The sequence below is a fragment of the Pantherophis guttatus genome, chromosome 2 (assembly GCF_059756535.1).
Source record: "Pantherophis guttatus breed Tessera chromosome 2, ASM5975653v1, whole genome shotgun sequence".
Taxonomy (NCBI): Eukaryota; Metazoa; Chordata; class Lepidosauria; order Squamata; family Colubridae; genus Pantherophis; species Pantherophis guttatus.
This window is the reverse complement of record NC_142064.1, coordinates 146,832,668-146,935,504: the sequence shown is the minus strand read 5'-3', so window position 1 is coordinate 146,935,504 and position 102,837 is coordinate 146,832,668. Positions and strand designations below refer to the sequence as shown.

At 41.2% G+C, this 102,837-nt stretch overlaps 2 protein-coding genes across 4 annotated transcripts; one reads left to right on the top strand and one right to left on the bottom strand.

The window, feature by feature from the left end:
* The first annotated feature begins 2,570 nt into the window (after window positions 1-2,570).
* Window positions 2,571-13,676, top strand: LOC117662887 (uncharacterized). Its single transcript, XM_034412596.3, has 4 exons — window positions 2,571-2,847; window positions 5,729-6,732; window positions 9,034-9,157; window positions 10,118-13,676. Exons 2-4 carry the CDS (start codon window positions 6,046-6,048, stop codon window positions 11,119-11,121), a joined length of 1,815 nt encoding a protein of 604 aa, XP_034268487.2. The 5' UTR covers window positions 2,571-2,847; window positions 5,729-6,045; the 3' UTR covers window positions 11,122-13,676.
* Window positions 13,677-22,806: 9,130 nt separating this feature from the next.
* IKZF4 (IKAROS family zinc finger 4) lies at window positions 22,807-100,387 on the bottom strand. 3 transcript variants are annotated; one of them, XM_060688820.2, is made up of 9 exons: window positions 99,769-100,318; window positions 59,424-59,478; window positions 49,160-49,305; window positions 44,170-44,274; window positions 39,670-39,930; window positions 34,959-35,126; window positions 24,926-25,075; window positions 24,016-24,147; window positions 22,807-23,812 (listed from the first exon to the last, which is right to left on the bottom strand). In XM_060688820.2, exons 5-9 carry the CDS (start codon window positions 39,908-39,910, stop codon window positions 23,064-23,066), a joined length of 1,440 nt encoding a protein of 479 aa, XP_060544803.1. In that variant the 5' UTR covers window positions 39,911-39,930; window positions 44,170-44,274; window positions 49,160-49,305; window positions 59,424-59,478; window positions 99,769-100,318; the 3' UTR covers window positions 22,807-23,063. The 3 variants fall into 3 exon arrangements, with proteins under 3 accessions (XP_060544803.1, XP_034268490.1, XP_087744898.1); XM_034412599.3 differs by lacking the exon at window positions 49,160-49,305 and having other exon boundaries at window positions 99,769-100,387; XM_087888772.1 differs by lacking the exons at window positions 49,160-49,305; window positions 59,424-59,478 and having other exon boundaries at window positions 99,769-99,876.
* Window positions 100,388-102,837: the final 2,450 nt, after the last annotated feature.

Below are 102,837 nucleotides of genomic sequence, written 5' to 3'. Positions count from 1 at the left end.
CTTTTGAACTTTGGTTTTGGACAAGACTCCTGAGAATATTGTGGACAGCAAACAAAAAAAAAACAAATAGATCATTGAACAAATCAACCTAGAGTACTCACTTGAGGCACAAATGACCAGGCTCAAATTATCCTACTTCTGACACATTATATCAAGACCTAACTCTCTGGAGACGGCTTTAATGTTAGGAAAGGTAAGAGAAAGATATGGTCAACCAGCAGCAAGGTGGATGGATTCAGTTACAATGGTGAGTGAGGCACTGTTGGAAGAACTGAAAGACCAGGTTAAAGCCAAATGACCATGGAGAAAATCTTTATATGTGATTGCTAAGAATCAACTACAACTTGAGATTGCACAATGACATAATCAATTCAGACATAAGTACTGCTGTGGGCATATGAGTTTCTATGCATTTGAGGTAGAATAACCAGCCATTGTAGGTACTAGCACTGGTAAAACTCAATGGCTGTCTTTGTTAAGCATAGTTAACTGGATCAGGGGATGACATGTAGAAACTAAAATGACCCAGCCTACTAACCTAAGGGAATTAGAGTTAGTCTCAGACCTGGGTTTGTTTGGGGTAAAACTAACTCGGGCTGTTATCCACAGGGCTGACACACCTGGACTATAGGTGAATGTTGCAATAAAATGGTCTGCCACTAGTGTTAAAGTTTCATATCTGATGTTTTTGCACACTGGATGTAATTATTGGTATGATATCATTGTTGTGATTAGTACATAAATTGGCAGAGGTAACTGTTAATCATTGATCAATAATCCTAACCTATTTGGGAGAGAAAGGGTGAAACAGTTGAAGTATATAGTTCTGACATAATTGATACAAAAGTCATTGATGAGCACAAAAAGGAACAAGAGACAATAAAATTGTTATAATACCATATAGTACCTTATTCTTACTTTGATGGCTGGGAACAGATCATAGCATGGGCAGGATACCCAGAAATTTAATTTTTATCCATGTTAGCCTATAGTCAGATATTTTATTTTGCTAATATATAATTTCATATATAAATGAATATATGTATGTATATACTCATTTTTTCCTGTATTACTATTTTGAGAATTTAAATCTTGGGTGAAATTTTAAAAATGATGTACTCTGTACGGTAATAGATTCTCAAAATATTAACATCACAAAAATGGAAAATCGAAGTAATGAAAGCCTGGTCCTTAAGGTGGCCCTCTATCATCAGGTAAGGAGAGTTCATAAAGCAAAATGCAGATACAAATTCAATACATTTTCTACCTGCAGTACAATAATCAGACATTCAGCCTGATCATTTGGCAGTATGAAAATAAACTTGGGAAAGCCAGAGTGAGCTTTATGCACAAAAGGGTACAGATTTATCTTTGTGGATTTCCATGGATGCACCAGGGAATACTTAGTGTTGGATCTTTATTTTGACGAATATATTTGTTTTGCTGCAATCTCAAGTTTCAAAATGAGTACCCAAAGTGAGGGCAGATTCAACATGTTGAATCATCATCATGAATAATCATCAATCAATTGATGATTACTACAGCAGTTGGTGACTCACTGAAGTGAATCCTGCACTTCCAACCTCAAACAACTAGAAAAACTCACATTGGTACAAACTTTGCACAAGGGCTCAGTTTATATCTTTATTCAGGTCTGTATCATCAAGTAAGTAATCAAAAATTATACATGATGCATATGTAGTGCTAAATGTCCAATAGAATATAACCCAGCCACAACAAAATACTACCACCCCTCCCAATCACTTGATTAGAATGCAGTCTTTGGAATTAAAAAGGCAACCTGTTTTTAAACACAAGCCAGAATGCTTCTTCCCCATACACACTTGTGCAAATAGTGGTCAATAGGGAAGCCACAAAGGGAGAAAGGACTGCTGTCTGCTTCTGAACTTGATTACTGCTAGGCATATCAAACAGGATCAAGGTAACCTATTATTTTAAAACTGTACATATAGTCTAATTTCAAAAGCTGGCTTCAGACTAGATCACTGGCAAAAATAAATTTCCCCCGTCCAGCAGCCTGCTGACTAGAGGTGTAAAAGCCATCAGAAAAAAAAGAATGGATTTTAATGGTTAATTAACTCAGCTACAAAAACACTAATCCACCTCTACAATTAATTAACATGTGTGAACCAAGCCAATAAGTGAACCTATTAGTGTTTATATGGTCTGACTGGAGACTTTTGCCTAATGCTGGCATGTGGAACCTAACATTATCCCATTGACCTCAAAGTTCATACCGAGATACAATATAGTTAGTATATTGAGCTATGTGTGGAATCTGAGCCATTATGCATGTTCTGAATCTAACTTTAAGAAAACATTCAAGATGCCTGTGCAGCTCCATCCCAAACATCCCACTTGGAGGCTAATGTTTATTTGCCATCCCATTAGCTATTTTGGTTCAGGTGGCTCTAGTTCGGGGGAAACAAATACTTCGTGCAATGGAAATCAAAGAGCTCGCATTTAAATCCCGCCAGGAATACTTGGCGCTGCCAAGCGTCAAAGTCACCCTCAACTATTTCCACCCTTTCCACCCCCACCCCCCCCACAGTGCTGAGACGCGTCAAGAGTTACAATGACTGGCAGCCCGATCCTCAAACCAGTTAAACAGGAGCCTTTGGATTTAAGCCGGCTTAGTCCTATTGAGCGAGAGCTAAACCCTGGAGAGGCCCAGGAAGCCGAGAGGGGGATGCGGTAGCCAAGACTCCATCCTGCCCCGCCCTGGATTAAAAGCCTTGGCATCTGCATTTTATGAAGGGCTGGTGGGATTGTCTGCGGGGCTCAAGGTCTCGGGGTTCCGCGTGGAGGCAGGAGTTGTGGAGAGCGGTGAGTTTAAGGGGCAGCCAGGCGAAGGGAAGCCGATGCATCTGCAAGGGCGGGAACGGGGGAGGGGGGGCGAATCAGGCGGAGTCCAAGAACAAAATCTGGGTGGGGAGAGGAGGGACGGGAGAGGAGAGGGGCTTTCTCGCTGACTTCTGTAGAGTTTTTTGGGGGACGCCCCCCGCCTCTTTGCGAAGTTAGGCGGTGGGGCCGCGGAGTCCTGAGAGCGGCGGGCAGGGTGGCGCTTTTGCGGCCCTTTGACGGAACCCCTTCGCTTCCTTTGTCCAGCACTGCTAGTTCGTCACTGGCCCTCCGCCCCACCGGGCTACAGCCAAGCACGTCTGCCCCAGGCTATCAAGGAAGGAAGGAAGGAAGGAAGGAAGGAAGGAAGGAAGGAAGGAGAGAAATGTGGAAAGAAGGAGAGAAATGTGGAAAGAAGGAAGGAGAGAAATGAAGGAAGAAGGGAAGAAGAGGATGAAGGAAGGAAGGAGATAAATAGGAAGGAAGGAGCATGGGCTTCACTTCTTCCTTCTGTTCTCTTCTTCCTTCCTGACCACAACAAAACGCCAGATTTTTGATTTGTGCTTTATGGTGAAGAAAGGAAGGGGGAACCAAGCCTGAATAAAGACACAGGATTTTGGGGTGGGGGTGTCCCATCAAGCTATTTTTTTCTCACCGAAAAGTTCTCTGGCCTCCTAGAGAAGGAAGAGTCAATCAGACTTTGTAATTGGGAGAGGGGGGGAGGGAGAGAGAGAAAATGGAGATGGAGAATCACAGGGTCTGATAAAAGTCCGGTCCCGCCATCTCTCCAACCGGCTTTTTTCTAATGCCTGTGGAGATTGAGGGCTGTCAGGGTGGTGATGCAAGATGTGGGGTAGCCCCCTAACTCTGAAGAAAGTTTCTAAGGGTTCTGTGAACTTAGCCTGCACTCGGTGTCTGTCTTCATTTAATATACTTCTGTGGGTTTTTTTAGTCTATTATAGCTTATCCAATAAATAAGGAAACCACAAACGCCAGGGAAATATTTAGGCAACACCCATCATCACACGTCTGATGGCTCCAAGTGATAAATTCTCAAAGTGATAAAATATCAATTGAGAATATTTGACATTTGTTTTCTCTTCCCCCCAACATGTGCATGTTGTCGTAAGTGGAAGGGGAGAGTGTATATCTCTGCATTTGGTCGGCCCATCACTTCTCCTCTGCTGCTCTCAGAGAATAATAAGAATAATAAAGTACAAATAGCCTAACATGGGGCTTGTCTCTTGGCGATACTTAGCGCAATAAAGGCTCCCTACAAAGCAAGCGCCCACTGAAGGAGAGCTATTTTTCAAAGACAAAATGTGTAATCAGAGTTCAGATGGCCTCCCCCTCTTTAAATCTTGAGAGGCTGCTGCTTCTGGGGTGTTTTCATCCCAAGGGACACCCTGCAGAACCATTGATGCTTCAGGATCCATAAGCCTTAGCCAGCATGGCCATGGCTAGAAGCAGTGGTGGGTTGCTCCCGGTTCTGTCCGGTTCTTGCAAACCGGTAGTAAAAGTGGCGGGAGGCTCTGGCCACCCGCCTGGACGTCATAATGGATGATCTGCATGTAGCTTCTGTGCATGTACAGAAGCTTCTGCACATGCACAGGAGCATGCACATGCACTCCTGTTGCGAACCGGTAGTAAAGGTAAGTAGAACCCACCCTTGGCTAGAAGGTACTGGAGCTGATGTGTCAACACTTTTGGGAGGCACTGGGTTGGAGGGAGCCTGTGAGGAAAGTTCCTCTATCTTGACCTGTGCTGCAGCCTGGGGTAGTGGATTATCAAAGGGTTTAGAAAGAAGGGACGGAGTTTTATTTTTCCCTTGTTCCCTGAGCCTTTTTACTGAAAATGTCAGGCAGGAAAACTTTATGGCCATGTCATGGTAGACAGAACCTGAAGGCAGAACAAGAAGCAATGGATGGAAACTTATCAAAGAGAGATCCAATTTAGGACTAAGGAGAAATTCTCAGCCCAAAATTGACACGTTCTGGCAGAGACTGTGTGACTCCTGGTGAGTGCCTTGGCTAGTCCCTGCAATTGTATTAGCCAGATTTCAGAAGTGGTTTGCCCTTGCCTGCTTCCTAGGTCTGAAAGGGAAAGGCTGGTCCAAGGTCATTCAACTGGCTTTTGCCCAAAGCAGGACTTCCAGTCTCCTAGTTGTAAAATGGGCCAAAATTCACTTAACAACTCTCTTGCTTAGCAACATAAATTTTGGGCTCAGTTATGATCGTAAGACGAGGACTATCTGTACATGCAGTATGTTGGGAGGTATTCCCCAGTTAATGAACATAACTGGGATTGGGAACTGCGTCTCTAACCACCAACATGGTCATAAAAATCATGTGACTGCAGTGATTTATGCTGGCAGTTCTCATTATGGCCATGAAGTGAATGAATAGCAGATCATATCACTTGATCACAACTTGTGACTACCTGCTGGTTTCCCCATTAACTGTGTTTGACAGAAGCCATCAGCAAAGGTCACAAAATGGTGATCATGTAACCACGGGATTCTGCAATCCTTGTAATTGTGCATAATTATATATTATATGTAATATATATTATATAATATATGATTATATGTCATCCATTTTAAATTTAGTTCTGGGGCTGTAAATGTATATATGGGTGTGTGTGCCGTATCTGGCGTAAATATGGCCTAGATTCTGCCATATTTAAATACTGTCCGTCAGTCTGTTCAAGAGAAGATCCTGAAATGAACGATCAACCATCCTCAGCGTCACCTGTCCCAATTTTTTTTAAAGAAGAAACACAAACGTTTATGTACACAGTCCCAAGCTCTTTGGGGGAAAAGAGGAGACAAATTTATAAAAGGTGTTTTATGTCTGTTTCTTTCCAGGAAGAAGCTCCAGATAATTGGACAAGAACTCTGAGCTGGTCACTGATAGGCCTTGGTTCCTGACATCAAGCCCACAGTTGTGTGGAGTTGTTCTTTTATAGTGTTAGTGTTAGCACAGGCGGGCAATGAAAATGAGGAGGCTTCCAAAATAGCAAGACAATAATGGGGAGTAAGGGGTGGGGGAAGGGATAATCCTGAATTTGGAAATATCCCCAGCAAGATAAAATACCTGATTTGGGTACATAGGTGTGGCTGATTAAGTGTGTGAGGTAGAAGTTCAAGCAACATTTGACAAGGAGGTGTGCCTGGTAAAGAAAATGGAGAAGGTGCCAGCAGGGCCAGGACCAACAGAGGCACCAGAACGAACAGGAAGGGACCATTTTGCCATTCAGCCTAGGATCAGATGGGAACTACCCCATGGCGCAATGTTACAGCCAGAGAGCATGCCTACCCAGTGGTGGGAATACCTGAAGACTCTGCCCTCTCCGGCCACAGTATGGGGCAGCCCAGGCCTCCCAGATCTGACTTCTTGGGATGACTTGATCGCTTTTGAGAGAGTGTTTGGAGTCTGTCAGTGGCCTAGAGGTGACGGGGTGACCAGACTGAAGCCAGCTTTCAGGGCAGAAGGCCAGCAAGCATTGAGCGGCAAGAACACTAGAGGCAAAAAAGGCTGTGGGAAAGTCAAGACCATCTTCCTGCACGAAAACTCCCCCAGCACGGAGCTACACCGCCAGCGCTTCAGGCAATTCTGTTACCAGGAAGCCGAGGGGCCTCGGGAGGTCTGCGGCCGCCTGCGGGAGCTCTGCCATTGCTGGCTGGAGCCAGAGTGCCGCACCAAAGAGCAGATTGTCGAGCTGCTGATTTTAGAGCAGTTCTTGACCGTCTTGCCTCAGGACATCCAAAATCAGGTCAGGGAACGTAGCCCAGAGACCTGTGCCCAAGCGGTGGCCTTGGCTGAAGGCTTCGTTTTGCGGCAGCAAGAAGACAAGCAGCAGGAGGAGCAGGTGAGGCCTGTTTGTTCCAGGACAAAGAGTAGGCAAGGTGCGGCCTCAGACCTGGCCCCCTTCTCCCTCTTCCTATGACATCAGATGCTACGTTTAGAACATGTCCATGTCAGGCTAGGAAATTTACGCCACTTCTCTTAGGGTGGAACTATGGCTCCTGTCAGTCCCAGATCAAGAGACCAATGCTGAAGGATGGTTGATCTCTACTCTGCCCGTTCACCTTTTTGTTTAAAAACATGCAGTAACGGCTACTATTGGCTGCATAAACTAGCAGCAAGCACACCTGTTCATCTCTTTAGTCACCTGCTGGGAATAAAGAGAAAGGAAGTGGTCCCCCATTAATGGAAAAGACCCCCTTCTTTCCTATTTGACTGGTTTTCATCTTCTGAAGCCTCAGGTTTCCAAAACAGGCTGCAGAAACTGGAAGGCCGAGAAAAAGCAAACTGGGAAATATAATTTGTACAATACAGGTAGTCCTTGACTTACAACAGTTCATTTAGTTAGTGACTATTCAAAGTTACAACAGCACTGAAAAAAATGGTATGATTTTTAACATGACTATTGTAGCATCCCCATGGTCACATGATCAAAACTCAGATGCTTGGCAACTGGTTCGTATTTATGACGGTTGAAGCGTCCTGGGGGGGGTCATGTGACCAGCTTTCGCGACCTTCCAACAAGTAAAGTCAGTGGGGAATCCATATTCACTTAGTAACAAGCATGTTACTAACTTAGCAAATGCAACGATTCACTTAACAACTGTGGCAAGAAAAGTCGTAAAATGGGGCAAAACTCACTTAACAAATGTTTCACTTAACATAAATTTGGGGCTCAATTGTGGTCGTAACTCAAGGACTACTTGTATTAGCTTCTGATGGCACAGAAGTAGCATAAAGAAAGGATTTTGCTCTGTTTTCTCTGATGGCCTCAAAATGCTCCTCATTGGGGCATGGCCCGATGGGGCAGACAGCCCAGTGCTCCTAGAAACTATTGGGAATCAACATGCTCATAGGGCTAAAGAGGAGTGAGCCATGTTGGCCCTCCATCTTTGGTGGAATTCAGTTTCCATCTTTCCCCACTAGTGGCAAGTATTCTACCAGGCTGGAAGGAAAACTGAAATTTAACAAATCTGGAAGGCTTACTCATTTCCTGCCCCAAACTACTGAGAAAGTCCCCCAATTCTGCTTCTAAATGCTCTCTGCAGTTGTAACATTACGCATACATGTCATTCTAAAAATATATAAATGGTTGCAGAAGTGGAAGTTCCATTCTTCAACATGGAGAGAGAACATTTCTGCCAAATAAATGGAGCATAATAATATTATTGTTAGTTAAATTCAGGTCATAATGAGAGATACTTTACTTGAAGTCTGGAGATGCTTAAATGATGAAAGGGGATGAAATATAAAGTTTCACTATTTCCACTAAATGTTGTTGAAATGTACAAAAGCAGTTTTTATTGTTCTTTCACCCAGTTATGTTTATAAGGTTTCATTTTTTATCATTAGCTGCTTATCACACTTTTATGTTTGCTGTTTCTATTTCCATCTTCAGAGAAACCTACCAAGGAGGGGAAAAAATAGTTGTGCACAATAGTTTGGTGATATTGAAAGTTATTTACCCTTGGGATCACACACTATTCTGATTCCCAAGACATGATTTGCAACATAGAGCGGATGATTTAATTTACACAATACAATAACCCAAACTAAAAAAATCACATTATGGCACACAGAGATTGCGTGAATCCAGCCAGCCATTCTCCCTCTCTATCAGTAAAACTTGGGTGCTGGGAAAATGCTATAATCTCTCAGACTCCTCTTACCCTGGTTAAAATAGTCCATAATACATATAAAATGCAGTTGTATTCCACCAACTCTCTACTCCGTAGAGCAGGATAGAAAAGATGTAACATCTGACAAGCCTGATTTTCAGTCTTAGGCTTATGTCGTGACTGCAGAAGGCCTTTTTCATTTTGAAAAGGTTCTTTAGATGTTCTATTCTCACACATTGTGTTAAACCAGAACGTGGTGGGTTCCCTTAGGTCTCGTGTCCAACCAAATATAGTTTGCATCATGATGGCTTGCAATGGATTGTCTTCCATCTCCTTCCTCCTTTTAATGATTTTGTCTGCAAAATAGGATTGGTAGAGATTGTTTTTTAGAAGCTCGCATAGTATTTTAAAAAATCTTAATAGCTGAGATCAGCTGCACAACTCCCTGAATCAGTGTATGCTGTCTACAGTCCAGTACACCTTCAGCCATCATGGTTCTATGAACTTGACTTTCATTGTTGTTTCAGGGGACTCGATCATCTCAAGATGTGGCTGTGGATTTTTCAAAAGCACGGAGAGTGTCAGTGGAGGTCAGGCAGCAGCAATCGGGCACCCGGAGAAGGAGGGTGGATATTGTTAACCTCTCAATGGGTAAGGACATCTTTAGCCCCAGGTTGCAATTTGCCGCTTTTGAATAGCTATGAATTGATGTCTTCATGGAGTAGATGGCATTTTTAGGACAATATGGTGTAGGAAGGATGGGGTGGGAATTGTATTAACAGCATAAGAGCTGGAAGGGACTTTGAAGGTCTTTTAGTCCAGGGGTCCCCAACCCCTAGGCCGTGGCCCCACTACTGCATCTTGAATCTTTCAGAATCGGGCAAGGAATGTTAAACATTAATTAAAAGGCAGAGTGGGGGCTTTCAGCGTGCTAACTAGTCCCACGACTGCATGCCCCACAAGCAAGGCCGAAAAACCATGTTTTCATATCTTTATGGAAGCTCAGGAAAATGGGGGCTGCCTCACCTCTGGGGAAAGAGTGTTCCACACAGAGCGGGGCAATGGCAGAGAAGGCTCTCTTCCTGGAATCCCGCCAGTAGAATTCTTTAACAAATGGGGTCTGCAATGTACCTTCCCTGCCTGATCTGGTGGGACGGGCTGATGTAACGGGATGAAGATGGTTCTGTAGATAATCTGGCCCCATGCCATGCAGGTCTTTACTCCAGAGGTGGGTTTCAGCAGGTTCTGACCAGTACCGGTAGCGGAAATTTTGAATAGTTCAGAGAACTGGTAAATACCACCTCTGACTGGCCCCGCCCCCATCTATTCTCTGTCTCCCGAGTCCCAGCTGATTGGGAGGAAATGGGGATTTTGCACTAACCTTCCCCTGGAGTGGGGTGGGAATGGAGATTTTACAGTATCCTTCCCCTGCCACGCCCACCAAGCCACGCCCACAGAACCGGTAGTAAAAAAATTTGAATCCCACCACTGCTTTAACCAACACCTTGAACTGGAGAACAAGAATATTTAGAAAAGCACCTCTGAGGTGCCGACCTCCTTCTTAGCCATGATCTGTAGAGCTGCCTTGTGATAATCTTCGTCCCCTTACAGGTGTCAATCTAGCTAGCAGAACCGAGGAGCTGGAACAGCAGCATCTGGACTCCAAGAAAGAGGGGAACGTGGCAGTCCACCCAATCTCAGGCGGAACCCAAAGAAGAGAGAAAAGCCATGTTTGTATCGAATGTGGCAAAAGCTTCACTCGCCCCTCAGATCTGGCAAAACACCTTAACGTTCACACAGGCGAAAGACCCTACCTTTGTGTCGAGTGCGGGAAAAGCTTTAGCCAGCTTTCCCATCTCACAAGACATCAGAAAATCCACTCAGGAGAGAAGCCTCACATCTGTTCCGAGTGTGGAGATACCTTCAGCCAACGGGCATATCTTGTCAGCCATCAGAGGAGTCACTCGGGAGAGCAGCCATACCACTGTTCTTATTGCCAGAAATGCTTCAGCCACCAGTCTGCTCTGAAGATCCACGAGCGGAACCACATGGGCCAGAAGCCCTATGCCTGCACTGACTGTGGGAAACGGTTTGTGTCCTCCTCTTCTCTCACGACACACAGAAGGATCCACACAGGAGAAAAGCCTCACGCCTGCGGGGTGTGTGGGAAAAGGTTCATCCAACACTCCAACCTGGTCTCTCACCAGCGAACGCACTCGGGGGAGAAGCCGTTTTCCTGTAAGGTGTGCAGCAGGAAATTTGCCTACCCTTCGGATCTTACCCGGCACCAAAAAATCCATACAGGAGAGAAACCTTACGCCTGTGATGAGTGTGACAGAAGATTCACCAGGCTGTCTGATCTCATTACACACCAACGTATCCATACAGGAGAAAAACCGTACCGTTGCCTTGAGTGTGGGAGAAGATTCAGGCAGAGGGGCGTGCTGGTGAAACATCAGAGGTGCCATTCAAAAGAAAATCCAAAAGGAAGTGAGGCCCTCCAGTCCACTGAGTCTCAAGCTAAAAGTCCATTCAAAACTCATGAGATCAAACTGGTGAAAGAACTGGAAGATCAGGAGGAGGAACCTAGCTTGATTCTCTCTCCCAGTCCCTGATGCTTATCACTCTTATACTGCTGCTTAGAGAGGGATCAATCATTCTATAGGATAAAGAATCAACTCCTTTTTCTATTCCTCTGCTACTGACTAGAAAGTGGACATGAAGGTTGATGATGACGACATAATGAAGCAAGTTGTGCTCTCTGTTTTGTGTTTTTATAAATAACACTCCAAAAAGAGAAGGGACATTTATAGATGGAATTGTAACTTCAGGAGAGGAAAAAGCAGGAAGAGTAATTTTGCCTTTTTCTTTATTATATGGCTGTTTTTTCTATCTGCAAACAGTAATTTTTTGAAGCAGCTGAAATAATGCAGATGACTCTGTGGGCAGCAGTTGGAGTAAACTTTTTCAAAGTAATTAACTGTCTTTTGCTAGTCAGGTAAAAGAGGAATAACTCTCTTTTCGGAAAGAATAGCTTCCGAACAATTCAAGTGAGACAGAACCTGAACACACCTGGTATGTTCAAGGCCCAGTTAGGACAATGATTGCTTTTACTTTATATGGTGATTTAAATGCAGTTTTCTCTGCCTAGGAAATATCAGGCAGAAACTGGAAAAGCAGACAGATCATCTTAAGGTCACCAGGCTTCAGGCAATATACAGGAGCACTGCTGAGATAATGGTAGGAGCTGGTAATCTTTCTAGATTGGCAACGATGATAGCTCTGTCAGCTTCTACTTCTTTATATTAAAACCCAAGCAGCTGTCAATCCTTCTGGGATACTGGATACCATCCTCTCATTTCTGCCCTAGCTCATCTCCAGTAGAATTTGAAGGATGAGGATGTGATAAGGATACATTTTTATCAGGTTGGGCCTTTGGCACCATCTAGCTTAAATGGCCACATATCCCTAAGAGGTCAGAAAAGGCAACTTTCCCAGTTTGTGACTAGAAATTCTTGAAAGGAGCTTTTGTAAGCATGTTAGTTGTGGACTGCACCATTAACTCTAGTATGACTTCCGAGTTACACTACCTAAAGTTTTATTCTGAGATTTATTTTTATAAATTATGGCAAGCAGACAACTCCCAAAAGTATGGAACTTCATTGTTTGTTCCACGCTTGCATGTAGTCTGACTGATATGATCCAGGCAACAAACATACCTCTCCCAGTTATAATATTTAATGAAGGAAAAGTCATGGATGAAGCTCTAGATTGCAGATGGAGATGTGAGCAAAAGGACGAATATGTAAATGTGGTTTGTGCATTGTGGGGACTTGTAGCAAATGAGCTCATCTTTTATTGGCTGCTGCTACTTTTATTTTATTGAGACCTGGCTTCAGATGTAGACAGACAAACTTAACTTGCTCAATTGTATCTATGAAATGTTCTGGAACTGTAGGAGGCAAAATAGATTCAATTCAGTGTATCTCGGTGGCTGATGTCCCACTGCTGTTTTCTGGCCAGCATCACTATTTAAATAAATAGGAATAAATTGAATACAAAATTGGTAAATTTAGGATTGGTACCATCTTAAGGGAGGAAATAATAGCGCCTGAGACTGCTCTATTGATGATAATAAAGTGATACCTGTTCTAAAAGTGTAGGACATATTTTAGAACAAATTCAAATCTTTGATACAAATTCTGAAAAGTCCTACCTACAACTTTAGGTAGGACTATGCATAAGATTCTGAAGTGGTCAAGAAGAGGTTATTGCATTAAAGAGGTTATTAATTTTCATAAATGTGAAGATAAAATTTATAAATACGCTGGTAAAATTCCAGAAGCAAGGAATGCTTATCCAGAGCCAGATGCTCAATCATTAAGCATTTGGGCACTTCAATAACTTTTTCTCTCCTCCAATAATGAACTAACACGAATGGCAAGGTATCCCTTTCAGCAGACTTCCAATGCACAAATCACATACTTTTAGAAGATGCCTAACATAGAGGCAAAAAATACTGACAGTCTGACATGATTTTAATAAACAGAACTATGGTCCTATATATTATTAGTCCTCTTTTTCTTAAACATTGAGTTTGGAAAGGTGAGCAACAAGGCAGTTGTAAATATTTCTTCCTTAATTTAACTTCAGTCGCCTCAACCTAACAATTAATTTTAGATTCCTAAGATACACAGTTTTACAAAACAGCAAAAAAATTATAACTGCAGCCGACTTTGTAACAACAGTAAAACCATCGGAGATGGCTGTTCTTTGCCTCCACCATCTGTGCTCATGCGCTGTAATACATGGATTAGTTTCTCCTATGTAACTAGCTGACTGGATGAATGTTATGTGATTGTGCATAGATCTATTGTGCTAACTAACGGGATCAGGGTGGAGTAAGCATGATCTGCAAACATTCTATCCTAAAAAGAAATGACCTTAATTCAGAGGAGTAATTAACTTTAGCCCCAAACAGACCAGGATCATGCAAACTACTTACCAGTGTTTCTCCATTTTTTCCACTCCCAAGACTGTAACAACAAAGGCCCAATTTTCATTTTATCTTGTGGGGAGACAGGAAGCTGGATTGGTGGAAATGACAAACACATCTTCTTTGTGGCAGCTAGAAGAAATTAAAAATGGGTGAACATATGATTGACTCGGCCTCCTGTGTGATGTGTTGTTGGCACACAAAGGCAAATCAGTAAAACTGGAAGGAAGGATAATATTCTTCATATTCTCTGAACAGGACTGATGTTTAGTGTGCCATCAAAGCTAGGGTATAATCAAAGTACTTACAAAGTTGGCATGCAGAGCACAATTTAGCATCTTACCTTTCAGTTTAAAAGATTGTATTTCCACTTCTTGTATGGGTACAGGGAGACGTACATATACAAGTAGTCCTCGACTTACAACAGTTCATTTAGTGACCATTCAAAGTTACAACGGCATTGAAAAATGTGACTTATGACCATTTTTCATAGTTATGACCTGTGCAGCATCCCCATGATCATGTGATCAAAATTTAGGTGCTTGGCAACTGGTTCATATTTACGATCGTCGCTGCGTCCCAACGTCCTGGTATCCCCTTTTGTGACCTTCTGACAAGCAAAGTCAATGAGGAAGCCAGATTAACAACCAGGTTACTAATTTATCAACTGCAGTGATTCACTTAACAACTATGACAAGAAAAGCCGTAAAACGGGGCAAAACTCACTTAACAAATGTCTCACTTAACATAAATTTTGGGCTCAATTGTGGTCGTAAGTTGAGGACTTACCTGTAGTCTTTTGAAGTAACTTCATTCTGAATCAATGCTTAGTAAGAGGACAAAGTTGTACAATTTTCAAGGGTCAACATATCAAGGAGGGGACTCATAAATATTTTAAGATGGAGACAAGATAAGTCCCTGACATTTTAATTAGCTTATTTATAACTTTTCATTAAAAATAAAAAAAAATACATGCACTTACAAGGATCCTTCTGGGGGGAAAATGAGTGCTTTGTTTCTATCATAATAGGTCCCAGTTGTTTCACTGGGTGATGGATAGGCTAAGAAACACATGGTTGGAAAAAAGTGGTATAAGGTACAATATTATTCAGGTCCTAATGTCTATCCAGCTCAGAATGTTAGATTAGCAGACTTTTTGTGATATCATGAACATGGAAAAATGTACATGAGCAGAACATCAATTAACCATCAGGATGGGCAACAATAAAGTTCTGCAAAGTATAAAGTATTTGGATGAGATGAACATAAAAATACTGGTTTGTAGGTTCTGTCTCTTTAGCTGAAGAAAAATTATAGAAGAGAGGTTAGCCCCAAAGTTTTGAAAATTGCAGAATAAACAAATCCTTTGGGGAAGGGGGAATGTTAATCTATAATTAACATTGGACCTGCCACTTGCTTTGCTGAAAAGGAAGAAAGAGTTGAAAAGCTATTGATTTAATTAGAACCTGGATAAACAGGCACAACTGTGGAAATTGGTTAAGCAAATACTGTCAGCTTTCACTTAGCCCACAACGTTGAAAACAGAACAAATATACTGTGTACAAAAATGAAAATGATGTAAGAAAGCAGAAATAGTATGAGGCCTTTGATCAGTTAAGAAGGAAGGCAGTATTCAACAGGAGAGACGAGTGTTGTTCTTGGAAAAAAATGACTACCATTTTGCTGGGAATATTATAAATCCCCTTAGTAGAACTTTGTTCTTTTTGCTCGTGAAGAGGTAAGGATAGTTCTTACATTAAAAAAAAACATATTCCCCAAGTTTTTGTAGATGTAATTTCTTTTTTAGCTTGTCTAGCATGTGTCAAAAGGGGCTCAGTGGCTCAGACGCTGAGCTTGTCGATCGAAAGGTAGGCAGTTCAGCGGTTCGACTCCCTAGTGCCGTGTAACGGGGTGAGCTCCCGTTACTTGTCCCAGCTTCTGCCAATCTAGCAGTTCGAAAGCATGTAAAAAATGCAAGTAGAAAAATAGGGACCACCTTTGATGGAAAGATAACAGTGTTCCGTGCACCTTTGGCGTTTAGTCATGCTGGCCACATGACCATAGACCTCTTCGGACAACGCTGGCTCTTCGGCTTTGAAACAGAGATGAGCACCGCCCCCTAGAGTTGGGGATGACTAGCACGTATGTGCGAGGGGAATCTTTACCTTTAGCACGTGTCTGACTTTAAAGTCTTTAAGACCTGCCCTCATGTTGATGAGCAGGTGAACAGTCACAGTGTTGACCACTTATTTATAACTTTCCAGGAGAATTATTGCCAAATTATAAAGGGGTATTTGATTAATTTGATTTTTAAAACTCTTATGTTTACATATGTATTTGGGATTGAAATTGAATCAAACTTTGTTTTGTTGCATGTTAAAGGGAAACTAATAGATTTTTTAAATACAATAAATTATATTAATTAGGATATAGAAACAGCCAAAGCTGAAGGGCACATTTCTTTTGCCAGAGAAATAGCCAGGATTTGTTCAAAGCTGTCCATTAACAGCTGCTGAAACTAATACTTATCATAGGCATTAGGTGCCACTATAAGCAGCAGTTCTTGTCTCAGATTCCCATTATAGAGATAAAAAGAACTTCACTCCTTCACTTGTTCTTTTATTACAAGTGATAGTCGATTCATTGGGTGGAAAGTGCTAATTAGTAAGATGTGAGGCTCTTAAAATGGATTGTACTATGGATCCACATCCATTGTAAATCCCAATGCATATTCTTGTCTGTCTGCACTTGGCAATCACACACATACCAATTATGCCTGAATTTCTAAAACATTAGATACTCGCCAACAAATGGATTATCAAAACCTTGCATTTTTCAAAAGTAGGAACACAGACACTCTCTTAGGTATCCCAATATGAAAATCTGCAATTCAGCTGTCAGTGTGTCTAATCTTAAAGAAAAGCATACATTCTGCAGAGTCTATTGTAGGCTTGTATATTCCAATTCTATACGTGTATGGGTTCCTCTTTATTCTGGGGGGGTGGGGGTGGGGGTAGGTATAGCCTCCATCCAGTTCTCCAGTGCCTTTAAAGATCAGACTGCAAAATTATGAGGGCAAATAGTCTATTTTCTGGTATGTAAAATAATAAAAAAAAAGATGAGAACAAGCATGGGAAAATCTTTGGGAGGCTGCTATCCATATCCACCCTCAGATCTCTCCACTGACGCCCCTAATGGCTATGTAATTTTAATTCATTTTTAAAAGTCACAATGGAAGCAGTTTGCCTCCTACTCCCCTTCTCCTCATGCCACAATGAAAAAAAAAAGCCTAACATCGGTCCCTTGCCTTCTGGGGATATTACCAGAAAGCATTCTGTAGAACACGAGTGTCAAATTTGATTTAATTTGAAGGCCGCATCAGGGTTGTGTTTGACCTCAGGGGGCTGGGGTGGGCATGGACAGCTTGACGTCACTCGTGTTGGAGGCGCCTGTGGCGGCCCAAGCGCTCTGGCAGTGAAAATGGGCTCCCAAGCTCCGTTTCTGGCTGCAACAGCCTCCTGCAACCCTCTGCCAGCGAAAATGGAACTTGGGAGGGCTGCTCCGTTTTTGCTGGCAGAGGCACTGCGGGTCGGTCCCTCACTGTTTCCAGGTGGCCCCATGGGCCAGATCTAAGCACCCCGTGGGCCGGGGTCGGCCTGCAAGCCCCCCCCCCCCCCCCGCTGTAGACCAACAGTTGGTTAGGCGAGCAAGATGATGTTCTTGCCAAAAGAGACTGACCACCCTTCATTTTACCTTTGTTTCCGTGCAGCCATGGAGAACAGTCAACCCTTGGCTATATACAGTATATACTGTACATGCAGCTTATTCTTCTGAAGCAAACAGGTTGCCTTCTCTAAAGGGCTACGCTGTTGATTTCTTTACAAGCAAGAGAATCACAGCAAATTTCCTTCCGATTTGTTCTTCTGCACACCTATTGGCAGGAATGAGGGAGCCTTTGCAAGGTATTAACATGGTGCTGAATTAGGATGCTGATCTAAAGAGTTAGCACAAATATTAGTAATATTAGTTAAGGATAGCCAGGAACCAGATTGTTAAATTACTCATGTTTATTTATAACAGACCTTCAGCCAGTACAGTACAAAACTTAACAGTAGTATAATCTCCATTACACAAATATGTACTTACAATATATTACAAATACAAAAAAGCTTTTGCAGTAAGAGGTTTTTCTTTTATTTAAAAGCAAGTTTAACCCCACCAAAAAAAAGAGGAGGGGGAAGAGCGCCACACCAGCAAACCCAATAACAATATACAAATGAAAGCTTGTTAGAAACAAGTGAAGAATATTGTAGCGGGTTGGGGATATTGCACATCTTTTTTGTTCTTCATACATCTGGTTAAAAAATATATATATTTACACAAGTTAAAGAGACCTGGAGTTTTACAAAATTTCTACATTTGTTTTTTAGGCTCTTCATACAGGTGAAAGCAAAAAATAAAAAGGAACACTGATTTCTTAGAAATGTCAGAGCTTTGTTTCTCTAAAAACAAACCTGTTTTCATTTTCACAAAAGGGGGCAAGCAGGAGGTAATATGTAAAGTCCGAAGCAGGATTCTTGTTCCCTGAAGCAGGGCAGAGAAAGATTAGTACCATTCCACAGTGCAGTAGACAAGAGTTCACAAATGATGTTCTGGACCTCTTCATTTAGATCTAGAACTGTCTTAATATTTCCCCTTAAACAAAAATAATTGGATCCTGCATAGAGTGGTCCAATTCCCACCAGAAACGGGAAGCAGAGCAATTCTGAATGTGGACTTTGTATGGAGGCACAAAGGATAGCTTTTTAAAAAACCCAGTAAAAATGACACTTTAGGTGCTTTATCAGTGTGGCAATGAAGTGAGGCCAAGCACCCAAGGGCCATCTTTGGCTTTCAAGAAGTCAGTTTCCAACTATCTAAGCTTTTCTGTCGTTCTTGTCAAAGTTTTATACCTATTTCAGGAACAAGTACATAAATAAAGAAAATTTCATAAGTGTATTTTCTTCCCAATGCCATCTTCCAAGAAGCCAATAAATGCTTCCCCCTCTTAACCAATATATTCAGATGGAAAGCATATCTGGTCAGCTGTTCAATATGTTTTACATTCCGCTGACAGAAATTTTAGTCTGCATTGGGGGAACAGAGATATATTTCTGTAATTTTGTCTATTGAAACTTGAAGTAATTCGCATCTCACATGGAACATATCAGGGCACTGGTAATAAAGTTCAGACATCAAGGAGACATCTCGGCAAAAGTCACACTCCTGGTATCTTTAATCCAAATTTAATTTTCTATCTGTATTTATCTTACTTCATACAGTGCATTCAGTTCATATGTGGAAAGAAAACAAACATAAATTTTGCTGTTTGATTTCCAGTTTGGTTTAAAATATTGATTATATAAACATAATTAGTTGGCATCCATTCTCTGCAGAACTGGATACTTTTGGAATTTGGTTATAGGACTTCGTAACTACTAATTCATATATGTATGTTTGTTTTTCATTAGAAACAATATAATGCTCTCCAGCTAAAGTAAATGGATTTTACCCCAGTCCTCTGGAGTATATACACCATAACAGAAGCCAAGGAATATCAAGTACCTAGAGAGAAGTGCTATTTGTCTGATCCCACAAGGGATAAATGCTATCTATATAACTCGGGAGTTAATATACATGCCCTATTTAGGTCTAGATTCACATGGGAAAAGAAACATGCACACAACTGAGTTTAGGGACTGCTCTCATTTCTATTATTATTATTATTATATAGGCCTATCTGCACCTTCCCTTTTTTTTCCAGAGGTCTACTTCCATTGTGACACTGAACGCCTGGGTGATAAACATCTGGACTTCGTTCAGATACACAGTTACATGAACAGACTATACAGTTCTGTCAGAATTAGTTTTTTTAGGAAGAAAGTTATCAGCAGAGGAATCTAAAATTCTTAGACAATTATTTGAGTAGTTCAATTCTCTCCCAAGGACAAATATTTGGACAACCTGTTCTAAAAGAGGTGCAAATGTGTGTGTGGTATGTGTATATATATATATATATATATAAAACACCCACACATCTCCTTACTCACAAAATGGGCAACAAATGCAGGAAGAGTGGGCTGTTGAGAATATTGGAAATCAGCTTAGAGGTTTTACTGTGTGTAATAAATATGTCTTTGATGTCCAATGTTTTGCTTTTGCAGAACTTTTTCATAAGGTTTCCCAGGATGTTTTAACAGTAATTATGAAAAAAGCCCTACAGATATGTTCTCTCTGATATTTTGGAGCACAGCCCAAACAATATGAGTAACACCCGAATTCAATTCAATTATAATCTTATCAAACTGTGTTAAATTTTTTAAAAAATCTTCATGGTTTTAAAGTAAGTGGTGAAAGAATCTCACCCTTTAGAACAAGATAATATTAAGCATTCGAATCACAAGGTGTAAAAGCTGGTTCTGGTGACTTTTTCCACTCAAAGGAGAGCTCCCATAATTCCCTCTAGGATTTCATTCACACAAAATATTCTAATGAGCATTGAAATCATGGAGATTATTACAGGGAAAACTATGTCACATGAAATAGCTATTTAGATTAACAATCACAAAAAATGTTGAATTATTTTAAATGTACATCAATAGAAGACATGAGTACATCAATAGGAGAAAAAAAATCCTTGACCTTAGAGCCAGTAGAACTAAAGGAGCCAGAAGTATGATTCTAATAAGAAAAATACCCTATAAGAACTGGACTTTCAAACTCCCTTAACAATTTTGCTAAGTCTCTCAGCATGTTTTATTTGTATTGCACAATATAATCAGAATGACAAAAATTATATATTCACTTCTGCTGGGACCAGCTCAAAATGCCTCCCAAGCCTCTAAGATGCCACTCCTATGCTGAATGTGGGAAAGAGAAAGCTGAAGGGGGAAAGTGATATTGTACCAGAAAAAGTCGACATTTTAAAATATGAATAGAACAGTGGAATCAGGGTACTGTATTTAAAGAAAAGTTCCACTCCCATCTCCTTGGCCAATTCATCAAAACATCTCATTCAATCAGGTCTTTTCAGTTAGTCAAACTGGCTGGGCCTGTTTGTTTGTTTATTTGTTTATTTTTTTTAAAAAAAGCTCAGCTCTGTATTTCACATTACAAAAAGCAATAAAGAAGGAAAATGAACAAAACGTTGTAGCTTGAGGTTTGCTTTTTAAGTAGAAAAAGAACCGCCTTTGGTTTATCCTGCAAGGAAGCAATTCCCTGGGGTGCTGCTGAGTAAATGCATTTAAGGGATTTATCTAAACCAAAAGCACTCCCCTTCTTGTCACATCCATTGCCCAGCTAAGACTAGAGAGACTATTTTAATCACATACCCCTTTCCGTCAAATGAGATGTTTCCAACAGATAAAGATGGAAAAAGGCAAGCTTCAAGTTTTATTGGCTCAGCGCATAACCCTTCTAATTTGGTGATTACCCTCTTAAAAAACAATTATCAACAAGATTTCCACTCAGGCTGGGGAGGTGGGAATGACTGTGTAATACCAACAAGTGGTTTTTTATCTCTTGCCTATAGCCTATTATCAGCAGCAATCTGCAACCAATTATAGAACGGAGGAAATTTTTTTTTGCCCTTGATGATGATCAAAGTTTTTAAGACACTAAAGTACACATAATAAAGGTTCCTTGCCAGGGCCCCTGCTGCAGAAATCTAATGATCCCCTCTGACACCCTGGGCTGTGTACCTGTGAACGAACGGAGGACATGTCACTATGGAAATCTTGCTGCGTTTCATTTGCCTTTTCAGCAAAATCAGCTTAGAAAAGTTGTTGCCGTTGATCTGGAAAAAAGATTTCTCTTTAAGAAAACTGAAACTCTCACTGCAGACCTTAGGTCCCCTTAGTTTGGGATGGGCAGTGTGATGTATTCCATAGCTATAGAGAACTCTCACCTCAAGGCTGCCACTTTTAGATCTCACTCATGGTTTCTGGACACAGATCCATAAGGCTAATAACGGATCAACACATACAAGGACAGCTAAACTGACCAGGAAACTAAGTCCAATTCCAAGCTGTTCAGCAATAATGATGCTGGGAATCTGAATGAGGAGGTTTAAGTTAAGCACCGGAACAGAGACACTGGCAGTTTACTCCTCATTCCTTTGGCTCTAGTAGATGTTAAGAAATTCCTAAGCTGACTCCAGCAATCATTGCTAGCATCATTCTTGCCTCCCAATGAAAATAACTCCATCTTACAAATCAATTCCTACTCAGCAAAGCCAGGCTCATTAATGCTGTCTAAGGAACCTGCATATTGGGAGAGGAAAGTTAAAGACATGCTCACCTAGGAGGCTTACCTCTTCCAAAGCTTGGATTGGCAACCTTTGAGTCTCCAAATGTTGCTGCATTTCAACTCCCATTAATCCTAGCCTGCTCAGAGGGTACTAAGACATGATGGGAGTTGTAAAAGATACATTTTTCCTACCCTGATTCTACAGTCTTTAGCAACCATTATCCGCTAAGTGCTAACCATGGAAGCTCAAAAAAAAAAAAAAAAAAAAAAAAAAAAAAAAAAAGCTCAGACAACCTATCTGGAGAGAAGACAGGACATCCCAGACTCTTTAGAAGCATCATAGATTTAACCAGATAATGTTAAGGTTCCTTCATCGCATCCTGGAAACAGCATTTGTTTTCCCAATGCTGGTTCTCGATTCAATATGGAAAGGCAGCATTCTTCCTATACAAAGTGCTCATCATCTTCCTTGAAATACCGTAGCTCCTTCATCAACACCAGATGCAAAATTCACTATCCCTTTTGGGCCCCAATAGAGGAAATAATACAAGTCAGTTCAAAGCTGTGTTAAGTAGATGCACAGAGGTATTAAATTCTTGGGACCACAGCATTCCTAGCATGATACCTTCATACACTCCATTTCACAGCCACCCATAAAAAGAAGATATATACGGTTCATTTGAACAGTTATATAGCTCAGGCCGTGGCTTTCCTAGCCCCTTGAAAGGGGGAAGCTCTATAATGTGTTTAGCACCTGATCTGAGGTTCTTAATACCTAACATGGTGGCTTAACAGAAATATGGGAACCAAAACAAAAAAAATGTCTAAATGGAAGAGACCTTAACCTTAGAGAGTCAAGCTTGCTGCTGGGCAATATGCCAGCCCTTACTTGCTCCTCAAAAGAGGACATTCCTGGTGAAATGAATGAAAAATCTATTTAGAGGAAGGATGGAAGGGAGGGAGGGAGGGAGGGAGGGAGGGAGGAAGGAAGGAAGGAGTTAATAAATAACTACAAGTGTGAGAGAAAAAAAACAAAAATTTAAAATTAATTATCAACTTTTAAATAACACACCATAGAGAAAGGCAAAATGTTATGAGCTCCTCCCCGTCTCAAGTTCATTGGATTTTTTAAAACTTAGGGTTCTTTTTTTTTTTAACATTTCTCTTTTTTAGCCAAAGTCAGTGCAAAGGAGTACAAAAGAAATGAACAGTTCCATGCCCAACTAGGATAGAGCACTAGTGATGGGGAGAGATGAATAAGGGGACAGAGTAAGATTAGCCTACTTTATGTTCCCCTCGCACTATGTGGGAAGAGAACTCGTACCGGTCTTGGCTGTGATAGCCACAGATGTTGCATTCAAAAGGGTCTCTGAAGCCATGGCAGCCCATATGGATGGTGAACATGACGTGGTCCAGGAATAAGATCCGGCAGTGCTCACATTTGAAGGCTTTTACCTGTTCCCCTTCATCATTCACCACACGCAGGGCTTCTTTGGCTGAACTGGGAGTTGACCGAGTAGTGGTGGGAATGATGCCCTCCTGCAATTTGGGGTCCTCTTTGGCGTAGGCTGGACTCTGCCGGCTGCTGCTGCAATTCCCAATGCTGGATAGCAGCGGCTGCTGTGAGCCCCTCTCCTCATGGATGCTCTCAGTGTCTGTGGAATCCTGGCAACCATTGCTAGGTGATACCATGCTTGGCTCCCGTGATGCCCGATACACAATCTGTGTTCCATCAGAAAGGTCCTCGTGGCCTTCGGCAGCTTCCCGACTACTTGCAATTTCCAACCTGCCCGGGAGGGGCTGGATTTGAGTGTAGACAGAGCTGATGACAGGTGTGATCTCAGAGATGCAGTTTGTGGGTGGGAGTCTGAGGGGACGCAAATGTTCTGCTCCCATGAATGACAATGAACTGCCAAAGCTAGCGTCCATGGGATGGTGGGCAGCCACCATCTCCACGTCCTTCTCAAAGCTGGAGTTGACATCATATGCCATATCGGAGAGGCTATACCGCATATGCTTCTCTCCTAATGCATAGGATAAAAGAGATCAGATTACAAATTTCTTCTAGTATCAGATGGTAAGTCTATGATAAGAGTAAGACAAATAATGCTGATGGAAAAGAGAACTACACATGGGACTTCTTTAGTCCAGGGAGAAGCACCCAAGACATCCTGTACTGTAATCCAACAACTCTTGGCTCACAAGAAATGCTTGAAATGCACCTTACCTATAAATTTCTGAGGTGTGGAGCGTTTTCGTTTGGTGATGCTGTTTGCTAGTCGGTCAATAAAGGCTGGCCGATCTGCTGAGGAATGAAGCATGGAGTCCGGCACCATCTCCAAGTCTCGCATCTCGTCACCTGGTAATAAAATTGGTTTCATTTTTGGTTGTCCAAATTAATTCTACCCTATATTCCTTTTTTAAAGTGTCTGTGCAAGATTATGAAGGCCATACATGAATGATACTGCTAATTAATTTATTGGCGAAAAAAAAAATCTCACAGCAAAATACATAAGGTTACAACTGGCAGCCAGTGCTAACTTGAATCAATCCTATTAGAGCCTGCTGTCTACGTTTGTGATTATCCCATTTAGCTTCTGTTCTCTTGCTTCATGGTGTTTGTGTACCAGCATCTCTCCTGTCTCCCATCCTGCATGTTTGGCCACTAAAGCTAGTCTCCATCTGTCCTAGAAATGAGAATCTTAGTCCCGATATAAAAAAATATTAATAAAGCTGCAGTGACTATAAAAGGCAGTTGGAAAAGAGGCTCTGTACCAACTGGGGCCAGTTATTTTCAAACTGATAGTTTCCAGATGTGATAGACTTCCAAATTTCAAAATTCACAATCAACATACAAGTAGTCCTTGTTTAGTGACTGCCTCATTTAGCAATCATTCTTAGTCATCTGTACAGATAACTATGCTACCTGGGCATAGGAGTAGCAATAACTCAATCCACTAGGGGAAGCTCAGTGTGGGAAGATTGACCTATAGAGCTGGTCTCTATAGGTAGCATATGATCCTCCCAGTTTTTTTTAACATTGGCAAAAATTTTCAAATGCAGACAATCCTTGGTAGATAATAACCAATAGCATTCTCCTTCGGTTTGTCTCTGTTCTAGCCTAGCAGCAGGCTTACCTTGCTGGCCAGCCAGCAACTGTGGTTCAGTGTTAAGACTTTGCAGGTAGTTGTGACAGCGTTCCTTGTGCTCTTCCAACGTGCTTTGCTGCTTGTAGCTGCGACCACAATAGTTGCATTTGTAGGGCTTGCCAACTGTGGGGGAAGAGACTAAAAAGAGAACAGAAACAAAAGAAGCCCTATAATACAAATTATATCTCTGAACTATCACAGTAAACTTTGGATCAGGCAGAATTGGGAAGTGTGGACAGCTTGCTTATGACCACAAGAATATGATGTAAAGTTGTAAACCTGCTATACCCTGTCAGTATAACTTCTCACAGTTATGTTCCTGATTACTAAGACTTGGTGCAGACACAGAATGAAAGGAATCATAACAACAGAGTTGGAAGGGACCTTGGAGGTCTTCTAGTCCAACCCTCTGCTTAATCAGGAGACCCTGGCTGTACCTATACCATTTTGGACAGGTGGTTATCCAGTCTCTTCTTAAAGGCTTCCAATAATGAAGCACCTACAACTTCTGAAGACAATCACAGCTATGAAGGAACTTCTTCAAAACCATAACTTCTGAAGGAATCACAGTTATCAGTTGGAGAGCTGTTGATATCACACGTTTGACTGAGCTACATAAGTTTTGGTAAACAAAGCAACTAGCTAGGAACATTTTCTGCAGGTATAGTATGTTCTGGAATAAAGACATGGGTTCACTCTTAGGCACTATTTCTTGAAAAAATAGTTAGGACACCAGATAATGCCTGCTTGCTGAAATTTCAGTTTTAAAGTTCCGTTTTCCCACCTAAACAATGCACTATACTAATTTCAGGAAGTTCAGGTGTTTTTTTGTCTCACATATACTTGGAGAGTTATACTTGGTTTCCCATTTGCATAATAAAATAGCATGGATTTTTCTTGCATGGTCCTTGTAAGGACAAAGTGAATATTGGGTGAGTTGTGAATCTGGGTTCTCCAGACCCTTATTTTCTTATAAGAAACTGCCTGGCAAAATTGACTCTGTAATGCTGACAATAATAAAACCATATGCACACTGTAGAATACAAAAGCCAATGCTTTATAGGCAGGATTGTGTTCCAGAGTTTCAGTTTTAGGCTTTTTAATTCCACATTTCCATGCCAACTTATCTTTGGATGATCTCTTTAGGACCTTGAAAAACTCTTGATCTTAGCTGATATTCTGGTTTCTCTGGCCTGGAAACTTTTAGTACCTGTCTTGCCAGTTTCATTCCTTACAAAGAAGGAAGTTTTTTTCCCATCTTTTTGAGAGCAACACAAGACTTCAGTTCCAATCTCTCTCATGAGAAATACTGTAATAATCATTTTCCCATAATAATATCAGAACACTTCTAGTGGTTCTAGGCAATTGGTACTTCTAGTAGGAGGAGGAGGAGAAGGAGATCCATGGACCATTGTGTACTTTAAAGCAATGTATTTACTTGAGTGTTTGTTATTTGTTTATTGGGGGTGAATTCTCCCTCCTAAACTTCATATGAGATGAAGCTGATTCAATGTGAACAATATATGAAGTTATTCTAACCTATCCATTCTTGATTTTGATATTCAAATAAATTCTTAGGGCCTACTTTCTGGAACAAATAATAAAATATTGAAGCAGGAAATACAATTTCCCAGCTTACTTTAAAAAAGATACAATGAATATAGAAAGACTTATGACAGCTATGACATTTGTTTAGGAATTGAATTTGTAGAAAACTGGTAAAATGCAAATAGCCAGCTCATATATTTACTGAGATAGAGAGAGAACAAATGAGGTGATCACAGGGGGAATCACACAAGTCTATCGATCCTGGTTGGACCTAGTTCTAAATGATGAAATGTGTTGATCTGGGTTATAAATTCTTGCTTTTGTTTTGTAGGCAGATCTTCATAGATAAAAGGAACTGCCTCATTCAAGGACAGTATATCATATTATAGAGTGGATGGGAAGAGAGATGATAGATTATTCCTGTTTTACCTCCCCCTCACGTGGACAAGCTATTTTAACAGTTGCACAACCCCAAACAGTGATAAGGATGCTGCTATTTTCTCCATTAATAACCTGCTGATGTACGATTTTATTATTTTTATATACTAACTATCTCAATTCTAATATTTTATTTCTCATATTTATAACTGACTGTTGTTTTGACACCTGGAAGTTTAGTGACAAAACAATACAATGATGAAATAAAGGATCAGAAAAGAAAGCACTGTTTCACTACAGTCAAACTGTACACCACACTATTGGTGAGTGTGCACCACACTATTGGTGAGTGTGCCGTAAATCAATAGTTTGAACTGATTGCAACTTCATATATAGGAATAACTAGTAGTTTGTACTTTTTAATAAACAAAGTAGTACTATAAATACTATAAGCAATGGCTTGTCTATTAAAGCTGAATTTTCCAATGAATAGACCATGACTTCCAGGATATACCGTAACTGGTGATTTATCAAAACATGCTCTTTCAATGTCATGGGTTAAATTACTAAAACTCAGAGATTGCCAGGAATTAAATATCATCTTCCTGATGTTTGCAGCGGTCTTTTCTAATATAGACATAAATAACTGGAAGTGCAGTATAAGCAGTAAGGGTAAATCTGATGATACCCACTGATTTAAAGGTATTCAGTCAAAAAATACAGCCTCAAAGTTATCTGTTGAAACTAGGGAATAAGCATTAAAATTGGAATGGCAACTCAGTGTAAGCAAGATGTGTCTATTATGGCAACAACAACAACAAAAATCCCAAGAACTTTCTCATATAGCCTGAAGGTTTCTGAGCTGGTGATGATTACCAGGCAAGGGAATATGAGGTAGTAGTGAGGATCTGGATAGAACGGTCAATGTAATGTGCAACACAATTTTAAAAGTTAAAGTGCAACTGAAACCAGAGAGTTTTCTTTTGGAACTAATGGACAAGCAACTAGTCATGTCTAGTTAAGTCATGGAACTTTTTTTTAATGTATGACAACTGTAGTGAGACTTATATGGTCAAAAATGGAAAGATTCAAAACTACCTACAACAGAGGAATGGATGGTGAAGATGATGGAACTTCTGGAGATGGCTAAAGTACTTCTTTGATCAAAGAAAAAAAAATATCTACATTTATGATTGACTGGAAACCTCTTATAGATTTTTTTGCATGAAATGGAAAGAAAATGCACTTATGATTTGGGGTTTTGATGACTAGAAAAAAAACCTGGATAACAGAAAAAAAAAATTACATAGTTGTACACATATTTGCTGCAAAAAAAATTGATTCCCTTCACTTTCCTTCCCCTCCCACTTTTTACTTTTCTTTCCTGCTTCTACTCTTTTATTAGTTTATGTTAGTTTAAATGGCTTTGTAAAGCTTTTAATAAAAAACGTATTTTAAAAAAACTAAAGTGCAGCTCAATGTAAAATACCCCCCAAAAAACTATTCTTGGAGTTATTACAGGAAAGAAAATGAAGTACTGTCGTCAATATCATTGTGCATTTATACAGATCTATAGTGCAACTAAACTTGGAATATCTGTAAAGAATTTGGGATAAATGTAAAACAAGATTACTACAGAGTTGGATTACCTAAAACGAAAACCAACATGAACAAATGTGTGAAGCAATTCCCCTAGATCTGCAGATTACAACACCTGGACCCTTTTGCCTTAGAAAATTACACATACATGGATATAAAATCAGAAAGGAATCTGTTTGTCTCAGTATTACAATCTGGAGTTATCTAATGATTCTTATTGGTAGGAGATTTATGGGTAAATAAAAGGAAGTCTTTTTTTCCCACACAGTACTTTAATATGGAATTTGCTACCAAAAATGTACTCATATCTTTAAAAGGAGATCAGACATTCATGGAGGATAAGGTTATCAGGATTTCTGGTCCTGATGACTAGACATTAATTACAGCATCAGAAGCCATATATTTCTCACTATCTGTTGTTGAAGACTACAACTGAAAATCCACTATTGCTTTCTTGCTTCGTGTAGACATCCCCATAGTTGGCCACCGACTAGATTAGATGGTTAGCTAGTTTCTTTTCTTTTTCAGTAGAGCTAAATAAGACCCAGTAAGTCTCATTTGGAAATAACTCTAGAAGGAAAAAGAAAGATTAGGAATTGAATTCTTCCTCCTCTGACACTGCAAAAAGTATTATTGGGGTTTGTGTATCAACATATCTATTCAGATTATGTGAGAAATGTATATGCACAGCTGCCAACTTTCAGTTTACTTGGTTAACAGCAGTAACTGGAACTGGAATTTCTGTCACTAAAGCAATGTGGCCATAAAGCTCAAGGTCATGTGACTGTGCCACTTAGCAACAGCAGTTCCAGCAATTCTGATTGCCATTGTTAAATAAATCCTATGAATCACATGGTCATCATTTGCAACATCCTGCCAGCTTTCTCATTGACTTTGCTTTCTGGAAGCCTGCAGTGAAAGTTGCAAATGGTGATCATGAATCATTGCAGGACACTGCAATGTTGTAATTGCAAGCTGGTCACAGAGCACTTGGATTGTACACGTAACCACGGGGACACTGTAATGGCTGCAATTATGAAGACTGGTTGTAAGCATCACTTGTTTAGCAACACTAAGTTTAAACAATCACTGAATGACTGTTTAAGCAAGGTCTACCTGAAATTACCCTGTATATTACAAGATGTTTTGTCCCATTTAGTGACCATTCAAGTTATGAAGACACTTAGAACGTAACTTTATGACCAGGCTTCACACAATATTCCCATGGACCCATGATCCAGATTTGGGTGTTTTGTAACTGATAGGCATTTATGACTGTGCAGTGTCCCAGGGTCATGTGATTCCCATTTGTGTGTTGACAGCAAAATCATAAATTGCAGTACAGGAATTATGCTCCCAACCATGTTAAATAATACAACTCTGCTACATTATTTTGCTTGTAAATAGCCACTATTAAAAGCAATTTAATGTAGTACTCCAATCCCAGCTAGTCCCTTCAGTAGGCAAGTAAGTCTTGTACTGGAGATGGGATACTGACTTAAATAATATGCCAAGTAAAGTTCACCCATCTTTATTCACTAATAAGATACAAGATACTGGCGACAGGTAACACCCCTCCTACATAACCAAGTCTAAATTTTAAACAATTGTAGATTAGCTTTAACAATGTGAATGACTGTATTCCTGTCCCAGATTGAAATGTTACAGTTGTTAACTGTGAATCATATTAACCATTCATAGAAAATTCTATGAAAATTAGGATCTATCCCAATCAGAAGCCCTGGATGACCAAGGAAGTCCAGCGCTTCTTGCGTGTGACAGGACCAAGGCCTTTAGGTCTGGTGATGGGGCATTGCCAGAGCTAGTCTGAAGAAAGGTATTTGCAAGGCCAAGACTGATTATAAGAGGAAGATTGAGGATAATTTTTATAGTAATAACATGAGTCAAGTGTGGTGAGGGATTCAACAAATTACCAACCATCAACCGACCAACATCATCCCTGCTGAGGGGGATGCTTCGTTGGCAGAGGAGCTGAATTATTTCTTTGCTCGCTTTGAAGTGGAGACATCAGGGACAGCTAAATTACAGCCACCAACCCATTGTAGCCCCAATCTCATTGTGGAGGAACAGGAAGAGAGGAGCATTCTGAGGACTGTGGACCCTAGAAAGACTGCTGGTCCTGAGGGTATATCTGCCTGAGTGCTTAAAGACTGTGCTGATCAGTTGGCTGGAGTCTTTACCAGAATCTTCAATTGGTCTTTATCCCAGTCCACTATTCCATCTTGTTTGAAGGCTTCCACCATTGTTCCGCTGCCAAAGAAGTTCCCTATCAATAACCTCAATGATTACAGACCAGTGGCACTCACTCCTATCATCATGAAGTGCTTTAAGAAATTGGTCTGCTGGCACATCATTTCTGGTCTTCTGCATACATTTGATAAACACTAGTTTGCATACAGAAGAAATAGATCTATAGAGGATGCTATAGCCATCACTCTTCACATTGCACTGACTCATTTGGAACAGCGGGCGTGGGGAGCTATGTGAGGATGCTTTTTGTAGATTTTAGCTCTGCATTTAACACAATACTTCCACACAGACTAGTGTCTAAACTTATGGATCTTGAACTTTCTTATTCAATCTGCCTTTGGATTATGGATTTCCTGTCTGGCCGCTCTCAGAGGGTCAGATTAGGTAATCATATCTCTTCAGCCCTTATTCTTCACACTGATACACCACAGGGTTGCATGTTGAGTCCTTTATTCTATACTCTTTATGTGCATGACTGCATTCCCACTCATGATAGTAATACTATTACTAAATTTGCAGATGATACAACAGTGGTGGGACTCATCTCCGGGGGGAATGAGTCTGCCTATCAAGATGAGGTGGACCGGTTGCTTTCGTGGTGTGAAGACAATAACTTGGTCCTTAACACCAATAAGGCCAAGGAGCTTATAGTGGGCTATAAAAAGAATAGATCAGACATCCAGCCTTTGCTTATCACTGGAGACCGAGTAGAGCAAGCGGCCAGTTTTATGTTTCTGGGTGTTATAAAAGAAGACCTGACCTGGGGCACTCACATTACAGCACTGGTCAAAAAGGCCCAGCAGAGATTATACTACCTGAGATTCTCAGGAAACAACAACTGAATGAAAAATTGTTGGTGACCTTCTATCGCTGCACCATAGAGTATTTTAACTTACTGCACCTGTGTATGGTTTGCCAATTGCACAGTGGCAGATAGGACAGCACTCCAGAGGGTTAACATCATTGCCCAGAGGATCATTGGTTGCCTTCTCCCCTCTTTGGAAGAGCTTTATAGCTCCCACTGCCTTAAGAAAATTCAAAACTTTCTTAAACATCCATCTCATCCTGGGCACCCTTTTTTTGAACTATTACCATCTGGCAGATGGTACAGGATAATAAAAACAAGGAGAAATAGGCTGAAAAACAACTTCTATCCCAAGGTAGTAGCTATATTAAATTCTACTGTATAGTGCAGCATTAATACAATATCGGTTTTCAGTTCAATTGTATAGAATGTGAAGTGTTTTATTTTTCTAATTATAATATACACTGAAGATGGCATTTAATTTCATTGTACAAGGTGTAATGACAAAGTAAACTAAACTAAACTAAACTAAACTAAACTAAACTAAACTCATGCTTTTAAATTTACTGAAACTAGGTCATTTCACAATGATAAGAACGTAAGAATAACTAAGATTCCAAGTGAAACTGGATGCTGTGAATTTTACTAAAATACTAAGAAAGGACATAGGAACAATATAATGTCTCCCATTAATATTAGTCATATAAAACCACAAAGCATGATCACCAAAGGTAGGCAACTTAATAATGCCTTTCAGGATCTTTGATCTCTTGCAGCAGCAGCAAATATGGACAATTATCAAGAGATATAATTAAACATTTCTGGAACTTGTCAAGAAGCTTACTCATATTAAGATAATACAGTAGAGAGACTGGAACATACCTAATTTTAGTCTATAAAATTCTAATATAACAGAGAAAAGCACTCAAGATGTTGATTCTGTGAATAGGACAAAGTTCAGTTATTTTTTATTGGACCAATTCTGCAAGGTCCTCTACAACAGAGACATTGTTCTTCCACAAAGAATAGGTCTGTGCAACTCAAATGCTTTCTGTCTTACAACAGATAATTTGTCTAGATAAGAAATCATTAGATGGATCTGGGGAACTAAAGAAACTGTCATAATAGTGACAAATCGAACAATCATTTCTCCAATCTGACACTTGAAATGAAGTGACAAGTATTACAGATACATAAAAACACTTATGAAGTTAAAAAGGCCCAACACAATCCATATACAGAAACCAAGGAAAAGAAAAAACAATAACAACTTGATAGATGAACAGATTTCGCTCTTTACAAAAAAATAATCTAGCTGTTATTATACTAAAAACAACATAAAATGACATATTTGAGAAGATCTTTGTGAAGCCTTCCACTCATTCCCATGTCAACTATCAATATACTTTTTTATTTTATTCAAGGACAATATCTCACATTTATCTATTGGACAAAGAAATATAAATTCAACTCATCATGGGATTATGACAGCCATTTTTAACAGGTTTCCAGAGAAGTAGCCATCTAAATTTGTTGCAGCTAAAAAACGAAAATGTAGGATACCAAGGGCTAACAATTAATTACTATATGAGCTTCTGTGGATCCCAGTAACTTTATGGCATGCATTTCATGAAGTGGACTGTGATTTAGAAAAACTTTGTCGTCGTCATCATCATCATCAATTTGTTAGTTATTATGGCATACCAGAGATTTTCACTGTTTTATCTAAAGTGATGTCATTAGCAGAAAGATTTTCTGGTTCAATTTAAAAACTTTTCTTAAAAATAAGATTTGGTTAATGTACTCATCTCTTGTATGTTAAAGTAAAATTGAGCATAGCCACTACTGGATTTGAGAGTCTATCTACATTACAATGAGTTCTTGGAAGGTCTCCCTGTCTAACAAGATAAAACCATGGCCCAAGAGAAATGGGGTCTATAACAGGGGTGAAATGCTCCTGGTTCGGACCGGATCAGCCAATCTGGTAGCGAGGATGGCCGGTAGTTCGGAGAAGCGGTAGCGATGGCAGCTGGAGGCTCCACCCACCCGCTTTAGCCTCTGCAGCCCACTGGCCCCTCTTGCCCTTCTCTTTCTGGGTGCAGCGCTTCTGCTTGTTGGGCCACTTCCCCGCATTGCTTTTGCTGGTGCTACCACGCAAGCCTCCCATGAGGAAAAAGGGGGAAAAAGCAAAGCGGCTGGCTGCAGAGCTGCCAGCTTCAGGAAGTGGCCCAACAGGCAGAAGCGACACGCCCAGAAAGAGACTCCGGCCTTGCCCCGCCCTCTCACCACCTGCTCTCCCTTCGCTTTGGGTCGGGGGCTGGGGCCCAGAGATGCGCCATTCACCGAAGCCCCGGAGCTGCCGCCTGCTCACCGCCTGCCTCAAATGGGTCGGGGAATGCACCATTCCCCGACTCCAGCCTTGCCGTGGAGGCACCGCCCGCTTGCCCTTCGCCACGCGGCAGGTCCTACTCCTTATCTTTCTCCTGCGGCTGGCTGCCAGGAAAGGCAAGCGCCCGAAAGTTACCGGAGCTGCTCTCCTTCTTGAATGTGCTGCCACCATCGCTGCCCTGGTCCATGCGCCGGCTGCGCAAGCGCACACCATTTATTTCATTAATTCATCAGTGGCAGGTTGGGTGTGTGCTTGTACAGCCGGCGCATGGACCAGGGCAGCGATGGTGGCGGCACATTCAAGAAGGAGAGCAGCTCCGGTAACTTTCGGGCGCTTGCCTTCCCTGGCAGCCAGCCACGGGAGAAAGGTAAGGAGTAAGACATGCCGCGTGGCGAAGGGCGAGCAGGCGGTGCCTCCACGGCAAGGCTGGAGTCAGGGAATGGTGCATTCCCCGACCCGGCTGAGGCAGGCAGTGAGCAGACGGCACCTCCGGGGCTTCAGTGAATGGCGTGTCTCTGGGCCCCAGCCCCCGACCCAAAGTGAAGGGAGAGGGGGTGGTGAGCAGGCGGCAGAATAGAAATTTAAAATGTTTTCCTACCGGGTTCTGTGGGCATGGCTTGATTGGGGGGGTCTTGTGACTGAGTGGGCATGGCTCTGAGTGACATTGAGTTGGCCATGCCCACTTAGTCACAGGGCACCCTCCCCAAGCCACGCGCATAGAACCAGTAGGGAAAAATTTTAGATTTCACCCCTGGTCTATAACAATTTGCCACAGCCAACTTGCCATGGAACAACTTGCTGTGGGACAAGAGTTACACTAATATTAAATAAATGGTGGAATAGAATCATTAAATGATGCAAAAGGAGGGACAAAATGAAATGTGAATGTGAAGTTAAAATAATGTTTTTATTTATTTTAAATAATTAAATTAAATTGTTAAATTGTCCTACAGTGAGTTGTCCCGTGGCAAATTGGCCACAATGAGTTGGCTGCGAGTTGTCCCATTCTGAGAGAAATGTTGGATATTTACCTGAGTGTGTGCGGAGGTGACCGGTGAGTGCATCTCTTCTCCGGCAAGCATAGTTGCAGAAAGGGCATTTGAAGGGTTTCTCGCCTGAATGCAGTTTGATGTGGCGCAGGAGGTTGCCTTTTTGGGTGAAGGAGGCACCACATTGATTGCAATGGAATGGTCTCTCACCTAGAAGGAGGGATATCATAAGCAGGACATCAGAGAAGCTTGTCTGGCTCCTTGGTCTTGCTGAAGCTATCTTATATATACCTATATATATATATTATCTCATCCTTTTAGCACTAGCCTAGGTTCAGCAGCTCAGCATGGTCAGGCCTGATTAATTTTTGAATAAGAAACTACAGTATCAGGAATTTCAGGACTATAGGTTAGATTAAAAAGTTGAAAAAGAGGGCAATGAAAAACATTTCTGTACTGCTGGCAAGAAAAAAATGTACCAAAGACTTTTCATCATTGTGTCAACCTATTCTTTTAAAAAAAAAAACCATTATAAAGCTTGTATATTGGAATAACTCTATTACAAAATAGACAGTGAATTCCTTTTGGAGACAAAAACAGAGCCTCTCATCATATTGTCCCTGTGAATCAAATCTGTTCTTTGATATAAACATTTGCAGAGCTTAGAACCTAGGAAGATTTACCTCAGAGCATTTTTTGGCAGTACATTCAACTCAAGCATTTGTTGTTTGGACTATTTAGTCCTTATATTACTGCTGCTTCTGGTTCCACATCCGTAAAATGCTTTGGAGCAATCAACTGAGACTCTTAAATCAGTAATCCATTTTTAAGAAGCTGTAATAATTTGATGAAATTGATATCATTTATACAACCTTTAAAATGATGAGTGAAAATCCTATAAATTGGGGAAAATGCATATTAAGCTGTGAAAGATAGGCTCTTTATTGTTAAAATAAGGTTTAATTTTTTATTTTGTTGAGTATCAAAATTAATATTTTGCTCAGTGATGTCACCTTTGGAATCTATCAAGACATCGAACTGTGGACTTTCTAAGCATGCAGGGTGAACAAGCCTAGAATAAATCTGTATAAGATTTGTAGCAATCTTATGTGTTTCCCAATGTTTGATTCCCCCCCACACCTTTTTTTTTTTTTTTTTTTGACAAGTGGCAAAGAAAATGATTTTTAATGATTTGGTCAAATGTTTTAGAATTGACATAAATTTTCAAGTCCTCACCTCTTCCTCTGAAGTTACAATTACACCATTAACAGTTGTTTATGTACAGAATATCATTATATTGTTACCTTTTTGATTTATGCTATCTTTCATAATACCAGCAATGTCCTCTCTTTGTGTTATCTTTGGTCGGAATGCCCTTTTCCACCTATGCCTTAAGTATTTTGCTGGGGGAGAGTTTAGTATGTTAGGCTGAAGCAAGCAATGGGCAGTGTAAGAATTAAAAGTGAAGTGATAGGAACACCCATTTCTAATACTGTTTATACCCTTCTTTTTCACTCATTCTCTTTCCAGTATCTACCTTTTCCAAGAATCTGGCTGGAAGAAAAGGAAAAAATAGTTCTTAACAAGGTATGAACTGAGCTATTATCTAAAACAGGGGTGTCAAACTCACAACGACACGTCACGTGACGTATCACAACTTCCCCCCCTCTCGCTAAAACGCAGGTGGGCGTGACCAGCACGTGATGCATCTGGGCTGCGGGCTATGAGTTTGACACCTCTGATCTAAAATGTTAGATGAAAATTTGACTTTTAAATCCATACACAAAACTGTTGTCGTAGTTTTACTGAACTCACTGAAGCAATATTCACTGTTTTGGTTAAAAGATGCATGAGAATCTTTAATTGTAGTACAGGTAGTCCTCGACCTATGACTACAACTGAGCTCTAAATTTTTGTTGCTAAGCAAAACAATTGTTAAATGCATTCTGCCCCATTTTATGACCTTTCATGCCACAGATCTTAAGTGAATCACTGCCTCTGTTAAATTAGTAACGTGGTTGTTAAATGAATCTGGCTTTCCCATTGACTTTGCTCATCAGATAGTCGCAAAAAGTGTTCACATGATCCTGGGATACCGCAATTCTCAGAAATACATGCCAGATGCCAAGTATCTAAATTTTGATCATGTGATTATGAGGATGGTGCAACAGTTATAAGTCTAAAAAACAGTTGTCACTTTTTTCAGTGCCGTTTTAACCTTGAAAGGTCACTAAACAGATGGTTATAAGTCAAGGACTATTATAACTGACTTGAATACCATATTTTTCGGTCTATAAGACATACTTTACCCCCCCCCCCAAAGTGAGTGCAAATGTCTGTGCGTCTTATAGAGCAAATGTTGGCGAAGCCCTGCCCACCTGCCTGCTCCCACCCTTCGGCCTCTGCCTCCCAGCAATTTGCCTCCTTGCAGCAAACAGCAAACAGCCTGGTCAGCTTCAACACAGCCTAATTTAGCACGAGCAGCTGATTGGCGGTTGGATCAGCCTCCCAGAATACTGCCGATCAACTGTTCCAGACTGTGGGGATCACCGCCATCGCTACCCATGTCTCCGCGTTCCCCATTTTTGGCCTCCATGGGCTCCGTTTTTGGCCTCTGCGCGTCCTGTTTTCAGACTGTTCCAGGCTGCGGGGATTGCTGCCACCCATTGCCACAGAACGTCAGTGCTGGCAATCCCCGCCACCTGGAACGGGCCAAAAATGGGGCATGTGGAGGCCGAAAATGGGACCTGTGGAGGCGGCGATAGGTGGCAGTGGCGATGGGTGGTGGCAGTGGCGATGATGAGCGGCGGCAATCCCCACAGCCTGGAACAGCTGATTGGCAGTATTTTGGGAGGCTGATCCAACCGCCAATCAGCTGCTCGTGCCGAACCAGGCTGTGCTGAAGCTGACCAGGCTGTTTGCTGTTTGCTGCAAGGAGGCAAATTGCTGGGAGGCAGAGGCAGATTTTTTTTTCTTGTTTTCCTCCCCAAAAGCTAGGTGTGTCTTATGGTCGAGAGCAGGGGTCTCCAAGACCAAAGTGCATTGTAATCCTGAGTCTCCAGTTTTGCTGGCTGGGGAATTCTGGGAGTTGAAGTCCAAAAGTCTTAAAACTGCCAAGGTTGGAGATGCCCTAGTCCAGAGCATTTTACAGTGCAAAAAATACAGTACATTTCCTCTTTCCAAACACTGGAAATTGATTTAATGTTGCTGATCCAAACATTGTCTTGGAGGTACTTTGGCTCAGTTTGACTTCAAATCTTTGGAATCTACCCTGCATGAACTGCCCACTCTAGGTCTTGCCACATTTCAATTAGGTTAAACTTAGGAATTTGACTTGGCCATTTGAAAACATGAAATTTCTTCTGTTTCAGCCATTCTATTGTAGATTATTTTATGTGATTAGGACTGCTGTTGTACTGTATGACCCTCGTTCATTTGGACTCATGGATGTGTATGCTGACAATCACCTATAAAATTTGCTGGTATAAGCCAACATCCATTGTTAAACTATTGCTTGTGAGCCACCTGGCTCCTGAGGTTGTAAGATGATGATATTTCCATCACTATGTCTCATGGTTGGGATGTTCTTTTTGTGACAGTCCAACACTTCGTTTTCTCCAAACATAATGCCTCTCATTAATGTCAGAAAATTTCACTAATTCTTATCTATTAACAAAATATTAAGCCAGTGGCCTGCTGGATCATTAAGGTAATCTGACATGAGCAACAGCGTGGTTTCTGGGGATCAGTTGTTTTTTTTTAATGGTAGATTTGTGAACACTGTCAAGAGACATTGCAAGAGTGGCCTGAAGATCCTTTGCCATTACATTAGGATTCCTTATAATCCCCAGGATAACAATGCACCTTGGTCTTGAGCTGTTTTTGTTGGGGCAACTGCTCTAAAGAATAATAACAAATGTGTTGTATTTTATTTATTTGTATATTAACTGCCTGACTGTAGATTCCTGGAGAGCAAAATCTTTGGCACTACTGTTGTAGCCCTTACAAGATTCATGAGTATTGACAATTCTTTTCTTATAGTCCAAAAACATACTTCTGATGATAGTAACAAACACAAGTGTGTTCTTTGAAGGGAAAAGTCCTTCAACTCATACCTGACCATCATCTGATTGGAACATCTGACTCAGCTGAACTCTATTAAGAGACCTGACTTTCCTGGACTTCCCATACTTTTTCCAAAAATAATGAATATTGGCTGAAGGTTTCCAATAAAAATATGGCACAGTACAGTGTTCTGGTTGTTTTTTAAATCCAATTCTTTTTATCTATTACCAGGACTTAAATGAAGCTCTTATTTCACTATAGGTCATAATAATGTAGGATTATAGGTAATTCTAAAGGATTTCTATACTTAGAATAAATGTAAACCACAATAATGGTTTAAAATTAACTCAAAGGCCAGATGAAATTATAATGAAAGATACAAACTGTTCATGACCTATATTAAGAGCTACCATCATTCAGAGGCAAAGATTATGAACCAGCAGATTTCCCAGTTCAAATCCTATTTTATTAATGAACTCACCAAAAGGTCTTAGATTTGTCAAAGGAAAGGGCCATAGTTCCATTACTACAAGAATAGTGATTGAGTTGCTTCAGTCCCTGGCAACTCATTACAGAAGCCTGAGTAGGATTAGCAGGGTCTCTCAGATTATTTAACTTTAAAGAACTATGCAGAGGACAAGCATAAGCACCAGCATTTAGTGCTCACGCTTCCTAGAAGTCTGCTCACCAGTATGACTGCGTTTGTGCACCATCAGTACATTTGGGCCAATGCACACCATTCCACAGATATCACATTTCAGTTTGCCATTGGGTAGCCGTATGCCGCCAGGGGAATGCGGTTCCTGTCCTGACCCATCACAGTAACCAAGGGGCTCAGAGAGGGAATCCTCTACAATCACGCTGTCCTCTTTTTCAATGAGCCGGTCATCATGGGACAGCAGCCGGCTAGATTCTTCATCACTGTACATTTCCACCTTGATAGAATTTGCTGTGGGGGTAAAAAAAAAAAACCCAAACATTTTTTTAATTAAAACTATAGTATTAAATACTTGCAAATAGTAAGCATTTAAAAAACACCCTAAGGGGTCTGGATGATGAAACCTTTGATACTGAGCAAAAATTAAAAATTACTAAAGGAACTTTGGCATTTAAGACTGGATTAAAAAACAATTTTAATATAATGCATACTATGGAGAAATAATGCTTTTCTCCCTTTATCTCATAATAGAACTTTTCAATTATGAAATTCAAGACCATGAATCTAAGAAAGGTTAAATTGCACTATTTACAACTAAATTAGAATTTGATATAAGAAAGGAGGAACAGTATTCTCCTCTTCCAGTGGAGATCCTCTCTATGTATAACATGTATCTAATGAAAGAGATATATGTAGAAAATCTGATGCCATAATAAAGTTATTTATTTTTGGTGCCACAAAAGTCCTTGCTGCTTAGGCTATTAAGAGTATTACAGAAAGTCCTTGTTTAGTAACCACAATTGGGACCATAAACTCGGTCACTAAACAAAGCAGTCGCTAAGTAAAACCATGACTGTGCTTATGATCTTATTCATCAAATGAAGTCCAAGGAATGCTTTCAAGAGCTAAAATATATCACATATTTAAAAGCAGGAAAACCAAATAAGATAACAGACGCTATCTTTTAATAAAGGATTCCGGAATTTATTGCATATTTGATTAATTGTTAAATTAATGTGAAGCATTTCACAGGTATCATCTACGCACAACTATTCTTCATCTTTCATGAATTAAAGAAAATGGACATGTAGCTACAATGCTGGAATGTTCTCAGAACAGAAAAAGAAAGCTTTAGGGATAAAGTCTATAAACTAAGAAACATACAATGGTCCTCAGAGATCCTTAAAGTTCTACACAATTTTTCCAGCCAAATAGCAATGTGGACAGGATCACTGGTAACCAGGGAGGGGAGAGATCCATTCTGAGACACTGAAGATAGATGCTTTTCTAATGGGGACAGATTGAAGGAATCTGATATATCAGGTGGGACTTTGCACCTTAGGAATCAAAGGGCATTTTGGCTAGGGACTGCATCACAGTACAGCTTCCCAAATTGCAGTATGAAAAATTAGGATTTCCTGTCTCTACTTTATGATATATAATTGTTTCATCATTCCATTTCACAGTTATTCCTTTGTAAATATGAAATCTAATATTTACATCTTCTCCTGATCTGTGAATTCTCTTCTACACAGCATTCTGTGGCAGTGGAAGGTAGCAAAAACAAGGACCAGACTAGATGCAATGGGGAAGCTTGTTTAAGATTGTAAAAAGCCTTAAATTGTTAGATCAATGGTCCATACAGTTCAGAGCTGCCAATACTGAGATGTAGTAGCTCAATAGGATTTCAGATAAGAACTTCTCTTCTACCTGTGTGAAAAATGTAACCGGATATGTCTGACCTGTTCACTTAAAAATGAAAATGAAGCTTCTTATAATAATAATAATAATAAAAAAGGATGCTGTATAAACCTCTTACTGCCTTGCTGTGCCTCAAGGTCTTTTGAACAAGGTCTTGTATGAGGCTGAAAACAACTGCCTGGAACAATGGCACTTAGCACAATAAGAAGATAGAGATTTAGTTATTTTTCTATTCAGATAGGAAATAGTTGACTTCATTCAGACATGTGAGTGTACTGCTGCTGCAGCTATGTCTAGTTTGATTCCAAAGATAGCATTTTTACTCTTATATGTTATTGGAAAACCCACAGGCACTATGAGATAGCCTCTAAAATAAAGGTGGCTATTACCATCTAATTATGATGTATTTTTCTAAAAGCTACTTGATTAGTGGCATTCCACAGAGCATTATAACAGTTAGGAATGTAGGTCGCTGCCAGCACATCTTCCCCCCAGCTTATCTGTTGTAGCTTATCATGTGAATTGAACAAAGAAAATGCACAAGTGTATTGATGGGCATACACAGGTAGTACTTATAAACAATGAGAGCAGCCTTCTTATAGAATTTATCTCTGTACTCAGAATATTTTGGCATTAATTAAAAGGCTGCACATGGGAACTAGGCCTTTATGTCCAATAAACTGAGTCTCTACATTTTTCACTCCTTTAAAATACTTTATATTTAAAGAATTGGACAAATATAGATTCTTTTATGTGGCATGATGAGAAGGAGTAAACAGTGACTCAGATCATGACTAGTTAGTTTCCTGGAGGGCAATACCTACAATAAGTTGACCCAATGATCATGTTGATTGGGGATTATGGAAGTTGCAGTTCAGCACATTTGAAGGAAGCTGGAGGAGAATCAATTCTTCTTTTAGTGCCACACAGACCAATTTTGTGCTGAGGAAAAACTGGGAATCAATAAGATTTAATATAATGGGATTTAATGGCTTTCCAAAGTGACAACCTTCTATCTACACAGAGACAGACCAATGGTGAACACATCCGCATCTAGTATTAATAGCAATAGGGAACTCAACAGACTTTATTACTTCTCTGTTTGTATAAGGACATACTCAATAGCAGAGTTGCCTAAGAAATCTCTTTACAAATATGGCTTACAACTGGGTAGTACACAACTAAAATGTTGAGCAGGGCTTGGGTATTTCCGTAGGATAAAATAGGAGTGTGCTAGTATGCCATCCATTTCGGCTACTGAGGAGTTTTTCTTGGTTCCAGAAAATAAGATTGTAGGGAGACTTTGTTCTCCCTCTCCCTCCCTCTCTCACCCTCCCTCCTTCTCTCTCCCTCCCCCCACAGATGTATATGTATGTGGTGTGTGAATGAATGTGTGTGTGTGTGTGTATGTGTGTGTATAATGATGCAGTTTAAATCTTTTGCAAGTCAAGGTTCAGCTTTTGCTTGTAGCAATGAGCCGATATAGATCAGGCATCATATCAGTCTAGGATCTCCAGCTCTAAAAACTGTGTCTTCATCAACAGAAAAATAACAGGATGTTTATGTGTGTCATAGGAAATCATTTAAATAAGTTTTCCATATTGCAAAAAAAAAAAAAAAAGTTGGAAGCTGGTACTTGTATCAGAATAGTAAGGGGAGTGGGAAATAATGGACTTAACAGGAAAAAAGGCTTCATTTATCAAAAACAGCACCCTGGAGATCCAACACAAGTTGATATTGCTGTGCACAATTATGAAGTACAAGGTTGCTCACTGGGGCAAGAACTGCTCAGATACATTATTGCTGGCTGAATCTGGATGTTTTTCCAGTCTCCTTGGATGCCTTTTTCCCCTCCTGGATAACTTAGCTATTGTTCTTCAATCCTCCTTACAGAAGAATAGTAGTATTTGGTCAAGTTGGCAAAACAGGCTATGCAATACTTCTGCTCCACTGGGACATGAGTTTGTTGGCTTATCCAGCAATGAATCAAGACAAATTAGACGCAACACCACCAGCCAGCTTCTCCCTAAGAAAGGGAAGGTATCTTTGCGGGCTTTGGCAAAACATAGGCAGAATTCCTTTTATGTTTCACTGCACAAGTAATGGAATAACTAGCTAAAACTACTAGCCTTCAAGGGCCTGAATGCATTACAAAAAATTCTGAACTGGGTCTAAATTGCTGGAAATGAGTTCTGTTGCAGTACTTCCAATTCAGTATTGGAAACTGTATAAATTCTTCAGCTTCAAATTAAAAATGATAAAAGTACCTAACACAGAGAGAATAATAGAAACAAACTAATTTAAGATTAATAATTTTCTATATATTTAATGTACATTCTGTCTAACAGAAGCATCCGTAGGCATGTGCAATCAAGGATTGGCCATTTTCACAAATATCAGGTGCTATTTTAGCAGGAAAATAAGTTTGCTAGAGGTATAAAGGCTAAATCCAATGCATACTATATAAATCTAACTCTCAAAATCCAACTTTACCTCCTACGTTTACGAATTGCTGGTGATTGACCATAAGAACAAAAATTGTGGAATGATTCAATTTTTCAGACCAATATGTCATAAAACTACTATTTTTTCTGCAGAAAAATCCAGGGAGACCCACTCTGCTATTTCTGCAGTGTTTTGTTTTGTTTTTCTTAATGCAAAATAAATGCCAGGCATATTTTTAAATTGATGGCTATTATCTACACCTTTTCAGATAACTGTAAAGGGAAAACAATTATTGCCTTAGATAAACAAAAGTCTCTGCTCTGACCATAATCAGGTGACACATTTCAAAAATACCCTACTGGAATCAGAAAATTGTGTACTCACCACTAAGGGACCTGCTTGGGGAGGAGTGTTGGCTGTTTGGTGTGCTCACTGTGGGCCCCACAATTGTGGAGGTAAACTCCTTTTCCAAAGAGGAATCTCCACTACCTTTAGCAAGGAAAAAAGAAGAAAGGAGCAGAGGTAAATATGGGAAATTTGTTGCAAGGATATCTCAAGAAATATATTTCCTCCATGACCAAGATAGTAGAGGGAAAAAATGGCTTTCCTTATGTAACTGAAGAGGATATAGCCTTTGCAACCTGCAACAGAAAAATTACCTACTGTTGCTCCTGGTGAATAATATAGGAAGCAAAATCCAAGCTTATCAGAATCCAAACAACACATACTGTATTGTCATACAATTTAATTTGGATGATTAGAGGATAATCACTCACTGCTGATCTGCAACTGATCAATGTTTAGGAGATACCAGATATTGGTAAAGCCACATAAATTATATGAAGACTATAATGCTTATGTTTATTAGACTGAGAATTCACAAACATGTTCGGAATCCTGGCAGCTGTTGAATGTGCATTGTCAAAATAATATGGTTCTTCTAGAGTACCTGAATGCTTGTAATCTATATATGCAGCAGCAGTTGGGATTCCTTTAAAAATCTATATATCAAACCAATGATTAGACAGAGAGCCTTTAGTTTCGATATGAACTTTCAAATATATAAATGAGACTTTGTGCATCTTACAATTATATATTGCTAGGTCCTCAGTATGTTCAAAACATTAGACCATTTCGCTTTTTAGAGAACCTAATCTATGATGCCAGGTTACTTTATCTCAAGGTGCACCTACATCAAATCTCTTTATTTCTTTAGTGTGTGGATTTATTTCTTTTCATTCTCATAAAGAGCTGTGGTGGCGTGGTGGTTAGAACGCAGTACTGCAGGCTACTTCTGCTGCCTGCTGGCTGCCTGCAATTTGGCAGTTTGAATCTCACCAGGTTCAAGGTTGACTCAGCCTTCCATCCTTCCGAGGTGGGTAAAATGAGGACCCAGATTGTTGAGGGCAATATGCTGACTCTGTAAACCACTTAGAGTGGGCTGTAAAAGTACTATGAAGTGGTATATAAATCTAAGTGCTATTGCTATTGCTGTTCTCATGTCAATATTCTGCTCATTTGGAAATCTGGAAAAATGACATTATACATGTATCAGCAGTCAAAAACTGTATATCATAATGAATTAGAAGTGTGATTTCATTTCTTTATTAGAATACTTCTGACTTGCTGTCATTTTTCTTGTTTAACTGAATACCATAAAAAGAAAAATTCTCAGTAGATACACTGTATTTACTTAATGAACTTTGTTTCTTCACAGTTATACATCTTCATTATATTATGTAAAAGTGCATGTATTTAAAAAGAAAAAAAACTTACAATGAACACACCCTCTTAATACTTGCCTAGCTGTGCCTGCTTGTAATTTACTGCCAGTATAATATCATTTTGTATTTGTCACAAAATTTTTATATAGATCATGTATTTTTTCCTCACACATACTCATGAGACTGTATACAGTTATGCTCTAATTGTTTTAGGCATCCTCTTCCTATAAGTCTACTTCTGAGTTTTGATATTTTAAAAAGCCCAATGCAAGTAGTCCTCGACTTACTGTGACTAGAACGTCTTTTTGTTAGGCAAGTCAGTTGTTAAAAAGTCACTCCCATTTTACGACCTTTTTGTCATTGTTAAGTGAATCATGTGGTCATTAAACAAATTTGGCTTCCCCTACTGACTTTGCTTGTTGGAAACTGGTTGGGAAGATTGCAAATGGTGATCATATGATCCCGGGATGCTGCAATTGTTGTAAACACATGCTGGTTGCAAGGTGCAATTTGATTACATGATTGTTAAGATGCTGCAGTGATTGTAAGTGTGAGGACGGGTCATAAGACAATTTTCAGTGCCGTTGTAACTTTGAATGGTCACTAAATGAATGGCTATAAGTCAAGGATTACCTGCATATAATTTTTTTTTAAAAAAAATCTCCATTTTTATTCAAATGTTATACTAATGTACTACTTAAAATGCCTTAAATATGTTTATTTTTCCACTGCATTCACATTTTGTGGCGGGTGGGTGCTTATCTGTCTCAATGTGTATTTATAAATGCTTACAAACCATGAGACCTTTTCTTTCTCAGTTTTTGTGAGATGGTATACAACTGATATCAATTTAGGTCTCTGTAATAACATTTCAGTTTAGGAATGATCTTTAGGATACTTAGACATGCATTATTAATTGCCTCTGTAAATTTCAGGCATTATACAGTACAGCTTTATAATATACAGCTATAGCTGTACTTCTCAATCAAGAACAGAGATTCATAAGAAAATCTTATTGATCCCAGAACAAAGGAGACACATTAAAATTACTCTTTATCCAACCTGCTCTTACATTCATTTATAAGCCAGGCCAAATTTGGCCAAGCTTCCAGCACTCATGGAATTTCAGAGCTTATCAGTCTCTTGTAGCACTAAGTTTTAGCTGCCAAAATTCCCTAATCTAAAAGATTTGGCATTATTGCAGCAATGGAGTTCACTCAGCAAGAGTGTTCTGGACATTTCAGAAACCAGTACCATATACCATGTCACCTTGAACTTTCAAAGCATTTTGCAAGGTAAAAATTATTCCTGACCTTATTTTCCCTTAACTACATGTGATTAAGAATGTATAAATGGCGACCTCTCGGAGAAGCCAACAATATATTGGAAAAGGAATAGGGTGACACCGGCTGATAATATTAAATTTAAATGACTAAAATGCAATATGCTGCTTAAATTGTCTCATATAAAGCAAAATTAGACATACCTAATTTAAAGGCAATTTGAAAAAGGGACACAATTTAAAATACTGTGACTTAGATATTATTGTGGTTTGTTTAAACCAGAGTTTCCAGACTATGTCTTAATGCAATTCTAATCTAGGCAGCAATTTTATATTTAATTATTACTAAATCCAGTTTACTAACAATTAGGATCAAGCTATGGTTTAAATTACAATAATCAGGAAACTGACATCTAGGAAAAACTAGAGCCATTGCATCTGAATTGATAAGCAAGGAAGGAGAAATCAAGATAATTACAACAGAAAAATGCTTCTTGCATAAAATGTGGGAAAGCAAAGTAGACAGCATTTAGACAAAACTATAAATGTAGACTGTGGTGTAAAAATCTAGACTTCATTCTTATTAAAATGACTAAACTGTATCATAATTATATTTCAAACTGCAGATTAGGCATCAAATAAATGCTCTTCTAATTCAAACAACTATATCTGAAGAACTAATATACCAGCATAACTACACTAGCATAACTCTTTGGACTTCTAATGTTGTGTGCACTGTAATGTTTATTGATGGCAAAATATTTAGTCTTTCTGAAATGCTCTAGCTGGGATCATACCTCACATTAAGCCAAAATGTACTTTACCAGCATGCTAGTATGAACTCTGGCATTGTTTATTATGTTGTCCTCTTGTATTTAGTTATCTCTTAAAACTGGATTTTGCTTCTGGTTGGGGTGCTGAAGGCAGCACACACAGCCCCCTCTTCCCATTTTTTCTACACTACCATATGAGGGAGGTTAGGTTGAGACAGACCCAAAGTCACCCAGTGTACATTATTTTGTATAGTATGTGAACTCAGTTAGTAGTTAAGCAAGAGACAGACAATTGCAACTGCAAATTTAGCTTCCATACAAGGGCCTAGATTAATCTTTTTTTAAATTCACAGTAGAGTGAGACAATATTCCTTCATTACCAGCTGGCACCTTAGTACCAAATGTATCACTTATCTATTAATAATATGCTTTCTTTAAGCCTTACATTTATTTTGGTGGCTTCTAAACATACTACTGAGGATGATAATACAAATGTATATATAGATAACAATGTGGACAACCTCCCTGCTGGTGCTTGCTAAGCATCTGGGACAGCAGAATCCATCAAGATAACCCAGAAATTGCACTCCAAAGAAGACCAAATTCCTCAACAACTTTTGCACATTTCAGTACCCCTTAAGTGTGCCCATTTCCTGGAAACCATTTAATATTTTGAACACCAGCTCAAATCAGAGTCCCTTGGGAGTTGGGTGGCATAGAAATGTGACAAAATAAATAAATAAATCTGGAGAGAGTGGTGAAACTTTTAAAAAGAGAAACAGGTAAATTACTTCTGCATCTGTATTTTTAACACTCACATTATTTAACATGTTCCAGGATTTTCTGGACACATATAATATCAGCTAGGTGAACCCAGGATTCATAATAGTGCAACTAAGTATTTATGAATTTTTAAACATTTTGTCTCCTTCTCCCTAGAATTCAGACTTTCGTACTCAGATGATCATCTCTTAATCATTATCTAAACACCTTGATTCCTCAAAGGATTAAACAGAAAGATGTGAGGGACATTTCCACCTATGTGTATGCCCAGAAACAGTGGCATATTCCTAATAATGTTTTGAATTAGAAGTTAGTGATAATATTATGCAAAATAGCCAGCATAAACTATCCGGAATTTGAACTAAGAATTGTTTTCCCTAATACCATCAAGTTACTTGAACCAAGGTATTTTCTGCATCATGCCATAACATTCACTGTGAATTATGGTCCAAACTCTCCACAGGATTCAGGGAGGGGAGGGAAAGGGAGGAGAGAAAAATGGGAATCTTTAACTGAGGCTTAGCAGTTCCTTTGATAAACAGAAACTGGCCGTATCTTGCTCTTTTTGTTGTTTCTTGTTCATCCATATCCAAAAGCCCACAGATGCATTTTCAAGCTGTCACTGTTCTCGTTGCACAGACATCAGGAATTCTACAGATCAATTTCTCTCTGCTTAAAGTGATTGGCTTCCTCCACTGTTTTGCGTGGCATCAAAAACACCCTCTACCAACACTCCCCATGGCGCCAAGTGTAAATAAAAACAGAAGCAGCATGGAGTTATTCCAGACAAACACCCTCCCCGTTTAACTTACATTATTCTAGCTTGCTGAAGATACCCTGGAGTGTTATCACAGCCAACTCCTTGGAAACAGCAGTGGAATACAGGCTGTGAGTGTGTGTGGCTGCATCTCGGCAGTAGGGTGAACTCAGCCACTCACCTTCCAGGAAGAAGAGATTCCTGGAAGTGAGAGAAACGGCCGTCATTTTACAGTCAAGCAGCACTATGAAAGCAGGAATCTATACGGCTGCAATCTCTGTCCCCTTGGGCTGAGACTAAGGTTCCTTCCCGCCACGCTTTATGTCCTGTCTCCTAAATCAGCTTCTGGGTAGCATTCCTTAGGGATTTTTTTAAAAAAAATCTTGACCAGACTAACTGAGGGTAACCACAACAACCAAAGCAAAAAAATCAGTTATCTGCTTGCCATCACTGTCATGAATGCAGTATAGGAAAGATTGTGGCACTTTTAAAAGCTAAGAGTTTTTAGCACACTATATGTGCTATATGAAATAAGGTCTCTCAGTGTTTCACTTGAGGAAAAATCTATTGGTAGTTCTTCAGTCCTAATCCAATGAGGTTTAAATACATCCCTGTGTTTTGGTCTCATTATCATGACAAAGCAGTAGCCAAACTAGCAGTGCATGATGAGAATGAGCGAATAAATACATACATAGAACATTCCCTGTTATAAACTGAAAGGGGAAATATCAAATAGGTGGATTAAAAAAAATAAAGAAAATGCATTATTCTATTCTTTTGGTCAGAAGTACCTATAGAGATAAGTTACTCTTCCGTTTTTAAAAAGAACCTTGAAAGCAGTCCTAAATTTACTGGATGTGTCTTAAGAAAAATCCATTATTCTACTGAAATTTATACAAAAAAGATGTGTTTCCTTTTGCTACCTCTACTGAGAATTTATCAACTTTCTGGAAATAAAGTTTTTTGGGTTTTTTTAAATTGGAAATATGTATTACATTTTATCCCAATCTTTTTAAAAAGACCAATCCCGCCCCCAAAAAAGGATGACATGTGAGTGTTATGCAAATGTCAGTTTACATATTAAAAATAATTTAAAAGAAATGCTTTAATTTTTTCAGTTATGTAAAAATGCAACAGCCATCATTTTCTTTGAAGGAATTCATTCTTCTTGTGTAAGAGAGAAGAGACATTTAACTCTTGTGAGATGATAACTGCTACCCTTATTTTTAATCTATGTTTTATTAGAAATAACATTAAAGATCTTTCGCCCAATTAATCAGGGACACTTTTTAAAATGGACCAGAGCAAGCAGTTAAGAGTACCCGATTTTAATCAATTTAAAATTCACCTTTAATTATTTCAGAACACGCCTTTACTTTCTAAATTCTCATTATCAGTAGTGAGGAGAATTTGAAACAGAAAAAATAATTTTACATAATCCTCTAACTTTTCTAGACCCCTTGTAGAACTGGCTGAATTTTCCATCCTCTCCAGCCTTCATTGTTCCCATTGGAAGCTTAGAAGACCCCTGGAGCAGGTTTGGTGATGGCTCTCATAAAAAGCTACATAGGAAAGAAGGAAGGGAAATCCTTATGATACAAGTAGAAGTCTGCTCTAATATTTAATACAGGATTTATTAAAAGGGGATTTAAATGTTCTTTGAATAGAAGGGGAAGACACACCAGAAATTTTTGTCCTGGAAATATTTTTCTTCAATGAGTCACCCACAATACTTGTCATGGGAAGAATGTGAAAGAGGAGGGTTATACAATTTGCAATTTATAAACTTTTAAAAAGAAAATGAAAGGCCCAGAAAAGAGGCAAACGGATAGGAGAAAAGATATGCTGCTCCCAATGCTAAGAACCAGGATGATGTTGCAAATTTTAGTGGTGACAGGACAGATGCCATGATTTGAATGATCTTTAAAATATTCCGAGCATTAAAAGTAAAAGTATTGTATTGCTTTTAAAATAGAGAAAAAGAAAAAAAAAAACAAAGGAAAAAAACACAAAAATACATACATTATAAAAATAACAAGTGCTTAAAATAACTGAAAAAAATGACAAAAAAAATAAACAATTGAAATATAGTATATGTTGATACAACAGCAAATAGTTGCAATTCTATAATTATCTAATACAAACATTATGCAAATACATTATGCTGCCATTAAATATTGATCTTGTTTTTAGGGGAGGCAAGAGACTTATTTTATATATGTTTCTATAGCGGTGGGAAGGTTTGTTTTTTTTTTACTCCTTTTGAGATAGTATCAAACAATTTTTCTTGCCAGTGGAAATACCTGGTTGAAAGTCTTTTCCATATTTTGCAAAAGTGCAGTTGAAAGGCCACATACATTTACATTTCTTGGAATGGGAAAGATCCCTCAAATAACTTCCTCCTTTGTTTTTTCCCCTCACGTATTATAGCTTTCTTTACTGATCCACATGACAGAGTAGTGTAACAAAAATAATACAGGAAGAACACAATGGAAAAGGGGCCCCAAATAATTTGTAACATACTGGACTGCACATGTGTAATTGAGTTTAACCAAATTATAAGTCAAATAGGCAGACATCACTTCTTTACTAATTCATTAACATCAGCGTGTGTACAAGCTTTTAGCCACAGTAAACAGTAGTTCTTAAAGTGTTCAATATTATACAAACACATTTGTTTATTAATTCCTATCTAGCAATACAAGCATTTATCACATTAAACCAGTAGGATTTAAAATATTTTCAGTTTCTTACAACAATCAATGAGTAAAAACTTGGTTAGCCTACAGCCTTTTAGAACTTTGTCCCCATGATCTATCTCCAGCAGATCTATCAAAATCTATTTTGCTGGAGAATATTATAAATCTAGCCTGCAGTAACTTAGATGATTAGTCCATATTTTCAAATGGGTATTTCCAAATGCTGAGTACAGGCAGTTGCCGGGTTAAGAATGCCCAACTTTAGGTATGAACAGGACTGCCTGTTACAAAATGTCAGATGGCTGACCTATTACAGTGCCTAAAATGGCAGATTGCTGACTGGCAACATAATCTAACTCAAAATGGCAAACTGTGTTTTCCTGCCATAAACCAACAAACTGCTGAAGCTGCACAATGCTTCCATGAGAGTCATAAAGTAGTACATGTATTTTAAATACCGTGTTCAGTGGTTCATGAAACTGAACAGTTTCAGTGGGCTCAAGAAAGCATATCATCCGCCATTTTGAGTCAGATTATTTTGCCCTCAGGATGGTGAGAGACTGAATTCTGTCTCCCACATAATTCAGTTTTAAGCAGGGGTGAAATGCTCCCGGGTTGGACCGGATCGCCCAATCCAGTAGCGATGGAGGTGGGTGGTTCGGAGAACCGGTAGCAAAAATCCCTGCCCCTCCCATACCCAGCTGAGCCGCGCAATCATCAGAGGCTTTTTTTTTTATTTTTAAAAGCATTTTTTCTACAACCTCTTTGGCCAAAAAAAAAATGCTTTTAAAAGTAAAAAAAAAAAAGCCTCCGATGATCGCGCAGCTCAGCTGGGATCCTCAAAGGCTTTTAAAACCATTTTTTTTACAACCTCTTCAGAGGTTGTATTGGATCGTCAAAGGCATTTAAAAGAAAAAAAGCCTCTGCCGATCAGGCAACTCGACTGGGATCGTCAGAGCCTTTTGAAAGCATTTTTTTACAACCTCTTCATTAAAGAGGTTGTAGAAAAAATGGTTTTAAAAGTAAAAAAAAAAAAATGGCCACGCCCACCCAGTCACATTACCCCACCACCCCCACCAAACCACGCCCACAGAACCGGTAGTAACAAATTTTAGATTTCACCACTGGTTTTAAGGTATCTAAATATACTACTAAGACAACTAACAATCTACTATCTCTGTCTATCTCTGTACATATCCACCCCGGACCACCCCAATGATGCCCTTGAAGTGATGTCCTGCTGCCTGGAGGCTGTACTGATCTGGATGGGGAGGAACAGACTCAGACTCAACCCATCCAAGACCGAGTGGCTGTGGTTTCCGACATCCCGATATAGTCAGTTGGTGCCATCACTGACTATTGGGGGCGAGTCATTGGCCCCCACGGAGAGGGCTCGCAACTTGGGGGCCCTCCTGGACTCACAGCTGTCTTTAGAAGAGCACTTGACGGTTGTGGCCGGGAGGGCATTTTATCAGGTTCACCTGATTCACCAGTTGCGTCCCTTTCTGGATTGGGACTCGTTAAATACGGTCACTCATGCCCTCATCACTTCCCGCCTGGACTACTGCAATGCTCTCTACATGGGGCTCCCCTTGAGGAGCACCCGGAGGTTCCAGCTGGTCCAGAATGCAGCTGCGTGGGTGGTTATGGGAGCGATGTGGCGCTCCCATGTGACCCCCCCTCTGCGCAAGCTGCACTGGCTCCCGGTGGTCTTCCGGGTGCGCTCCCATAGAGAGGGGCTCCTCAGGGTGCCGTCGGCCAAACAGTGTCGACTGGCGGCCCACAGGGGGAGAGCCTTCTCTGTGGGGGCGCCCGTTATCTGGAACGAGCTCCCCCCGGAGATATGAAGGATCCCAGACCTACGCGCTTTCCGCTGTGCCATCAAAACATTTCTATTTCAGCAGGCCGGCCTGGCCTAACCTCTCTTTTAAATTGTTTTTAAAACTTTTTTAAAAAATTAAATTTTAAACTTGTCTGATGAATTTGGGGTGTTTTAAATTTCGTTTTCCGGGCCAATTATTTAATTGTATTTTAATGGTTTTTTAACATTTATATTATATGTATTTTATTTGGCTGTTCACCGCCCTGAGTCCTTCGGAAGTACGGCGGTATACAAATTCAAATAATAATAATAATAATAATAATAATAATAATAATAATAATAATAATAATAATAATAATAATAATCTGTCTTTGTAACCTTCAGTTGGGCAAAACTGGAGGGTATAGGGCAGTGATGGTGAACCTGTGGCATGCGAAGCCATTTCTATGGGTATGCGAGCAGTAGCCCTAGAACAGCTCCACCGCGTATGCGTGCACCGGCCAACTGATTTTCGGGTCTCTACCGCGCATGCGGGAGATGCGCACGTATGCCCATGCCACCTCTCCCCTCCCAGGAGTTTCCACGCAGCCAGGATGCCAGGTAAGTACAGGGCTTGTGCAGAGGCTCTAGGAGAGCAAAAAACTGGCCTACTGGAAGTCCGGAAACGGGCTGTTTCTGGTCTTCACAGGGCCTCCAGAGCCTGTTTCCAACCTCCCCAGTCTCCAAGAAAGCTCCTGGAGCTTGGGGAGGGCAAAAAACAGGCCTAATGGGCCTACCAGAAGTCTGGAAACGGGCTGTTTCCGGCCTTCAAAGGGCCTCCGGAGGGCTGGGGGAGGCTGTTTTCACCCTCCCCAGGTCCAGGTGCGGGGGAGTATTGCCTTATGGGTGTGGGCACATGTGTACGCAACCCCCCCACGCTTCCCCCACTTTTGGCACGCAATAGCAAAAAGGTTTGCCATCACTGGTATAGGGCATTGATGGTGATTCTATAACATACATGTCAAAGGTGACAATCCACAAGATTTTCAGTGACGCTCCAGTGTCCGGCATTCACCAACACCCAACAGCAAATATTCTCAAAAGCACATCCCATCCTTGTCAGATTTTTGAACGCTTACGAAGGCTGCACGAGAATAGTGTGTGCTCTCACATGGCCTCCAAAGCCTCAAAAAGTCGCCTCAGAAGGCCGTGCTGTCACCCGCTTTTTTGAAGGCCATAGAGGCTGTGGAAGAGCATTCTCTGAAGCCACTTCAAGAACGAAGACCTCAGGTAGGCTGCAGGAGCCTCTCAAAAGAAAGAGAATACCACCTGAAGCTGTGCGGTGTGTGGCAGATCCTGGAGAACAGTGTGAGGTGGCCTTTTTGAGTGACAATGATGACTCTAAGGCTGAAGGCAAGACCTGGGCCTCGACTTCAGGCCCAGACGTAGCACTTTCAAGTACCACTGTTCAGGTTGGCCTAGATTGGGGGGGTGGGGGACCTAAAAATTTGTTCCCTCTTTTGTTTGGAGGGGAAATTATGACACGTCAGTAGGGGCAAGTTAGACATTTTCCAAATTTTTGACAAGCTGAGCCCAAAATGTTCACCATTACTGGTCTAGGGTTTATTAATGGGTGAGCTCACTTTCTGTTTGAAGGGAGGGGGCCTTGGGCACATGCCAGCATGGGGAGTGTTGGTGCAGATTTCCTCACAGTTCAAAGCTATCTTTATGCACCCTCCACTCAGCAAAGTGTCAAGTAGTTCCATGGGTCAGCCAAGGAAGAGATGGAGGAGTGATTTCCAAGCTCCCTGTCAGCTTTCTACAAGCAACCTCAGTGGGGAAAGTGGCAGTTGGCAGTTGCCCCCACTGTTTTTTTGCCTGGTCATTTTGTTTTTCTATTTAGGTAAGGAAATATCTCTGAAAGAATGATGCAAATGTCAGTAGTTGTCTTGTAAAATGAAAAACCTGTAAGTTTAAAACTTCAATATAAATTTGGGTTAAAACAGGGTTAGGGAACAGAATCAGATCTTAACCTGGGGACTGCCTGTAGTCAGTATTTCATAAAACAGCCACACCTAATTGTTCACTTCTGCACACAATTAGCCTACTAATTACCATGATTTGTACAGATTACTAATTACCATGATTTGTACAGATTACTAATTTCTCATCATACTAACTTGATACCTTTAGACAGGTAAGTAATTTACTGCATCTTTAACCACAAAGCACACATTTCATAGCAATTCATTAAGGTAGCTCTCAAATATTCAGCTTCCAAAAGATTGCATATTCACAGCAGTACAGTAGTTCTCTACTATAATTGGACTCATTCTTATTTTATATCAACAACTTGCACTGTAGACTATGACATCAATTTAATTCTTTATGCTATTAGAAACTATTAATCCCCCAGTAACTTCAGCAGTAGACTTTATCTATAAAAACATTCTCTACTTTCTGAATTTTTCTTCAATAAATTAGTGGGTTTGATTTTAAACTAATGTAATTTTTATATTAGACACTTCACTAGTAATCAAAATCCTTGCTAACACGACACATCTATTACATCATGATTTAAAAAACAACAGCCAGCTCATTTTTCCAAAGGTTCTATTTGACCCATATTCCATCAGTTTGCTATCTAAATCAACATTTTTCTGCAAGTAATTCTGATTCTTTTATTCATAATTACTCTTCTATTATGCTTTTCTGTCTAATCAAAATATATATATTTTTTCCAAAGTCAATCTGTCCACACTTCACCTCTAACAACCAAAGCATGGTTTTTAATTAGAAATAGAATAGAAATAGAAATAGAATAACAGAGTTGGAAGGGACCTTGGAGGTCTTCTAGTCCAACTCCCTGCCCAGGTAGGAAACCCTACACCACTTCAGACAAATGGTTATCCAACATCTTCTTAAAAAATTCCGGTGTTGGAACATTCACAACTTCTGCAGGCAAGTTGTTCCATTTATTAATTGTTCTGTCAGGAAATTTCTCCTTAGTTCTAAGTTGCTTCTCTCCTTGATTAGTTTCCACCCATTGCTTCTTGTTCTACCCTCAGGTGCTTTGGAGAATAGTTTGACTCCCTCTTCTTTGTGGCAACCCCTGAGATATTGGAACATTGCTATCCTGTCACCCCTAGTCCTTCTTTTCATTAAACTAGACATTCCCAGTTCCTGCAACCGTTCTTCATATGTTTTAGCCTCCAGTCCCCTATATCAATTATATCAATGAGTTTAATATATTCATTTGTATTCCTGGCACCATTTAAATCCTTTGTAAATGCTATATGAAGGGAAAGCCTTTAGTCTATCTTATTTATCAGCTTCGCCAAGAAGTACACTTTTTATCTTCTCTACATTTCTTCTTATGTGAATCTTTATGTGAACTTTTATGTAAACCGAGAGCTAGTTTGGTACAGTGGCTAAGGTATCAGGCTGGAAACCAAGAGGCCATGAATTCTAGTCCTCATTCAGGCATGAAAGGTACCTGGAAGACTTTGGGCCAGTCAATTTTTCTAAGCTCAACTCACTTCTCAGGAGTGTGATCTGGAATGGGATAATAAACAGCCAGGCTGATACTTTTAAGCCAATGGGCACTTTAGGAAGTTTCAGAACCTATCAAGGTGCTACTGTAATCACAAAAGGGATTTCATGAAACCAGAGCCATTTACTCTGTCAGGCCAAATACAGTTACATACTTAAAATTAAAATAACATACAGAATTAAAGTATTAGCATCTTTTTATCCCTTTAAAATTATTATATTTATTTGCTCCACCTGTCCCAACTTTAATAATAAAACTAATAAGTTTATTTCCACCCTTTCCATCAGCAAAAAAAAAAAAAAAAATACTTCCAGTCCTCCATCTGTAAAATAAACACATGCATAGCAGAAGTCAAATACAGTTGAATTCCTTTAACCCTTTATCTCCCAAGGACTGCAATTAATTTGAAAATAATTTACATTTAAATATAATACAATGGATGGAGGCAACCCTTCCAAAAGTTTTAAAGTAGTGGGCTGCTGTTAGCCCAAGAGGAGTCAAAGGGAATACCAGCTAGGAATGTTGTCTTTCTCCATTAATCAGCCACTTCATAGACTGCCTAGGACCTGCTAAGGGATAGGATCAAAAAGTATTACAGGAGATTTAATAAGACAGATGGTTTAAAAAGGAGAGCAAAGAGGTACACATACACGCACACACCATATTAACCCCATAGTAACAAAAAATGCAGCCAATGACCAAACTGACAAAACATTCACAGAAAAATATTAAGTATGCCTGGAAAATAGATTGTCTTCAGAGAGAACTGTTTGCATCAGTCAAGTAATTCTGGTGGACAAAGGTTTAATTTAAATTTGTAGTGAATTGATTGTTCTCAGCTAATAAACACAGAGAAACCTATCATTTCTAGAACAGGAGATTGTCAGACAAACAACTAATTGAATTGCTTTGAATTAGTGGCCCAAGTTGGAAGTCTGCTATATTTCATAGTAAAAATATATGCCAAATTTGACAGTGGGTTGAGGACAAACTCCAGTATTTTTCCACATCTGCTCTTCAGAACACAATCACTGTGCAGTAGCCTTGTAAGACCACCTCACCAATCCCCTGCCCCTCCAATTTTGGCACACTGCTTCAAACCAATAGAGCCAAGAAAAAGATGAGACCCGAATGGAATCTCCTGAGTCAAACTGTGCCTTGGAGCACTGACCATAGTTTAACATGGGCATAGGAAGGAAGGGGAACTAACAGAAGAAAATATCTATAGCTCAGAATACAACTATGGAATTAATTGATAGAAGTTTGCTTGTTTCCTTGCAGACATGTTGTCACCCAAATAGGATTTGATACCTGTTGGTTTACAATAGCTGCCAATTTTGGCAAAAAACGATGCTCTAATCAAAGAACTACCAAGGAGAAAATCATACCTCCACGAAATCTGGCAGGGCAAGGTACTATATATAAACAAGCAGCAAAGTCCACACTCACCCTGATGATGTGATCTAGTTGAGTAACAAAACATCTGCAAGCAAATGACCAAGCCCAGAGAGTACCAAAACCCCCACAAGGAAGGCAATTTTCTAAGCTAGAGATTGTTACTATTTTTGTGCAATTGACTCCTTTAGTCTGAAACCTAAAGTCCCCTTCCCAGAAGAATGCATTTAAATACATAAATTAAAATGTATAAGCATAAACTGTGTTACAAAGGAAACCAATTCTGCTCAAATGATTATAAAAAATATTTTACAAAACAAATAAGTGTGTAATAATAGTAATATACATACAGCACTTCTGTATTAATCCATTAAATCAATTACAAGACAAGCTAAAAAATTTTAAAGTTAAAAAATAATAAAGTTGTAATAGTTTTCCCATCCAAGTTTACGGACCCTGAAAATCTATTCACATAACCAGGTTGACCCTTGCCCTAGGATATTTGTGCTGTTAACTGAACCAACTCATAGTACCTGGTCTCCATTATCAGTCATTTGTTGGAGTAAGCACCACAGACTAAGGACAAAAAGGGTGGAGAAAAAAAATATTCTCCCATATTTAGATTCCCAGATCTTCAGGAGAGCAACAAATGGAGGAATTAATTCCCACCTTATGTTGGGAAAGAAGTCATGAGGATCCTCAACCTTCAGTCATTTTGAATATTCTTGTATAAAAGTGCTGGAAGTAGAAGTTTAGTCTGATAAAAAGCTAGAAGTCCTGCAATGTATTTTTTAATAAGAAAAAGAAATCAAGACAAAAGATCACACTAAAAATATCAATTTCAACCAGAAAAATGCAAAAAAATCCATACCAGATATGTAAGATCGCCCATTGCAGTCTTCTATCTCCATCTTGAAGACACTTTGCTAAGAAAAAAAAGAGAAAAACAGAGGTCTGTCAGAGCACCAGGCAAAATAAAACAGGAGCTGGATTTTTTTTTTTTTTTTTTTTTTGGCAAGATAACCCTCCCTCCTGGCTCAACTATGGTGTCATATTATTTGAACATACAAGAGCTAGCTGAATCATTTTAATTGCACTGCATTAACATATATCTCCAGGTTACAACTGCAATGTTATTTGCAAGTGGACATCAAACCACATTTTTTAAAAAATGGATATATTTCACGCATAAAAGTTGGAATCCAAAACTGCATTAAGAGATGTCGACTTATAACACGTTCACTTTCTCTCTCTAGTACACATGCACAAACACTTTTTCTACTGGGAATAAAAAGCTATATCCATGTCTGTATATCCATATATCAATAACTTGCATGTTTAATAAAAACATACTAAATATTGCTCTATGTTGTCTGTTATTATGTCTGAAATTAATTGCACCCATACAAGGAAGGAAACTGTCAAATAATATTAGCTTGCAAAATAGAAGCTGAATGCTCCTTTAAAAAGTTGCAAGGAAGAACTATCAATCTTATATGATGAGGCAATGCTGGGTTCAATCTTCATTGATCAAGTGGCCACTGCTACCATAATAGTAAATCCTTTAGTAGCAAGGTACTGTAACAATTGGTGAATGGAAGATGGCAGCAGCGGTGTATGGTGCAACAAGGTTTCAGAGGGAGTTGCGGGTTATAACATCTGCTGCATAGTCCTACTGAGAGCCTAGTCGCCGCCTGGGATAGGAGGGTAATTGAGGTTTTAGATAGGATTGCACCTAAGTGACCTCTCTTGCTCTGTGGATCTTATCAGGCCAGGTGATATACAGAGGAACTGAGAGAGATGAAGCAGATCAAATGACATCTAGAGTAACACTGGAGGATGACGAAGAAGGAATTCGACTGAGCACTGGTAAGAACTATTAAAGCCAACCTCATGGCAATTTATGCAGTGAAGCAGAAATACTTTAAACAAATTGCATCTGCAGATAATCGCCCAGTGGACCTCTTCAGGATAACCTGATTCATTCTGGGGAAGGAAGACCTGGAGGTCCACCTGCAGGAGCACTAAGGGATTTGTTGATTTTTTTGGCACTTGAATTGTGCCCAGTTGGACGTTGGCATGGACATTGGTCTGATGGAGATGCCCAAGACGGGTGCTTGCCCAGTTAGCAATAGCATTTAGACTTCTATACTGCTTCATAGTGGTTTACAGCCTTCTCTAAGCAGTTTACAGTCAGCATATTGCCCACAACAATCCGGGTCCTCATTTTACTGACCTTGGAAAGATGGAAGGCTGATTCAACCTTGAGCTAGTGAGAATCGAACTCCTGGAGTGAGCAGTGAGTTATCCTGCAATACTGCATTCTAACCACTGTGCCATCATGGTTCTTATCTGGGAATAGTTCGTTGGGAAACATCCACTCAGTCAGACGGGAGGTCTCAAGGGCGGATTTAGCTTTAAATCCTTGCACAATTGCAAGGGATCCAGAACTGAACCATCTCCTTACAAGTGTAGGTCTACTTGCTTGTGCCTGACACAGTTTGATCCTGTTGCTCCTCAGGAAGTGGACAGAATCCTTAGGAACATGAACTTAGGCCACCTGTGTTTTTGACCTGTGTCTCCCCCCCGCCCCCCAAGATAAAAGCTTCCTAGGAAATGATGTATGGTTGGGTACTTGCAGTGGTTAATGCATTTCTGGAGGAGGGGTGGTACCCTTGCCCTTTAAGAAATTGTAGTTCTCCCCCTTCTTAAGAAACCATCACTAGATCTCGCGCTGATGAACAATTTTCATCCTGCCTCTAATCTTCCTGGAGAAGGTTGTTGAGAAGGTGGCCGTGTTGCAATTCCAAAGGATCCTGAGGAAACATATTATCTGGATTCCTTTCAGGATTCAGGCCTGAATATCAGATGAAAATGACATTGGTCACACGTTTTCATGATTTCTGGCAGGAGCAGGACAGTAGTAGTACATTCGTCCTTGCTTTACTAGACCTCTTAACAGTTTTCAATACCATCAACTATAGTCTTCTTTTGAGATAGATTTGGGGACTGTTGGGAAGACTTAACCTGGTAGTGAGAAGGGATCAAGTGTGCAGCTAGTCACTGCACAACTGTCAAAGGGCCAGGACCAGCTCATCCTAAATTCCTTGGAGCCTTATCTAATTGCTCCCAAGAGAGAGCTGCCAGACTGGGGAGATTCCATAGGCAAAACATAATAAAGTAGTAGCTTGAACTCTACACGTGTAGGTCTGGTTATTGGCATCTGACAGGGGCTGGAAATAAGAGGCACAGCATTGTCCTCGTTTACCTACTTTCTTTGAGGCCATTTCCAGTCAGTGTTGTTCAGGAGGGAGAATGCTGACCCTTGGCCACTACTTTGCAGGGTCCTTCAAAAGTCAAGGATTTCTCCACTCCTGTTTTAACATCTACATGAAATTGCTGGATGAGATCATCTGTCAATATGGGGTGAGATATCATGATTATGATACTCAGTTGCCCATTCCTGCCCATGGTGAGTTAAATGATTCCACAACCACTGTTTCTTGGTGCCTGGAGGCTGTTGAGGTCTGGATAGGGAGCAATAATTAAAATTGAATCTTGGCAAGATAAAGTAGTTTTGAGTCTGGAGCTCTTTGGTTTTTGGAAAATTAACATATTTGGTCATGGATGAAGTTGCACTATCCTAGACAGAGCAGGTGCATAATCTGGGGATTCTCCTGGACTCGCCACTTCTGCTCGAGAATATGGCAGTCATGGCCAGGAGGGCCTTTGCTCAATTGCACGTTGCATGCCAGTTACATCCATTCCTCAACCAATGGGTCTGTCCTGTTCCAGTACACACACACACACACAGACACGCAAACAAGTGGAGTAAGTACGTTTATTTCATACAACCAATGACACTCAGGGTTCAAAGCACAACCAAGGCAAATGTGGTTTCAATGGATTCAAGGCACAACAAAGTCAACATGACTGCAGCAAATTCAAGGCACAATGAAAGCAACTTGATGTTAATGAGTTCAAAGCACAACAATGGCAATTTGACATCAATGGCTTCAAGACACAACAAAGGCAACTTGACTTCAGGGGTTCGAGGTACAATGATGGCAATTTGGTCTCAATGAGTTCAAGGCAATAAGCCAAGAGCATTTATAGGTGGTTATGAATGGTTGTCTCTGACAATCATCAGGCTCCAAGCACTGAGGTAAATAGACACTGACCGGTGTGCACCATTAGGAGGGGGCGAGGCTGCCTCCTTACGAGTAGCCTTGCTGACTTCCATTGCACCTAACTGTGCTTAATTCTGCGTGACTTGGGATCAGGTGGAGATGGCAACTCCTCATCTTCTCCATTGACAGGCAGCAGCTGAGCCTGTTCTCCAGCCCATGCAACCAGCTGGTCATTCGCGCTGACTGGCTGCAGCTGCATTTCTTCTCTGGCCTGCACAGCCAGCTATTCATCTGGCTGTACTCGCTGACTCCCCTGACATTCCTGGACAACCTCACCTTGACCATCAGATTCTGTCACAGAACCTTCCATGTCCCCCTGGTGCTCCCCATAGTCCCTGTCAGATGCCACTGGAACCGGCTCTTCCTTGTCATCCGAGCCAGTGCCCAAGGGAGTCATCACAGGGTCTTTCTCATAGTCACCCACACTCTGGTCACCTCCCATTGAACTATTGAATGTCTTCTAAATGGGGTTGTCCTTGAAGAGCATCTGGAAGTTTCAGTTGACTAAAAATACAGTAGCCCATATGATTTTGTGCAGGTCCAAATTTGCACGTGTTACCTCTTTTGTGGGAGCTGCACCCAGTTGCTGATTTACTTCTGGATGTAATTCAAGGTGCTGGCTATCATCTCTTAAGCTCTACACATCTTAGGATCAGGTTATTTGACAGACTGCCTCTCCCCAATTATCTCTACGTAGCTCACCAGAGCACGAAGTATGTTTTGGCTCCCAACTATCAAAGAAGTACATCTGGTGGGACTTAGAAAAAGGACTGCTCTGTGCTGGCTCCCTCCCTTTGGAACATCATTCTCCCAGAGATAAAATTGGCCCCCATCTTGTTGCTTTTTCACAAGGCCTTGAAGACATGATTTGTCAGTGGGCTTGGGGACCCAATTTAGAACTGACCAAATAGCTTGTCTGATTCTGTTGTTGTTGCTATGGCATGGAGTAGGGGTTTAGATAGAATTTTAACTGGATTTTTAAGATTGTACACTACCAGAGTCACTGTGTATGAGTTGGATGGCTATATAAATTTTCGAAGTTCATTCTAGAATAACAGTCATGCATGCTATATGTAATACTGGAATTTAGCCCCACATGAAGTTAATTAACATTTTATGTTAAATGACTTTACCCTAATTATATAGTGAAAAATGAGTGAAAATCACAAACATTACCATTTTGAATTCATATTATAAGCCTAACGTATTTTCTAGTGCATGTTTTGAGAATTATAATTTGAAGAATTCTAGCGATGTGAAAGCAATTAAAAATAAAAGTATGAAATTCACTACAACCAAATGCATATCATTATTTATTTGGAATTATTAACAACTGAACTGTATGTGGAACCTGTACAGTTGTGTGTCTTATTCAATTGACAAGTATTCCTATAAAGCACGCAACCCATATTTTCCCAATGTAAATAGTTGCCTGGAGTCAATACAGAATATAGTTTAATTCCCAATATTCTCCTTACTTCCGCATAAGAAAAGAAATATGATTACAAGTGACAATAAGCATTTTTGATAATTACGGTAGCTAGAAATTGAATAAAAGCAGAAATTCTACAGAAACATTTAGTATAGAGATATGTTATGTAGCTATGCTTTTTCTAACAAAAATCTTACAAGTCTTGTAAGAATTTGTGGAACACTACTTAGTCTATTTTAATGTAATTTTAGTTCTTTATTTATAAATATTGCCTTTTATTAAAGCTTTTAAACATTCTAAAACTATGTTATGCGTTGCTTGTTATTAATCACAGATGGAGGATTAATGTTGACTAGCTTCTTTATCAGGTCTCATGAATTTTCTTAATTATTACTGCCAAATAGTGTTGAAGAAGCAATAAAAATGAGAGCAAATTTTTAATTAAATTTTCTCCTCCATCAACACGGAAACTTAGATTCAGGACAAAAGTATCTTTTCAAAAGGTCATTTAAAGGTTAATCTTAATGTTTAATAAACAAGAAACAATAAAAAGGTAGCATTTGGAAGCAGGAAGCCTGTGATTAAAAACACAGAGTTAGCTCCATAATTATCTTTTATTGCAAAACCCAAACATATATAGCAAAATTATGGACTGTAACAATTGACAATGGAGAATATTAATGAAACAGCAACACTAGATTTTACCTAAACCACAACATTGGGATATAACATTTCTGAACAAAGACACATACAATATCTTGTTCAGAGAGTGTGCAGCGCCATGTTTTTGCTTAACTATGGTAAACTGAATAAACTACAATTGGCTGAGCTAACATGCTAAGCTATAAAACCTAGTTTATAAATTACAGTGGCTGGAGTCACACAAGGCATTGTGGCTTAATACAGTGTGCTAAGTAATTAGGTTGTATACCATGGTCATGGGATCAAAATTCTGGCACAAGGCAGTCCAGCCACATTTACAATGGCAGGGACATTTCAACTTTCCCCACTTGCCTAACTCTCCCCACCCCATCTCTGCCCTCTTGGCTGCCTTGCACTCTACCATCTCTGCCGGCCCTGCTGTCCCCAGGTGACCTTCACATCTTCCCCCTCTCCCACTGTTGTTGAGGCACACCTGCTTGACCCTTCACGAGGCAGGTGCTGGATGCAAACGCACTCTTCTCACAAGGCTTTGGAAGATCTCAGAAGGCTACCAAAGTTTTATGGGGAAGGCAGGCTGCAGAGACATTGCGATGAGTGTAACTTCAGAGACCAGGTATAAATACTATTTGTTCAGCGTCCCCATAACTTCCAATGGTCGCTGAACAAATGATCCTTAACTGAGGACTACCTGTACACAATTTGCTGTAAATTGCCTGTATACAACATTAGAGTATGAACGAAAGTCCCATTAAGTAACATTCACCTTTCATTAAGTGTGTTTTATCTTAAGCTGAAAACTATTCTTGGAAACTCATTGGCTTTCACAATTTTTGAACATCAGAATGGAACAAAATATGCAAACTTTTCCTGAAGGAGTTTTCAGACTATGAGATACCTCTGTCCAGCATTTATTTCTCTTCCATATATAGTTAACTTGTTCTGATTGTTGTAAGTAATTGTATCACTAGCAGTTTGTTTGTTTTTTAAAAAAAGGTTGACAAAGCCTACTGTGAGACTATTTCAGCATGGAACGAGGAACTGTGACGTTTACTAGCTTTCTGTATTGTATAGTTTTGCTACGGGAATCCTCACAAACCGGAACATTGTAGATTTCTTAGGATAACATACTAAAGAATGCTTTTGCTGCAACTGGTATTTGGAGTGAGACCATAAGTACCTAATACTGGGTAACTATGGGAACATGACATTTTAGACAGCGTAAAAGCCCTCAAATATTTATACGTTCTGGAGTTTTAAAAAGCAGTTTTGATTATTTTGACAATATGTTCCAGATTAATTTGAAATGTCAAATGCAGTCAGACAAAAAGGTTAATTTAGCAACTTGGTAACAATGTTTGGCAACATGTGAAATTCAGTTGCTAATTAGGTCCACAATAGCCTTTTTTTTGGAAAAGCTTTCAGTTCTGTGGATACTTTTTCCCTCTATTCTTCTCCTTCCCAAACCTCGCCTCACTACATCCACTCAATTTGCAGAGAAAGAATGCTTGCCTAATATGGCTAAATTAATTCATTCAGAACAAGCAGATCAGGTCTTCATATTTTCACATACTTTATAGCAGACTTTGATAATTTAAAAAGATGCGCACTGTGGTATAATTTTACCTCCAAGGGAAAGTAAAATTCATGCTACCTAGGGATATAAATCTCAAATACAAGTTTTCAGACTTCACCTATTACAAGCAAGAAACAGGACCACTGTCTAGAATCCCCTCCAGGCTCTGTGAGTTGAGAACATTAACACGTTAAAAGTAGAGCGCAGTGGCATCAGAAGCCCTTGAAGTTCTTTTCACTTTTGAAATAATGAATTTTTCCTCCCGGAGTGACAAAACCTGGGGAATAAAGCCTTCAGAAGTAACCCAATTATTTTAAATAGACAAGCACACTGAAACTTTGGCATGATGTTGTTGATTTGCAACCTTTACAAAAGGAAGAAAGATCAGTGTTTTCTTGATGGAAAGCAGTTACTGAAAAACTGCAGGGAAACAAAACCTAGACAAACTTCAGTGTAGTTGCCAGACCCCCAGTGTGTGTGTGTGTGTGTGTGTGTGTGTGTGTGTGTGTGTGTGTATAACTGGGTGGGATTCTTTAAGTGTCTTCTGGTTACAAGCATGGGCTGGCAAAACTCTTCTCTTTCACAACAGCATACTTCATGGAAAACAAAACAAACCCAGGAGAGGACCATTCCATACTCTCCCAATATTCCCAGCTGCCCAGTATTCCAAACAAATTGTCTAGCAATACCTGGAAAACAGGAAGTTGTATAGTCACACACATTATTAGCCTTTAATTGTGCTGGTGAGCAACTAATGTCAGCTGATGGGTGAAAAACTGCTTCTGGAATTATAACTTATGGGCAGATCAGTAACTCTGTGACACCAAGGAAGTTGTATGGAAAAGCAATGATTCAAAATAATTATCTAGGTTCATATGAATTGTGTATCATATTTTAAATCAACTGGAATCCACTCTTTCTCCTAATAAAACATTTATTATTTCCCGAATTCAGTTATTTCTTCCTGTCTAGATAGAAAGTAAAATGATTAGGATTGTGGCTGATTTCACCAGTCATTTTGCCCACATCCAAATAATTGAAAATCATTTTTAAAAGTAGAGTCAGATCATGCTCTGCATACTATACGTCTCTAAATTAATCTGCAATAACTGCAGTGTGCTATACAAGCCACAGCCAATGAGTGTGATGTCTTATAGATTTTGGTATTGAAAATGCCAGAGTGTCTGTTACAAATCTATTTGACTTTCAGATTCAGCAATAAATCTTTATAACATTGCAACCTCTGAATCTACATAACTTTTATTTGCTCTCCTATTAATATATAAGTGTAATATAAAACATACAATCCACATTGTATTTAGATATTTTGTACCTCCTGTCCACTGTCAGACAAGTCTTTCTCTTTAGTGGTTTACATAATATTTTTCTATTATTTTTGTTTGTGATATATATATATATATATATGTAGGTCTTTGGTTATTCGGGTCTTCTCCCACGTAAAATTGGAAGTGTCTTGGCGACGTTTCGACGAAGTCTCATTCGTCATCTTCAGGCTGGTGTTCTCGGCTTCGTGCTTCCAGGAGCAATGTGTGTGATCGCAGCTGTTTCTTCCTTTTAACTGCCAGTGGGGGTGTGAGCTGATTGGGTGGGAGCTTGGCTGTGTTCTGATTGGATGGAGGTGTGTTCTGATTGGTTGGGGGTTTGGCTGTGCTCTGATTGGATGGGGGGTTGGCTGTGCTCTGATTGGATGGGTGTGCATTCTGTTTAGGTGGGGGCTTGGTTGTGCTCGGGTTAGTCTGAGTAGCAGGGGGATTTGAGCTGGTGTGCTGTGTTGCTGCGTTCCAGCCACACAGGATGTAACCACCACACATCCACGCAGAAAGCAGACTCAAACCCACACTGAGGATGAGGCACGACCGCGGACCAGAAGCCAGACCACAGCTGCATCATTAGCCCCTTTAAACCCCTCCAATCCATGCATGAAGCAGACTGACACTCACCATGAAGAGGTAGCACGGCCACGAACACGAAGCCAAACAACAGCAACACAGCTCACCAGCTCAAATCCCCCTGCTACTCAGACTAACCCGAGCACAACCAAGCCCCCACCTAAACAGAACGCACACCCATCCAATCAGAGCACAGCCAACCCCCCATCCAATCAGAGCACAGCCAAACCCCCAACCAATCAGAACACACCTCCACCCAATCAGAACACAGCCAAGCTCCCACCCAATCAGCTCACACCCCCACTGGCAGTTAAAAGGAAGAAACAGCTGCGATCACACACATTGCTCCTAGAAGCACGAAGCCGAAGATACCAGCCTGAAGATGACGAATGAGACTTCGTCGAAACGTTGCCAAGAAACCTCCAATTTTACGCGGGAGAAAACCCAAATAACCAAAGACCTACATATATATATTTCTCAAGTCGTCAAGAAAAATAAAGACTTCTTGGGAGGATGGCATACAAAAAATAGCTCTGCAAAAAGAGAAATCAATGTTTGCAGCCACAAATAGGGAGCCAATGAAATGATTGGTTCCTTTGATCCTCTCTGGATAACAAAAGAATACAGGATTGCCCAAGTGTTGTCTTTACAGTTGCTCCTTCATATCCTACTAATGTGAATCCTTACAATCTCCAGAAAGGAGAGGAAGAATCAGGAGATCAGGGAATTCATTAGAATTGCTCCAGCCGCAAACAGAGGTTTTTAAAGGACACTAAGTTCACATTTCTCTTACTGACTGCTTTTGGAAATTGCCTATTAACTACTTCAAAGAAATCAGACACTTTCAAAGTGACAAGATTGCAAACACTGGATGAATGTCGTTAATCATTAATATAAGAAAATGAAGATTATAATCTTTGCGAATTTAAAATAAACAACCAAAAACAAGACAAGGATTTGGCTAAAGAAAGTTTTAAACAGACTGAGGGCTCAGAAAACTTTGAATATGGATTTTGAACATTAAGATTTTGTGATTATTTTTAAAGAATGCATGTTTGTGAAAAGAAAAAAAATGTTTTTGCTAATGGAGACATAATAAAACAAGTAACAGCTGTTCCAGGGTGCGGGGATCACCACCGCCCATTGCTGTCGTCACTGCTTCCATCTATCGCTGCCTCCGTGCACTCCATTTTCAGCCTCCACGAATCCCGGTTTTGGCCTCCGTGCACCCCATTTTCAGCCTGTTCCAGATGGTGGGGATCGGTGCTGCCTATCCCCACCTGGAACAGGCTGAAAATGGGACACACGGGGGCTGAAAATGGGGTGCATGGAGGCGGCGATAGGCGGCAGCAGTGATGGACAGTGACAGCGGCGATGGGCAATGGGGATCCCTGCAGCCTGGAATAGCTGATAGGCGGTATTCCAGCAGGTAGATCCAGCCACCAATCAGCTGATCGTGCTAAATCAGGCTGTGCTGAAGCTGACCAGGCTGTTTGCTGTTTGCTGCAAGGAATCAAATTGCTGGGAGGCAGAGGCAGAGGCAGATTTTTTTTTCTTGTTTTCCTCCCCAAAAGCTAGGTGCGTCTTATAGTCCGGAGCATCTTACAGTCCAAAAAATACGGTACTTTATTTATCAGAATTTGATAGCATTTAAACTGGTTCTGCAACTGTCTTTGGTAAGGAAGTTTTGTGAACTTGTTCTTTTTAAAGGAGAAATTATCCCTATTTCTTATGTTAAATGTTAGTGTTTTGTTTATAGTAGGATACTGGGATTACTTTATGTTTGCTAAATGTGGATTTGTCTATAGTTCAGAGTTGAGATATGGAATGTTTATTTGAATGGGCTATGCTGCTATTTGGGATGGTTTCTTTGGAATTGTTGGCATTTGGAATGGAAAAATATGTTTTCTTAAAAGGAGAAATGGTCCTTCTTTGTCATGTTAAGCTGTAGGATTTTTTTTGTTTACACTAGAATATCAGGACCATTTTAGGGCTTTTAAATGGGATTTTATTTACAGCTAAGAATTGAGATATAGAATGTTAACTTTTATACACGTTATCAAATTCTAGAACTCTGGACTTTTTGCTTGATAATTGAAGGAGTTATTTATTTGATTTGGCTATTGTTAATAGAAGAGTTCTGGGATGAAGAGTTTTATATTTTTAAGTAACTGGATTGTGAAATTTATTATACTTGTCATGATTCCTTTTGTTTTTCTAGCTTGCATTATTTTTCTTACTGTTGGAATTAAAACTTTCAATAAAATTATTATAAAAGAAATTATAAAAGTGAAATAATTTTTACTATATATGACAAAATGGAGAATATATTTCCAGCCTGAAACAAGGTTTTTGATTTACAAAGAGTAAAACCTAGGTTCAAATCCATTCCCAACTAGCAGCAGCTCACTGAGTAGTTTTTGAACCAATCACTTAGTCCAAATTTTTGAGAAAAATTGGAAGAGGGAATGCTACATATGCCACCAGGAACGTCTGGAGAAAAAACAAGATAAATTGAAAAAAATCTACTTTGGGTGACAATTTACTTGCGTCCTCTCTGCAGATGGGAGGACTTGTAGAACAGCCTTTAAGCTTTATAAGGCTATGAAGACCAAGACCATCATTTTGACTTCGGTCCCAAGAGCCAATATATCTGCTTTAAAAGAAGCAAGATATCATTCAATTAGATCATCCTAAACATTCCAGTCCTTCTACACCAGCTGAAGTTTCTTAACAGCTCAAGGCAAAAAGCAATTACACTCAAAAGATTTATGGAATTGAAGGGAAAAAAAGTGTGGATTATGAGATGCTCCATGCTATTCCCAATCTGGGATTTTAAATTTATATTGGATTTCATCTTTTTTGGCTGGAAATGACAGAATCTAACATAAGACATCTTTTCTGAATTGTTGAAATTTTACTTGTTCCTGTCTTTATCCCTGCATATAAAAGCCCAGAAGGGGCATTAGTCCTACCTGATATGCTCCTTCTCGTTGAGTGGAGACAGCATCCAGGAATGGGTTGTCCTCATCTGCTAGCCAGTAGGACTGAGTCTGTCAAAGCTGTGAGGACACGCCTACACCAATGGTCCCCAGCTTTTGGCGAAGGCGTAGAGACAGACTCAACATGTCTTGGTCAGAAGAGCTACCCCCCCCAATGGAGCGAGGACCAGCCGGACACTAGGGTGGGGCTGGAAGTTGTCTCCACTCAACGAGAAGGAGCATATCAGGTAGGACCAATGCCCCTTCTCCATTGTAGTGGAGACAGCATCCAGGAATGGGACATACCAAAGTGGTCTTGTCCTTATGGGTGGGTCGTAGCCTGGTCTGAGGTCCCTTCATCAGCATGTACCCTCTGGAGGATCCACCTCCCAAAGGCCGCCTCAGCCTAGGCATAGCTGTCCAGTTTGTAGTTTTTAATGAAGGGAGACGAAGATGACCAGGTAGCCGCTCAGCAAATCTCCTCAATAGAGGTTTGCATTGCCCAAGCCGCTGTTGTAGCCGCACTCCTGGTAGAGTGGGCCATGATTTGCCTGGGCACTGGAAGAGCCTGAAGTTTGTAGGAGTCAGCGATATATGCCCTAATCCAACAGCCTAGGGTCGATGAAGTGACCCTGGCTCCTAAGCAAGCTGGCTGGAACGAGACAAATAGCGACTCCCTCTTTCTGAAGGGGGAAGTCCTCTTGATATAAATATGGAAGGTCCTCCTCACATCCAGAGTGTGCCACTTCTGTTCCAGGGTGTGCGCTGGATCAGGACAGAAGTTGGGCAAGATAAGCTCCTGGGCCCTGTGAAACCATGAGTTCATTTTGGGGATGAAGGAAGGGTCCTGTATTAATACCACCCTGTTAGGATGGAAGACACAGAAGTCCTCCCTGATAAGAGTGCTGCCAGCTCTGAGATCCGTCTAGCCGATGTGATGGCTACCAGGAAGACCACCTTGCAGGTTAGGAAATGCAATGTGGCCGATCTCAGTGGTTTGAACAGGGCCTCGGTCAGCGCCTGCAGTACCTTAGAGAGGTCCCATGTAGGATATCTGTACAGAGGCCGTATATCCTACTAGAGGCCGTAGGTTCATTGCACCCCTAATGAACCTGCACATGGTTGGGTATTGGGCCGGGGAATCTAGCCCTCCACAAGAAAGGACTGATGACAGTGCAGCCACCTGGTAACAGATTGTGTTTGGCGATAGCCCCTTGTCAAGCCCCGCCTGAAGAAACTCCAGTATCTGGGGCACTGATACAAATGTTGGGTCCAACCCTGACCTGGAGCACCAGGAACAAAATGCCTTCCAGGTTGCGTCATATATTCTGTTTGTGGAAGGTCTCCTGGAGGCCTTTATGGTGTCTATCACCTTGGAGGAATAGTTGTCCAGGCTCAGAGACCTCCACTCAAACGCCAGGCAGTTAGTTGGAGCCACTGTGGGTCCGGGTGGACCAAGGCCCCCTGGCTTAGGGAGACTCTGTCCGGCAGAATCCTCCAAGGGCTGGTCACTGACAGGGCAACCAGGTCGGCAACCAAGGTCGTTGGGACCAGTGTGGTGCCAGGAGCAGTACCTCCACCTGTTCCTCTAGAATCTTTCATATCACCCTTGGAATGAGGGGAAGGGGAGGAAAGGCATACAAGGAGTTCTCATGGCCAAGGGTACAGCCCCCGGTACCGCAAACCTCGCAAAAAAAAAAAAAACAAAACTTGGCAGCTGGGTGTTGTCCCTGGTGGTGAAGAGGTCCATGGCTGGCCATCTGAAGTGCTCCGTCAGCTCCTGAAACAAAGTTGGATGCAAACACCACTCCAAATGATCGAGTGTGGCCCTGCTAAGCCAGTCTGTCTGCACATTTGTGGCCCCTGAAATGTGCTGCACCCTTAGCGACACCTGGAGCCTCTCCACCCAGAGTCATAGTCTCTCTGCCTCTCTCATAAGGGACCAGGAATGGGTTCCCCCCGTCGGTTAATGTGTGCCTTAGTGGCCACATTGTCAGTCAGGATGAAGACATGTCTGCCTGACACGATAGCCTGGAACTGCCTGAGGGCCAAGTGGACTGCCTTTAGTTCCAGCCAATTTATCTTGTGGCCCAGGTCTGCCTGCGACCACTGTCCCTCCCTATTTTGGAGGTGTGCCCCCCAGCCAAAGAGACTGACATCTGTCGTTATCATTACATACTCTGGTTCTTTAAAGACACTTCCCTTAGCGATTGCCAGGGAAGTCCACCATTGTAGAGAACAGATTACCTCCAGTGGTATCCTGATCTTGGATGGATAGTTGCTCCTGCCCATCCTCTGATAAGGGAGGAGGAACCACTGGAGAGACCTGGCGTGCAGGTGTGCCCAAGGCATGATGGAAATGCACGACATCATCTTACCCAGGAGTTGCAAGCGGGTGGCCAGGGATACTGTACGGTCCCTCCTGATCTGACCTACTATTTGTTTTATACTTGCCTGATGCTCCTGGGAGAGGTGCATCTTGCATACGAATTCTATGGAAAGGCCCAAACGGACCGTCTCCAGGACCCATGCATCAGTAGTGATGTTCTCCCATTGCCTGGCAAAATAGGCCAGGCATCCACCAATGGGAGGGTTGGTGGTGTAGTTACTTCTGGCACTTGAAATAATGGCTTCCTCCCCCTTGAACAGGCCATTTTGGGGGGAAACTGTTTATACTTCCCTGCCCTATCTTGCAGCTGATCCTGCCTCTGAGAGAATGGATGTTGCGGTTGTGCTGGTCCAAATCCACTGCCTGATCCCCTGAAGGATTGGCTGCGGGGGTAAGGAAGAGGGTGGGAATCGGCCCTCCTGTAGAGGTACGGGAGGACCTTATGTTCATCCCAATATTCCACCAAATTTGGGTCCAATGAATCTCCAAATAACCTCTCCCTAGAGAAAGGGGCGGAGGTCAGGTACCACTTATGTTTGGCATCCGCCTGCCACTGGCGGAGCCACAGGAGTCTTCTGGAAGCCACTGTAGAGGAGATGGCCTTAGACGCGAAATATGCCGCATTGAGCATGGCGTCTGCTGAGAATTCCATAGCAGCAGACAGTTTGTTAAGGTCTTGATGAGGCCGTATGTCCGCTGCCGGAATTCTGTCTTTCAGTTGACGCATCCACATCAAAGAAGCTCTATTTAAAAAGGAGACTGCTGTGGACGCCTTAACCGCCCAAGCAGCAGCCTGGTGGGCCTTCCTCAGCGCCTGTTTGTCTTCGGGCCGGAGTGCATCCTCAGGCAAATCTGCCATTACAGAGGATGCAGCCAACGCTGCCACCGGGGCATCCACCAAAGGCACCTGAAGTGCCTTGGATAAGTCTGGGCCCACATTGTAAAACCGTTTGTCCTGTTTTCTGGGATTAGCTCCAGCCCCTGGAGATGCCCACTGTCTTTGCACAACGTCCAAAAATAATCTGGGTGAAGGGACGACCTCAGCCTTTACCATTGGCTCAGAAAAAAGTGAGCCCATAGGTTGCTCTGCGTTTGGTGAGGAAGTTGGAGCTGGTAAATGGCTGGCTAAATGTGCTGTATTCTTAGCCTTGTACAGCAAAGATTTAAACAAGGCTGGCCGGAACAGGCCAGCAAAGGCCGGCTGATCGGGTGTTAAACCCTCATCCTCTGACAATTCCAACTCCCTGGGCATATCATCCTCTAAAGGTGATTGATTAGAGGAAGCAGGGGAATATGGCTCCTGTATCTGTAAAAATTCCCCTGAATCTTGGGGTCTCAAAGGGAGTTCCAGAGGCAAGAGATGATCAGATGTAATTGAAGCAGCTCTCTGGCTCTATTGCAGGCCGGCTGCTATTCCCTGTGAAATAGCCCTTGAAATCAAGGCTTCCATGCCCATAGAGAGATGTATTTCCTGCTTTTCCCCTGAACGGATCCCCACTGCATTTGGGGTAAAGGATGCCTCTATAGATGGGGCTCTGTGCCTTAAAGGCTGTTGCCAGGCAGCTACAGTAGAGAATGGGTCTTGCATACGGCCAAACTGTGACTCACTGTTGCTGGGCAAGGTGAATCCTGCTGCCAAATGCTGCTCTCTAGCGCCATCTGGGGATAGAGCCAGTGGAGGCCTGCTGTCATAAGTGTCATGCCTCTCCAACTGTTGTCCCGCATTTTGGGGGGAATCAGTCGGAATAAAGGCCTGAGGTGCTTCCCTGTGCTCAGCTTTCTTCAGCGCCTTAGTCACCTCGCAGTCAATAGTCTTTTGGCGTTGCGCTGCCTCGCACTCTGTCACCTTTGAAGTCTTTGAAAAGGCCCTTGCCCTCTTGGAAAGCTTGGCTGTGGCTTTCCTGCCTACAGGCCTCGATTCCGAGGCCCCTGTGGTTTCCCAGCCTTGTCTCGAGCCGATCATGCTCCCTTCAGGCAAAGCGGCTTCTCCACTGAAAGCAGCAGCTGCGTTTTCCATTTTAAATTTGCCGCCAGGCAGACTCGCCGCAAAGGGCTCTGCTGCTGATGACGGGGCTGGTGGTGACTCGAGAGACTGGGCAGGGGCTTGTTGTTGTTGGGGGCTTTATCTGCAATGGCGGCTGTCGGAATGATAGTCCGAGGCTTATCTTCTGCCTGGCCGCCCTTCTGCAAATGGCAGAGCACAGAGCTCTCACCTAGCCGGAAAGCTTGGAGCGTTCAAATGGCTCTTCTCGCTGAAATGCGGGAGCGTTCCACTAGTTCCGCTAAGCCCCAGAGTCAGCGCTACAAAACAAGCTTGATCTGACTGCCCTTTCAGAGTCACCTCCCAGTGATCTGAACTGCCGCAGGGCGGCCTTCAGCGGGCTTGAGCTAAAAACTCTTCACACTGGAATTAGTTGGTGATACAGCTGTCAGTTGGTGATATAACTGTCACTTTGGATGTATAGCTGTCGAGGTGTTGGAGAAGTATCCAGGAATTTGAAGACCAAGCTAAAAACACGTCTGTCTTTAGCTAGGACTGAGTCAAAAGCTGGGGACTGTTGGTGCAGGCGTGTCCTGGCAGCTTTGAGAGACTCAGTCCTATTGGGATGCAGACGAGGACAATCCATTCCTGGGTGCTGTCTCCACTACAATGGAGAATGTTGAAGCAAGTTATGATACAGCAGATATTTAGAAAGTGTCCTGATTTATCAAATCTTCTACATTTCAAAAATATTTACCCTATCGATAGATCTTGCAGTGTAATATTGCTATGCCAACAGCAATGTGACCATATGAAAAGCTGTGCCACAATATAAAGTAGATATGCATCAAGCAGACATCTTGACAAAAGTATGTATGGACTTTGGATGAATACAGTGCACAACCTCTATACAAAAATATATTTCTAATATAGCACTGCATTCATATACAGTGCTAAGCCATAGCTTTTACCTGTAATTTGTAGAACAAACTACAGTGGCCTGAATCCTCAAAGCATAACTAACAAATCACAGCTCAAACAATAAACAAGCCACATTATGTTTGTTCACACTATTATATTCAGATGGCTCCAAAATGGTGAAGATATAACAGAACCAGGAGAACATTAGCAGTTAAAACATACCAATAATAATATTAAAGGTTTTTCTAGAAATGATAATAATCATTATCATCAGCAGCATCACGATGTACTGCTTTGTCTCAATACCAAATTCTGTATTTCAGGTTGCAAACAGAGGTCTGCAATGACTGAAGATATTTAATCAAGTGTACTATATACAAATTGAATCAGATGCCATCTGGCATGATTAACTAACTACATATATACCACTTGAACTGCAATTATGTACACAATTTTAATTGCTTTTAATTCAAACCTCTCTCATACAAAAATAACATCTTCTACATACAAAATGGGCAGACATTGATAAACTCAACCTCTAGGCAACACTAACATACACATTTCTTTTATTGGGCAAAATCGAACAGATTATTTAATTACAAGCAATAACTAATATGCAATTTGCAACCAAAAAAAACTTCATGTTGCCATGTTTGCCCTCAGAATGTTAGTGTACTGTATTACGGAATTTTCAAGAACCGGATTTAAAAAAAATTCCCAGAACTCTGTTCAAGAAGCAAAATTTGAGTAACAAGAAAAGTAGATATGTTCAAGGGAACTTTTTTTCTCTGAGTAATTCACAGAATCCCATTGAGTTCTCATGGACCTATAGAGTTCTGCAGAACTCAAGTTTGAAAAACTGTGGCTTAAAACACTATATTAAAGGTTGCTGCACGGTCTAGCTAGTGAATATTTGTATTATTATTTTCTTTGTATTGTTATGAATCATCACAGGACTTTTAGGACAATGTATACTTGCACTCCCAAAGGAATTATACTAATCAAGGATTTTAATGTGTCAAAAACAGATTAGATATATCAAGCTACTTTAGTAATTAAACTACTTCTATAAAAATATAGTTGTAGAATGGTTAAATAACTCTTCATATATGTCATCGTACTTTACTATTGCTGCTTTTGCAATAGGCATACAAACAAAACTCTAATATGTAATACAGATAGTAGTATTAATTACAACCACAGTTGGGACCAGAATTTCCATTGCTAAGCAAGGCACTTATTCAGTGAGTCACAACCAATTTAGAATCTTTTTTGTCATAGTTGTTAAGCGAATCACTGCAGCAGTCATTAAGTGATTTTGCTTGTCAAAAGCTGGCTAGAAAGTCACCAGTGACAATTACATGACCCAAGGATGCTGCAACTATCCTAAATACATGCCAGTTGCCAAGCGCCTGAATTTTGATCATGTGACCGTGGAGATGGTCATAAGTTCAAGATGTTCGTTAAGTGCAAGAATTGGTCGTAAGTCCCTTTTTTCAGTGCTGCTGTAACTTCAAACGGTTGCTAAATGAATGGTTGTGATTCAAAGACTACCTGTATATTTTTTTCAAGGCAGCTTCCTCTTATTAAATTTGTTGTTTTGTTCTATTTAGAGTAAAGACAATTAGGTATTGCTAACAAGAGTTTGCCTGAGGAGCTCAAAAGGATGAAAGGAGTAATCAGAGGAACTGCCTTGTTCTGAGGGACTGCAGGCTGAGCTGTGAGAGGCAAAAGGTCTCTGCCTGAAGAGCTGTGGATTGCAGGGGGAGTGACTTAAGAGCTGGTCAATGCCCATCATGACTGATGGGGTGACTGCATCCTGCTGAGTAAACAGAGACTCTGTCTAAGAGGAATATAAGGTAGCTTGATTCTAGGTTCAGTGAGGAAGTGAACAGAGGGCTAACAGAAGTTTGATAGGGGGCCACTAAACAAGAAACCCGACTGATCTGAAAAATGAAGAAGAAAGCTTTTTTACTGAATAGTACTCTTAAATTTTTTTAAAAATGTTTTTTTTAAAGTCTGAATTTATAACCTGCAATGAATCAGAGACATGTTTACCTTCCAGCCTGAAAAGGGCACATATTTTCTTGTTAGCAAGGTAGCAGGCTTTGAAGAAAAAGTCAAAAGACTGACAGCAGCAAGTAGCCACACTTGAGCTACGAAGAAAGGATAGAGATTTATCAGTTCAGAGAAAGGGAACTCCACAAAGAAAGCAGGATAGTAGAAGCAACCACTTTGGGAGTCCAACTGGACTTGTGGTTCCTGAAGAAGCAGATAGCAGCTGTAGCCAGAGGCCATTTGCAGAGATGCATTTATTACATCTGTTCCTAGACAAGAAGGAGTTATTAATGGTTACAATGCTCCAGTCACTTCCTGTTTGGACTACTGCAACATGCACTCCATGGGGCTGTCCTTAAGGATCATCCAGAAACTTCATGGCAGCACACACAGTTCTAGGCAACCCAAGGTTTGACCATGTTATACCACTGTTGTATAAACTGCACTGACTCCTGTTAAATCCTATTCAATAGAAGGTGCTGTTTTTTTTTAAAGCCCCATATGACACAATGCTGGGTTATCTGCAGGACTGCCTCTTCCTGAAGACAAATACCCATCCAAACAGAGGTGGTTTGTTCCAGGTCCATCTCTTAAATATTGTCATCTGGTGAGACCTAGGAAGCAAACCTTTTCTATAACTGCACTTGTCTTATGGAACAATCTGCCCTGTGAGATGCAGAAGGTCTCTATTATTCTTGCCTCCCAGAAGGTTCTTAAGATTTGGCTTTTTCCTCAGGAACTAGCTTAGGTAGGAAGATGAGCCCAACATTTAGGGTTAGGGTTGTTATGGTGCTTGGAGATTGAAAGTTTTTATTTTTATTTTATGTATTTGTTGTAAACTGTCCAGAGTTATTTTTTTATAACATGGACAGCCACACAAATCTTTTAAATAAATAAACTCTCCCTAAGGCAGACAGAGAAAGAAAGGAACAATTGCTGTGAGTGAGAATAACAAGCACCCCCAAGACATGTAGAAAATATTCTGTACTGATGGGGGGGGGGAGAATTGTGGTCTTTGCAGATGAAACAGCTTCTGACGTTCTGGCAAAGGAAAAAAAAGAGATGTTGTAGAATGGAAAACAAGCTGGTGTACCTCTTGAATGGAAGCAACATTGTCCTATTAAAAAGTCAAAAAGAAGAGTCATGGTCACTTATATGAAGAATTAAAATGAACGTCTCCTGATGCGTGGAAGGACAAGCAATATTGCAAAGAACATTATATCACCACAGACGCTGAAAATCTCAGAAGGAAGCTCAAGACCTTATGTCAGATGTAACCAGACAATACTTCAAACAGAAGATGTGTGTAGGCAGAGAGAGAATCAAGGACATAGCTCTTGATGGTTGTACTATAAATACTAAAAAATAATAAAACCAACTACTGTAAATTGCAAGACTCAATATATGTAGCAGGCCTAAAGTTCAACTGCTACATCTCTTTCGCCTACTCCTGCATAATATCCTATTTGTTCCTTGGCAAAGCAATCAATTGAAATCTAACCACCCTTACAGTAACGGAGCATCCTGGTCTAGTACTTAGAGAATACGGGACCTTGACAGAAATATCCAAGAACTGTTACCTAGACAAAGAGGGCTGAAACGTTCTGTAAATCCTGGCAGCAAGATAATATTTGGAAGCAGTTGGAATCAATATTGCCATGATTCACTGAAATGTAAGGAGAAGGAGAGATAAAGCACAATTAGGCTTGCAAGATTCTGCTAATGCAGCCTATGTCAAGAAATCATAGTTCTAGTCTTCCCATAGCATTGATTCTCTAACGTGGTCTACATAGTAAGGCTTACACATTTTCTGGGAATTCAAGTAATATGTATAACCATTCTTCTACCAAATAGAGAAGAAATAAAAAGGGAAAGAATATAGGCAGCCCTTGTTTAACAGCACTAACTGCATCTGAAAACTCCACTGTTAAGCGACATGGTCATCAATCAAAAAAGTGCATGGCTGTGCACAGTTCCAGCAGCCAGTTGCTGTTATTAAACAAGGCCATGTAGGTCATTAAGTGAGGACTTCCCATGACCATGATTTTTTATTGTCTGCTGGCTTCTCCACTGACTTTGCTTGTGGGTAGGCAACAAGGAAGGCTGCAAATCATAATCACATGACGATGACAACTCTGTGACAGTCAAAAGTACAGTTCAAGGTCCAGTTGTAGCTACCATTCATTCAGCACTGTCTTAAGTTTGGTCAATGAATGTATGACTGTTAAATAAAGACCACTTATATCCTGCATATTAACGACTACCAATGCAAATAGTGTTGATGGGGTAGATTTGGTTTCCCAACCCCATCTTCTCAATTATCTAATAAAAATATTTTACCAACACATGGTAAGCTTGATTACGAGAATCTTAAACACAAGCCTATGGAGGTAGAAACAAAAACCTTGAAGTCTTAAATAAGAACTTGTGCCCTCTGGAAAGTGGGAGTGTTATTGAAATTGGGGCCTCTTAAATCTCTCAATGAAAAATAAGAACATGGGTCACAAAGCTAATGGCCTTCATTGTATACATACTAACATTCAGAGTACGGGGGAAAAATCAGAAGAGGTTGAGCTCTTAACAGAGAAGTGCTAAAACGATAAGTATAATGGAGACCTGATGGGATGAATGACATTACCAGAATATGGCTGGGATAAAAGGCAAGTGACAGGTTTACAGTAGGCTCAGCTGTAAAGCTGGGCTTTCCATGTATTTAATCCCTTGTTCAGGAACTGGCTGAATCAGCAAAAGGCCCATAGGCATGATTTGGCTTAATCAGTCTCTTTATCACAGCCAAGAATAAAGCGATATACACATAAAAAAGATTTGTCTGCTGCAGAACACAAATATCAAACCTTTATATAAATCTATGTTCCTGTGTTTAAATTCTAGGTTTTCTCTTGCCTTTTCAGATCAATAGATACTTGGCTGTTTTCTTCATGGCCTAGCAAGGCACTTGATAATGATATAGAATAATGGTCAATACCTAAGGTGACCAGACGTCCCGCTTTTGGCGGGACAGTCCCACTTTTGAGCAATTTGTCCCGCGTCCCGCGGCGTTTTAAAAAAGTCCCGATTTTTCATTCTGCCTCCTGAGTCCCAGCTGATGGCTAGAGGGAAAAAACCTGTTTAAACTCTTGCCGCGGGGCTTCAAATGGCCGCCCTACGCTGATTAGCTCGGCTTCCCCCTCTCAGCTGATTTGCGCAGGGCTCTGCTCTTGCTAAATTGCTCAGCAGTTTTTTTTTTTCTCTTTGTGCAAACCAAGCTCAAAACGAATCTGAAAGTAAAACAGGCTGTTGGCTTTGTTGTTTGCTTGCAACGTTGGAAAATTAGGCAGCAGATTTATTTTCCTTTTCCTCACCAAAAAAGGTAGGTGCAATGGGAAATTATTTAGGGCAAAAGAGGAGAGTTCAAGATTTTAAAACACAAAAGAAAAAAAAGCTCTTTTTAACTAGGGAATTGTAATAATTGAGATACTATTAATTGTATACTGTGTTGAAAGCAGAAATGGTTAAGTTGTGGTTTGGAGGAATATATGGGGAAAATTATTTGGTTTATTATTATTGGTAAATATAATTAATTGATTTGTAAGAAATTGGATTGCATGGAAATAATTGGAATATTCATGTTCATATTGATTAATATACAAAAAAGGTAGTTATATAACTAATTGATTTATATTAAAATGTTGAATTTATATTAAACAACTGTAATATTACATAATTAACCAATGTGAGGATGGATATAAAAATAGATGACAATGGGAAGGGGTATAATATAGAATAGAAGGGAAAAATTGAATTTGATTAAGATTGGAGATGAGGATGAAGGGTAATATTGGTTTTTTACAAAAATAGATGAGGAATAAATATGGCAAAAAGGAAATATAGAAATTGTAAATTTAATTGAAATGACTAAACACTGTTTAGTTTGTGAACCAGCCAAATATTCTGTTCAAAGAAAATACATTGTATGTTTGTATGTGTGTTTCTAATTATTGCTATTTATTCATATTTGTTCTCTTTTATTCTTTAAAGTTTAACAATTCATTCTTTATCTTAATATTGTTGTTGAGAGTGTGGTAGCGCAACAGCTCCCCCAGTACCTGGATGAATCGTCGTATCTGGATCCGTTCCAGTCGGGCTTCAGGCCTGGGTACAGCACGGAAACGGCATTGGTCGCGTTGGTTGATGATCTCTGGAGGGCTCGGGACAGGGGTTGTTCCTCTGTCCTGGTCCTATTAGACCTCTCAGCGGCTTTTGATACCATCGACCATGGTATCATGCTGCACCGGCTAGAGGAGTTAGGGGTGGGGGGCACCGTCCTACGGTGGTTCTCCTCCTTTCTCTCTGACCGGTCGCAGTCTGTGTTGACAGGGGGGCAGAGGTCGACCCCGAGGCCCCTTGTATGTGGGGTGCCACAAGGGTCGGTCCTCTCGCCCCTTCTGTTCAACATTTATGTGAAGCCGCTGGGTGAGATCATCCGTGGTTTCGGGGTGAAGTACCAGTACGCTGATGATACTCAGCTGTACATCTCCACCCCGGACCACCCCAATGATGCCCTGGAAGTGATGTCCCGGTGCCTGGAGGCCGTGCGGATCTGGATGGGGAGAAACAGACTCAGGCTCAACCCATCCAAGACCGAGTGGCTGTGGTTTCCGACATCCCGATATAGTCAGTTGGCGCCATCACTGACTATTGGGGGTGAGTCATTGGCCCCCACGGAGAGGGTTCGCAACTTGGGTGTCCTCCTGGACTCACGGCTGTCTTTAGAAGAGCACATGACGGCCGTGGCCAGGGGGACTTTTTATCAGGTCTGCCTGATTCGCCAGTTGCGTCCCTTTCTGGATCGGGACTCGTTAAATACGGTCACTCATGCTCTCGTTACTTCCCGCTTGGACTACTGCAATGCTCTCTACATGGGGCTCCCCTTGAGGAGCACCCGGAGGCTCCAGCTGGTCCAGAATGCGGCCGCGCGGGTGGTTATGGGAGCGACGTGGCGCTCCCATGTGACCCCCCTCCTGCGCGAGCTGCACTGGCTCCCGGTGGTCTTCCGGGTGCGCTTCAAGGTTTTGGTTACCACCTTTAGAGCACTCCATGGCATCGGACCGGGGTATCTACGAGACCGCCTTCTGCTACCAATAGCCTCTCACCGACCAGTACGCTCCCATAGAGAGGGGCTCCTCAGGGTGCCGTCGGCCAAACAGTGTCGACTGGCGGCCCCCAGGGGGAGAGCCTTCTCTGTGGGGGCACCTACCATCTGGAACGAGCTCCCCCCAGAGATACGGAAGATCCCGGACCTGCGCACGTTTCGCCGTGCTCTCAAAACTTTTCTATTTCAGCAAGCTGGCCTGGCCTAACTCCCCTCTTTTAAATTCTTAAATTTTTAATTTTTTAATTCGTGATTTTATAAATTGGGTGTTTTAATCTGTGTTTCGGCCGAAATATTTAATAATTTTAAGGGATTTTTAATATTTGTATTGTCTGTATTTTATCCTGGCTGTTCACCGCCCTGAGTCCTTCGGGAGTAGGGCGGTATAGAAATTTGATAAATAAATAAATAAATAAATAAATAAATAAATAAATAAATAAATAAATAAATAAATAAATAAATATCTTTATATTTGTTTGGGGTTGGCTTTCTTCCCTTTCATCTTTTTTATTGTACAGCAATCTTTCTCCTCAAACCTACCACCTCTCTTTTCTTTCCTTCTTACTTTCTCTTCCCCCCACCCTCTTCTTCTCCTGCCTATTTCCTCTTCCTTTCTCCTTCTCCTCCTCTCTTCCTCCCTCTCTTACCCTCACTCCTACTCTAATTTCCCTTCCCTTCCTTCATCCCTCTCTAATGCTGTATCCTTTTATGCATATGGACTACTCAGAGGGCTGAAAAAGTTATTTTTGACTGGTCCTCGCACTTTTGACCAGTCCTCGAACTTACGACTGTCCTCACATTTTACGTTTTTGCCCTATCTTGTCACCATGGTGAAGAGAAGCAGTTGTGAAATGAGTGACATGGTTGTTAAGAATGCTGCACAGGCATAAATGTGAGGATGGTCATAAGTGTGAGGACCAGTCAAAAGTGCGAGGACCTGTCAGAAATGACTTTTTTCAGCCCTCTGGTTAGTCCTTTTGTGCATATGGACTACTCAGATGGCTGAAAAAGTTATTTTTGACTGGTCCTCGCACTTTTGACCAGTCCTCGAACTTACGACTGTCCTCACATTTTACGTTTTTGCCCTATCTTGTCACCATGGTGAAGAGAAGCAGTTGTGAAATCAGTGACATGGTTGTTAAGAATGCTGCATGGGCATAAATGTGAGGATGGTCATAAGTGTGAGGACCAGTCAAAAGTGTGAGGACCTGTCAGAAATGACTTTTCAGCCCTCTGAGTAGTCCCTATACACATAGCCATGGCCACCCGGTCACATGACCAGCTAGCCACGCCTACCCAGTCACATGGCCTCCAAGCCACGCCCACACAATAAGCCACGCCCACAATGGTGTCCTTCTTACCAATGTTAAAATCTGTTCACCTTACCCTATACACATAGCCATGGCCACCCGGTCACATGACCAGCTAGCCACGCCCACCCAGTCACATGACCAGCTAGCCACGCCCACAAAATAAGCCACGCCCACAATGTCCCTCTTTACCAATGTTAAAATCTGGTCACCTTATCAATACCATATCAAGGAAGGTCACAGATTTGCAACAATATAAAAAGTGTTCCACAAAAAATAGCAGCAAGTTAAAGCCAGCTTGTTCGCTTTACCAAGGAAGTCCAATCCAAGTTTTGACTCACTCCTGAGACTATACATTAGCAGTTGCAACACATGTTCATAATCAGATTCTCTAATCCTACATCACATGGATATCTAGCCCCAAAATATAATATGTTCCTGCATGTGTAGTCAGCCCTCAAACAGAGCTTCATTTCTTTCAATTCAAAGGACTGGGCCAAACAAAGTTTATTTAACTTAAGGAACATAATTCAATTTTCTCAACACAGACCACTGTCCAGGCCATAAGTAATTCTCAAAAGATGACATTTTCATTGGGTTTCCAAAAGGGTTCTAGTTCTTGCTGGTGATGCCTTGTGGCATTTAGTACACTCCCTTAACTCCACACAAATCTTTTAAGACATCCTGTTACTGCAGCTCTTCACAACAAGATTGAGAAGTGGTGTGCTTTCAGTTTAGCCATAAAGAATTGCCATACATACTGGAAAATGTAATGAACAAATGGATTTTTCAAAAATAGCAAGAGAGGAACCCAAAAGGCTGACAATTGTGCGTTTGGAAAGAGAAGTAGAGAAACTTGTTTTCCAAACTTCTATCATATGCTGCTGTCATTGAGATACAAGGCAAGGAAAAGGAGGAGTTAAGTGCCCCATTCCCATTAAAAGCCAAGTGCATGTCCTGTCCCCCCCCCTCCCGCCCCCCCCCCAAAAAAAGGGATTTCAAAATGTGTAGAACAGAGAAAAACATGAACTTGGTAGCAGCATGGGAACTGGAGACAATAATTAACACCTTGAAGCTTATTGAGTTATGGGAAAACTTAAGTCAGATCTAGGAAGATTCTACTGTTTTTTCCCCAACCATCATTTCCATCAGCAGAAGCCTAATTTCCTCTATGAATATCCGTTTTCCACTCCTGTTGCAAAGAGAGGTTAGTCAGATGAACCAACTATCCAGAGGAAGGGATTCAGAAGAAGGGGAAATCTGGATCAGTAGAAATATTTCTAGCTGAAAAATATCCCATTTATTTGTAAATTAACAAAAAGCTAACATAAATAAATATTCAGTGCCAAAGAAAATGTTTTCTCAATATTTAGCAAGTGTTGATTCTCTTCACCATGAACTTGTAACTGTGGCACAGAGAACAGTGAAAAGAATAGAAAGAAATCAGGAAGGAGGAGGAGAGGCATCCTATTACCACCAGCATTGCACCTGTATTCATGGAAATGGTTCTGAATCGAACTGATGTTAAAAGAGAGTTGGAATTAGACTTTGTATAAATTTGAAGATTAATACATACTTTAATTAGAGTTCTGAATTGTTTTTCCATGTTTCAAGATTAAGTTCCCAGGGTTTTTCCAATTCTTTTTAACATGGAAGAATAGCAGCATTGGCAATAGCACTTAGACTTATATACCACTTTACAGTGCTTTACAGCCCTCTCTAAGAGGTTTACAGAGTCAGTATATTGCCCCCCAACAATCTGGGTCCTCATTGTACAGACCTTGGAAGGATGGAAGGCTGAGTCAACCTTGAGCCGGTCAGGATCGAACTGCTGGCAGTCTGCAGAATTAGCCTGCAATACTGCATTCTAAACAATGCGCCATCAATGGCTCATACTGCATGACCACGAATAATCCTATATGACTGCAAATGTAGGTAAGTTTTTCCTCTGCCTCCCATCACTTATACAGATAGTCCCAACTTATGACCACAATTGAGCCCAACATTTCTGTTGCTGAGTAAGACAGTTGTTATGTGAGTTTTGCCAGGAGCGCAGTGGTTGAAATGGTTTGGATGCTGGGTTGGAGGTTAGCAAGCCTGCGTTTGAGACCTGAGTGCTGCTGTGTGGCAGGATGAGCTCCCATCGTTTGCTCCAGCTCCTTGACGGACATGAAAGGAGCCCCCACAGGGATCTCCCAGGCAACGGTGATGTCACCAGCTAATCCTTTCAACAGGGAAGCACCTTAAACTGTGCCTCTGACACAAAAGGGTGGGTGGGCGAGTAAGTTTTGCCTCATTTTACAACTTTTCTTGCCATAGTAGTTAAGTGAATCACTACAATTGTTGAGTTAGTAACGCAGTAATTAAGTGAATCTGGTTTCCCCATTGACTTTGCTTGTCAGAAGTTTGCAAAAAGGGATCACATGACCCCAGGACACTGCAACCGTCATAAATATGAACCAGTTGCCAAGCGTCTGAATTTGGATCACATGACCATGGGGATGCTGCAATGGTTGTAAGTGTGAAAAATGGTCATAAGCAGTGGTGAAATCCGGCCGGATCTATCTGGCTCATGTGAACCAGTAGCACCGGTGGCGGAAGTCTCTGCCCACCTGCCGGGGTGCCATTATGTCCCATTTTTTACCCTCTGCACATGCGCAGAAGAGGCACGCGCTCCCATTCCCAAACCGGTAGCGAAGGTAAGTGGATTTCACCACTGGTCATAAATTATTTTTTTCAGTTCTATTGTAACTTCAAATGGTAACTAAGCCAACTGTTGTAAGTCAAGGACTACCTGTATTCCGAAAAATCTCAAACTTCAGGTTTTAGTTAAATAACTATTTCTAATTCTTTGTTTAAAAACTCAGTAGTAGCAACACATGCTCTTCTTAACACATTTTATCGTTTCCAAAGAGTGAATCATTACTGAACAGGTATTTAGCTAACCACTTGGATACCATACTAACATGGTTAATAGCCATTTAGTGGTAGTAATCTTTATCAAAAGCTCTTTTCCATAGGCGTTCAGCTTTATTAGTTAACTAATTAAAAATTACATGCATATTAATTCTATACCTCAAATGCACTATATGCTGTTGCAGCCCATACCTATGATATGCTCATTTGTCAGTATAACCTTAGAGTTGTTCAAAATTCAAGCATTTAATATTAAAAAGAAACCTTTCCTTTAAGCATTTATGCTTATTTCAAAGAGAGCTCTCAGTATCTCCCTTAGGTCTGCCTTGTAGGTTCATACACTAAAAAGGTATTCTCTGAAGAAAAATACACAGACATTCTTCAAACCACTTGCACAAGATACATTTATTCCTAAAGGATTAAGCACCGATGTTAAGAATGTCTGGGTCTTCTGTAAGAAGTTAAAAACTTATGGGGAATAAAATCAATAATAATGATTTAAAAATGATTTATAGACCACTGCCAAAGTAATGCAAGCATTATTTTAACATTCATGCAAGTATTTCCATATCAGACACACACTTCATCTTTTCTTGCCAGTTCCCCATCAACTTGTGGTTGAATATACTGCAGAGCAAGACACAATTCCCAGAAAGAGAGAATTTTTAAAAAGGAGGGTAGTTCACCTTCCCAGTCCCCATGCTATTTTCATCTTCCCAGGAAATGCACACCAGCTAAATTCTGTGTCATGAAAATAGGGCCAACCCAAAACAAAGAAAAAATTTGCTGGAGGCCAAAGAACATTGCAAACATTCAGAAAAGGAAAAAGTCCTCTTCACAAAAGTATTTTGCCTTAGGGCAGTGATGGCGAACCTTTTCGGCAGAGAGTGTTGAAAAAAAAGTTCACGCTTGCGTGCGCGCCAGCAAGCAAGCCTTCTGGTTACTGCTGTGCATGTGCATGTGCTGATCAGCTGGCCAGCATGCATGCTCACGCCAGAAAACGGAAGAGCAGCTCTTCCAGTTTCCAGCACTGCCACATGTGCAAAGGCCAGCTGATCGTCGCGTGCACGTGTGTGCCAGAAGTCCGGAAGAGGAATGGGCGATGCCACGTGTGCCAGGCGATATGGCTCCGCGTGCCACTTTGGGCATGCGTGCCATAGGTTTGCCATCACTGCCGGATAGGGTGTTGATAATGATGCCTGGGCTAATAGGCACTACATGTAGCAACATGGCGGCGATGATGTCTATGGCAAGGGGGGTTACCACAATGGCGAGGGGAATGGCACTAATGGCAATGACGGCAACGGCAACACCAGGAGGCTGCAAGGAAGCCCTTGTTGTTAATAGAGGAGAGGACAATGCTGCAAAGGCTATAAATGTTAGGATCCCTTCAACCTCTAGGGATCTGTTGCACTCCTCTCTCTTGAAACTCTGAGGACTTATTAAACTAATTGAACTAAGTAGCCTGAGCAAGGTGATGGATAGGGACTGAGGATTACAAACTGGAGATGATGACTTACTCTCCCCCTCAACTGTCCCTCTCTCCTTTATCAGATCTAGATGTATTACGACCACTCAGCGTTAACTTGCAATCTTAGATCGATCTGCAGCTTTATTTACCATCTATTCCCCAAGATTACCCTGATTATTTAACCCAAAATACTTTGTCCAGTGGCTCTGCCTTACTTTTTTGATCTAATCCTCGGCCATCGCTGGTATCAGGACTGGAGGAGATACAGACATCGAGAGTCTTGGATTATGGGGAGATAGACCACCTTCTCTTTGTTTGTTTCAAATGGTTTGGTCGCTGTGAGAGGACGACCTTTTGAGACCTCTACCCCCACCTCCTTTGGATGGACTTACTACAACCACCCATCGTTGTGAGAGGGCGATGATGTTCCGATGTATTGACATTTGTAACTTACTGGTCTCCCTTTTACATCTATTTCCTCCCTTATTTTAAATTACCTGTCTTAACCATCTCTAACACTCTTAGAAGAAAATGATCCTTCATCTCCTTCAACTCGCTCTTATCTTTGATGTATTCAACTGCGGAGCTCCTTGCACTGCGAGATTCCCCCCTCTCGCATGTCTGGCCCTCTCAGTTATCAAGGGCCGCCCTTGAGGACGGGTTTTGGAACCCTGAGAGGTGGTTTGCAAAAAAACGACGGCTTTGGGGGTTTTTAGATAAATGTTTAAGTTCTATTTTAAGGGGTTCTGGGAGGGATTGTGGGAATGGATCTGGGGGGATCCATAAATCCACTGAAAGGGGTAATGGGTCTGATAATCATGGTGGGGAGGATGGGGACAGAAATCTGACAAGGATGCAGGGGGATGAAGCGATGGGCATTAGTATAGTAAGTGGGAGGGGCAGATATGACGGCTGCAGGGGGCCATATTATGTTTCGGGAGTGCGCAATCAATGTTTACGAGCGATTGCCCACTCCGACCCCCAAAGCACTGCTCATTTCCCGGGTTGTTCAGAGTCTCAGACCCTGGGTCTACGGCTGATGTTGTGTAATGCCAGGTCAGTGGTAAATAAAGCCCCCCTCATTCATGATCTTATTTCAGAGGGGGGTGCTGACCTGGCAGGGATTACGGAGACCTGGTTAGGCCAGGAGGGAGAAGTTCCCCTTGTGGAAATGTGCCCGCCAGGTTTCCGTGCATTCCATCAGCCAAGGACTCAGGGAAGGGGTGGGGGAGTGGCAGCAATCATTAGAGAAAGTCTTTGCCCGAGGGAGGCCTCTGTTCCTCAGATAGCCGGATGTGAGTCCCTCCTTGTGAAGTGGGGTCAGGGGATTCAGATGGGCCTACTGATTGCGTACCTGGCTCCCTGCCACGTAACAGCGGTCCTGCCTGAGCTGCTCGACGTTATAGCCGGGGTGGCGGTGGAAACCCCCAGACTTATTGTTATGGGGGATTTTAACCTGCCATCTGCTGGTGAGATGTCGGAGACGGCTCTGGAGTTCATGGCTTCCATGACGGCCATGGGCCTGACCCAGGTAGTTCAAGGCCCCACCCACTTGGGGAATCACACTCTGGACTTGATTTTTATCTCTGATCAGTGGCTGAATGATCTAAGAATAGGGGATATAGACATCAAGCCCTTGTCATGGTCTGATCATTCTCTCCTTCACATGGACTTTCAAGTCACTTCCACCCACCGCAGGGAGACGGAACCAACCAAATGGTTCCGTCCCAGGCGCCTGATGGACCCCGAAAGGTTCCTGATGGAGCTTGGGCCATTTCCTGAGACTCTGGCTCACGACTCGACTGAGGACCTGGTGGTCGCCTGGGACAGGGCGGCTACTGGGGCCTTGGACCACGTCGTGCCTTTGCGGCCTCTGACCCGATGCCGATCTCGTCTAGCTCCTTGGTTTTCTGAGGAGCTGAGAGAGATGAAGCGTCGGAAAAGACGCCTGGAGAGTGATTGGAGGACAAGCCGATCTGAATCTGACCGAACACAAGTGAGATCTTATATTAAGATCTACCTAGTGGCGATAAAAGCGGCGAAGTCTAGCTACTTCTCCGCTCTTATTGCATCTGCAGAGAACCGCCCAGCTGCGCTGTTTAGGGTGACCCGCTCCCTACTTCAGGTGGGGGTACGGGAAGATCCCTTAAAGGGTCGAGCTGAGGATTTTGTACAATTCCTGCATGATAAAGTCGCTCAGATTCGGGAAGGCCTGGACTCCGATTGGGTAGATCCAGGGGAGGAGACGGGGGCAGGTCTTGAGAGCATTATCTGGGAAGAGTTTGACTCTGTGGCTCCTGAGGACGTGGACAGGATTCTGGGCAAGCTTAACGCTGCCACATGTTTATTGGACCCGTGCCCCTCCTGGTTGGTACTGGCCTCCCGGGAGGTTACACGAGGCTGGCTCCAGGGGATTATAAATGCTTCTCTGAGTGAGGGTGTCTTTCCCGCCGCCTTGAAAGAGGCGGTTGTGAAGCCCCTCCTCAAGAAGCCTTCCCTGGACCCGGCTATATTATCAAATTATCGTCCAGTCTCCAATCTTCGCTTTGTTGCGAAGGTTGTTGAGAGTGTGGTGGCGCAACAACTACCCCGATACCTGGATGAAGTTGTCTATCTGGATCCGTTCCAGTCGGGCTTCAGGTCACGATACAGCACAGAAACAGCATTGGTCGCATTGGTGGATGATCTCTGGAGGGCTCGGGACAGAGGTTGCTCCTCTATCCTGGTCCTATTAGATCTCTCAGCGGCTTTTGATACCATCGACCATGGTATCTTACTGCACCGGCTGGAGGGGTTAGGAATAGGGGGCAGCGTTCTTCGGTGGTTCTCCTCCTTCCTCTCTGACCGTTCGCAGTTTGTGTTGGCAGGGGGGCAGAGGTCGACCTCGAGGCACCTTATTTGTGGGGTGCCGCAAGGGTCAGTCCTCTCACCCCTTCTGTTCAACATTTATGTAAAACCGCTAGGTGAGATCATCCGTGGTTTTGGGGTGAGTGTTCATCAGTATGCTGATGACACACAGCTATACATCTCCACCCCAGACCACCCCAATGATGCCCTTGCTGTGATGTCCCGTTGCCTGGAGGCCGTACGGATCTGGATGGGGAGAAACAAGCTCAGACTCAACCCCTCCAAGACCGAGTGGCTGTGGCTTCCGGCGTCCCGGTATAGTCAGCTGGTACCATCACTGACAATAGGGGATGAGATCTTGCTCCCCACAGAGAGGGCCCGCAACTTGGGTGTCCTCCTGGATCCACGGTTATCTTTAGAAGATCATTTGACGGCCGTGGCCAGGGGTGCCTTTTATCAGGTTCGCCTGATCCGCCAGTTGCGTCCCTTTCTGGATCGGGACGCCTTGCGCACGGTCACTCATGCCCTAGTTACCTCCCGTATGGACTACTGTAATGCTCTCTACATGGGGCTCCCCTTGAAAAGCACCCGGAAGCTCCAACTGGTCCAGAACGTAGCCGCACGGGTGATTATGGGTGCTGCTCATTACGCCCATGTAACACCTCTCCTACGCGAGCTGCACTGGCTCCCGGTGGTCTTCCGGGTGCGATTCAAGGTGTTAGTTATCACCTTTAAAGCGCTCCATGGCTTAGGACCTGGGTACCTACGAGACCGTCTTTTGCCACCAATAGCCTCCCACCAACCAGTTCGTTCTCACAGGGAGGGACTACTCAGGGTACCGTCAGTCAAATTATGTCGACTGGCGACTCCCAGGGGGAGGGCCTTCTCTGTGGGGGCTCCAACCCTTTGGAATGAACTGCCCCCAGAGATACGGAATATCCCTGATCTCCGTGCTTTCCGCCGTGCCCTCAAGACCCTGATGTTCCAACAGGCAGGGCTAAACATACAAACATTCAAATGATTTTTTAAATGTTATCTAATTCTGGGTTTTATTTAATTGACCAAACTAAGTAACAATTTTAATTAGCAATTTTATGATGTTTGTGTGTCTATATTTTTCTTGACTGTACACCGCCTTGAGTCCTACGGGAGAAAGGCGGTATAGAAATATAATAAATAAATAAATAAATAAATAAATAAATAAATAAATCACGGCCTTAGGGTATATAATAAAGGGAATTCAGCAAGAAGTCACTGCATTACGTCTATATAATAACACATCCGATCAATTATTGGATTATTTCTGTGAGAATTCCAAGGCAATTATGTATAGGACAGGCAGGGGAAAAATACAGGTTAGCAATCCTGTGGGGAGGAAAATGTTTTGTAGAATTTTCTTATGTAGAAAGCAGAGAAGACAGCTCTCTAAAGCAGGCAGGTCAATGGCTAAAAGGATTTTATAAACTGGAAGGGAGCTCTACTAGTTTACACACACTAGGTCTAGGCATCATGACAGGCATAGATCATTTGATGACATCTGAGGTTTGAAGCTTTTAGGGACTGGAAAAATGGGCAATACTAAGTAAACAATTCTGAGTATTCACTGATTCTTGGAAAAAACTGGACACTGCGGAGTGGTTAACCTTTTTGTTTTCTTTTGTTTAGGACTCCAAGCACTAAAGCAAAGTGGCAGTAAGCGTGCAAAATATGCTCTAGCTCTTAATTTATCTATTTTGTTTCTTATTAAGTACTTTTCCAATAACTGTCCCAACACATTTTGATGGCGATCTGGGGAAGATGGGGAGTGTTGGCTGACCATGGTCAGGATGGTAAGGAATCTCTGCTCAGAGTTTTGTTTGCAACAAGCATCTTGTCATATTTTTTTATTACTGTGATTGTAAGCAGCCAAAAAATAAAACAGCATTATGTGGAATTCTCAAGGTTCTGCAAAAGCTCTTGCATTTTGAGATGTCACAAGCAGAAACTGTTAGACGAAAGCATCAATATTCCAAAGCAGGCCTTCCTCTTCCAGGATATTTTATTCCCTCTCAATTGTGAGGTGTATTGTCACTAGAAGATAGCATTCCAAGGTCACCTAACAGACTCAAGTCCTCACTTTGTTATTTTCTGGGAAATTGGTGCCTTCTCTCTCCTCCTCCTCTTTGGTTTCTGTAAACCTTGGCTCTTTCCTAGATTTGCTGATAGCTTCCTCTTTTTTTCATAATGTTGTTTTGGCTACAGAATAATCATAATAATAGGGTTGCTACTGACAGACTAGCATAGATAAAACACACAAAAACCTTCATTCTTTACATGAGTCCAGATTCTAGTAAGGTCTCAGACACTCAGATATGTAGCTGGTACCTATTGTATAACTTTCTCTCTGGGTCTTTGACATGGCTTCATCCTATATCATCCTCTGTCCCAAACAGTGTACAAAAATTAAAACTGAAATATTTATTAACAATTATGATAAAAATGTTTATAGACCAATCCCATATATATTGTAGATTACTAAGTATCAAGTTCCACTGAGTTCAAGGCATTCTCTGGGTGCTGTCGGCTAGACAATGTCAGCTGGCGGCCCCCAGGGGTAGAGCTTTCTCTGTGGGCGTGCCCACTCTTTGGAATCAACTCCCCCTGGGGCTTCGGTTGGCTCCTGACCTTCCTACCTTCCACCGCGAATTAAAAACATGGCTGTTCACATCGCCCAGCCTGGACTGAGGGTTTTTTTGATCATTTTAATGGGTTTTAATATATGTTTAAATTATATATTCATATTTTATGTATGCATATTTATGTATTTTATGTTTTATTGGGTATGTTTTATTTGTGGTGAGCCGCCCTGAGTCCTACGGAGATAGGGAGGCATACAAATTATATTAAATAAATAAATTTAATTCCAGATAAATGGGCAGAAGTGTACCTGCAAAGTGGCCTAAGAAGCTGACTCAAATAATCAAGCACTAGAATAGTGCCAGCAGAACTACTTTCAAAAAATACAAATGGCAATTGCAATTTTAAAGGAGATATTTCTCCTTTCCCCTCAAAATTATCATAATGTTAAAATTTCTGTTATGACATTAATAGATTATCTGAAAATAAAAGCATGCTTTTTGTTTCATAATTGTTCTAGTGCTGCAATATGAAAATGAATGAGAATTAAATCAACTAAAATCTGTGAATAATTGGGTGGCATCACTATCATCAGCTTGCTGCATAACAAATATATTAGGAACACTAGGATAATAATAGAGATCAGGATAAATTATATTTATATACCAGGATTTACAAAATGATTATAAGTTGCAAGCTGTTCAGTTTCAGAGAGCTGAGCTCAAATTAGGTGGCACATAGACCATATAATGGCACCTGGAAAAAGGCCACTGCTACGATACTACCTCAGTATCCACTAAATAAACAAACAATAAAGGTAAAAAATTAGGACATTTTTTTTACCAGTGCTGACTTTTTTATGTCTTTTTGTCCACCACTCTTATATTCTTTTGGGTGTAATCTGCTTATTGGCAGTTGAGAACACGAGAGCATATAATTTCATTTGGCAGACTAAAATTGCATGGCCCCATCCAAGTCACTATGTTAAAAATGCTTTTGTCCAAAGCAGAAAGCTCCTTCTTAGTGCCTCAATTCAGCCTCCACAGAGAACTTGGAAAGTTCTACTGTCATACAATCAGTTATCAACTTTGCTGAAATAGGATTAAAATATTTCTCCCTCATTCTTCTATGAAAAACAAAAAGCGGAAAAGTTTACACCCAAATATAAACATATTCACAAAACTCAGTCTCATTTTATCCTCTTCCTAAGAGCAGAATTGAGTTTGAAAAAATAAATTCTGTATGCTGCATACAGGTAGTCCTTGACTTAAGCGAGCTTGTTAAGTGACCTTTTGAAATTACAAAAGCATTGAAAAAAGTGACATGATCCTTTTTCACACTTACAACTATTGCAGCATCTCCATGGTCACAAGATCAAAATTCAGATGCTTGGCAACTGACTCATATTTATGACTTGCTAGAAAAAGGTCTCTCAGAAATATGTGATTATAAGAAGTTTCTCCCTAACTATTCTAACTGATTGAGCTGAACCTGAATGGGGCAGATGGTTTGTCTGAATCTTTGTGATACTGTTAATCATACTCAATAGGAAAAATAGCCATATATAAGAGAGATTCAATCATTATCTGGATTATTTCATATTTCCATAAATCCATCATTCATTGCATTGATTTCCTGGTTCACAAAATCTTGGTTAGTAAATTTCGTATTCCATTTTATTTTAAAGCAACTCACTTTTTCTGAACTTTTCTGTTTTGCTTGCCCTAAAAGATGGTCTGGAATTCTTGAGCCACATTTCATCTATTTTTGTAAAGGATGCTCTGGAAAATGGCCTTAATTTCCCCCTCAGACATTACTCTTAAACCTTAATAGTCATGTGTCCAGATTTGTAATAAGGGTAGTAGCATAGAATATGCTATATATCTTAGACTTAGTGTGTTCTACCACACAGAAATAGAAGTGAAATGACCATTTGGTCATTCCATTTTTAAAGCCCTTTGGTCCCAAAATTTAAATGAAAGTAGTAAAGTGGCAAAAATAGAAACATTATTTTACTGAAAGATTTATTACAATGAACCATACTTACCCATAATATACATAACCAAGGCCATTAAAATTTAGAGCAACTTATATAATTTAAAGTAATATTATAACTACATCGGTATAGCTTCAAAGACGACTTGGTTCCATGCAACTTCTTACTACAGTCATCAGACACCCAGTCTGAGCAAAGTTCTCAAAAAGGATTCTTGGTGGAACTTGAGACTACAACATAATATCTGGAAAGTGACAGTTGCTAAAACATGTAGAACCCCATCATTTCTAAAAAAAACAAACCTTGAAATATTAGAGTTACACTGTTTTTATTTCCACTGCAGCCACTTGCAGGAAGCATTAAATAAAGTACACTACCCATTTATTGTGATTACAGATTTTTAACCTGTATGTGTGATGCAATACAACATCTTGGATTCAGAACTATAAATTAGGTAGTATGTCCATAGTAGAAATCTTTATTTTATCTTAAGTTAGTTAGACTGAGTCACTCTCTTAGCCATAAAAATTGCAAAACCAGCACCATCAACCTTATAGATCCGTTAAACACAGTGGACTTTATTTCTTACTAAATTTGTATAAAGTTAGGCTATTAGACCTGAAAAGAGAAAATCCCCCAAATGATGAAAAAAAATATTTAAAAATTAGTCAGCAACAAGAAACGGTTCATTTCATAATAAAACTTGATTAATTCATCCATATTAAATCATATTAAACACTAAAACCTTGAAGTCAGCAAGTTGTAGTTTCCATGACGACAAAGAAACTATCACTGATCAGAAACTAATATGGCATATCATTAGCATTAGGGAGCAAAGAAAACTTGAAAACTAATTACTACCGATAAGTTTGGACTAAAAAAATCTCTACCTTCAAACTATCTTAAAACTATCCTAAGATTCATTTGCCTGATAGAACTTTTATTAAAATTCTATAGAGTCTAGAGAATGAAGTCTGTTTTATAGGGTAATTCAACTAGAAAAGAACATTTTAGCCACACCAATCATGTTTTTTGAAAGTAGATACTGTCTGTCTCATAACAGAGCCTCTGATTTGATCTTAGCTAGATTTCAATAGCTGAACACATTTTCCATAACTTCTATAAATGTCTTGTAATGTGCAAAAACTCACTCAAAACCGAAGAGTGATCAAATGATTCATCAAGACAATCATAGTAGCGACTTCTCCAACATAGCTGAAGTACTAATCAGAAAGTCCTACATGAGCTTGTCACTTAAGAATACTGTGATAAAAGCTGGCTAGCTGGGCATCAGTTGACTGCCTCAAAGCAAACCTTTATTAATTAGAGATGACAAAGCAGCCAAACCTGAGAGCTATGCTAATTGGAATGTGATACTGGATGCTATAGTGTTGATTTCTACTCACATAAACTATTGGTTCCAGAACAAGGTAGCCTCTACACTTCGACCTTTAACTAGTTTGAATAATAATCATCTCCCAAAAGCAAGTCCCAATGTAGTAGCAAAGAAGTTCTCAGATTAAACAGAGTACAAAATAGTGAAAACTAACTTTCTACACATTGCTGAACAGGTTTATTGATTCTTGAACTGCGTTTTCAGAGATACTGGCATTTGCTATTTATTTTCATCTCTCTCAAACACACGCATCCATACACAGAGAAGAAAAATGTATCCTCATGTTTTAAAGTTGGAATGCCTTATTTTTTTATAACAAACTTTAATATATCAAAAAGTTGGAGTTTAGAGTAAACTACCTGCTAGCCAAGTTATTCGGCAAGAGGAAGTTTTTCTCCACTAAAACACACTACTAAAAACGCACAGGCAAACAGGCTACATAAGCGAGCCTTTAGAGCATTTTAGATTTAACATCAGCTAAATTTATCTGCCCCCCCCCCATCTCGACAACTAATACAAATAAGAGTTTTCTTTCCCACTCACCCCCAGAAAGAAACAACACCGAGCATTAATACAACAGAAGCACCATTCCAAAACACCTTCCCTTCCAGGCAAAGATGCACCTGAAGATAAATACTACATGGTAGCTAATTAATTGCAACAACCACCAAAGCTCCAGTCGGAAGCATATTTCTGGCCCAAAAGAGAGATCGCTACGGCGTGAAACTAAATCTCCAAACACGCACCAATAACCCTACGGTTTGTAGCTTCGATACAAGGCAATATACTCCGAAGTATTGATCACTAAGAGGACTTCGAACACTCGCGATTGCTTTTAATACAGTTCGGGCCAAGAGCAGATTGGAATGACCAGCGCTTCTTCCTTTGCCAATTTCCCAATCCGTGGAACCAAGCTCAACCCCACTTGAAGAACGGCAACTTCGCCAGCTGCCTCCTCCTCCTCCACCACCACCACCACCCACGATCAGCTGCACTCCCCAACTGCCCCCCAGACACCCACACAATCCCTCTTTGTTCCCTCGCCCAGCAAATCCTTGCTCCTTCTCCCCCACCCCACCCCACCCCAAGGCGCAGCCCAAGTTTCCTCCGAGCCTTTCCTCCCTACTGGCAAAAGCAGTTCCTTAGTTACCACCTCTCACAATAGTGACTCCCAATAAGGCAAGCCACCACTTTGCCTCGGCTCCCATCATCGCCTCGCAGTCCTTCTTCCCAAGCGCACCCGGAGCCTCCGAGATCTGACCCAACTGTTACCCCTCCCTCCCTCCCTCCCTCCACCTCAACCCCACTTTCCGACTCCCCACTTTTCCGGCTGCTTCTCTTGCTCGTTGTCCCCGGCTGCCTCTCTCTCCCCGCCCCCCCCCCCGCCCCGTACACCGTGCCTCTTCCTCCTCACCTGAATTGCGGGGCTCCAAGTCCGGTCGCTTCTCGTTAGGGGGAAGGCCCCCCCGGCCCAACCGCTGGGAGGGGGGTAGGGGGGGCTCAATGGCTCCACAACGGCGGCTCCATCAGCAGCGCCTTCACCTGAGGAGGGACCGAGCCCCCCCCTCCCCTCCTCGAGCCACTTCCGGTCCCTCTGCTAGGAGACAGGCACGGGAAGAAGAGCGTCGAGAAGCTCGAGTGGCCAGAGAGGAAAAGAAAAAAAAAAAAAAAGCGCCCAGGGTATTCGTTCCGTCAAAGGGGCGGGGGGAGGGGGGGGAAGCGAGCACGGAGCGCATCGAACGCGCTCCGAAGGACTCGTTCCGTTGTAAGGCGGAATGGGTTGAAGGCCGAGCCGATCGATGGAGAGATGAGAAAGAAGCCGCGTAGTAGCCGGGAAGGGTGAGAAAAGAGCCTCGATCCGGAGATTCCTGAATTGCAGGAACGACCCCGAATGCCTAGCGTATCGATTAGCGCGTTAAAAAAAGGCAGCCGGCGTTTGGGAATGGTGAAAGGAAAGAGAAGGCGGCGCAGCCGAACTTCGAGAGCATCGAGAGGGGGCGCTAGTATAGTAAAAGAAAGCGGCGGGGCGTGTCTGGGAGCCGAGTACACTTGTGTGTGAGCTTCGTAATAACAGCGGCGGTTGCGGTCAAGTATCCCCGGTTTGCTCCTTAATAAGGAGAGTTAACATCCCGTGACAGTGGGAACTAGGTGGAACGTGGGCCAGTATTGGGTACTTTAAGATTGCTCGGAAGACCTCAGGGTTTTCTATATGTCCCAAGCCTAAACAAAACAAGGAGGCGGGAGTACAGTATTAGGAATGCATGCCGCCTAGAGTTAACCAATACTGGCGCACGTTGGTGTTCAGTATCATATTGATATCGATTTATTATTGTTTTTGCGATTCGATGGCTGATACCTCAAGCGCAAATTCCGGCGTAAAATCGAGCGCGTGGGTTTCCCCTGAAAAAAAAGAGAAATGCTGTATGTTAATCAGTATCTGAATATGCCTGAAGACTTCGGTTCTTGTCTTTACTGTTTCTTATTTTTAAAGTTGTAAGCTGGCCGGAGTCTTGTAGAATCCGGGCCGCTTCTGTTGTTTTGTATGTATGCGTCAATTAATAATAAATAATTAAATGCCGCTTTTCTTTTGCAACAACGCACACAGTTCTATGTTTCTTGATTTACTGTTTTGCTAATATGATAGCGTGTGAATTTACACTTCCTGCGCCCCACCAGTTTGATTCCCGTGTAAGCGATCAGCCCGAATTCATTGGAAGTAGAAACCAACAGGAATCGTATGAGGAGGTCAATTCCAAGAAAGGAGAAATAAAGACGTCAGGTTTCGGGCCACCCAGCTGTGACTTCAAGTAAGCCGATCCCGGAAGGGATTTTCTAGTGTTTTGGAGCCAAGCGATCCTCTTGCTTTTGCTGCCCGAGACACATATTTCCTCACCACGAAATTGTTCCAGATTAAATAAATTAATTTACTTTTTAGAATCCGATAGTTTCTGCCCGATCGGTATAATTGGAGAGAGTTGGCAGGCTCCGTACCCATCGATCAAAGAATGTCACCCAAGGGTTCCAAAAACCATCATCCCGTCTCTTCGCCGATCATATGGCTTCCATCGTGCGCGTGTTTCCCTCCCGCCTGCATTGGCTTAAGATCCGTGGTAATGCTCTCTTAATTTGATATTAGCTCAAATGTCTTTTTTTTTCTTTTCAGAGTTTGAACGTTACATTGTTCTTTTTATTTTGGCTCTTTCCTGAAATGATACCGTTCGTGGCCCCAAGAGTTAGGGATTTAGATGGCTCTCTAAATTATATTTATTTGCTGCTCAAATAACTGGATATATATAGACTTGTGAACCGAAGCACGAGAAACCCTCTGGCATTTAATTCCAGCCATGGGGGCCTAAGAAGGTAGGTTTAATAAGTAAAACTGGATCCTCCACATGGAGGAAAAACTCATGCACTCCCCAAGATGGGAACAGAGGAAACAAGCTACTTTCATCCTGTCCTAGAGATGATTTGATAGAAGCGTTGTTGTTCAAGTCTCTCCTTCTCTTCCTTTTTTTGTTCTGAGATGCACTATTTCTCCTTGCCACAGTTGCAAAATCCACAAAATTTTCAAACTGCTTTGAGGGATTGGGAAATAGAAGTGGTTGGCAGTGTGGAAATGCCCATAGTTAGAAAATGGACTGAGTACTCCCACTTACATTCCCTCACAAAGTCTTAAAATTTCCAGTTGATTAGAAAAGCACTGGTAGCAGGATAGTATAAGAAAATTCCAAAATTTCACATCAAATCAACCCAATTAAAATGGGCAGTATTTCAAAAAGTATAAATCAATATTAAGAATGAGTAAGGAGACTGTGGTCAATTTATTTATTTGTTTATTTATTTATTTTGTCGCATTTCTATGCCGCCCAACTCCCAAGGGACTCTGGGCAGTTTACAACAAAGAATAAAACAATGCGAATAATCCCATAAAAAATGTTAAAAAGAAAAACATTAAAAACTTTAAAAACGTTAAAACACATGCACTCCAATTCGTGGCTGGGTCTCACAAGATCATTATAACGAGATCAACGGTCCCAGGCCTGCCGGAAGAGCCAGGTTTTCACCGCTTTGCGGAAGGCCAATAGGGTGGGGGCGGTCCGGACCTCAGGAGGTAATTGGTTCCAGAGAGCCGGGGCAGCCACAGAGAAGTCCCTCCCCCACGGGCCCGCCAGCCGCCATTGTTTAGCTGACGGGATCCGGAGGAGACCGACTCTGTGGGATCTTACTGGTCGCTGCGAGCTATGTGGTAGAAGGCGGTCTCGAAGATAGCCTGGCCCTGAGCCATATAGGGCTTTAAAGGTAATGACCAACACCTTGAAATGCACCCAGAGACCAATAGGGAGCCAGTGCAGCTCACAGAGAATTGGTGTAATGTGGGTGGTATCTAGGCGCACCCACTATAACTCGCACGGCTGAATGAACAGTCTACCTGGTGTGTGATAGTTTGAAAAAATGCTAGGAAGACAGACAATGAGCAACTCCA

Bases quoted from the DNA above. Each gene is read 5' to 3' on its own strand.
- LOC117662887 (XM_034412596.3), top strand. From the start codon at position 6,046: ATGGAGAAGGTGCCAGCAGGGCCAGGACCAACAGAGGCACCAGAACGA. The intron at 6,733-9,033 runs GTGAGGCCTGTT...TTGTTGTTTCAG, and splicing joins ACAAGCAGCAGGAGGAGCAG to GGGACTCGATCATCTCAAGA. The intron at 9,158-10,117 runs GTAAGGACATCT...GTCCCCTTACAG, and splicing joins TATTGTTAACCTCTCAATGG to GTGTCAATCTAGCTAGCAGA.
- IKZF4 (XM_034412599.3), bottom strand. From the start codon at position 59,463: ATGGAGATAGAAGACTGCAATGGGCGATCTTACATATCTG. The intron at 39,931-44,169 runs GTGAGTACACAA...TTACCCCCACAG, and splicing joins CCCAAGCAGGTCCCTTAGTG to CAAATTCTATCAAGGTGGAA. The intron at 23,813-24,015 runs GTAAGGTGCATT...CCTATGCATTAG, and splicing joins CACACCTCAGAAATTTATAG to GAGAGAAGCATATGCGGTAT.